At 40.6% G+C, this 144,179-nt stretch overlaps 1 protein-coding gene across 1 annotated transcript; it reads right to left on the bottom strand.

Moving 5' to 3' along the window:
• Positions 1 to 30,094: 30,094 nt before the first annotated feature.
• Positions 30,095 to 114,268, bottom strand: mast4 (microtubule associated serine/threonine kinase family member 4). The gene is given in 32 exon segments (XM_034238854.1): positions 30,095 to 35,815; positions 35,817 to 35,911; positions 36,621 to 36,715; positions 37,188 to 37,324; positions 37,450 to 37,572; positions 38,284 to 38,510; positions 38,931 to 39,131; positions 39,595 to 39,803; positions 40,117 to 40,238; positions 40,862 to 40,971; positions 41,625 to 41,747; positions 42,404 to 42,505; positions 44,183 to 44,348; positions 44,438 to 44,570; positions 45,060 to 45,198; positions 45,309 to 45,517; positions 45,890 to 45,981; positions 46,087 to 46,148; positions 47,290 to 47,422; positions 47,790 to 47,891; positions 48,556 to 48,765; positions 48,863 to 48,938; positions 49,753 to 49,910; positions 51,672 to 51,750; positions 52,171 to 52,191; positions 52,488 to 52,557; positions 53,888 to 53,976; positions 65,060 to 65,140; positions 73,931 to 73,962; positions 95,379 to 95,500; positions 98,862 to 99,015; positions 114,056 to 114,268. Coding segments are annotated over 32 exon segments (7,332 nt in total). The 3' UTR covers positions 30,095 to 32,368.
• Positions 114,269 to 144,179: the final 29,911 nt, after the last annotated feature.

Below are 144,179 nucleotides of genomic sequence, written 5' to 3'. Positions count from 1 at the left end.
TCAGCACTGTAGCCAGGCTGACAGAGAGCCATAGCTCGATTGAGCCTTCTATTCCCATAGCACTCAGTAGTAATGATTTTATGTGCTTTTTTAACGATAAAATTGTTACTCTTAGAAACAAAATTAATGACCTCTTGCCTTTGACCAGTATAGTGTTATCAACAGCTCCCGGAAACGTAAGTTCTAATATTACACTAGATAGTAAACTAGAATGCTTTTCAGCCATAAACCTTGAACAATTAAATTCAATGATTCTCTCTTCTAAACCATCAACGTGTATGTTAGACCCAATTCCAACTAAGCTGTTGAAGGAAGTTTTTCCATTAATTAGCACTTCTTTATTAAATATTATGAATATGTCTTTATTATCAGGCTATGTTCCACAATCATTCAAAGTAGCAGTGATAAAACCGCTTCTTAAAAAGCACAACCTCGATCCAGAGGTTTTAGCCAATTATAGACCTATTTCTAATCTTCCGTTCCTCTCAAACATTCTTGAGAAAGCAGTCGCAAAACAGTTGTGTGATTACTTAAAAAACAATGATTTATTTGAAGATTTTCAGTCTGGCTTTAGAACACATCATAGCACAGAGACAGCTCTGGTTAAAGTCACAAATGACATTCTAATAGCCTCTGACAAGGGACGTGTCTCTATTCTTGTTTTGCTCGATCTCAGTGCTGCATTTGATACTATCGATCATGATATCTTATTGCAAAGACTAGAGCACTTAGTTGGCATACAGGGAACTGCTTTAGGCTGGTTTAGGTCCTATTTGTCTGAACGCTCTCAATTTGTACGTGTCAATGATGAATCTTCCACGCAAACCAAAGTTAGCCATGGAGTGCCACAGGGCTCAGTGCTCGGACCTATTTTGTTCACATTATATATGCTTCCGTTAGGCAATATTATAAGGAATCATTCTGTACATTTTCATTGTTATGCGGATGATACTCAACTATATTTATCAATCAAGCCTGATGAAATTAATCATCTAAATAAAATTCAAGACTGCCTCAAGGACATAAAAACGTGGATGACCTTAAACTTTTTGATGTTAAACACGACCAAAACTGAAGTTATTGTACTTGGCCCGAAGAATCTACGAAACAAATTATCTAAGGATATACTAACTATGGATGGCATTAATTTGGCCTCCAGGGAGACTGTAAGGAATCTTGGTGTTATATTTGATCAGGATTTATCCTTTAATGCCCACATAAAATAAATTTCAAGGACCGCCTACTTCCATCTACGTAACATTGCAAAAATCAGGCATATCTTGCCTCAAAACGATGCAGAGAAACTAGTCCATGCATTTGTTACTTCAAGGCTGGATTATTGTAACTCTTTATTATCAGGGTGTACCAAGAAGTCAGTCAAGTCGCTTCAGCTGATTCAAAATGCTGCAGCTCGTGTACTAACCAGAGTTAGGAAAAGGGACCACATTACTCCTGTTCTGGCTGCCTTACACTGGCTCCCTATAGAACACAGGATAGAATTTAAAATTCGTTTTCTCGCCTACAAAGCCCTTAATGGGCAGGCGCCATCTTACCTTAAAGAACTCATTATACCCTACTGTCCTACTAGGGCATTGCGTTCCAAGAATGCAGGGTTGTTGGTTGTTCCTAGAGTCTCTAAAAGTACAATGGGAGCCAGAGCCTTTTCTTATCAAGCTCCACATTTGTGGAATCAGCTTCCAGTTTGTGTTCGGGCGGCAGACACCCTATCCGTTTTTAAGAGTGCGCTTAAGACCTTCCTTTTTGATAAAGCTTATAGTTAGGGCTGATTAGATTCAGCCCCTAGTTTTACTGATATAGGCTTAGTTTGTCGGGGGACACCTTACTTCTTCCTTCTCTCTGTCTATACCTGTGTACTCTCATGTTCCGATTAACCCAGCTTCCCCAAATTTCTTTCTTTTTGGTGTCTATATACGCTGGGATCCGGAGTCATGGATGATCCTGCGGTCCTGTGCCCTGCATCGCGAGCCCTGGATCTTGAATCGTGGCTGTGATCCTGGATCACAGGTCCTGGATGGATATCCTCGTGGATTCATCTTCCTATTATACACACATGCATTTCCAAACATTTTGACTACCTATGTTGCAAATGTATTATCTTTTCAATTTACACACGGCATCTATTGCACGTCTGTCCGTCCTGGGAGAGGGATCCCTCCTCTGTTGCTCTCCCTGAGGTTTCTCCCATTTTTCCCTTTAAAACTGTGGGTTTTCTTCGGAAGTTTTTCCTTGTACGATGTGAGGGTCTAAGGACAGAGGGTGTCGTATTGTCATACTGATATTTTGTACACACTGTGAAGTCCACTGAGACAAATGTAACATTTGTGATATTGGGCTATATAAATAAACATTGATTGATTGATTGATTGATTGATTGATTGATAGTGCAGACTTTTGGGAAATCAGTGATAGAAAGCTGAAAAGTAATCTAAGGTGAATGTTTGGACATTTTTCACCTCTGTGTATTTCTCTGTATTTATTCGGAGGGTTAGAAATTCTTCTCTTAAATCTTTGCAGCAGCGATCTGTTTAGAGATGTAACTTGACCAAAGATCAATTGATTAGTCCATCCTTTCTAAAAGGTTTACGACTGACCATCTGCCGGTCCTTATTGGATTTTTAAAGTATATAGTTCCAATTAAAACCTCAATGCTTACTACCATACTTCTGCTAAACTTCTATTTTATCATTGCCATTTCCTCCCTCACACATCTCTCTGCCTATTCCCCTCTCTTGTTAACTCTTGCCTGTCTGGAACACTTTTTTAATCCACGTCCCCCCCCATCTTTACCGCATGCTGTGGGAGCAAAAGGCGGTGACATGTCAAATAAACATAAGAGGGAAAAAATGGGCAAGATTATGTGGAGGTACAGCACTGAAAAAGTCGCAGGCTAACATTACACTGGAGCCCCCCCCCCTCCCCCTGTTTGATGTGTGCACACAGAGAACAGTGACCTAGTTCGGCTGTGACATGTTTATGGCTGATGAGCACAGGCCAGTGATTTCGCTAGCAGAGATTGAAACCTTGCTCCAGGGCCCTCTCATTTGGAGCACTTGGGCTTGAAGCCATTCCAAGAGACGAGACAAGAGTCTTGTTGGGTGGGACTTGAATACTCTTCCTTCATTTCTACCCCTGTCGTCCATTGCCTTCTCTGTGTTTTATGTCTCTTTCTTTACATTTGTAGCCATGTTAGCGGCATGTTTCTAGAGATGTCAGTCTGATGTCTGCCTAACAGTCCACCACTTTGTTCCAGACGGAAAGAACATCCAATGGATGAATTGCCATGCATTTTGCCTGGACATGTATGGTCTCCAGAGGATAAATCACTCACTTATATTGCTGATCAAACTTTTTCTCTAGAGCCAGGATTGGGTTCATTTATCCAGGGAAATATCTCAAATATACTGCATTAATAGGCACATTTATGTTCCCCTCAAAACACATTTTAATAACCTTAGAGATATCTTAAAGTCCATAAAAGGAGTTCCTTTGGCAGGCCATTGACAACAATCTTTTCATGAAATCCATCAGATTTATTTCTAAAGGTTTGGCTCACTCCTTCTTGTTCATCACTATATGTAGGACCTCCATGGTAGTTTTCTTAAGTGCGTGGGCATGGAATGCCTCTCCTGGCTTGAATTATTAATTTTGTCTGCAATACGAGACAAATGCATCTGGCTGCACAGCGTTGACACAGTTCTTGACCAGAAAACCCAGCAACCTCCTTGCTTATTTATTTTTCTTGTAAAAAATAAACGTCTATATTATATTACACTACAAGATACAATGACATCAATGGCCCTATTTACCATTATTTAAAAACCATACTTAATGTTAAGTTCACAAGTTCAGAGGTTCAAGAACAGTAATGATTCTTTATTCCTCTGGCTGCTATTTCATGGCCAAGGCCATGTGTGAGTTGCCACAGGGCCTGCCTGACAGCCCGAGTGTATTCATTTTTCAGATTACAGCCTCTGATGAAGAGGCCTGTTTGGTAATTACAGGCAGCGCCACAGCGACTCTTTGTGAGATTCACGTTACCGGGGCAACAAGGCAAATTAAATATGTCTCAGAGGAGAGTAAATATACCCTTGCTCTAAAAGTGTAATCTTATTTGATGTGTTTGCCACGACGCTCTCCCTGTGAGGGAGGAAATCATTCACAGAGATTGGATAGAAAGGGCTGAGTTACCCCGCCATACCATCAGTCAGAGAACGGGAAACACCAGTATGATCTTCTCGTTCTGACATTAATAATGCAGTAACTCAACCACTGCGGATGATAATTTCATGTGGTTGGCTTTGTCTCAAGATCCATTTCCACTGTTATTCTTTTTGTTCCCTTGGGATTTATCTTGCCGGCAATGGCAGGGTTGAAATGTGCTCACCGTCATAAGAAAACTGGCCAACACAAAGAACCCTCATGGTCAATATTGATATATATCTATTGATATTAACTGTTATTTTTAGCCACACCAAAATGTCAGTTGTGTCATGGTTTTGGATTTTTGTTTTCCTCCTTGTGTCTTGTCTGATCCTACTCCCTGTGTTTGATTTCCTGTCGTTAGTTTCCCTCCTGTGTCTGATTGTGCCTCATTGTGTTCACCTGTTGCCCTTGTGTTTCTGCCTGCCCTGCCAGCTGTGTCTTGTCCTGTGATTACCCTTCTGTGTATTTAGTCTTGTCTCTTCCTGTGTTCAGTGTTGGTTCATTATTTTGTCATTCATGTCTCCCTTCCTGTGGTCACAGTCCCTTTTTTGTTTGGATGCTACCTCGTGCCTTGTACCTATTCGTGGATTCTTGTTTTTCAGCTTTTTGTGAATAAATGAATGAATGAAAACTTTATTACAGACTCAGGGTCCAGATAAAAGACAAGGCATTACATATAATAAATTACATACACAGCATAAAAAGAATTCATAGTTTAAGCTCACCTTTTGTTCCATTTTGAAACCTGCGTCCCTCCTCATTCTGCATTTGGGTCCTATTTTTCCCCAACCCTGACAAGTTGTTTCGCATCGTTCAAGAGAAAAATTATCTTAACAACTGCAGCTGAGATGGACTTGAAATTCTCCAAACTTAAACCATCAGTAGGCCTACAAAGATAACAGAAACTGAAAATATATTTGATCTTATCCTTAAAGCTTGTATTACGGGACCTGATAGCCAAAAGGTCAACACACATAACAATATTCATAATGTTACGCATAAGAATTACTAGAGGAAAAACTGAGAATAAGAAATAATCACAAAGAAAATGGGGAAAACAATGTCCTTCTTGACATGATGTAAACAAACAAACAGGCGACAGAAAGGTCTAAGAGTCGGAGTTCACAAGTATGTAAGCAGTCAAACAACTACAGCGTGTTGGTATTTGAGAGGTAAAGCGGAGTCCAGTGTGAGTGTGAAGGTTTATGGCTCCTGAGGAGCAGGTGGCACCTTGTATGGCAGTCTCTGCCACTCGTGCGTGTGTGAATGGGTGAAGGCCTGGGTTGTAAACCCCTTTTGAGTAGTCTCTAAGAATAGAAAGGAGCTATATAAATGCAGTCCATCTACCATTTAGCACCCCGGCAGATTGAGAGCCAGGGTCACACATGAGGCATTTTGATTGAATTCTGTGATTTGATTATCTGCTTTGGCAGAGACTATAGCTCCATTGATATATGTTCTGAGGGGAGGTTCAGTCATTGGTTTATGGAGAAGTGTATGGATTTCCAATTGAACAGAACAGCTTTCTTGGCGATAGCTAGCGCCACATGTAAGATGTATTGCTTGTTATTATTAAGTTTGACAGGTCTCAGAGCGCAGATGGATGGAGATGGTGGAATGTTACCTGCAAGAAACTCTAGTTCACAACAATTTTCAGATGTGGGCTTTCTCAGAAACGTTAAACCTGTAGGCAGAGCCAGAGGGCGTGTTAGTAATTGTCGTGGGTGTCAAGTTCACAGTGTGTGCTATACTGTGAGTTGAGTGCATTTGTTGGCCTGTGAGGTGTGTGTGGAGTTTACCTTGCATCGGACATCTGTAATTCTGTTACATGCGCATCTCCTCACTGGAAACTAAAAATGACAGTGTAAAGAAAAGTGACAACATAATCTGCAGCTTCAATAAATTACATTTATAATTTCTGGGCATATTTCTGGTGAAAACTTTAGCGCATTGTTGTATTACAAAATGTTACTACAACTAAGTCTCCAATTCAAACCTCTCACTGGCCTCTTATTCATGGGAATGGCCAAAATGGCTCATGGGTATTGTAGTATTCTGACCTGTCTGTTAAGCCAACACCACAGGAAAAACAAGATTTCTCAGTAACAGAGTTTAAATATTTTAAAATGATGTAAACATAAACATACAGTATTGTTACATCATGTGGAATAACTAAGTGACTGTGTTTTTATGTTCAGTAAATAATACACATAGTAAAACAATCACTTGCTCAATAGCATATTAAAATTGTAATTTCAAGAATGTTAGCATGCTGACCATTCAGCTCAAAGCTCCGCTGTGCCTAAGCAGCCTCACATAGCTCTTAGCATGGCTGGCGTCTATACATATATTTTACAATAGCAATTATTAGTCTCTGCAATAGCTGGTTAGCCTTGGGACAAGCACTAAAAGCACGACACAGCTGGAAACATGTAAGAGGCATTTTGACCCTTTGGCTTTGCAATGAGAAGAATATCATGCTAAAGCACCAGGTTTCAAATGTTGATGATATGTGTTGCAAATATGAAAAGATATTACCATGCATAGACCAGGACAGCACTCAGGACACACACTGCTCTGCTCTTCTCTCTACACCGAGGATCGGCTCAGCTATTTCTCACCTGCGCTTCAAATTCGTCATCAACACACAGCGAGGGTTTAAAAGTGTCGATTTGTATTACATGAGGAGGGCTATAAGGTCTGGCTGCAAATTGAGTTTCCTGGTAGATACTCATCCATTACTCTGTCACTGCAGGCCCGCTGTTACATTTTCAGTCCGATTGTGAGATATGTCATTGGAAAGACTCAGAGATCCAATCTTAGTGACTTATTCTGCAGCTTCTCTATGTGAATGAATGGGTTCTGTAGATATTCAATGCTAAACATTTTAATATAGCCTATCATGAAATCAATGATTGATAGTCTAATATAATAAATACCAAAACAAAAGGGACTTGTGTAAGCAAAAATAAATGAAAATAGCAGATATTATCTTGTACAGTCTGTTGCAAAGTATATTACCACAGATCATGGTCATAGACGAGAGCTTTTGTTTAGTTTAAGTTGTTTATTTATAAGCCAGGAGAATGTAATAAACAACCCTTCAAATGCATTGAACGTGAATCACTTTTAGACCCAAATGCTGTAAATCTTTCTAGTGCACAATAAAGCTTTAATAAGCGTAAAAATAGTCCTCATACTGAACACACATTTTCCATTTACAGTACCGTCAGAAATATTTATCTGAAACAAACTAAAGCTAACTTTAGCACCTAATACAACATACAACAAATGTCTGTTGGACGTCACATCCAGTGGTCTTAGTGTAATCTGATTTGAGCATGGTAGGCAGGATCTCATGTTGATACTTGAGCTGAGACTCTCTGGAAATAGAAAAAAAAAAAAAAAAGGAAAAGCTGTACTGCTAGATTCCTGCATGTGGGAACAAGCGCACTGTTATGTTTTGAGTCCAAGGTCAGAGATAACCGTAGTATCTTTCAACTGTAAACCCATAAGATCCTCTGTTTAAAGGAACACGACCTCTTTCATTATACAATCCTGACTTTTATGACACGTGAAGGCAAACAGGAATCCAACGGACATTTGGCTGGGCTCTGACAGCAGATGGCAAGAGAATCAAAACACCTCGAAGGAAGAACAACTGAAGAGAGGAGCAAGCCTTTGAATGCAGCGCTGAAAGAAGCTCTGGCCATTTAAAGCAGTTCTGAGCAATGACCTGCTATTTCATCTGAACTAGACATCCATTTCCCAGCACAAGCTTATGTATCAGCGTGGAGGACAAGATGATGGAGAAGGCGCTGCATTGTGTATAAGGACCGACCATCTGGCATCATAAAAGTCTGGGAGCAGAGAGGCCCCACAGTGTCCATCACACAGACAAACACCTTCAATACTTGCCAAGCTTGATTAGTGGGTTTGTTTCAACAGCAATTTCTGTCAGAAGAAGCATACATTCTTGATACATTAGCTTTTTATTTACGTATTTACGGGCTTGCTAATAATAACAGGTGCATTTTGAGCTTATGGTTCCTAACACACTCTATGAAATACATCCCAATGACACTATCTGCATCCTTAACCTGACCAGAATACTTCAACAATTTGGGGAAAGCACTTATTAACTTTCTTAGAGTTAGACGACAAGATAGATACCAGTTTGTTGTTAAAAATGAAACTAGTCAGTGACAGTTACAGTAGCTTAGCTTAGCTTAGCATAAAGGCTGTTAACAGAGGGAAACGGCTAGCCTGGCTCTACATACAGCTTTAAAGCTCAAAGGCCACTTAGCCTTAAAATTCAAGAATATACAAACAATTGTTTAGTTGATCAGTTGAACAGAAAAGCATCAACAAAATGTTTAACAATCATTTAATAATCTAAGTCGTTTATCAAAATAAATGCCATTATTCTCTAGTGTGAGTTATTTTTTCTGTTTTATATTATTGTAAATGATAGCTTTGGCTTTGGGACTGCTTGTCCAAGAACACAATTTTAACACATCGGTATTTGGACATTTGCGAGAATGGGCCTTTTGTCAAATCAATTAATCAATAATAAAATTAATTGTTGAGTTTTAGCCCAACAGATAATTATCATCCATTATGTCATTACTTATAATGAGACTGAAACACGATCTTAAAACTTGTTGGGTTCAGAAAGTCTTTACATCAAGTCGATTAACATATTTGCAAAGAAGTTGGTTTGTTTCTTCCAAGATTTCTTTTATTTGCCTTTCTGTTTGTTTTTTATGATTTGCAGAAGCAGTGTGCTGTCTGGATAAACCTGCAGGTTCCCATAATGCCACCCATTACAACATCCTGTGAATACAAATAAAAGTACTAAATGTCTTTTATGAGACAGCTTAAACAATGTTTCGTCTGGCTTCAGCATACAGGCCAGGACAGGTCTATGTGACTGGGGGCTCAGACTCATTGTGCCATCCCATAAAATTGCATTCAGTATTGTTTGACATATAATATTAATTATTTCAGCTGTGCAGTCTTCTGCCTGGGCATGACTGACATTTATGAACATTGCCCGGGGGCATTTTATTACTCTAGGAAGTGATATAAGGAATAATGCAGTTCAGCCCCGCTTGTGATTATGACACCAATTCCACATTTACCCAGGAGAGCTCAGCCCCCAGGACCGCTGCAGGGCAGGCCATGGTGAATCTTAATCCCTTCCACATAATGAGAAATCTGTCATTGTGTCCAGTTGGGAAATATACACAGTGGCCCCTTTATTAGATACAGCCATAGGTTCTAACTTGACAAAAATAATATTGTTTAGTTTTTATTGACACAATCACAACTATTTATTTAAGTAGTCATTAGTAAAGTTGTAGTTTGCAGTGTTTTTAAACTGAAATAATATAATGAATACCAGATTCAGTGGGGGATGTTGCAATTTTACTCCACTACATTTATAGGACTGCTGTGAAATACTTAACATTGCAACATTAAATCATGTTTTATCAGTTCACCATATATAGTTGATCAAACTACTACTTAACAGTTAAGGAAGTAGCTCAAATCAGCTAGAACACATGAAATATTAGTAATTATAATCCAATATATAATAGTAAAACACTAAAAGGGTTCCTTTTCGGCCACTTTACAGTAAGTATAGTTTGCTGATGATACTAGTTGTACTTAAAGTGGACCTATCATGCTATATTTGAATAACATATTGTAGGGCCATACCTATATAAAACATGTCTGTGAAGTTTTTTTTTCAAAATACCAAACAGATCATGCATTTTAGCCATGCCTCATTTCGCTCTATTTGCTCTTTTCCAGCCCTGTTTTTGCAAGGGCTGATTCTGTGGCAAATAGTAAGTAAGTAAGTAAAACTTTATTTATATAGCACCCTTCTCAACACGGATGTACAAAGTGCTTTACAGTACAGTACACAGGACACAATTCAAAGTACAACTATAAAATGTAGAATAAAAGGCATAAAACAGCAGCAGGTAATACTTAGGATAAAACATACGACAAAACACCAATAAAAAAGACAGCCACTAACTCACCACCTCCGACGACCCAAAGGCCTGTCGGAACAGGTGTGTCTTTAACTGCCCCTTAAAAATCTCTATTGAGGCCGAGGTTTTTATTATCTGGGGGAGTTTGTTCCAAAGCCTTGGGGCCACCACCTCAAAGGCACGGTCACCCTTAGTCTTTAGCCTGGTTCGGGGCACCCTTAGGAGGCCTTGCTCAGAGGACCTCAGGGCCCGGGTTGTGATGTGCGGGTGGATAAGGTCATTGATGTAGGCTGGGGCTTGGCCATGGACAGCTCTATATGTGAAGACCAGTACTTTGAATTGGGTTCTGAGATGGACAGGCAAGGCAAGGCAAGGCAAGTTTATTTATATAGCACTTTTCAACACAAGGCAATTCAAAGTGCTTTACAAAAAATGAAAGAGATTAAGAAAATGGCATTTAAAATCAGTCATTAAAAAGAAAAGCTAATAAAATAAACATTAAAAGAAAAAATACATGGATAAAAGTTACAGTGCAGTCAATTAAACATTAAAAGAAAAAAAGTACATGGATCAAAGTTACAGTGCAGTCTAAGATATGAATAGTTCAATTAAAAGCAGCGACGAAAAGAAAAGTCTTCAGCCTGGATTTAAAAGTAGTCAGAGTTGCAGCGGACCTGCAGGTTTCTGGGAGTTTGTTCCAGATATTTGGAGCATAATAACTGAACGCTGCTTTACCATGTTTAGTTCTGACTCTGGGGACAGAAAGCTGACCAGTCCCTGAAGACCTGAGAGATCTGGATGGTTCATAATTTAGCAGGAGGTCAGAAATGTATTTTGGGCCTAAACCATTCAGTGCTTTATAAACCAGCAGCAGTATTTTGAAATCTATTCTTTGACACACAGGAAGCCAGTGTAAAGACTTCAGAACAGGAGTGATGTGATCCACTTTCTTAGTGTTAGTGAGGACTCGAGCAGCGGCGTTCTGAATCAGCTGCAGCTTCCTAATAGATTTTTTAGTGAGACCTGTGAAGACACCATTGCAGTAGTCGAGTCTACTGAAGATAAAAGCATGGACAAGTTTTTCCAAATCCTGCTGTGACATTAGTCTTTTAATCCTAGATATATTCTTTAGGTGATAGTAGGCTGATTTAGTAACAGTTTTAATGTGACTGTTGAAACTCAGGTCAGAGTCCATGACTACACCTAGATTGCTGGCTTTATCTGTTGTTTTGAACATTGCACACTGAAGCTCAGCACTAACTTTTAAACATTCTGACTTGGCTCCAAAAACCATTACCTCAGTTTTATCTTTGTTTAATTGGAGAAAGTTCTGACACATCCAGTCATTGATTTGTTCAATGCACTTACTCAGTGTTTGAATTGGAGCATAGTCTCCTGGTGAAATTGTTACGTAAATGTGTGTGTCATCTGCATAGCTATGGTAACTTATTTTGTTGTTTTTCATTATCTGAGCCAGTGGTAGCATGTAGATGTTAAAGAGAAGAGGCCCCAAGATGGAGCCTTGAGGAACCCCACATGTCATATTTGTCAACTCAGATGTGTATTTACCTATAGAAACAAAGTTGTTTCTGTCCTTTAAGTAGGATTCAAACCAATTCAGAACTGTTTCCGAAAGTCCCACCCAGTTTTCCAGTCGGTCTAGTAATATGTTGTGGTCAACAGTGTCAAACGCAGCACTGAGATCTAATAATACTAACACTGAAGTTCTGCCACTGTCTGTGTTTAAGTGGATGTCATTAAAGACCTTTACAAGAGCAGTCTCAGTGCTGTGGTTTGGACGAAAGCCTGACTGGAACACATCAACACAGTTATTTAAATGCAAGAAATTACTCAACTGTTGAAAAACAACTTTTTCAATGATTTTACCTAGAACTGCAGGTTTGATATGGGCCTGTAATTGTTCATTACTGAAGGAAAAATACCTGAGTGAAGAGATTTGTTTACTATATGAAGTAGATCTGAGGCCATGCAAGGCAAAACATCTTTGAAAAATCCTGTTGGAATAATATCAAGGCAGCAGGAGGAGGATTTCAGAAGTTGTATAATGTCCTCTAGGTTTTTATCATTAATCTGATGGAATTGTGTCATGATGTCTGAATTGATGTTAAGTGGAGATAGGGACAACACATTTGCTGTTCCTGATGCAGAGGCACTGACTGCTTGTCTGATTTTCTGAATTTTGTCAGTGAAGAAGGAGGCAAAATCATTGCACGCCCTGGTGGATAGAAATTCAGAGGCTACTGACACTGGGGGGTTAGTTAGTCTGTCGACGGTAGCAAACAAGGCACGTGCGTTGTTTTTGTTTTTGGTAATGATGTCAGAGAAGAACGATTGTCGTGCGTTTTTCAATTCCAAATTATAAAGGCCAAGTCTCTCTTTATAGATTTCAAAGTGAACCTGGCTCCGTCACATGCTGAGTCAGTCCATAGCTATCAAGAACACAAAATAGTTCTTTAGCCCCTCTGTCCTGGGGGGTTGTCAACATGAATGTTAAAATCACCAACAATGACTAGACGGTCAAAGTCAATACACACTATAGACAGCAGTTCAGTAAAGTCATCAAAAAAGCAGGGATCATCAGGGAGCCAGTGCAGGGCAGAAAGAATCGGAGTGATGTGGCATGTTTTTTTGGACCGAGTCAGTAATCTGGCTGCAGCATTTTGGACCTGTTGTAACCGGTTTATTGATGTTTTGTTGAGGCAGGAGAACAGAGCATTACAATAATCAAGCCGGGATGAAATAAAGGCATGGATAGCCATCTCCATTTCTGCGTTGGATAGAACCCCCCTGAGCTTGGCAATGTTCCTGAGATGGAAAAAACAGGTACGGGTCAGAAGTTTTATGTGTTTGTCTAGTAGCATAGACTGATCGAAGGTAACACCAAGGTTTTTTATGTTTGCCCTTATGTTACCACTGAATGAACATAGGTGGCTTGCTACCTTAGAGGCGATGTTATCAGCCGCCAAGATCAAGACTTCCGTTTTTGATGCATTAAGCTGTAGGAAGTTGCTTGACATCCACTCCTCAATTGCAGACAGACATGTGATGAGGGTGTTTACTTTTTCCATTTTGACAGGTTTGAAGGAGATATCTGGATATCATCTGCGTAACAGTGATACGAGACACCTTCACATTGGCTAATTAAGTGGCCCAATGGCAGCATGTACAGGGCAAAAAGAAGGGGGGCTAAAACAGAACCCTGGGGCAGGCCGCAGGATAGGGGAGTGCTATGTGATGAGAACGGGCCTACCGCCACAGAGAAACTTCTCCCACTGAGGTACGAGGCAAACCACTGGAGGGCAGACCCTGAGATGCCAAATGAGCTGCAGCTGACCACGCCCCACTGCAAAGGAGGGGGGCGAGGCACGAGCGTCATGTTACCATGATGTTACCATGATGTTACCATGCCACGCAACCTCTCATTCCCCTGATAGGTGGAGAGTTGCCCATATAGGCGGAGCTCCTTGTTCCTGACGTCAGAGATATTTCAAATCTGTATCAGTCTGTATCAGATCCGCTGCAGCCCCGTTTTTAGAGATTTGGGTATGGAGGAAAAGAGAGAGGGTTGTGTTTTCTGACACTTGGTGAGTTCCCTGACACACCGGGGACACATATTCATGTATAAAAGACGTACAAAGGTGCATTTTGCATGATAGGTCCCCTTTAAGTAACATTTTAAATACAGGACTTTGCAAGACTCCAGTGTAATGAATTATCTTAACTCTCTGAAATTGCTACTCTTACTGAGGAAAAGCCTCCACCATTGGGGGTAAACACTTTCACTAACTACATCCTCAGTAAAAGACATACAGTTGAATTCATACCTATTTTTTTGCTATAATTATAAGCTTCATAAAGGTGTTATATGTTGCAGCGCACTATTAGAATGCATAGTCTAACTAATTAAATAGTGAGGGAGTGAAGTTATGTTGACTCAAAGAGAAACCACATCTGATGTCTCTGTTCTGTCTGCATATCTTTTAGCGTTTAAACAGCAAAAAAAGACCCCTAGCAACGTTGTAGCTTATTTGGTCCTCTCTTGGGACAGCACCATATCTGATGAGTGTGGTAAGGGTTTCAAGTCTCTGTTTAGATTCGGACATCCTGTCTTTTCAACCCTCTCTGGCTGCCAAACTCGTTAAGAAACTCCTTTCTAATATTAGGTCCTCCTCAACTCAACATGATCATACGTTGGGACATTTGTTATTTGATCTTAGCATTGAGTATGGTATGAACTGTACAGCTTTCAAAGGTCCATGTTAAAGCTTAAGGTTGAAGTGTGTCTATTAAACAGCTTCACTGTCTTAGTTCACCACCTTCACTTCATCTCAAGATGCAGGAGGCAGCTGTTTTCAACAAAATAGCTCAAAAGAACTCACTGTACACTATCTTCCAAGCAGCAAACAGCAGACAGACACTGTTAGAGAGCAGCTGGTAAACATAGTGGAACATTAAGCAGCATAAGAGACCAAGGTTTCCCTCTGGAGATGGTGGGGACCAAACCAGAGCTCAAAGCAGAGTGAATACTGCACCATACATAGCTTGTTTGTGCCGCTCCAAAATGGCCGCTCAGTTCGCTCTTGTATCAAAGATCCATTTGTAACAGCTGACACTGAAACTCATATACATATTGGTGGCCTTTGTGGCTGGAAACCACTGTCTAAATATTAGTGAGGGCACATTTTCCAGATAGTTTTTTCTATTTCTGGATTCTTTTAAGTTGTTTGTAAATAAAGGTTTACATACATGAATAAGTGTGACCCTGGAGCTGAACTGCAAACATCACCAGCATTAAATCTACACAGACCCCCCTTTGTTGACCCACATTGAAACAAAGTGCGTCTTCGTTCTACTGCTAATTGGAATGCAGATCAATATAATGGGGTAATTGTTACGGACCCCATTCATGCAAATGACTCAGTATCTTTTTTACAGCCGTTACACGTCAAGTGATACCACCAAGTACAATCGGATAACCATATCATTCTTTACACATCTATACTGTGCTGTTTCCTAGAAAACACAAGGCTGTAAACTCCTTGCATCTATAGATTAAACACATAAAAAGGAACATATACACTGGAGGGAGAGTTTGGCATTTACCTCATTTGATTACCTGTTCCTTGATTGAACCCTAACATGGCTAATGTGAGTGGGAAGCTTTTCAGCACAACTCCTCAGGGAACATTGCACCATGTTCTTGTCAACAAGTAGCAGCATGAGTCATCCATTAAAGAGGAGTGCTTCCTGGGTTCGGAGAAGAGTCCAAAATAGACTGGCGTTACAGATGTTAGGTCTGCTTTCATTCAAGGCTTTTTATGCAAGCATGCATTTATGCTTTCAAAATAAAGGCTTAATCAAAAAGCCGTTTCTTACCATCTAAACCTATTTATCCATCATATTTGAGCTTTGTCTTTCTAAAAGACCATTGGGTGTGGTGTTGTACATCAGAATGATGTATTTAAGGTTGTCCGATACATACTGTATAGCATCTCAAATGTTTTTTCTATCTCAGGGGAGTGACCTTATATCAAGTGTTTCGATATGCTTCCAGCTAATTTGGGTTTCGCTGTGCTCTATATCCAGTTCTACAAATGTTATCTCTTCTAGCATCACATGCTTATTCATCCCCCTTTGCTACTAATAGTCCTCTTGCAGCATGGTAAAACTTCCCTTTTTAGGGGTGGATGCTAAACAGAAACTCTTTAACGGTAATTGCAATACACACTAAGTTCTGAGTAATGGAAGTTTTCACTAGCATGGTGTGTTTCCCCCGTCTCTTTTGGCCTTGGAAAGACCGATTGAGCGGAGGAGTTTGAGCTATCGACCCTAACCAAGCCCCATCCCCTTACTCCAATAAGTGGCCCACAGGTGACCTTGTTCCTCCTTCTCTTCGATCTTTTTCAATTAATCTTGTTGCTCCTAGTACAATTTGCTCTTACTTGTGACTAGCTTGCCTTTTGTGACCCTACAACCATGTATATGTGTATAAGTGATGCATTGGAACATGTTTGGTCTGATCTGTGGGTTTACAAAACAGCATTTATAGTCATATTCCTCTAATTTCCTTAGTTTAAAAATTCAAACACTTGCAGTTTCTAAAGAATAAAGACAGCCATCTTTGCATCTCTGTCTGTCGCCGTGCACGGCCATTTGTAATGAGAGAGTGCACACGGCTTCACCAAGCTGATTATTGCACAAGCCTATAATCTGTGAACATCTGCAGCTCGACTAGTCTGTCGCCACTGGTCTCCACCGTGTGAGAAATCTGCCAACAGCAGATTTGTGTACTTTCGCTTGAAAGAATTACCTCAATGGGCTCAAATGCGTTCTTACTCAATATTGGTACACAGACCAAAGGCCATATTAATTCAGAATAATCTCTGACACACAGTGCTAGTGAATCTTTGATGTACAAATGTGTGATAATGCTTGACATACATGCATACACACTGTTCATATATACATTTACACACATACACACGTAAAACATTTTTTAAATGGTATTATTTTAATTTTTGGGGTATGCCTTTTCTATGCTTTATTTATACACTTTGAATTGCCTTTTTTGACTAAAATGTGCTATATATTATCTTGCCTTGCCTTTAAATACAGTTTATGACCTTATAAAAAGTAATAATTATCCATATTGTATACTTTTCTAATACAATAATGCCAATAACGCCCACTCTTTTGTACGAGTAGTACTTTTAGATGGGGTACTTCTGGTACTTCAAAAAATTATATAATTGTGTTGTTTTTACATTGTGTTATGTCTAGTTTTTCAATTAAGTAAAGGATCTGATTACTTCTTCCACTACCATCAATACATATTCCAAGATCTAAGAGACCAAAAACACATGTTAACTGTCTCTATATATCTATAGAGCTTTTAAACATACAGTGCTTCTAGAAAACTGAATTAAGAAACCACTTTATGAACCTGCTCGACACAAACGTGACTGGAAAACGTGTTTCATTTGCTCTTTTTTACAACAGGCTTGTATTCAACAGTAGCTCATTGTTGAGTAGATTCTACATCCCGAGTTGGTGCAGAGAGCAGCTGTAGCTACGTGCTAATACGGTGCCATGCTGGCAAACCGAGCCACGCAAATCCAGTGTATTACCCACTAATCAGTGCATGGCTGTACTTGTTAGTGCATGACCTTCCCTCATATTCAAGCCAAGGTAAGAGCTTGGTAACTAGCTCTTATTTCCCCATCACAGCGAATTATCTTATTCCTATGCAAAGTAGAATTCATTTACTCTGCCAAACACCAGCACACATTAATATACAAGCTGCTGTAAAACAAACATCTATGAATCATCTAAGTTATTCTTTCTCACTGAATTAATTTCCTTAAACCTGCAATAACTCATTTTTGTGGACACATTGGGGCAAATCATATATATTTTTAGGTTTATATGGTGAACATGATGGGAAAGTTGCTTGTTTGCATCTCCAGTAATTAAGAAGCAAAATGATTCATTTAAAGCTAAATGTATATGGTAATGGCCATCTGGTGAATGTAAGGCCAATGTTTACTCTCTCTAACTCGGGTTTCGGTCTCCACAGAGGAATATCTGGCTCTTCATCTGCTTAATGTGCAATTATCTTGAACAGCTAGTCCATTATGTCTCATATACTGCATGGTTTTGGCTTCAACTCACTTTTGGTAACAGGTCCTTTTTTATATTTCGGTTTCTCAGAAAGTATACCCCGTCAGGCAGAATACTCAGCCAACTGCTATAGAATGTAAAAGAAAATTCAATGGCAATATCTTTATAAAATGTCAATATCTTAAAAGATGTCCCAACCTGGGATAAATAAAGTACTATCAATGCAACACTCGCTAGCCTAGATGCTTGATATATAGGAAACGTTAAATTTACAACATTTGCAGACTGACATTTTTTTGAAATATAGACTATTTCTTGGCCAGGAAAAGAAGACATAAAGTAAACATAACTTTTTATCTTTAAGAGACAGCCAGCTGTTTCCCCCTTTTTCAGTTTTGATGCTAAGCTAACGGCTAGTTGTAGCTTTATATAAAGCGTAGGTCCACCCTAGATTGTGATAATCTTTTTATCCTTCTGTCAGTAAAACAATCTAAAAGGTTATTTATCAAAATGAACTATTCCATAACTTTGTTAGCAGTGAGAGAGCCTCCGTAACTACAATCCTTATTAGTAACACTAAACCCAACAGAAATGGCACTTTAGATTAAATAACCAGACTTCTTTAATAATTAATTGCACTAACTTTATGGCATCAGTTTCACCAGTTGGGTTCTCCCTTAAACAAAATGAGCCTTAAAGTGGATCATCTTTTTATCCAGTACACAACCTTGGACAACCCCTGAACAGTCTCATGAATGTTTGGGATTCATTTGGGACAACAAGTCTCTTTTGAGTCTCTGGTTATCTGGGACAACCTCAATCCTGCACTTATGTTAATCCACACGTAGCAGTACCATGCAGTTAGTGCCTGTGACACGGGCCTGAACCAAAGCAGATTTCAGAGCTCTGCAGACCCGGATGGCAGACCCAGGGTCAGTGCCAGGCCTCTTACGCAGGTCCAGCCAGCTGTGGCTGCTCGGCTGTGCGTGCGGGGAATGTGTTTACATAATGCTGTTTGGGCTGTTCTCCCTTCACACAGCCGGTCCAATGGAAAGTTCAGCCTGACATGCAGATTCTTCTTATTTATTTACTTTTCAACTGTCTGTTTTTTAAGGCATTAATGTTGATCTAACCCTTAATATCAAAGATCTTAAGTTGTGCAACATATACAGGAAGATTTATTTTTTGCTGACACTTCACTGTTCTTTTAAAAAGACATTTTGCAGGATAAGTGTAGATTCAACTTCTGAACCTGTGTGCAAATATGGTTATGTTCTGTAAAACGTTCAATATGAGCATGAACATACAGTCAGTCAGCAGCTCTTTGGGGAGTTCAAAGTCTAGTTTCAGTTACTGTCTCAGCAGGGCGGGTTCAGCGATGTGTGACAGGTCAAAACATTAACACGCATATTTACACCCCCCCCCCCCCCCCACGCACACACACACAGTAACATGTCACAGAGTTGGGTTTGTAGCTTTGCACTACCAAAACTAAATAATTTAAATAATAATAATTAGTGTTGTTAGTGATTATGACTCCTTATGTACAAAACCTCTATTCACTGGTCATTATAGAGTAGATTAATAAATGTATTTTTGATATAACAAAAGTTAAAATTAGTCAATTTAAAAGACATAATCAGTAAAATGTCATAACAACATTAGACAGAATTATCATTTTTAGATACATATTTTCAGATTTGGAAGACTTACCCCCTATTGATCAAGAGTGAACACTAGTCTTTTGCCTAGTTGGCATTGTTTAAATCTAGAGTGTGTGATTTTTGCATATAAACGAATGTTACATAAAATACCTCGCCAAACAAGTTCACACAATGCTGACTTAGCTCTTTGCTGCAAGGGGAAGCTCTAAGTGTTTCTCAATAGTTGTAGTGTTTGGCATCAGAGTCAACTTTTGAAGCTATGGCGGAAGAAGCCTCCAAAAAAATGTCCTGGAATGCATGCGTCAGATAGTAAGGAAACTTTGCATTCACAGGAAGGATTAAAGCCAAAAAAAGAAAGCAGTGAACAAACACTTCTGGGGGGGGGGGGGAGATGCAACGAGCTCAATTGCAGTTATAAATGATAAGAACTGCGACAGACTTTTTGCAATACTCTCACTGCAAGAGGGGGGAGACATCTGAAATTATGTTTTTAATGTTTAAGCAGAATTTTGGTGTTTTACTATTTGAGTTTGATGGAATTTGTTAGATTAGATAGATGTTAAATTGTCAGATTTGATCGATTATGAAATGCGGGACAAATAGATGAATTCTGATACATTACATTACATTACATTACATTGCATTTAGCTGACGCTTTTATCCAAAGCGACTTACAATAAGTACATTCGACCAGGAAGACACAACCTTGAAGAAAACAGAATCATATAAGTACATCAGGTTTCATAGAGCCAAACATTTCAAGTGCTACTCAACTGGCTTTAGGTAAGCCAGTCCTTTATTAGTATAAAAGTGCTTCGTTAATCGTTCTAACGCTCGAAGTGGAGTCGAAAGAGATGAGTTTTCAGTTTGCGCCGGAAGATGTGCAAGCTATCTGCCGTCCTGATGTCAATGGGGACATCAGGACGGCATTTATCTGATACAAATATCAGATAAACAATGATAATACAGTGAAAAGAAAATGTTCCATCTGAATGTAGAGAAGCATAAAATAGAAATAATCAAGTTAGGTACTTTAAAACGGTATTATGGTGTGTAAATGTACCCACCCACAGTAAGACGTCGTGCATCACATCGTCGTGCATCACATTAGTTATCAGATTGGGTCAGAGGACCACCAAGAATATGTCCAGCTTTAGCATAGAGCCTGAGATCTCCGCTGGCTCAGACTCCAGTCCTGTTTCCTGAGGCTGAGAATCAGCTCCTGATCTGTTTTAAGCCCTGGAGCTTACATCCCTCTCAGACCCTCATTAATACGCTCGCTGTGGGACCACAGGGTGATTGTGTCACTCTCCTGAGCCGGGACCCTTGCCCTGTGTCTGACTGAGGGATCTTCTCCTCCCCCAGCCTCCTCTTCATCCTCTTTAATTTCTTCTTTTACCTCAGCCTCACTCATCCTCAGTTGTCCTTTGACTTTGTACACTCTTTATCCTCTCTGCAGGTACCTGTAAAGATAGAAATATATAGATGGGAATCAGTTAAATGTAGTTATTTAAGCAGTTTGATTACACACATATTACTTATAAACGACTCTTCTGCTATCATTTCTCATTCCTGTGATCCTTCTAGCATACATTTTGCGAAAACAACTTGTTCTGCAAATTTGTGAATGCATTATTATAACATTTCTTATAACAAGTATCATCACTGTCCAGCCTCATTGAGGAGGTCATTTCAAGTGTGGCTGGAGTTATGTTTGGCCTAAATGTATGACAGTGGATTTGAGGTAAACTGAGCTAGGAAGAAGTCTAGGAAGCAGATTGTGATTAATGGAGTGGATCCATCCCTCCATTAGCTATACAGCCACTTCAGAGGGTCAGACAAGCATGTCATTTGGATTCTTTCTATTTGCAAATATGCATTGGAGTAATTTGATGTTAACCTGCGTCTCAATAATTCCAGTGGGTTTTGCAGAGTTATAAATCTACAAAGCAGACCCAGCATAAATGATTGCTGTATGTGCTTTGCTTCTTGCTATTTCAAACAACAATGTTCTGACTCTGAATTGTGCAAGAGGCAAAGTTCACATCTCATCACGATGAGGAATGACTGATCTGCAGAGCAGAATGGGGACTGTTGATCATCTGAGAGATCTGCATTGGCCAAGTCTTATTGTTTATTTTTTTGCTGAACCAAACGTAATGAAGTTTGATCAAGAACACTGAAGTGCAGATATTTCTGCTTCTGGTGCTTGATTTATACCCTTTTAGTACTCTTGTAAGAATTCAATTTTAAGTTCGATTTTAGACCAAATCTTTGTGTAACCCTGTTTTCCTTCTTTTCTGCAGCACCTTGAGTCCACACCCCAAAACAAACAGCAGTATTACATCCTGTTCATAGGCCTAAATGAAGTCATTTTATAATAATACATCTTAACTTGTGACATAAGCACATTCACAAAGCATATAAATTATATAAATTGACGATGATCTGCAGGCACTTTGAGAAGGAGCGTTTGATGACACAGCTAAATTGTGTGTATACGCAGGTCCTAAGTACACCCACCATTTAGCCGCCTCACACAATAACCACAATATCATGCAGTCATCCATCATCATCCTCTCATTTCACTGTAACTATACAGACATTGAAGAAGGTTTTAATCAACTTGCCCTTTGTTTTTTTTGCCACACAAGGAGTTTCTCAAGAAGCTTTTCATGTCAGAGGTTCTATTTCAAACTGAGCATTTCATCACAGCCGCTTGAGTTCCACTTATAATGCACTGTTTGTTTTTTATTGTTGCAACATGAGCAATTCCACGAATTCTCCAAATAATATTCTGTTATTGGTATTCCACAATCTCCATATTATGTACTCGCCCACACTCAAACAGACGCCACCCACAAACACACACTTTTACTTGTGTGTTTATGTTACGTGGTGCGTATGACTTTGCTGAAAGGACTTTTACGACAGTGAATATGTCACATGATCTCCTGGCCAGTGACAGGGCAAACACGGCAGTTTGTAAAGTTCAAGATAAAGATTAACTTTATGTCCCACAGAGAGGGAAACTCAGTTTTCAGTTGCATAATCATCAGGGATGTTTTCACTGCTGGTCAGTTCCTCATACTAAATAAAGCATCTGAAAGACTTGAATTATAACTTCTGTCTTACATGTCTTAAAGCAGCTTTAAGGATAAGCCAGTGAAGTGGAATGTCTGGGAAAACACCAGCTCATTGTAAAGAAAGTCTTGCAGATTAGATGCAATAACACAGAAAATGACAAACAGAAGGCATAAGACTAAAGCAGAAGTTTTAAACATGGCTAACACCAGATTGAACCCTTTTGTCCACAGTGAGCCTCCCTCTCCCTGTGTGTGTTTGGGGCCTGCGGCTGAGCAGAGCTGGGCCAGAAGCCATTAGTTGCAACATGAGATATGAGAGCTGGGCTGAGCTTTGGCTGCACCCCAAGTCACAGAGTGTACTTGAACAAAATCCAGCAATAAGAGTTAACACAGGCCAAAGTGGATTTATCTATCCGTGTCTCAGATTGCATTTTGTCTAAAGGAACAAGCAATCTTCCCACCAACGTTTTCAACATCTCTACTTATTTATTTATACAATTCACTTTCCTCTCTTGTCTTCTAAAAGACCACAAACTCCTTAAAGACACACAAAGTGGATGAATCTGATGTTTTAGGAGAAATGCAGCTGTTGTCAACATTGTGGGTCCAAAATGAAATGCAATATGTCAACAAGTACTGGGTCGATTGTTAGGAAATGTGGTACACACATTCATGGAGGGTGAAGCCTGCACGTTGTTATGATCATTTGACTTTTCCTCCAACAAAACTGTTTGATTGGCAGCTTTACTTTGAGTGAAATGTTTTAACAACTAATGGATGTATTGCCATGAAATGTGATAGTCGTTCATTGCACCCTGAGGATGATTCTTGATTGTTACTTTGATCCCCTTCTTTTCCCTTTTAGTGCCACCAGCATATAGTAAGTTATACATTCAAACATTTCCATATCTGCAACATGGACTGGCACACATTTTAAAACTGACAATCATTGTCCCCATACTACAACTCTCTTTGGTGATCGCCTTACTTCGTGACTTATTATTTTTGTTCTGGATTTTAACATCTTGACACTAGTTAACATTTGGTACATATCTCTCAAATAACATCTTTAAAGATTTCATTGTTTGTCATGAAATTCAGTTGAGACATTCACGGTCCCCAGAGGAAGAACTTTCTGACTATTATGATCCCAACATTTACCTTTAGCATCATGGTGTTGTTAAAATGTTTACTTTTGTGCAATTTCTAAACAACAATTGGATGTGTTGCCATGAAATTCGGTACAGACATTCGTGGTTTTCAGAGGATGAATCCTAACGTTGGTGCTTTCCTGACTTTTTATCAAGCACTGTCAGCAGCAGGTCAAGGCTGTAACTTATTCACTGAAAAAAATCATCAACAATATAGATTGTCATGAAATTTGGTTCAGATATTCATGGTCCCAAGAGGAGAAACCTTCTGACTGTTATGATCACCGAACCATTTCCTCTAGCAACACCGTGCAATTTCTTATTTATCCTGACCAAAGTACATGCATAGCGCACCGAAACTGCTTCTTAATTTCAGTTTCGTTGCTCCACTCCGAGGGTGTGTGTGTGGGGACGGGGGGGGGGACGGACTTTACTGGCATTGATCCGGACCATTGACCTTATATAGAATTCACAAGTGGACCTTTAACAAAAAAGTTTGAGTACCTCTGTGCTACACCATGACGATGAACATGGTAAACATTGCATTCTAAACATGAGCAATAGGCCAAGATGTTCTGTTCCTCCAACCCAGTCTCACGGCATTTCGTGTTCACCAACACGATTTTTAATCTATTGATTCGTGTTCACCAACACGATTTGCCCCTTTTTTTCGTGTTGCACAGCACGATTTTAAAAGCAATGTATTTCTACTGCCTGCAGCACGTATTTTTCTCCGGTCGGGTCGGGGAAGACCGGAAGCTGTGTGGTTCATAAAAACATGTTCTTACTCAATATCAAGCCACAGTTATTGCTTTTATTTGAAATCGTATAATTTCGGACTTTTGTTGCCGTCTGTGAGGAAAATAAATGGGAAGGATACTGAAATCTGTATTTTTTAAATATTTTTTTCCTTCTAATTTGTTATTCTTTTCAAAATAACACACTGTTATTTACTCACCAGTAACACACAATTATCCTTGCTTTTATTTATTGGTTTAATTCCATAATCTCGGGCTTTTTTGGCGTCCGTCAGGAACTGAATTTCAAAATAAAAATAACCAGAAACAGACGTAGGCATTTCGAGCGATTACCCAAGATCCTCAGCTATGGTTTTAAGCTCGTTTATTGGATGTTTTAGCCGCAATGCATGCTGGGATTTGGTGTTTAAATGATATGAAATCCGGAAAAAAATTTAAAAGAATAAAATAATACTTAATTCCGAGCGCTCTTGCTTTTCTCTTTAAAAGTCATCACATAACGGCATTGTAATACACGGTTCGGTTGCATTAAATATTACAGATCTGCCGTAGTTCTTTATTTATAGAGCCCTGATGAGAAGACCTTTGGAAAAACTGAGAAAATGCCGCCGAAACTGAATACTTGACGTGGATCATAAATATATTCAACAATTAAATAACATCTTCAATTTCTCTTCACACAATACGTCTCCTTGCAGTATCAACACTAATTCGGCTGACTTTTACATTTGATCTAATTCACAGTTATATTTACACCATAACGGTGCACAGCTGATATAAAAGGACTGTAGTTTTTTAAGATATTATTGATTTTCTTTGAATGTAAGAATGTAAATACTGAGTCTGAAATAGTATAGCAATATGCTGTAAAATTATGTGAAAGCATGCATAAAACTACACATCTTCAGATGTTGTACGAAAACATAAGTGTCCTACACTAAGTTATTATGGCTGTGTGTACCTTGTGTGCACCTCCTAGTGGTTAAAGCACGTTATTGAATTATTGTGTTGTATTTGATTAAAAAAATATTAAGAGTACATACTTTCATAGGAGGAAAGTATAAATATAGAATATAAAAAATCAAGAAGATACTATAAGTGATCTCTACAATAAAACAGTTTAGTGCAGAATAACAAAGATATTAATAGGAGGAGGTGCAAAACAGAAAAACGAATTAACCTTTATTTAAACATTAAATAACAGATTATAGTCTTCTTTTAAATAAGAAAAAAACTTTGGGGGTATCTATCTACAGATAAATATTAAGCCTGACAAAGTACTTAACGTCTAATATATTGCTTTCCTGCAATGTTAACTGTGTTGAAGCACTTATTTTAACTGATATTATGCATATGAATTATACTCTTATGTATGTAGATATAATAAGAAATGTGCAGAATATGACAGTTTAATGGTGGAGGTACACACATATTGATAGATGTCTTGTAATGCACTGTTGAGGAACCTGTGACCCAAGTGTTTCATTCATTGCATAACTACACCGTAGTTGTGTATATGATATGTCAATAAACCTTTGAAAATCTTGAAAGGGATGTGCAAAATAGCCATAATATACAGTCTTTAATTAACTATTAGTAGAGAATAACGAGTAATGAATATACTTTATTACTCGTTTCCATTCATGTCAATTGCAGATACATGTTTAGTCTTCTCAAGCACCAACTATCAAATATCTCTCCTGATTGTTGGCACTTGACAATCACCTTACCTGCATTTTACTCAGGTGTAACTAAAGTCTGATTTAAGGGTTGTTTATATTTCACATAATTAATCAGAATCTGCAAAGTAACTCAAATAAATGCAGTGGAGTAAAAATACCAGGTTAACCTCTGAATTGTAGTGGAGTAGAATTACAAAGTAACAATGAGCTGTCATGTGGGTATTAATGCTGCGCATTATGGACACAAGCGATTTTCACCCATTTATTAATTATATGTTTTACATTTGATAACACCAATGTGTTTAATACTTGCAACTTCTATTTGTGGGGAAAAATGAAAACGTTCAGTAGAGACGTCCCATAGAACATTTTGCGAAACACAATAGCCAGCATGTGTAGTTCTGGGGGGGCGTTCGATTCCAGTTTTCGATAGTCTGGCGTGGTTTCGTTGCATTTCACACAGCTGTTTGACGCTCTGTGTAACCTTACGGGGACTGTAGTCCTAAACGATAGCTGGGGATTATGGGTAGTGTAGTGTCTTCGGCCATCCTAAACTCAGAAATGTTGACAATCGCAATGATGCTCGAAATGTCCCTTATACGTCTGTTTCCGGTTATTTTGAAATTCAGTTCCTGACGGACGCCAAAAAAGCCCGATATTATGGAATTAAATCAATAAATAAAAGCAAGGATAATTGTGTGTTATTGGTGAGTAAATAACAGTGTATTATTTTGAAAATAATAACGAATTAGAAGGAAACAAATATTTTATAATACAGATTTCAGTATTCTGAGGCTCTGAGCCCCATTTATTTTCATCACAGACGGCAACAAAAGTCCGAAATTATACGATTTAAAATAAAAGCAATAATCGTGGCTTGATATTGAGTAAGAACATGTTTTTATGAACCACACAGCTTCCGGTCTCCCACGACCCGACCGGAGAAAAAGACGTGCTGCAAGCAGTAGAAATACATTGCTTTTAAAATCGTGCTATGCAACACGAAAAAAAGGGGCAAATCGTGTTGGTGAACACGAATCAATAGATTAAAAATCGTGTTGGTGAACACGAAATGCCGTGAGACTGGGTTGGTTCCTCTGTTGTGTTTAAAAATAAAAATGAACGTGTGTGTGTGTGTTGTGTGTGACAGTGACGTGCGGTGAGGTTCATGGCTGGTGAGGCACTGACTCTTTCAGAGTCAGATTTACAAATATTATATTCTGACCTTAATCGAAATATTCTGTTATTTTCAAAAGCTTTTTTGGTCTGATGTTTCGATTCATTTTAAACAGACCGTTCAACAAAAGGATACCCACAATCTAAATATTGGATTGTTCTTTCTTAGTAAGATCCGATTTTCATTACCAATGTGGTCTTACCTTGACTTGAAGATGAAGTCCATGCTATCCTTCTGGACAAGGACAACAATCTCTATTACTTTTTTGTAAAAGTCCTCCTTATCTTCCTCTAGTTTCAAAAGTCTAGTTTGTTGTTTGCGTCTGGTCTACCGTCTCTGCGTAGAATAAAAGTAGCAACAAGGACCTGTGGGCTCACGTGCGCCCCCTTCAGTGCGGCAGAGGTTATGGCTGCCTCCCCTGGTGCTTTTTTCATTGCCGTTCTACGGCGAGCCTAAATATCATATATACGTGAAATAAGTTATTTAGAGACTATGGATGGCGAGGATAAATGTAATAAAGGGATCTACAAACATTACATTGGTGACCTACAGTGAGATGGTGCAGGCATGCGCTTAAGGCCCGCTTTCCAGACAGTTTCTGTGAGGTGACGCATTTTGAGGTGAGGCAGAGCTCATCTGTGCCTCACCTCACCACACAGTAACTGGCTTGAGCGCGCTCACAAAATAAGTGCCTGCGCTAAATTAGTGCCCGCGCTACAGCAAGTTACTGTGGGCTTACGTGAGGCAGAGCTCGTCCCTGCCTCACTTCTCATCGCTACCCGTAGTTGTAGCGGAGCTCGGCCAATTTGCTGATTTTGACTATAAAAAGCGATTGGAACCAAACATAAATCACATTTATAACACAGATCAGTGGAGACATTTTATTATTACTATTTAGTTTTTCTTTAGTTGTTTTTCCGTTACATTGTAGTATGGCCAGTCTATGAGTATGACAGGTGAGGCTCTGCCTCCCCTGCCTCCCCTGACTGCACGTCGCTGGTGTGTGATATATACAGTCTATGGTTTGTACACATATGCACTACCCCCCCTTTAACTCCACACCCTAGATAACAATGTACACATTAGTATTGATCAGTCTTTCTTAAACAGATTACAAAGCAGCCAGCCTCCGCTCTCTGGAAGCAGTCAGATGGACAATGAAGATACATTTGATTATCCTCACAATCCATTATCTCTCCGATAACACACTAATTGCTTTATTTATAAAGTGAAATTAAAGGAGTGGAATAGACATGATTTTGTTTTTCTTCCTTGTAACACGTGATAGAATATATCAACATGCTTCAAAGGCATATGCAAAAGACATATTAACATTTTCATCTGCCGCTATGTTAGTCTAAGGAGGTGTTAGGAATACTGACATTTGACATTTTGATGTACATAAATTAGAGAAGCATGGTTAACATGTTGTACATTGCAGCTATGAAGCTATAGGAATACAGCTGCGGTGAAACATGAGGCAGATATTTTTTTGCGGGGAGGAAATTCCATCCGTGCGAGCAAACAACTCAAATCTGAAACACGCGGCCAATTAATGACAATAAATGTGTCCGCACAATGTTCTCTCTTCGCCCTGTAAGAGCCTCTTGTTGCTGCACAGAAACCCCTCTTCCAGCAGATGACTCTATCCTAGCTTTAAGAGGATCTCCCCCCATCCATTCCTCTATTTAATGTTACTCTTACTTAATCACTCTGTGTGGACACTGATCCATCTGTATCATTAACACTGTTATCATGTTTGAATAGACAGTTACACAACATCAACAGGTACTTTTTTGAATGCTCAGTATATTTCCCTGAGGCTTTTCTGATCAAACCAAAGCTTTTGGAAGTAATCGTTTAAACAGCACACACCAGTAATGTTATCATACATTATTATTTCAGGAATACAATTTGTACCCGCGGATAATATCACAGCAGAATATATTTTACTTTACAATACACTGCAGTACAGCAGATTAATGACCTCTGTTTTACGGTTTCGAAGTAGTATCTGTATAACAAATAGTAGCCAACACAGCTTTATCAGATTCCTTCTAATCTTGGGAAGATTTCCGTACACCCCACCACATTCGTCCTCTGTCTACTTAATGGATGTTGCATAAGGACCTATTGAGCAGGAACACAGATGGAAGGATACTGCCCCCTGTTGGAAACACTGCTACCAAGGGTTTGGTTTACATCACGCTCTATAAAAAAGGGACATTTTGAAGACAAATATTTTGGTGCTCTGGATTTTCTAGGAGTCTCAAACTCAGACCCACGTCTAAAGTCTGGTTCCACAGACGCTTGGAGACAATGGGGTGCTTTTGTCTTTTGGTGACACTTTATTTTCACAGGTTTTTTAAAATAATTTTCCTGAAATGAACCGTTGCACAGATTACAAATCGGTTACATCAGCAAATAACTGTGTGTGTATCAATTAAACATGGTCTTGAGGAACATTATTGGGTTTTAATTGATAAATGATGGCCCTGTTAAAAGATTTTTTTCGCAATGAATTAGTGAGGAATAACATCATTATTTGAAGAATATTATTTTATTTTATTCCGACATAATGGCCATGTAAAACATTTGTATCATTGATCTTTCCGTGTTAACGACTAGCTATTTTTGATTTTAAAAAATCCATATTTAAATGTACCTATTCCGACCATACCATGAATCAAAAGAGGACTAAAAGTATTAATGTATAATTCCCATTTTATTTTCAGTATTACGCAACATTAGAAGTATAAATATCTGTTTTAATATACAACATCTATGACATCCATAGAGCTTTCCTTGGGCAAAATACAAAACTCAAAACACTTTTATTGCACATATTTCTAAAAGACAAACCATCGTAAGCAAGTTTATCTAATACTAGTACAGGGGGAAGAAAAAGGAAACGGAAAAGACAAGCAGAGAAGAGAAGAACCTGACATGAAAACACATTGATTACAGCACAAACAAATGTTCTTATTACACAAGTCTCACACTACTATAGACAACATTATCTCTGACACAGAACACACATTTGGCAAATCAACAATATACAAAATATACATCCATGATGCTTTGTAAACAAACATTGAATGTGCTTTGAGGGTTTTAATGTCAGTCGTCACAGGAAAAAGAGTGGGGGAAGAAACAAATAAAATGCAGTGATTTATTTGAAATCTGAAGTGAGGACGAGAAGGGAATCCATAAACCATGTTCAGCTTTAATTTCACTTTGCTTCTCACCCTTTGAACTGGATATTGGTAAACATTAAGGTGCATTTGTTCTCTCACATCACATGAGAAATACATTAACAATATCTAATGCAGGTAGCATCAGACCCGTTTAACATTAAAATCTCTTCAACCAATCTCTCGTGCTTCAGGTTAACTCTGGGATTCAGTGTAGCACATCAACTATATTCTGTGACATGTTTGACTCGTAGTATTTGAAGTAGAGAGGATAATTATTCTTTACATAGCCTGCACAACAGAGAAAATAATGCATTACACACTTTAGTGTCCTAGGTTACCTTTATATTCTTATTTAGTGTTTACAATTGAAAGGCGTCTAAAGTATAAAAAAGTGTTTAGGTGTGTATGTAAATGTAAGAAAGTGATTGTGAATAAATGACAGCCTGTACTGTATGTATCAAAGTACCAAGTATTTAAGATCAAATGACTGTTGTGGACATGAGCTATGCAATAATCAGGATTCCTCTTATGATACCGTTACCCAGGTGAAGCCAGATGCTGCTCATTATAGAGTCCTTTGAAACATCAAAACACTCACACTACTTTAACAACACTGAGGCTCAAACGGGACACTGACATCCTGTGATACCCTGACGCTCTGTGTGTGAACTGGTGTCTGACTCAAGAGTTATCTTAATGTCACTCCGCTGAAGCCCACCGCCTTCAGAAACCCACTGCAGTAATGATTGGCAAATAGAAGATCTGGATAATCTCATTAATCAAACACAATGTTCCATATTTGTACACGTTTTAAACCTTAGTCAGCCAGCAAACACTTCATCAACATTAAAAACATTCTTGGGAAAAGCTGACAGCCTCAGATTTCTTTTATAATGCTACATTTTTAGAAATAGCTCAGTAACCCCCTCATGACTTTTATTCTCTATCCTCAAGTTCATTGTGGAACATGTCACAGAGAAAAGGATGCCTTTGACAAGATACATCACAATAGCTTACTTTAGACCAAAGAGTTATCGAGCAGATACTCTAATATCGAGCATACAAACAAATGACACAGCAAAATCTATACATATAATACAAACGACAATCATGTTAAGCCCATGAATCCCAGTTTTACAGTGTTATCATATCTACATCATATTGCATACAAATCAAAAATATATGTACACACGTCAGAGGAATGTGAATTAACACCACACCTTGCTAAGAACAGCAAGTCTTTTATTTCCCATCATTTTAAGGCCTCTTCACTAATCTATCATTAAGTGAGAAGCACAGGATATAGTGCATTCCCCTCTGTGTACCACTGCACAAAAAACAGACATGAAAAGATTTGGATTATACAAACAGAAACAATCGTGATACAACTGCTGAGCAAATGGTGTGGTATACTATACGAGCTCAGATCATCTGAGTCTAGAAGTAAGAGTGCAATTCAAAAATCATGTATGGCACTGACTTTACAGTACGACCTTTCTACGGCTCTTCCCTGCTGCCCCCGACATACCGACTGCACAAAGCAGAAACAAAACTTGACGTGAAAAGTATTACACCAGCAATGACTGCCTACATTCAGACCCAGAGACATGTACACGCGTGTGTTCTTAAAACACACACAAACACACCGACCACTCTATCCACGTGTAACAGCTTACCCGGTCCTCAAAACAAAAGAAGGCATGATGATGTTCGCACAAACCTCTTTCTAACTTTTTATTACATCTAGATTTTCTGAAGCGGCTGCTATTTTAACGTCCCTCTTTTATTTGTTGTTATTAGAATGAGGTGGCGACTCCTTCTGCTGCTTCCTGCCTGTGTCTCTTTTCCAGTTTTTCTGCGCAGACTCTTGAACCGTCTCTTTTTTCTTCCTCTCAGCCTGCTCCTTTTTGCTGGAGGGCCCCAGTTTCTCAGGGGTGGTGTTTCTGGTATCCGGGCCCTTAGGACTGTCCGGTTTGAGCGTTTCAGACTTGGGGCCTTCTCTTGATACCTTGATGGCACTTTCCTGGGGGGCACAGATGGAGACCCTGCCTCCACTGATCAGCATTTCTTTCCTCACTGCAGGTTTGGGCAGCACTGGTGGTGGATCAGGCTGGGAGGGAACTTCTGACGGCAGCTGAGAAAGAGGGGAAGCTACTTCTTTTGCTTTGGCGCCATGATGGTGTCTAACGGCTGAAGCTTGTTTTTTGGGTGAGGGGTCTTTGTGTTTGGCATCAAGACTTTGTTTAATAACTGGTGGTGGAGCTACGGAGGTCTTTAGAGCTAACAATGAAGGGAGAGTTTTAGAAGGGGGAGATTTTGGCTTTGATTCTGAGATCTCTTTTGCTGCAGAGCTTTTGGGCTGGGTTTCTTTTTGCTTCACGTCAACAACCGCTGGAGACAGCTGCACCGATTCTTCCTGCTTGCTTGGCACCGCGGCTTCTTTCTGTTTATGAGTTACTTGATTGTTTGAAGTGGAGAGCGCAGATTCTTTAGACACATCTCTCTGTTTTGAGTGTTGACTGCCCCTGAGTGCTGGAGCAGGAGGAGCTGTGCTGTGATGTTTCCCTTCCAGTGTTGTTGTGTCTGTCTTCACAGCGGTGTGCCGTGCAGGCTGCGGGTCAGGCCTGGACTTACTCTTGGGAATCAAAACATTTTCATTTGCCGGGGATTTGAGTTTTGTGGCGTTTTCTTTTACACTGATAACCGTTTCTTCTTTTTTAGAGGTGCAGTTTTCCGAATCTGATGATTTGTGTTGTGCTCTTTCAGCCGGACAGCTTTTGGATGGTGGTTCTAAATCTTTCACATTGCCTTTATTCTTTGGTGAGATGGGATTCTCTTTTTTCTGCAGCAACATGCTACTACTCTCTACAGCATTAACACTCTTTGTAACATGATGTAATGAGGGGACTGCCTTTACTGTACTAACTTCTCTCTTCTGCTCCACTTTTGCAACTCCAACGCATGTGTTGACCTTACTCAAACCTGAAGTGCCTTTTCCCCCAAGCTCTTTAACAGCTGATCTGTTATATTGGACACCGTCCTGGCTCACAGATCTTCCCTTGCAGTCCTGACCTTCTAATTTAGAACTGCACGTTTTATCGTCCTTCACAGAACCAGATGTTGTGATAGAAACCTGCGCTTCTCTATTTGAAAAGCAGATGTTCAATGGCTGCCGTTGTGAAAGCACATTCTCTGGGAGGCGAGAGCTGTTCTGTACATTCACCTCAGACGCAGAGGCCATGTTTGAGCTCTGCGCAATAGGTGTGTTTTTCTCGCAGCTCGGACGCTGACCTGTATCCAAACCACAGTTTATACTCTGCTTCAGCGACACAGGTAACGGTTCACTGGCCGGAGTCTTCACAGTTTTGATGTCTTCCTCCGGCTTTGCTGAAGTCAAAGGGAGCAGTGTCCTGGAGCTGTCGGTGTGTTGTGATGTAGTGTGTGGTGTGACTTCCTCCTGCTCTGCTTCATCCTCCTGATCTTCATTGCTGACTTCCCGTATGGAGGGTGTTTTTCCACAGGAGGAGAAGTGGGAGCTGTGTCGAGGGCCTCTGTGTTCATGAGGCGGTAAACTGGACTTCATACCTGTCTTGCTCTCTGGTTTAAAAGGAAAACTTGAGGCCTCCATTTGGCTGGTTTGAGCCTTAAGTGGTTCACTGTTTCTTTCCTGTGTTTTCTCCCAACTTGCACTGATGTTCACCTCTGTGGCTGCCTTCTTTGACTGATCTTTGGAGGCGACTATGCTGTTTAGAGAAGAAACAGCTTCAGGACTTGTGGAACAAGCCAGGGGGCTCTTGAGCTTATCAGTAGTTTTCAGTTGGGGGACTTTTATTTGTCTTTCTGCAGGGGTCTGGAGCCAAATTGGACTCAAAGAAACAGTCTCGCTTGAGTTCTCCGCCATCTTGGATAAACAGTTTTCTGTTTTCGAGACTCTGGGCCCTGAGAGCAGCCCGATATCCAGAGTGCCCTCCAGAGGTTTGAGAGAGGAGACGTGGCGTCCTTCAAGTTTGTATTCAGACGATGTCTTTCGAAGTGGAGACTCTGCCGAGATGAGCTGGAGCTTTTCCACGGCGCTCTCCCCTCTGCCGGAGAAAAGCTTAGGGGACAGGCATTCAGGGCTGGAGTGGACACTTCCTAGTCCCGCCTTCATGTGTTCATGACACATGGCCGTGTCCAGCTGGAGGCTCTTGGACCTGGTGGAGCCAAAGTGCAGGTTCTCATGGAGGCCGGAGGACAACCGACACATGCAGTCCTCTCTGTCCTCAAACGACAGCCTCTTCCTGGTGAACTCCATATTGGGAGCTTTGAAGTCCAGTCTGTCCGGCTTCATGTTGTCTTTACCCTGCCTGGGATGCTGCCACTCGGGGTGAATCGAGCAGAGAGTTGATCTGTGTCCTCCGTCAGTGTCACCACAGCCGTTGGATGTTTCAGCGTGGCCCTCAGAGACACGTGTGTTGAGTTTTTTATACAGCACATCTTTTAAGGTTGTACTAGCAGCTTTGACCTCCAGAGGGCCAGAGTCCGGGCTGCTCTGGGTTTTGTTGTGGCTTCGGACCAAAAAACTCTCCTCCCTGTCATCACCGCACCACTGGGATGAGTCAGAATCACACAGAGCGTCCTGCTTCTGAAGAGACTCCCTCCTTTCTGACCAATCCTGTCTCTTTGCAACCATCTTGGACTTCAGCTTCTCCTTGTCGAGCTCTTCAAGAGACTCCTGCCGACCCACCTTGCGTCCGGCGGGCCTCTTTAAGCAGCCCTGCTCCACAGGTCGAACACGGGTGCTAGACAGAGGCTCACTGGCTGTTTCCTCCACACTCTGCAGGACGGTGTAATCCCTCTCCCCGGGCCTCTGCTCCTCATCCGGCACCTCCTCTTGGGTCACCTCCAGGCTGTGTTTTCTGGGGCATAGATGCTTCTTATCTCCGGAGTAAGAGGGGGATAGCTTCTCCTCCGACTGGACACGTTTTAGCAGCGGAGAGCGAGGCGGCTCTGCACTTTTTGGCCGCACAATATGTCGTACAATTGTGGGTGGGGAATGTATCTTGGCTGGGAAGGCTTGGTTTGATTTGGAAATGGCAACAGGGTGACCAGTGAGGAGGGGAGAGGGAGAGCGCTGAGGGGATGTTGGTTGAGGTGTAGGTGAAGGTGTGCGAGCCAAAGGGGAAAGGGGGATGCTGCCGGCTGACTTGCGGCGCCCCTGACGAAGCCTTTGAACCGGGAGTTTGGGGGCCGAGGCCGTGGAGGGTGCTGGGACGGATGTGCCCGGACCCCGCGGGGGAGTTCGGAGCACTGGAGCTGGGAGAGCTGCTCTGGGAGGAGTTGCCACCTGGAAGTTGTAAGAAGAAAAAAGGAATATCAGTCATATAATAAATGAAATCATAATAACACTACAATTCTCAGACAACATCTCCACCTGACTGGGGGAAGTCTGGTGTGGGGCGGAAGATGGCACTAGGGCAGGGGTGTCAAACTCAAGGCCCGGGGCCAAATCCGGCCCGCGACTTCATTTTCTGTGGCCCCACAAGAGCTTGCAAAGAATATAATATGTTTACATGCTACTTTACAGAAGCACGTTGCCCATAAACTACATGTCCCACAATGCATCTCAAATTTGACTTTCTCAGAATTTGACTTTTGTCAAAATATGCCTTTTTTTCTCATAAATAGATTTTGTTTTCAAAATGTTTTTTTGTTTTGTTTTTCCAGAATGTGGCTTTTCTTTTAAAATCATATTGTGACATTCTCACTGAAGAGACCTGAGACCCCGAGACCTCTGCTTTCAGACGTAGTTAATTATGAAGTTATTACCCTATCCGATAATAATCCAATGCAGAGGCAACCATGTAATATAATAAATTATTTTATATATATTCAATATATATATATATGTCTTTTTTTATATAGTCTTAAAGTTACAACCGGCCCTTTGAGTGCAACCATAATGCTGATGTGGCGCGCGATGAAATTGAGTTTGACACCCCTGCACTAGGGGAACGGGGGGAGAGACTGTGGTTGGGGGAGCCAGGGAGACTCACCAGATGACAGAGAGTGGTTGAGGGAGGTGAAACTGCGGCTTGTGTGCAGCAGAGGAGAGGGCTGCATGGCAAAACGCCTGAAGAGGGAGCGGCGCCTGAAAGAAAGCAAAATAAGACAAAGAATAAGAAAATCAGTCAGGATATATTTATTATAGTTTATTCATTTGCAAAAATGTACATGCAAAAGACAAAAAACAATTACATTATGACTCAACATTCACTTTTTTTTCACTTCAAAGGCTGGTTTGTAAAAATGTGGTGCCATTGTCCATTGTTTTTGCTTTTCATAAATCGTTTTGCACTCAGTCTATTTGAATCCTTTTGAAATGCTAAATATCTCTATGACCCTGTAGGCAAAATGCTCTGCATTCAAATACTCTCTTAGTGTTATCTGTCTGCCCCCTAGGGGCCAATAGGAATCAAAGTGTCTCTACACAGTTGATATCCGACCATTCACTCAGAAACACGTAATCATAACGTTATACATGAGATTCAAACCATGTGATAACAATTTGAAAAAAACATATATTTGAAAATAAATATAAAGTGTCGGTAGAAGAGTTTTACCTTTCTGGTGTCTTCTCCTTCTTGGGCTTCTTGGAACATCTCACCATTTTGCTCCTGTAGCTGTTCCTCTGGGCTGGACCAGTTTTGATTGAAGTATTTTCAAAGGGGGTAGTGGAGATGGTCACTTTGCTACCACTCTGAAAGGGAAGGAATAATAATAATATAAAAACTAAATGATGTTAAGTCAACAAGATGTTTAATGTTGAGGGTTTTTTTTAAACTGAATTTCTGATACTAAAGAAGAAAATACATTGTCATCTACCTTGAGCAGGAGCTCCACCACTTCAGTGTGGACGAGGCCGTGAACTGGTTCTCCGTTCACATGAGTGATGAGGTCTCCAGCTTTGAGTCCTGCTTTATGTGCAGACCCGCCATCTTCTACATTCTGATTAACAGACACATAAGAGACATTTACTTTCATAATCTAGATTTCCTTACTGTCCTTTTGTTGTTTGAGGTATATTTTCACATTCGCTTGGGACAAAAGAAAACAAAGTTTGTGTTCACACGTATTGCAACTAATCAAGAGCTCTAGTGATATTCACTGAAAGTTTATACATTGTGTGATTTTGGCATTTGCTATCCTGCATCATAATTGCTACATGGACCCATGTGGGGGAAATCAAATTCTAGTGACTACTCTGCTGTGTACTGTGCTAAAATGTGTGTTGTTGTTTCAACAAACAGAAAGGTGCATTGTGTGTGTTTTGTGTACAAATATATAGCTACTGTGTGGTTTCTACCTTTTACTACTAATTTGCAAAAGTGCTGTTTAAACAAATGTTCACATTCACATTGATCAGGAAAAATTCCATTATTCACATTCAAAATATTTGTATCAACAGTATATTACATATATAGATACTCACAGTTCCAAAGGAGTGAACCAAGACCCTTCATTTCATTCAGTCTTAGTTTGTCTGTTTGGTCTACACTACTATTTGATTGACAGCTTTTCACACCTGTCCAAATGAACTATACTGATGCATCACAGTTTGTTTAAACAGCAGCAAACCGGTTAAGCGTGAAAGCACCCTCACAGTTCACTGACTTATAATTGATTAGGACTTTCACTACAGGCTGATGTAGTCCTTACCCAGACCATGTGGTAGACAGTGTAGATGTCCCCGTCACACGAATACACCCGAATGGCCCTCAGTGTGAAGCCGAATTTCTTCCCTGAGCTGTGGATGACGACGGGCTGCCGCGGGTTGGCCGTAAGGTGGGAGGTTTCTCGGCTTGGAGAGGAGTCTCTGGAGGAAGGGTCTGAGGAGAGGGAGTACGGGGAGAGGGGGCTGGCCAGAGGAGAGACCCCGAAGGTATCTGAAAAAAATAAAAGATAATCACCACCTGAGCAGTGTCTTTCATTCAATCAATCACACCTTAGCGGGCCCTGGAGTCAGGTGAGTCTATAAAGCTCATGAGCCTGGTTCACGCTGCTCCTGCTGAGGGTGAAACTAATGGGATGTGAAGGCCTCTTGCTTCTGCTTACTTTCCTTATTATAGACTTGTACTCGGCTTCTTGCCCGTAGTCCCTCTGTAAAATGAAACTCACGGCAGGTGTATTGCTGGGCCAATTTCACACAGATCTATAGAGTTTGCTTTCATCTTTTCCACATTATTTGTACAAAGTCCATGGCTTTTTTGTGATTCTTGGCACGTTGTTGCTCCGATATACTTTAACCTTTATATGATCACATTTTCAGTCAACACATGCACATCTGTTTGTGTTCTTCGTCTTACCCCCGGGGATCATGAGGGAAAGGGCACCGGTTGAGACAGACTTTGGGACTTTTGCCACAGCGCCGGTCTTCTCTGCAGCGCTCTCAGGTCGCAGAGAGTTGTTCTGAGGCCCATGGTCTGCGGAGGCATGGCTGGTACTGTCGGGGCTCTGCAACCCCTCACCTCTGGGGGTCAACTGGTCCAGATGTTCTGAGAAACTTCCTGTTTATTACAAAAGATGAGCATGGAGTAAGGGTAACATGTACTTCGCTTGATTAAAGATATGATTGCCATTCTAGAAACAACTGTTGGATATTTTAGGAAATAATCTTACAGCTTATTTGATTTATTTTCAAGAGTAAGATGACACAATTCTTACTAAACTCATGTCTGTTATTTGAGTGCATTTTCGCTCCATCTTTATTGATTTGTCCATACAGAAACTTAAACAAGGCAAATTATGGATTCAAAGGAGGTTAAATGCCTGATTATTTAAGTGAAAAATACATAAATTGCAACAAACTGTAGCTTTAAGTGATAAATGAGGAAAATGTAAGACCATTTTTGATTCTGTAGTTTCATTGTTTCAGAGATCTTACAACTTATACATTTTTATCAAATGAAAACCAGGCAGAAGAAAAAGATACTTAAACACTATGAAATTCCACACAGTGTAATGTTGTACCAGAGAGCGTGGCTCCACTGTGAGTGCTGCCTGGAGTGGTAGCGTCCGGCTCGTCCTGCGGGAGCTCTCCGATGGAGATGGAGCTCTTGCTGGGGTCACCGAGGCCGGAGGTCTCGTCTGCTTCACTCTCTGCTGAGATGGCAAACTTTGGCAACACGTTGGGGCGAAGACCCGGATTCAGACTGTCTGTGGAGTGGGAGAGTGAGGGCCTGGTGGAAAATAAAGAAACATTTATAATGAGATGAACAGATTCTAACAGAAAGAGCTGAATGTTGTTGGAATGTATTGTATATGTTTTTGCTAGGTTTACATGAGGATTATGTTAAGTAGCTAATCCATACCAGCAAACTATTCATGTGTCTGATTATTTTACGGTTCCCATTTCATTCAAATAGGTATTTTCTTCTTGTGTGTAATATGGTTTTCTAATCCTAGCATTATGCCTTAACTGCTTATATCATCTCTGCTACATACTGTATTTGGTTTATGCATGTGTTTAATGAACTTGAGTTTCAAACATACATTTCAGCAAAATCTGGTGTCCAGCTGAGAGAGTCGACAGTCAGTGGGCTCTCACTCTTCTTCCCCTCCGTCTCTCCCTTCTCCTCCAGGAGCCCACGGGACAAATCCAGGCTGCTGTAAACCTGACAACCACACAGAAACAATAACTCACTTCAGTACATGCAGGCTGTAAAGGCAACATTATGTTTAAAACACACATTGTCAGATACTGATTAAGCTACACAGATTGATTAACAAATGCAGTATTATTTACAGGAAATGTGATGCAGATAAGTGCTGTCGGTGTTAACACAGACTTCATCATGAATTACAACCTTGGAGTTCTAGGTGCAGTCGAGGGAAAAACATTGTGTGTAGCTCAACGCTTCCTCAGAGAAGCCCCGCTGCTTTCTGAGACACTGTAATGCTCTGCGTTGATGTGAGAGGGGAGCATACTGCAATGCAGCACAACAATGACTCCCAGCTTGTACGACTGTATTGTGTTCCACATTACCAAAAAAAAAAAAACAGATCTGATTTGCAGGCGGAAAATGTATGCAAAGCCAACGTTTAATACTCTAGGGGTAAAGGGGCAGCGGGTGTGTTTTCTAGACACACATTTTCATATGAACTACCACTTGCTAACACTTACTTTCTCATGAGAAAACACGAGTCCATCCACTCATTTACATTACTAACATCTCAGGAGGTAATGATGATGTACATGTGTTAGTCTGAGAAATGTGAGGGCGGATTAAGGACAAACCTTGGAGAATCGGTGCGAACAAGAGGAGAACTGGCGCAGCTCCACATTGAAGTCTTCATCGTTTGTATCGTCCTCTTCTGTCTCTAGGTGATGGTACCTCTCAGAGCGAGCTGGGGATGATGGGAGGTTCAGATTTCACTCAGTTATTAAGAGTTTTAATGAGTGCTTCAAGATTTAAGTATAAGAACATGGATTATAATCACTGTACCCCAGGCTATGTTTCAAACACTTGTTTTTCTTTTTAAAAGAGGCTTTTAGCAGTCACTTTGTGGATTTGTTTATTTAATGTACAATATGTTGGTGTGTCATGTGAGTTGTACTATAAATGTTCCAGGCCAATTTCCAATATTTTTTCTTGTCTTGTAAAACAAGACGTTTTTTCTGGCAGGTTTTTAATCACATGGCAAACAAACATGAGAAAATTAATAAAGATAATATTAAAGTATTTCATTACTCACTATTTTTGCATCTATTCTATTTGCAATATCATGTTCTAGGTTTTGGAGGTACAAATCAGCAGTTAGAAACATGTGTTATGAAAAACTGGCACTTATGGTTCATGTTTAATTCTGATGCAAGCCGTAGAAGTGCTCCACATTGAAATGGGACTTTCAGAACCAGGTTCGCCCAAAAATACAGATAAACAACTTATAAATACTGTATGATGATAATAGAACATTTGACATCATTTAGTAGCATACACTTGCTTTGATTTTTAAGGGAATTTAAAGGTGTTTATGTTCACATAAAAGAGAAAACTCACTGTCGAAGTAGCTGGTGTCATCCTCAGACTCCAGCTGAGGAATAAACTCTGCCTTCTGCCTCAGCAGGCTGTTCCAGTCCAGGTCATTGAAAAACGTATTCTGCTTTACTTCTGCAGCTCCACCTACAGATCAAACAAGCACAAATGATAACTACTTTAAATACAATTTCAAGGACAGACGTTAAAACTTCTTGTGATGAAAACACTGGGAATTAAAAATGAGTGTCTCAGAGAGATACAGGATGTAAAAAAAAACAAAAACGCTATGTTTTCCTTTTCCCTAGTGGTTGCAGGACTAACCGATAACATGACCGTAAATTATGCAGGACAATTTCCTGCCCGTGACCTTTTGTAGAGTAGCAGGAGACTTTGTAAATGGCAGCCTGGAGGGGGGGTTCTAGACGAACAAGGCGTCCAGCTGTCCCCCAGTTGAACATGCTACGTGCATCCCTCTCTTTGAATGCCTTTGTCCCAGGTCATGGCATCTTTTAACACTCCACAGAGCTACACACTCTTAATGCCGGATCATGCATGGAACTAGATTAATGGACTGGCAGGGAAATCATTGCAATAGATCAAAAGGACGAGGTGAAGAGGCCACAGGATAAACTGCTCTGCTGTGGGGTGACCTCAATTTCTTCCCCGGTGACTAGGAATTATGAGCGGTACAGAGGCGGCTCTAAGGGTCACATGATCATTTATGGAGGCCTGCTGCGCCTCTCTGATCCTAACCGAGATACTGGCTGTGCCACATCTCTCTTTGCCCTTTGTGTCAGTACCTGCGCCCATCCGGTCCAGAGGGTTCTGTCGGAGGAGCAAGGTGATGAGCTCCTGAGAGTCAGGCGGGGGGGCATCGTCTCCCTCAGGCCAGTTGATCTCATCTGGAAAACACACAATGCATGCGATCAGTTTGAAAGTAAAATACTCTGACATACAAGAAGCCCATGAACCTCAATAGCTACTATTTAAAGATAGAAAGCAACAAGCTTTGATCAGGAAATCCATAGAAGTGTTTCTGAGATCACTGTAGGTAAAAAACAAACCAGAATGAGTTGCTTTATTGCTTTAAAAACATGAATTGCAAACTAAATAGTCAATCCCTATTAGCACAGAGTGCATAATTAGTTGTTTGCATTTATTCATCTGCAAGGAACAGGCCATACATAAGCAATCATGACACTGTAGCAGTCGACTTGCTCCATGTTTTATAGCTTGTAATTATAAACCAGTTTATGAAAACATTAGGAGTATGAAAACAAACCTTAGGTATGTTGTAAGATTGTTTTTAAATTATTATATTGAATGTGATACTTTCATGTAACTGCTCTGAGGTGCTCTTTTAAAGAAATACTTAGCCAGCAAAGTCAGACAAATCAGAGTCAGTTCTGAGGTGTAAGCATAATGTTAAATGAGACAATTTACATGTGCTTTTTTTCTAAAAGCCTCATGGATAAGCAATGAAAAGGGGAGCAAAGCCTGTCTGTGCCCTGCTGATTGTCTGCTATGTGCACCATTCGGCCCCATTTTAATCAAATTTGGGAGGGGAGCTATGCATATGTATGTGCGGCCCGAGGCCACGGAGCCATGCATTCAGTGTGTTCTGGCGCCTTTAATTAACAGTCCCTCTCAGAGGCTTGGTACAATTTGATTGAGAGCATAGCAAATCAGTCATGGCATGCCATTCATTTCCATGCCACAGATAGAGGCCCTTATCCAACAACTCAGAATAATACAATTCATCTGAGCCACACCGCTGACAAGATAAAAGCTCTTGTTTTCAAGATTAAGATTTTCTCTCTGTTGCTGTCACCATGAGACTACAAGATGAGAACAAGTAACATTATCAGAATTATAAAAAATGCACTTGTGGTCTAAAGTCAAGATAAATCCACTTACTGCCATCTGTTTGGCTAACAAAACTCGAGGGACTAATTCCTTGTGGTCACTATGTAAATGTTTAATTCATATCTGATTGAGAATATCTCCTCATGTGCTTACAGTAATCTACAAGCCAGATGCTGTGTGGGAAGCATGAAGCACTAATAAATATAGTTTATTTTGATCATCAAGTACAAACTTTAATGAAGTATACTAAAAGAATGATGTTTTGTTTTTGCTTCAGTGAAATGTCATGCTTTGCATTGTAATTAAAATACGTCATGTAATGGTTAAGGGAAATAAAGAGCTTGAGTTTCTGTCTTATCATGTCATTGTGTATTTTGGTTTATTTTTGTCATTGCTATTACTGTAATGGTATTTGTATGTTATTTTCAATATTGTTTTGTCATCTTTTTGTATTTCTTTGTTTATATAGCACCTGCATTTGTAATCTGTATTTTCTCCTGTTATTGTGTTATGTGTGGGAAAAAACAATAAATAAAGTGTAAACAATTTTTTTTAAAAAAGAAGCTCGATTGACCGTCTTAAATCAACAATTAAGGAACTTTGTTTTGCGTCCAAGGCAAGCTGTCAGCGTTGGACTAAGCAACACGCATCTATTAGTGAGGTTTAATACACTTCACAGATGTCACACAGGAACTCTACTAATAACTACTGACCACTGATGACCTGTCCGAACAGCGCCTCCGGTGTGTCTCCAAAGAAAGGCACGCAGCCCACCAGGAACTCGTAGAGGATGATGCCCATCGCCCACCAGTCCACCGGCTTCCCGTAGCCCTGTCTCAGGATCACCTCCGGTGCAATATACTCAGGCGTTCCACAGACCTATACAGAATGAAATATGAATACATATTCCTAACAAGATGTGGTTTGAAGAATAGGTTTTGTCAAAACTTACATTAAATAAGATATACCTGCTTATCAGAGAACTCCCTGGCGTCTTTCTCTATATGTCCCTCATACAGGTTAGTGGTCATGCTCATCAGCCCGACTTTGGACAACCCAAAATCTGTCAGTTTAATGTGTCCCATTGATGTGACCAGCAAACTGCGAGGAAACAAGAGAGAATGTAAAAATTACAAGGAATGTGATGAAAAAATACAACAGTTAGGAAACCTTTAGGCAGTTGAGCTTCCACACAGTGATAATTACAGTATGTAGAAGTTCACAGGTCACTTATAATAATCAGAATATATAAGCAGCATTAGAAGTTTTTGAAAAAATATCGATTGTAATTATATTGTTTACTTTAGTAACGGTAGAAGTGATACCACAATGTAAAATTCCTGCTTTCATCAATTCACTTAAAGAATGTAAACAAATATATGAAAAAGTACTTTAATTCCCAAAACCTAAAGAACAAATAAGGCAACATTATTTATTTGATAATGATATATTTGTATGTATGTAAATTAGTGACACATTAACATCCACCAACTTCTGATGGAAATATTTGTCAGTAAAATGCTGAAGTGAAATGCAGATATGAATAATCTATCTCTATAGGGTTCATATCTAAAATGTGCAAGACCTCACTTGTCTGGTTTGAGGTCTCTGTGGACGATGCCATAGTTGTGGAGATACTCCAGTGCCAGCACCGTCTCTGCAAAATACATCCTGGCCATGTCCACAGGCAGAGGACCCATGTTCTTCAGAAGAGTGGCACAGTCTCCACCTTTAGAGATAAATGCAGTGCTTTTATAAGAGAACACAAAGGAGATGTTGTTCAAACTAAGTGCTTTCAGCTGCAGCACTTAAACTGCACTAAACAACCTTTCTGCTGACCTTCAACATACTCCATGACCATGCACAGGTGCCGCCGGGTCTCAAAGGAGCAGTACATGGACACCACAAAAGGGTTCTCTGCAAAGGTAAGTATGTCTCGCTCCACAAAGGCCTGTTGTATCTGATTCCTCAAAATCAGGTTCTGCTTGTTGATCTTCTTCATGGCAAACCGCTGCTTCGTTTCCTTGTGGCGAACCAGATAAACAGCACTGTGGGATAGTTAGGAATGGTTTAAAGGTCAGCTAGGAGACATTTTGTAAATTGATCATCAAGTCTGAACTTAAAAAATGTTTAAGCAGTATGTTGGTCTGTTATAGTCTATACAAACTTATTATGTATATTTATATTCTGTATTCAATATAGATACATTATGCATACATCATATATATTTTTATTGTTTATAATATATATATATTTACGGTTTATGTTTATTTTAATGTTGTGTGCAATGCCTTGTTTACATGCTGCTGTGACAAAACTATTTCCTAGATTGGTAAATCTAATATAATAAAAAGAAAATGAAATTGTTGGTGATGCATCTATAACCAGATCAGATCAGATTTGGAATAAGACGTCCTTACCCATAGGCACCATTGCTGATGAGTTTTTTCATCTCAAAGTCTAGTTCACAGGGTTTACGCCGACACCGCAGGGCTGTGCTGAGGCTCTGAGACTGAGGGCGAGAAGAGAGACAAATACTAGAACAACTCAAAAAGATCAAATCTGTATTTGTGGATGCAGTAAAGACGGAGGAGATCAATAGGAAAAAAGTGCTTACAGAATCGTCTGTTTCTGGTGTTTCTGCAATCCCGCTGTCACAGCTGGTTAGCTGAGCTATTTCTACAAAACAAAGAAAGAAAGAAGAAGCAGTTTAAATGTATAAAGTGTTGCTAGTGGATTATAAATCTAAAACTGCATGTGAGGCCTACAAGATGAACAGGTTCTGCAGTGCAGTTTTTAAAACAAAGTTAAATGCTGAGAAATCAGGACTTTTAAACAAAACAACATAACAGCAGCCTTTATCGACCTATTAGGTGTGAGGTGCTGACTCCAAGATAACTGAATTGAGAATAAATGGGGCGGAAATTAGATTTGGCAACACAAACACATGTCTAACACCCATTTTGAAAATCACTACTCCAGAACAACTGCTCATTATAAACCATCTTGCATCTTTTAGTTTTTTTCTCTGTGTTATTTTGCAATCATGCCACAGTCCATGTGTGTACTCTCACAGGGGGGTGTTTGTCCTGCCCCAAGAGAGCCTGTAAACACATTTCCGCTGCTATTTAACATCTGTCCTCCCTTATAGGTCTGCTTGAGGCACATAAGGCATGGGGCAAACGCAACACAAGAGACACTCGTGGGAAATGAGAGGAGAGATGGGCTGATGAGGCAGCCTGTGTGGATCTGTGTTAGGTCTGTGGGGAATGAAAGGAATGGCCTCCATTCCTTTCTAATTAGTCATAATGAATGTGGTTTGTTGCTGAATCTGGAGGGACAGAGGGTCATTAGAAAGACGGTCTGTTCAGGACAGGACATTAGTCAAGAGTATCTTTGTCTTTTGGTTCTTTCATTCCTTCACAGCTTCACCAGTTACTGTGTATTCACATTTACCGCAACGACTGTGACACTTTGATGGCATTATATAAGTAAACCCTAAAAGATTATCTAGATACCATCAATTCCTGCAAACTGCCAACGTAATAGTGGAAATGTTATACATTATTAGAATATTTTACTTTACATTTCATGCTGTTAGGTCGTTTGATTGTCTAGTGAACCAAGGAAAGATATTTGTGGTAAGGCTGTCCCAAATAGCTTGAAGCTCTAACCATAACATCATAGTTCATAATAATCATTTGAATGTTGTGTTTTTTTTTTAAGCACATCTATTCATTCTGTTTAAACCTTGTTATTTCCTGGTGTTATAGTTTGTATTTTAATATCGCTGATGTTGATGATGATAAACTTCCTTTACCTTCCAGAGGATCTCTTGTGAGTCCCAGCTGGCTGATGATGTAACGTGGAATGTCTGTTTTGATGCCCTGGCCCTCTTTAGCGTGCCCTTCAGCAGCCTCCAAAAGGTGGTAAAATTCCTCTGGGTCAAATTCCTGCAGACACACAGCAGCATGATTTAGTATATGAATAAGGTTTCAGAAGTGTGTTTGAATTACTTACACTTGTAGGACTTTTCTGTATCAGACACTCACAGATGTATTTTATAAGTTGCAGTGTGCAGTAAAAAGTGGCATGTGTCAACTCTGCTAAAGGTAGATAAATACACTGCTTTGATACTGTCAGACTTACCTACTACTTAAGTCACACATATAAAAAGAAATAAATACTACAGCAAAATGTTTTCTCTGTTGTCTGAACCAGCAACACAAACATAAGAAATATATTTAAAAATCAAATGAAAATGTTTTATATAAATACAGGGGTAAACAAACAGATCAGAGGCTGTGATATTTAACCTACCAGACATTCCAGCAGTCGAGCAGGTCGGGCTATGATGATGAGGATCTTCTTCACCAGCTCTTTGATGAAGTTTACCTCGTCACTCTCCGATCTCTCTGTTGACTGCACAGAAAGATACAGGATTTCCACATGTTATTGTAAGCTAGTAAAAGTCAGGTACATCAAAAATGCAACATGGTTTGTATTTATGACAATTTGTGCCTGTAACGCATAACCATCATGTTTCTAAACAGAGGTTGTACTTTCTGGAAACCCTAACGACTCATTTAAACATCTAGATGAGAAACAGAATTCTTTCTGTTGCACGATAGAAATAAAGATTCTCATCAGTTTCGTACTATTTTTCTTCACCTAAACAAAGATGGTACCTAGACATGATATGAAATGCTGAAATTCACTGTTCAAAGATGTAAAATATATATATTTTTAATATATATATTTTTATCTTGAATCTTTATTTTTCTTTCATAAAAAAAAAGGAAAAGAAGAGCATGGACACATTGACATTTTGGCTACTTGCAACATAAGAAATAAGTTCAAAAACATTTTATGGTCAAACTACTAAATCATTTTCCATCTTGAAGTGAAAAACATCGGATACTAATTTTTCGAATTCACGAATACTTTAGCTCTGTAATTCAAATGCAATAGAATACATCGAAAACACAAAATGGGGCTCTATCTTTGGGCTGTCTTTGACAGCACATTTGAATACTGTCTTATGCCTCTCATTGAAATAGTAGATCATTCCTGGAGACGCGCTCACCTCCTGAACCAGCCTCTCCAGCTTGTCAGTGAGCTCGCAGAAGTAGCTGGAGGTGATGAGTCCTTGCCGGCTCTTCTCCAGACAGTCACGGGCCAGCTCAATAATCTGGTGGTGGGCAAAGCCGAGCACACCATCGGCCAAAGGGAGGACGCTCTCCGGAGAGTTGCTTCGGATGATGTCTTGAATCCTTTCCTCCATCTGAGCGGTGGCCTGAAGGAAGAAGGGAAGGTGTCAGTTTGTCAATGCTTAACATAATTAATGGGCAGACATGGCTGACGGCTGTAGTGAACATATTGGGAGCTCTCACTCTGGGAAATCGCTCCTTGTAGACGTGGTTCATCATGATAATCTCATGGTCGTAGCATGAAGGAGATCTTCCAGGGCTGAAAAACAAATTGGACACAAATCAGTGCATTTGAATTGTTGACAAAGTATTTATACAATAGACAAAAATACACATATGCTAAGATTATATATTTATTTTCTTAAAGAAATATGGGCAGCGCTAATGGAGATCATTTGGGAACATAAGGTGTATCACTCAAGAATCATATACTTAGGAAGGGACTGTACTGAATTTGATACCAATCTATTGTTAATGGACCAGCACCAGAGGTGTTCCCATACACACAGGCGTTGGAGCTGTTCTTCATGAAATCCCAGAAGGATGAAGTGCTCTGACAAACAGTGCCATCTTTGCGCAAAATGATTATACAGGAATGAAAAGTCAATAAATAAACATGTTGTTAAAACTTTTTTTTTTTTTTTTTCTCTGCGCACCACCAATAATATATATGATATCTATATTGGAAATAATATGTGGGACTTATTTATATTAACCGATATGTAGTTTAATATTGATATGCTTGTTTTATTTACATTGTTTTTTTTCAGTGCTATTACAACTTTGTGTTGATTTGTTTTGTCATTTGATTTTTTATATATATAAAATCAAATCATATATGAAAACAACCAACGTAAATAAAACAAGCACAACAATATTAATATATATATATATATATATATATATATGTAAAGGAAACTGTTGAACTGTATTAAAAAATATTGATCTTAAAGTAGATTCGAGTCAAACCAAATAAAGATAAAACTTTATTTAAAAGAAATCAGTACTTGAGTGGCACCAATGGTACGCACTTGCACGTTAGGATAACGTATATTTGCAGAGAGGACAAATACCTGAGACTGCGTGATCGCGGTCGCATCTGAGCCGAGGCTCTGCGGCACTCATCCCCAGAGACGCTCTCTGTGCAGAAATGCTTAGAGAGGAAGTGCAGTTCATCAGGCGTAGGCTGGAAGGGCAGTTGGTGCAGCTTCTCCTGTGATGAACAGGATGACTGGAAATGAAACACATTTAAATTCAAAATGAAAAGGAAAAAAAAGAAGACGGCATTTTTTTTGTGGATGAAAAAAATACCATAAAAGAAAAATCATGCATTTTGGCAATTTTCTGTACATTTTACGGAACAGTTTCACATTTTGGGAATTATGCTTTTTTTGAGAGTCAAATAGCATAACGACTAGAAGCAGAGGGAAACAACTAGCCTAGCGCTGCCCACAAGTTGTTCAAGTTTTTGTAAAGAATAACTAACAACATAACGTGTTAATAAGTGACATTTAGATGTAATGCATTTTTCAACCTTGTTTCCCAGTGTTTCCAGACTTGCTAATGCTCAATTAAGCTAACCATCTCCTGGCCGTAGACCATGCTGTAGACAAGGCCAGTGCAATATTTTCCTGTAACTCTTAGCAAGAAAACAAATAAGCGTATTTCCCAAATGATTAACCATTCCACTAAAGCACACAAAATGTACATGGGACATTGATACAGCTCTTACAGTGGACACACACAAATGATCAAATAATAAATACATTCACTAACTGTTGTTGTGAATAACTGAAGAATGAGCTTGACCGTTAGCACATGCTAAAGACGTTTACTGTTTCTAGTATGAATTGACTCAGAGAAACAAGGACATGCTTCCTTCGATAGATGGTGTGAATAGCAGGAAATGTACCAGCTGACCAAATGTCACACAAAACAAAAACACAATCCTCATGATACTTTGTAATCCTGTTAGTCTGTGTTTACTTGGACTGTATTGTATGCACATGTCTACTTCCTATAAACACAGATATATTTGAACACAATTACATTTGAGAGATGTAGACGGAGGAACTAGTCACAATAAGAGAGATAGATGTGTGGGTGTGTGCTTGTTGCGTTCTTGTCAAAGTCATGTTTACTCCAGAACAAATATGTGCCTCTCATAGAGAATGTTTATTCACAAAGAATTGTGAGCCAGGTTCATAAAGGGTAAATAGAGCCATCGTGACAAATACTGTACTCCACATTAAAGTAACTTTAACTTGACTTTGTTCTGCATGCGGACAGATGTTTACTTGACCAACTTCCTATCATGTTTTTGCATTATGAATTGTTTGTTATTTAATTTGCTATTTTTGGGTCACTTAATAGAACGATCTGTCAATCAAACTGTAATATCAATATTATGTGACTCGAATTAAAACATGTAAGAGAAAAAGTCAATGACAAATGGCAGGTGAACAGAGATGCAGAATTGTCCGAATCTTTTATCATCTGTTTTTTATCTTGTGCATATTTTGGAATGCATGCTTACACAGTTTATATATGCACTCTTTCCTACTTTGTTTTGCAACTGCTGCAAACAATTTACCTCAGGATGAATCATTTGGGGTACAACACTAGCAGGTTAACCTTTCTCTTACTGGCTGGGTTATAACAAAATAAAAATTACCCTGGCAACATTTTACAAAGCGACAGCAATATTTTTATTTGACTCTAATTATGTAGAAACTTTACATGTATATATATATATCTATTAATTGTACTTGCTACAGTCATACCTTGTTTATGACTAAGAGGAGAACAAATATAGCTTGTAGTTTATTCAATAGCAAATAATCACGATATTGTTTCCTTAAAATATTCCTTGCTGCTTTTAATTACGCAGTTATGTTGATTTCTTTCATTTGTTTTCTTCAGATTATTTAAATTGACCTGTGATATGTTTTGATGCCACATGAGTCACACTGGGTGAGTGAATGATGCTTACAGAGACGGTGGAGCTGGGCGTGTTGGTTCCATATCCAGAGGAGGGAAGGGAGGCCAGCGACCAGCGGCGACCATCAGTCCTGTTACACAACAGCAGAGACACAGAACATCACACCTCAGAGTCTCACGCTGAATCCATAATGAACAATGCACGATGAAGCTCGTCAGTGAGAAAAACGTGTCTTCTTTTAAAAACCACTTCAAATGAAATATGAATTATTTACATGTTTGTATTAAAAACTTGTAAATGAACTTCTACAATCTTAATGAATATGTGGTTATAGATGAATGGTAACCTGTTTTTTGCTTTTTTCAGATGATTTGATTTACACAACATAGGAAAGCAAACACTGAATGAAGATCTCAAACCTGATGCAAGAAGGATGGAACAGAAAACTTATGGCAAACTAATGAAGGGGGTAGGATTATAAAGTCAACTTTGTACAAATGAGATGTAATGAAAATTCAAGCTCATATGAAAACCTAAAATAAAATGTTACCTGTCTGCTCTGTGGCAATGACTGTGGATTTTAATAAAAAAACACAATTACATGATATCGTGTTGAGTTCAAAGTAAAAATAAATAAATAACATAATTATTGATGCTGTTTTTAAAGCAGAAATTGACTCAAGAAGCTATACATTTACACTTGGGCTGGCAGGGAATATATATATATTTCAGTTTTTACAGGTGAATAGCTACGACTCGAAGCACATTGTTTTTATTTTTGATGAACTGCATCCAACAAGTGCCCCTCTGGTCTCTACTGGCTGAAGTCCAGCTGCAAATCAAGTGAATATCAATGGTTATTATTACCTTCGTGCAAAGGAGAAATGGGCCGAGGCACTAGGAGAGAAATTTCTAGGACTGTCTTGTGGGCTTGTTCCTATAAGAAAAACACAAGATGAAACAAACATTTAAAAGGTCAATTACAGAAAAGGCCAATTGCTGTAGTTGATTGTGAAATTTGCAAAAGCACGTACAGTACATAGCGTCTGAATTGAATGAACAAGGGGCATATTTAGGTTATTCCTTAAATAAAAGAAGCATGTTTTGTAACAGACATAATATGTTATCTATAATGATTTGTAATGTAACATTGTTAATAGAAGCGTTAGGGAATTAAACTAAATGTTTAAAATAAAAATATGTACTAGTAGGGACTTCTTCAAAAGCACCAATTAGCAGTTGTGTTTGGACTGCCGTAATCTAAGAACAAACCTTATGGTCTTGCATTAATCAGCCATTATCCATACTGGCGGACAATGATAGCCCCACTGAATCTCGTTAGTGATTAACATGACCTTTTTTATTCTACTGTAATCTTAATCACAGCCAATTACAGATGATAACCTCTTCCTTTCGTATTAGCCTGCACCTGAAGAGACATATTATTTACTGACTGTGAGAACGTTGTCCGTGAGGAATAACAGGAAATATGGTTCAAGGTAATGTCGTCTATAAAATGATTCATGATCATTACCAAAGGCTTGATCTGTGAGAGATCAGAAGAATAACATCCAGTCTGTTTAGAAACGTTCTTATGGTGCATCATCCGTGTATTCTACAGTGGACTCACTTTTTATTCCTGCTGTAAATGGAACTAAAAAGGACGTTTTTCTTACCTTTGGCACCAATATTACGACTGAGCCACAGAGTTAGGTCATCCCAGCGCTGAACACATTCATTAGCAAGAAGAACATTGTGGCTTTCTGAGTCCATCTTTAAGACTTCGTTATGTAGAAGTACAGACCAAACTCTGTGAGTTGAGGCTCTATCTTTGCTGACCAATGCCCGGAAATGAAACGCCCTGTGGTAAATGTGCCCTCCCTCCGCTCCCGTGCATTTCCTCTGTGCAGGCCACCACTTCCTCAGCTAGCACAATCACTGCCCTTCAACCTGCTACTGTACGGTTTAAAACTGCCCCAAACACCACAGCAATGACCTGAGACAGATTCATTTACACTGAAAGAAGTTAGCTTATATAACAACTTTTCACTTTCACAAGCCTATTTTAGAATCAGTCAACAGTAAAGAGTCTGGACATTACCTGTGATTTTCCATCTGATCATATCATTACTATATGACTGTGCCTAATAGTGCTGCCACGGGTTTAAAGCTATTAAAAGGGAATCGCAGCAGGAATATACTTCTACTTGCATTTTCTGGTATTTTGCATTACACATTTGTGATTTTGGCATGTACTGTACACTTACCCGTTAGAGACGAGAGAGGCGAGTGAGGTCGGGGTAAACCTGTAGACTGACCGCTTCCTATCAGGCTTTTTCTGTTGCTCGTTCTGCAGCTGTGAAACCAGAGTTAAATATTAGGCAGGACACTGGACACAAAAATGACCTTTTCACATATTCCCTTATTAAGAGCAGACCAAATCTCAACTCATGTTTTAATTACGTTGTGTTTGAATATGTTACATACTGCATGCTCCTTGGTATTTGTATTTGTTCCTCTTTTCTTTGGTTTGGTGCTATTTTTGGGGATTTTGTATTGTGTATAAGTCAACCTCTGTCATGGCATTGTTCTTGTCAGGTGTTAGAAAAACAAAAAAAGCATTTTGTATCCTGTAAAACATTTAAAAAGTTTTTTTATTATATTTCAAAATGCAAGATGTAAAAAGAGTCCGATAAATGTACCAATTCAATGGTTGAGTAAAATGTCAACAAACAAATATTAGTAGTGGTTACATTTGATACATTGATATTCTGTTGGTTGTTGCAGCCATTTGTGCTTCCATAAATATCGTTTAACACATGTGTGAACATCAACGTGTTTCTATATTGACCAATAGTTTTACAAAAAATAATGTTTCTAAAGAGTCTCATTATTGTGAATACGATGTCACTCATAGTAGCTAATTATACCCATTATATATACAGTATATGATAATACACATCCACTTACAGAACTAATTACAAACTCTCGGTGACATGTATTTCTGACTGAATCCTCTATCACAATACCAAAACAGAGCCTCTAACATACTCGAGGGTGTGTTTACAGTCCTGATGTTAAGAGTTAATATTGGTACAAACAGTGCCATGAAAACAAGAAACAAAACATCCTCCTTCAGTCACCAAAAAAGGTTTCTTTGTGCAGCATTTATCATGCTTTTAGTTGTGTTGATCATGTTAATACATGACTGTGATTCACAAGGGAACATCGGATCAACAACACGTGACTCATAAATGTAGCCCAGTTTTTAACCTTGAGAGGAAAAATGAACTATTTCAAAGTAAGAAACAGCTTCCAGTGTTCAATCCACTGATAAGTCTTGGGTTTATATTTTCAAATTAGAGGCTGTCAGTGGAAACGCTGCATCGTGCCTGGAGAACATGAATTCACTTCAAGGTCAGAGACTCAATGACATCCTGTTACATAACCTCCTCAGAGAACTGAACCATTTCTAACTGCATTTTTAAGATGTTATTCAATAATGCTGCTTCCATCCTTTGCATTATACAAACACCACATGAAACACATGTATTCTCTATACTTATTTGATGTGTGTGTGCCTTGATTTTACTGCAGCATTTAATGACCATACTAATGTGCTAAGTGTTAACCCTTTGGTTCTTGCTTGGGTGATTTTTCAAGGGACGCTACAGGGTGTTCTGTATACTTCAAGTGTTGCACCGGTTTTACCCTTTAGATGCTATGTAATCTTACTGGTCAGCAGAGGTAGGAAGTAACTAAGTGGATTTACTCGAGCACAATTTTGAGATACTTGTACTTTACTTGAGTATTTCCATTTATGCTACTTTGTACTTTTACTCCATTTCAATTAAGAGGGGAATCGTTTACTTTTACTCAACTAAATGTATTTTGTACCTTAATTTACAGATCTGGATTAATGATGTGAAATATAATCAATAATTAAAGTCATTCAAACTAGCTGCACCTTTACCAGCTTTGATAAACACATGAATGCATCAATAATCATAATAAAAACACATAATATATATTATTCTGAAATGGGCCAATCTGCATAATGAGTGCTTTTGGTACTTTAAGTATATTTTGATGCAAATACTTTTGATTGCAGGACTTTTACTTCTAACAGAGGATTCCTACAAACTTGTACATCTTGAAATCTGAGTTCTTCTCCTACCCCTGCTCACTAGCTAGATTTAAAGCATAGAAGACAATGCTCTTTACTAATTCTCCCTCACATTTTGCCCTTGAAAATCTGATACAAAAGAGGCCTATGGATCAATGTTGTGCCCATGTTGGTGTTGATGACCTACGGGCAATTTCCCACAAATTTGATGCATCATTTTGACTATGACACCAGAAATGTCAGCTGACAGAGAGAGAATACTTGCCCCTGCTTAATGGTTGAGCAATTAGCCAAATGGTAAAGTCTAATGTGATGATGAATAGACGACAAACAATTGAGAAGTATTAACCAATTAGTGGTCCTCATGGCTCAGTCCTCTCATGATTATAAATCAGAGGATGCAAACATGTTATGATGCTCGACATTACAGACCACATTTCAGGTATTTGAATATCCAAAAAAAGCAATGACCTTCAAGCTGAGGTCAGTCATTTCAGGATTTAAAGTTCAACGTGATGTGACAAGCACATTAGAACGATTATTTTATTATTCTGATTATAATACGCCTTTGATTGAATGAGTTGTAGCGGACTCTAAATATATAATTGACGATTATCGGTTTTCTGGACAGTAATAATGTATTATGTAATGTTGCAAAACACCTTTTCAAAATAAATAGTTGCATCCAACAATTTTCTTGTACTCTAAGTTTTCTCTTTGGCACAATTGAAATGTAACGAGTGCTAACAATGAATTTTGAAATAAAATTTGAAATAAAATATTTCAAAAAATAAATATATCTTTTGAGGGGCATTAATGCTGCTTATCATGCATCTTACATATGTGCACCAGCATATGCAGGGGGCAAGGATCCAGCAGAAATGTGTGGTTAGAAAGAGTTTGTCCTGTTTACGGAGCTTGGTAAATCTGAGGTAAGACTTATTTACTTTGAAAAATGTCAAAGTAAATAAGAGATTTAGGATAAGAAAGAGAAAAAAAATGTTCTTTCATGAGACCCAGTAAGGTGCATTATATCCCAAGCTGCTTTCAGTCCTGTTGACATCCCATTGTTACCCATACATTCATCTCCTGAATTCAGTGGGGAAACCCTACTTAGACTGAAATGACATTCATCCTTGTGTCCTGAAGTGGTTTCTAACCCCGCAATCAAGATTGTTGACATCCATCTTCTCCCGCTTATCTGTGGTCGGGTCGTGGGGGTAGCAGTTCCAGCAGAGACACGTGCGATGAATCATTTATCGTGGTGAGACGGGAGCGAATAATATCTGGTAAAGGCAAAGAGGATCAGATTTAACAAGATCTATTTATACCCTCTCAATGAGGATTAAGCCCAGAGAATGCCACACTGCTGCCCAATCGACCCTGTGCCACTCATGGGGACGTTAAGTGACTGCTTCCGGATTACTTTACAAAACAAACAGTCACTGGTTACGATGGCACGCCGGCCATCTTTATCATGTTTGATGCTAAGCTGAGCGGGTACCTCTGAGGCCAGAAAGGCTGAGTGAGGGGAAAAAAGCATGATGTTATAGAGAAGCCTTAAAGGAAGGATAAAGCAGCCCTGGGCGAAGATGATAGGGAGAAAGTAGGCCAGTGTTGTATGTCGTTCTGCAGTTGTGTGAGATTCCTGGAACGGATCCATAGAAGGGTTTACCACTCTCGGTGATATGCAAAACCCTCAACCTCATCACACCATTGTTGCGTTACACGTGAAATCTCCACAGCGTAGCTACATCGCTCTTTTTTAACACCTGGAAATAATCTATGAAAAGGTGTTTACCAAAGTAAGAGATACCTTACATATCGAGGATTATTAAAAGTGCATTTATTTCTCTTCTTTAGTGACCTACATTACTGCAACTCTTCAATATCACAAAGTAATCTGAATCTGTCAAAAACTATTTCTTCGATTTCAGAGTGCTTACTTATTTTGGGTGCGGAAAGAGGCAAAAATAGATAACAGTCTTTGAATTCAGACACTTTGAATCCAGATACATTTGGAACGTCTGATCCTGACCCGTGTCAACAAAAAGCCACGATTCATCTTTTTCACTTCTGCCTCTTTAGCTTCCTTGTCAGAGCTGTCAGGTGAGCTGAAAAAGTGCAATGCAACATAAATCACTGCTGCTCGCTGACAAACCCAAATTCAAAGTCACACATATGACACACACAGCTCTATTAATAGTGTTTAAAAACTTGCTGCTTGGGTAAAAGCAATGCCGCTTTTTTTTTCTCCCCTAGCCAATGAAGACTGATTTTCTACATCTGAGAACGTACATCGCTTTTCAGAGACTAAGCTTTGACAAATCTCTAGGGTTTTTGTTAGATTTGCTTATACTTTCACATCATGTGCATTACATACTTAACTTTGTACTTTTGGATATTATGGCCAATGGTTGCAGCAAAGGTCTTAAGGCCGGCTACACACCAACCTGAGACCAAAGAACGCGTACCGAAGGCATCCCGACTTTTACGTCCGCTATGTCGGCTACGCCGCCCGCCTACGAACACACCGCAAAGACTTCAGTCGACGAGTGGCAATAACTGTCCTTAAAGCAACGACGGTGCGGGACACACCAACCTGAGTAGGGCGCCGCGAATGCCCGACTGCCTCTGACGGCCTCTGACTCCCCCAAAATCGGGTAGGTGTGTCAGGGCCTTTACAAAATCCTACATTTTTGCAGAATACCGTTTACTGAATCCTTTTTACTATTTAAATGTACAGGAATTACAGGAGGTGTTAGCTGCCTAATTCTTCAGGTTACAATGTAATCAAAACATAAGACAAACTTGAAAGAGTTGCAGCCATTTCAGCTCATTCAGTTAAGGGAACCACTAGTCATCATCTGTAATGAAACTTTCCATCAGTTTTAAATAGCCGTTTAATGAAATCAATGATATGGTCAACTTAACATCAATCATCAATTTATTCACAAACCCAGAGCAGAAAACATGGCTGTGATCTCAGACTTTTTCAAGGCTTCAATTTGCCACTAAATATGACAGCGTTTTTTGGAATTCTTATGTACTGATGTCCAAAAACAGCCAGTATTTTAAAGTTAAGCTGTTTTTCACTATAAAATGGGTCAGGGCAGAGATTAAAGCTAAATATCAGTTTTATGGGCATCACCAAACCATATACAGAAAACTGAGATCAAGTGGCTTAGCTATAAACCAGTGGCTACACACTCTGATTCACATAAACCAATAAAGGGTTTTTAGTTCTGCAATGTTAAAAAGTCAAACCAGAAACGTAGCATTGACACAAAGAACAAATCCTTGGTGGTGGACAGAAACTACAGACAACAATCAGTTAAGGAAATATACAAAATAATCAGCATTTCTACTTTCCAATTAATGGGGATTGCGTGGGGAAGTACAAATCCTGTGTAAGGAACATGAGACTGCCTCAGCAACAAACATTAAATTAGCATTTGTCTCACAAAGCAAATACACTAGGCTACACAATAGGCTAGGAGGCAACACCCAGCTTTGTATTCATGTTGGCCGCATTAAACATCTCCATTTACATACTGCAAATATAAGAAAAACACCCACCTGCCCTTCAGAGTAAATACATTTTGTAAAGTCACTTATTTGGTAGTAAAATATGTTTTTTTACTCATTTCTGTATTTGATTGCAATATGCAAAGAAGCCTGTCTGTAAAAAACATTAAATGCATCTAATTGTTGAAAAGAAAAACGGCAACACTTCAAACTAGTTACCTCTTGGACCGGCGCAGGCGGGCTCCACTGAAGAAACTTGGCATGTTAAAGTTGGACAGAACCGTCCACAGACTAGAATCTGACATTGTGTCCAAGTCATGCCACAGAGGGAGATGTAAAGGAGGCTTCTGATGACCTGACGAGGAGAAGCGACGGCTTTCAGAGTTCAGGAGGACGCGACCCCCAGAAGAGTCCTGACAAGTACTCCTACATCCGCTCTCCTTAGGACCAAACCTCCTCTGCACAGGCACATCTGCAGCCAGCTGCGGCATAAACACATCCGCAGAGAGGACACCTTGTCCCCCTCTATCCTCAAATAAAAAGTAATCCAGGGAGGATCCTGAAACACTCAGTGTGTGATCCAGGTCAGGTGTGGACAGCCTCCACTGTTGCAGGGATACGACACCTAACACCAGCTGACTGTTGTTTTCCTTTCTCGCTGCGACTGTGCTCCATATCCCAAACACTCACCCTGCTCCCTTGCTCAACATGCTTGATATCATGTAACAGGCATCTACCACTTCAGATCCTGTGCAGGGGGGTTGTGAGACGGCGGGCTGCCGCATCATCAGCAGATGCTGCTGTGCACTTGCATCTGGCACCCCTCCAAAAGTTTGGAGGGTCAGTGTATTAAACTGGACCTAATTGAAAAGGAAATGCTTTGCTTTTGCATGGATTTCTTCTGCTCCTGCATACATTCCTCCCTCAGCTGCTCCCTGCATCGACAGTACCTCATGTATTTGATGGGAGCCTTACCTTGACTTCATCACCTTTGATCCTTGACTCATGTTTTCTGGCCAGCAGATAAGAAGTCAAACAAAAATGACTTCTGAGAAAACCTTCAGGTCTTTAGTGCAAACCGTGTTTAAAATATCCAAATATATCCCAAATATTGATTAACAGATGTTTTCACTTGAAATGTGACTTTTCAGAAGAACGAAAAAAGATTGGAGAAGCTGTACTGACACATGCACACGCATGCATAACACAAACAACTGGTGTTTTGTCAGTTCAGTGATACATTTGTCTTTCCAATCCTGCGTGTAAGTGTGAGGTTTAGAGTCAGCTGATCTTAGCAGCCCGAGGGGAGAACATTGTGTGGAGACAAAAATCTAAAGCAGCTGTCAGGGTTTAGGACAAAACACATTTCAACTAGATGAACCATTACGGGAACAAAAAATCCAACTTGAGGACCAAGCCATTGATTACTAATAATATATGCAGTGACCATTCTCCACAGGAGAGAGCAAAGTCCAGCCCTGCAGACAGACTCCTGGCTCCGATGCAATAACAGAGAGCTGTGATAAGAGAGCCTCTCTGTGTGTGTGTGTGTGTGTGTGTGTGTGTGTGTGTGTGTGTGTGTGTGTGTGTGTGTGTGTGTGTGTGTGTGTGTGTGTGTGTGTGTGTGTGTGTGTGTGTGTGTGTGTGTGTGTGTGTGTGTGTGTGTGTGGTGTGTGTGTGTGTGTGTGTGTGTGTATGTGTGTGTGTGTGTGTGTGTATGTGTGTGTGTGTTGTGTGTGTGTGTGTGTGTGTGTGTGGGTTTCTGAAGTCACATGATTGATGGAGTGAGGTATATATGTTACTTTTGCAAATAACTTATTTACCGTCAGTTATGATACCAACAGCGAACAGGAGTGCAAAAGAAGAAGAACAATTCTCAAAGGAAATACGCAGTCAGACCTGAGGACCATCAGCCTGCTGCAGCAGATAAGCCCAAAGCCAAGTGCATTGCCTGAAAGACACTGAAAAGCTCAGAAAGGGAGACAAGGAGCAAAGAGGAACACTACCATGACGGGCACAAAACAGCTGCTTCTTCCGAAGTGTAATAAAGTGTTATCAGAAGCCATTTTGTCAGTACAAATTCACTGCGTATGTCTTTGTGTGCATTTCCTCAGAGGCTCAGCCCGGCTCCCTATAGGCCAGTGTGACAGCCCTCACTCTAATTATGGCTCTGTTCTGTTTCTGTGCTCCACATTAGCAGTGATGGTTCAGATGGTTCAAAGTCAAACTTGCACAGAGCAGCATGAACACAGAGGTCATCGGCTACCCTGTCATCCTATGCAGAGACATTTGGGTTACTGTCCTCTTATTATCACATGACTCGTCTCTGATTAAGATATCAGAATGCAGTGGTATTTAATATTAGAGAAAATAAAACAGTTTTACTGCCCTATCCTGCCATAATGAATCTAATTAGCACAAGTACAAATCTGATATTATTCATACATCCTGGGAAGGGTCATCATATTTTGCTAAATCATTGTCTGCTCTAATTAGTGATATGAAATACAGAGGACACAAATCAAAAAAACACTTTCAAATTTCCTACAGTACATTCGGGGGTTTGTCTGGAAATTGTTTTTGCTTTATTAACGAGTGACAAATAAAATGATTTCTTTAAAAAAAAGTTATGTTTATATTTTCTGGTTCTCACAATAATAATAATAGTCATGACCGAAAGAACGAGATCGCGGATACAAGCGGCCGAGATGGGTTTTCTCCGCAGGGTGGCTGGTGTCTCCCTTAGGGATAAGGTGAGAAGTTCGGTCATCAGGGAGGGACTCTGAGTTGAACCGCTCCTCCTTCGCGTCGAAAGGAGCCAGTTGAGGTGGTTCGGGCACCTAGTTAGGATGCCACCTGGGCGCCTCCCTAGGGAGGTGTTCCAGGCACGTCCAGCTGGGAAGAGACCAAGGGGTAGACCTAGGACCAGGTGGAGGGATTATATCTCTTCGCTGGCCTGGGAGCGCCTTGGGATCCCCCAGTCAGAGCTGGTTGATGTGGCCAGGGAAAAGAAAGTTTGGGGCTCTCTGCTGGAACTGCTACCCCCACGACCCAACCACGGATAAGCGGGAGAAGATGGATGGATGGATGGACAATAATAATAATATAATAATAAAACAATTGTGAGTATGGTCGACTACCAAAAAAAAATGATCAATGCACTTTGCATTGCAGTTAAGCATACATGTAATCCCATTTATGCTAGCTTCTTCTTTATCTTGATCGGAGATGTTGTGGTTTCATGGCATGTTTTTCCAGCACAATAACATGAAACAGGCAGAAGAATGTGTATGACATCTTTGTGTGCAGGCATAAAATAAACAAAGTGGGAACCAAAATGTTAAAACATTGCTCCATCGTACTATTAGGGGTCAAAAACCCCTCAGAGTATCTTTAAATCTGAAATAGTCACTCAAAAAACATAATTCTGCGCACAGTCTTCTGCCAAGACTGATGCTTAGCTGTCCAGCCATACACTGCAGGACAACTGTTTTGGTAATATATATATACAACGCTTCAGTCATACAAAGAAATTCACCAAAAGATAAAATACTTTCATAATGAGTATTTAAAACCTCTCTGCTAACTTCTGACATTCAATAAGCCTTTAAACTCATTGATATGTTATTAAAACCTTCTCCTTTTAACTTGACTCAGACAACTGTGATGTATGTAAACACCTTAATGTACAACCATTAAACAAACCCTGAAAACAATTGAATGTAATCCATTGCAAATCCTGACCAAAGAGATGAATCCGCAGTTTCATCACCAGTTTTACATGTGAACCGGATTCAAACACCTGCTTGGACTATATAGGATCAGATTTTACTGCATCCCTATTAGAACATCTAAGTTAAAGGTCCCCTATTATACTGTTTTTCATCAATATATTATAGGTCTCAGATATATATAAAACATGTCTCTGAAGTGTTTGGCTGAAATACCAAACAGATCATTGCAGCATCCCATAATCCCCTCTGTTTCAGCCCTGTTTCCAAAGTGCTGATTCTCTGTCTGTTACTTTAGATGAAAATAAGGAGAGATTTGGTTACAAAGAACTCAATGGTGCTCTAGGAGGAGATTCAGGTGATAAGGGGGGGGGGGTACCTTGGTTGGTTATTGGCTAATGGTTACACAAGCCAAACAATCGTGATGACATCATAAAGTGGCCAAAATCTGATCAGCTCATTTTCAGACAGGTTTTTATAGAAATGGATCAGGACCAAAAGAGAGAGAATCTTTGTTCCTGAAACTTTCAGAATCTCTTTCCACAGAGGAAACACATGTTGATGTATAAAAGACATGAAAAAGTAGATTTTGCACAATAGGTGACCTTTAATACATTACAACTGCGGCAGTACACCCCATGCATTGGTACATGATGGCAAAAAACATTTTCAAAACAGCCAGTTTAAAAACATCTCTGCATTCTTGTATGGAGCTGACTCACTGAAATCCCTGCTCCACTTGAACATCTATGAACACTGAGCAGAAGGAGAGGGGATCAGAGGTGACATGGGTGGGTGTTTCATGCTATTCATTGATACAGAACATTCTTTAATATTGAGAGTTTTGAATGAGCAGGGGAAAAAGAAAATCACTTGACTATTTCTCTTGACAAAATCAGAAGCGGCTTAAGTAAAGCCAACAAAACCTGACAGAAAGCAAGCACTGACTCTTTTCTCAGAATATACAGATATTTTCTTGTGTAATGAACTTTTCTGTTCCTCAATATATAAGTACATCTTTCACTGTGTTTAGGAGAAGCTAGAGCAGAAGGCTAAATTCCCTGAAACTGAAGCTAACCTTGAAGTGGGATGTTTGATTAATGACATGAGTAACCCAGTTCACCTTTTGGAGTAAAACAAATCACATTTTCAATCAAACTATTGGCAATTCCTTTTGATCTCACAGATGATATCTGTGTGTTATCACCATCCGTAAGAAGACCGAGAGGAAGCAGACAAGACTCCGATCTGTCTTGTCACCAACATACCTGGACATACCTGAGCGTCTTTGAGTTGTGAAAAGCGCTATATAAATAAAATGTATTATTATTATACCTGGAGCCTATGATGTCCAAGCAACCAATCATTACATAAACACCAGTTAGGCAACATGGAGCAGCAACCAGATGGTTCAATTTTAGAAACAGAAACCTCAAAAAAAGGCTTGACCCTGAATAAAAAGACAGAATCAGAGCTTCTTGTCGGATGAAATGTAGAGTTCAAAGAGAGGACGTGCTATTTCAGACATCACAGATGCATTAACCCGCTAAAGAAATCATCTTTTTAGAAACAAAAGGATAAAAGTCTTGATGTTCATAAAATAATCTGAAGGTCTACCAGCATACAGATTTATAAAATCTAATCATATACTAGCCAAGATATAATCCTCCATAGCAAACCATTACGGAGATAACTAAAACTAGCTTTAACCATTTTCAACACTAACTCCTAAATGAATCAATCCAGCTGGGATTCAAGCCGATGGAGACCATTCTTCACTTTGATGTATTGCAAATGCCACAAATCCTACTTAGCACATGAAAGAGGAGCATAAACCTCAGAACAGAGAGGGCCAAGATGGGGGGAGGGGGGACACCATCAACATTATATAAGCACTGTGTCCTCCTCTTTCAATGTCATTTCAATGGCAGATGATTTTCGGAGGGGAAAATGAATGTGCACTTCCAGTCTTGTGACGCATGATGACAAAACTGACTCAAACATGCACTAACAGGCCTTTCAAAACAACATAGGCACGGTTGAAGAGCGCTTACCTCCAAAAATGAAATGCGTGCAGCGGACTGCACGGACTGCAGGGGCTAGTGGGAGTGGGACTCAAGCTTCGGGGTGTTAGGCTGTAAGTTAAATGGAGTGGAGTGAATAGTTGCCTTTTATCACACACAGGACAGAAACCCCCCCCCCCCCCCCCCCCGACAGCTCTGACACGTGCCCAGATGAAGACAGCAGCATCATCATGATGAGTAATGATTCCTGTCACATGAACCAACATTGTGTTTGAAGAGCAGGTTCCCATGGCATGTATGCACAGTTTGATATGTCTCTACCCCTAAGTTGCTTCAAATAAGATTCAAATCAAAGCCAAGTGCGTGTTCTCAAAGGCCAAATATTATAGAGGAAGTTACAGATTAACCTAATTTCACATTCTTTAGTAATTATTTTTTGTAATAAGGTAAATATATATATTTTCTGTGATTTAAGTCATACAGGAAGACCTTCCTTCACCTATGTCATGGATTGAACACTATTTAAACTAAACTGATGCACTGCAGAGCCTTAGGTCATATAGAGGTGAGTAACTTTTACTGCAGTGGCAGACCATAATACACTTTTAGAATAATAAACCTGCATATTTTTCTATATTTCTCTTATGTTAAGACATTCGATAAAAAGACCAAAACAAATGATGACTGCATCCTACTTACAGATATTGTTTATTAATTTAAAGCCTGACTGTTTGTTATTCTTCTTCTGTTTGGGTATTGTTTGATACAAAATACAGTGGCCAACTGTTTCAAGAACATTACCTCTTAAAAGCCAAAGGTTTCACTTGTGACTCATCTTCAGTAGGAACCAATGGGCTTGGAGCTGAGAACGTCAGAAAGTAATGAGACAGAATTTGGGGTTTTGGTCTTTTGTTGGAATAATTAGAAAAAAATACATCTGTATGTATAAAATCTGCATGGAAAGAGTCTTTTTAAAGCAGATTTAATAGTAACTTATCGATCCAATTGTGCATTCAAATAGAGGGAACCATAACAAACCTTATGACTCATAAATAAAAAGAACGTATCAAAGCTTGGATAAAAGGGGAACCTGCCGTGTAAACACACAGATTTTCGCCGTATTCATCACATTCAACAAACACTGCCAATCATATTGCCGTACATGTGCACTGGTAATGTGAGTGTGTGACCCTAGCAAAGAAAGCAGGTCCGTGCATCTGCGGGCACTCCTTGACATAACATGTTATCTATCAGTTTATCCCACACCTGGCATGAAGAACATATAAATGTACACACACACACACACACACCACACACACACACACACACACACACACCCACACACACACACACACACACACACAAACACACAGCAACACACACACTAATACACAGCACACACACACACACACACACACACACACAAACACACAAACACACACACACACACACACACACACACACACACACACACACACACACACACACACACACACACACACACACACACACACACACACACACACACACACACACACACACACACACACACACACACACACACACACACACACACACACACACACACACACACACACACACACACACACACACACACACAAGCCTCTGTTGACTAGCTGTGAAAGATTTGACATTAGACTTCCTGCTGCAGATGCTGCTGCTGCTAATGCTAACGCTGCACAAGCAACAGTGAAGGTAAGCAACAATTATGACACAGAGACAGATGGAGCGACACACTGCAGAGGAGCTGCCTCTCTGCTAGGATAACGGAGGAAAATACTCACTCTAGCGTCAGCCCTGGAATTCTCAGCCTCTCCCGCTGGGCTTTCATGGCTGAACTGTGCTCGTTTGCTCTATTGTGGTCATGATATGCATTCACACTGCCTGCCTTGCCTCCCGCCCCCCCTGCACTGACAAAGAGCCAAACCCAGCCACCACAGTGCGATGATTGGATTTTTTCTCCCCCCAAAAAAAGGGAGGGGGTTAAAAAAAATGGGGGCTACGGTTCTTGTTTTTGTCTATCCACTTCCCACCTTGAAGCTGTCAAATAAGATCCTCAGTTGCCTGCGGAGGGCATGGAGGCAGGACAATATCCCTCCCCTAATACACGCCCCCTGCTCCTTCACAAATGCATGCACATATTCCCCCTCCCCTCCCCTTCCACCCAAGCACAATTCCTCCACCAGCTGGTGACTTGCTACGTAGCAGATATAGATGCAATAAATTAAATCCACATTTTGTCCGCACCTCTTAACACGCAGTCACCTTGGCAGATGCTAACACGAGGCGTGCAGATGCAATGTCACCACAACCACGGGGGTGATGTCATCTTGGAAAGAAAAACATAATGCACCACTACCTGCCAGTCTACGTCAGTCAGTCAGTCTGCACGGAGGAATGCACTCACACATGGCTTCTATCCTTTTTATTCAACTAGTCATTCAAATCAAATAAGGAGGAGGAAGTAACACATGCATGTTCCAGTGATTTCTTAGTTTCAAACATCTAATCTTTGCAGGCAGGTAGGAGCATGGATTCTGTAAGAGGCATGTGAATGTTGGCTGTGACGGAAGTCAAAGAATTCGGTAAAGTTATTAAGCATGATGACGCAGCAGAGTGACCTAGCCCCTGCAGGCATTTAAAAAACCCCGAAGGCTTCTGCTTATCATCAGTAAAATCCCCCATAATGCAATTTTGTTACATGTATTGTGGATGAAATACTGCATGACAAGAGGAGGCTTATTCAGATTATGTTCAACACACTGTCGAATAAAAATACACCACAAAAAAATGTGTAGAGTTTGCAATGAGTCAGCTACAATAACTGCTGTTTGAGGATGCTTTTGTTTAACCTGTAATGATGGCAGCAGTATAGAAAGCAGACCACGCACTTAGCTGCTGCCTCACTCATTCAGTTTACCATGAATTCTTTATCACGGTGAGCGTTTTTGAGGAGCAAAGACCCACTGCAGATGACACCAAACACTGTTAACCACAGAACTGGAAGACAAGGCAGGAAGGAACTAGAGCATAAGAAGATGCAGGTTGTACATAAAGAAAAGAACGGTCAAGAGTCAGCTAAATACTTCAAGTATACTAAGTTGCCTATAAGTTTCAGGCATTTTCACACAGATTCTTCCATCGTCATTCATCTCTTTACTCTGGTACATTTTCCATGTTGTAGCTTGTGGCTCTTTTACTTGCAAGTAAGTAAAAATGTAATTCTCGAAAAGGAAGCCAGGTTAAATGATAACATTGTATAGAGCCTGTGTTTGGCAGAAACTGAAACCTCTGACCCATGACTTCCTGTCAGCACATAAAAGGTAGAAGAGGTCTTTTCTCTCTTTTCTAAAAGACAGAGACATAACTCCAGCATTTTCAGGGGGCTATAATGCCCTATGCCCTATCCAAAAGATATGTTGGAATAGGAAGTGGAGTGAAAGGGTTGAATAAAGGAATAAACACATTTTTATGCCATAAGTCTACAAATTCAGGCTTTTTTTAAAAGGAAAATTGCATCGTTTAAGTTTGACCTGCTAGAGAATACCTGCCTTTTAGCTGTTACATTTGGTAAAAGACAGTCTTGCTGTTTTCATCAGTTTCTAGCCTTTTTGCTAAGCTAAGCTAACCCTCTCCTGGCTTGAGCTTCATCTTAAACGAACGGGCATTACAGTTGTATCGATCCTCTTTCCTTTATCATACAGTCTCAATCATTTTAACTACAGCATAATAACTACATTTTGATGAAATCAGGTTTTCCATTGAACTACGTTAGAATATAAGCATCTCACAATGAGGAGTCAGTTTGTGAGGTACACTCAGTGCCTTCTCATACAGCCGGCTTCACAGTCCAGCAAAAATATAAAACATTTAAAATCTATACATCCAAGAACATTTGCTCTAGCTTAAAAGGATAAATAAATTATAACTAAAACCAGCACACAGGATATATAAGAGTGTGCAGTGCAAATTCTAAATGTAAAGGTATAAGATTTCCTGCCAACACAGAGATGTGTTAATGAATCACAACGAGGTTGGTATTTACAAAAAGAACAGACAGACATTCATTTCATATGTCATTGCAATATTTAAAAAATAAAGTCAAATAAAGATATGTAGCTAATTTGTTTGATTTCTTTTTGTGCTGGTAATTTGTAGCTTTGGGTGAAGGCAGGTGAATCACCAAGGTTTTAATAATAATGTATGACTGCTACTGTTCCTGTGGTGTGAAGAACGCACACTGCAGAGCTGTTTCTAGTGTTCAGCTTCTATTTCTCTGAAATCAGGTCTACTTTTATGCAGGTGAAGTAGGCCCACATCCTTCTCTCAGAAACTGAATGCGGACTGCTTTTAGTTACACAGAAAGTGCCACAGAAGTCCATTCATTCCATTCTATAAAGTCATGTGTGGCCACTTGGGGGCAGTGCAAAATGATTTAACCTGTTAAGCCCTGAGCCTGTTTTTCAGGTCTCAGGCTGGAAAATGACATTCCCATTACTTATAGTGAAAACCACCCTTGAATGATGGGATAGCAGACTAAAAGCTTTAGGAATCCAAACTATAACATATCATAAGTACCCTGTATCAGGATTGATGCAAAACAAGTGACATTTGACCTTTTTAGAGAGGTTCAGAAAAAAACCACCTCTGCGGTCATTTGGGTGTATTTGCCATATATCTGGAACCTATTGGTCGATTTTGGTGATTGACACCTCTTTTGAACCGTTAGAGCCAATAGAATCGAGAGGGAGTTCCTAAATTCACCTACACGTTACCATTGAGGAGTGAGAGTGATGCGCACGCAGTTTGCCCAAACCGAAAGCTATGTTACGCTCTGAAAACTGAAAACTAGGCTTATTGCCATAAATATGATTACGGATTATCAGTAATCATTTCAAAGTGACAGAGACATTGGATTAACCCTCAGCAGCGTTTATATGCGTTTTAATGCCATTGAACACAACTTTTGATCAGAAAACAGCAAAGGTAAGACGTATTTGCCGTTTTGGCCACGTTTTGAGGCGGCAGTGGCTCAGTCTGTAGGGACTTGGTCTTGGAACCGAAGGGTCGCCGGTTCGCGTCCCGATCGGACCAAAAAAAAGATGGAGTGAGCTGGTAGCTGGAGAGGTGCCAGTTCACCTCCAAGGCCACTGCCGAGGTGCCCTTCAGCAAGGCACCTAACCTCGAAACTGCTCCCTTGGCGCCGGGTACCTGGCAGCCTCTCTGCTCTGCCACCTCTCCTATCTGCATGTGGTTGTGTGTGTGCATGTATATCCTCTGTGTTTGTGCATGTAAATCCTCCCCTTTGTGTGTAATGTGTGTAAACACAACAGAGTGGGGAAAGAAATGTCCCTGTAAGGGATTCATAAAGTGTATCTTCTTCTTCTTCTAAAGTGAAGTTGTGTGTTGTCTTTGCTGGCCTTCGCTGCCCTGAGTTTTGGTCGCACAGTGATGATACTTATACCATTGGAATCTATGGAAGCTCAGCTTTCATAGATATCTAGTTTGTGCAGACCCGATGAAGTATACAATATTTCTACCGTGAGTTATGTGCTGAGTTTCTTCCCGTTAAGTGGGTATGACACATTAATAGGTTGTTAAATATTAAGAAGCCCTCAGACGCTGTTTCTTGCAAGATGCTGCGGAAGCCCCCGCCCCCGGGGCTCCCGGGCTTAACAGGTTAAACACAACAATGACTTATTTTCAAGTTAAAAAGTGGACACGGGAAAATTGCAAGCAAACAGTTGCCTATTAATTTATCCAGCATATTACCACTAGTTTAAAGTCCAGTTTGAGTGTTTCAACGCTCACAAAACCAAAACATTAAAGTGCAGGGGAAAAAACAAAACATTAAGTAAAAAGACGTAAGCTCTGTGGAGCCGAGTGGAAATATAGTTGAGAAATAAATATCTTAAAAAAGCAGCACTTTTTAAATGTTTTCATTTACTCCATAAATGAATTGATAGCCAATATTAAATAATAATATAAAACTATGTATTGATGCAGCCTTACATTTGAAACGTTTGTTTGTGTGTGTTTGTAAAAACGTAAGATTACACAACAAGGCAAACCTTTGCAACATGTGAAAACTGAGCCTCTGCCAAAAAGTCCCAGACTCAATATATATTGTATATAAGAAAACACTGTTCATATCTCCAGCTTCAGGAGGACTGCAACTGTAAAACTTCCACTCATAAATCTCAGTAAATGGCTATCCTCTGACAACAACTTTATGTGCAGAGATCAAGTTCATGTAGTGTGGCTGACAGCATCTGTTGAATTTACTCTCACCCTAAAAAGACCAAGTAACAGAATCTACAGTAAACAATTCCTCTTTATATATAGATATCCTATTGCATGGCAAAGCAGCTAATATAATTGGGCAGCACAACAGATGTTTTAAAACTGCAGCAGGCTGTGATGTTTTGCTTGAAGTTGAGAAATAATAATCTAACCAAAATGTATCAAGAAAGCAAATGAGTGTGGCTTGAGTTGCGTACAAATTATTGATTTCAAGTTATTAAATTGGACCCAGCAAAAGAGTTCTAATATTAAGATCAGCCTATAAATACTTTCCAGTCATCACACCAGTAGAATGTCTCATGTTGAAAGCAACACCACATATTAAAATAGTCTAAAAGATACACCCGTCACTGCTGTGACTGTGGAAAATAAATGACCATAATAAATGCCCACCACAAAGATGCAAAGAGTTTGTGGAAAAGGATAACTGGTAATGAACTGCTATTTGAATATCTTTAAATGTTTAGTAGCTGGCTATCTTTCACAGCAAAACCACTCTTAGGCTTAAGTAGCAGAAAAAAAACAATGGTCCGACAAACTTTATTTGTTCACAGTGGTGGAAAGTAACTAAGTACATTTACTCAAGTATTGTACTCAAGTACTATATTTTGACTTCCAATGAATGCTACTTTATACTTTTACTCCACTACATTTCAGAGGCAAATATCATACTTTTTTCTTTTGTATGTCAACTTAAGTACACATTTGAAATCAGGAACTTTACTTGTACTTTTATTTAAGTAAAGGATCCAAGTACTTCTTCCGACACCGCTTTTTCGTGTATTTCTTTTCGTGATTAGAATATAAATAAAGGTAGGCTGTAAACCAACTTTACCTTATTCCCTACCCTGCTCCCCCATCTGTCACACACCTTGTCTAACACATTTAAATCAGGCAAATGATAACACTCAGATTGAAGCAGTAATACCAATCAAGAAACGCAAATATACCCATCTTACAAAATATTCATTTCAAATGCGACAAATTAGTCCAAACCTCATAGGCTTTTAAACTAAATGTAATTATGATTCACTTTAAGCATTATACCAACTTTGTGATATTCAAACACCATTACTATGGTTACCAAGGTCACCAGAGGCTGCAGCGCAGCGCTATAAATATAAATCGATGTAGTTGGTAATGGCTCACCTCTATTACAGTAGGTGCCACCTCTGCTGAGGTGCGAGCGAGAGCAGCAAGGTGTCATGGGTAAATCTTTCTCTTCCACCATAAAATATAGCAAACTAAACCAAAAATCAATACCCAGGAAGTCTGTTATGCCCTCACCTGGCTTAAAAGCTGTTTCATCTGGAGAATCAACAGTCAAAGTATCATTTACCGAAGAGACATCTGACCAACAAGCCTGAGGCCAGTTTATTTAATTAAACCCATCTTCTTTTTCTCATAACAAAATAGACTATCATATGAATGATGTATTTCACCCTAAAATATGAACTCTGCTTCCCAAAAATTATGCTGGAATAAAAATCAAATCTATCCACTTTTTGATCCTTTGAGCAACTAATTAAAATGTAAAGTAGATCATATTCATCCAGCAATATTTGAAAGATGGAAATGATTCTGCGATCGTACACTGAACCATTGTGTAAGCGAACATCTTAACATGACTCGTAAAAGATGTAGATGAAAATACATACATCTTAGAAGCTCACAAATGCATTTCAGCAGAAAACATGCCAACAGGTGAAGGCTGCACAAACATTCAGTTATTGTTCACTTACCCCTACATAATTATCAATCTCCATAAGCAAATTAAGTATTATAACATCCATTTCCCAAAATATAACACAAATTGTAGTTTGCATAAGTGTTTAGCTAATTTAAAAATGAATACTAAGTCTAACTAAATTGCATTTAGCTTATTCATAAGCTAATTTACATCACTTTTTCGTTTTCTCCCACTGACTGAACGCAGAGGTACATCTATCAAACTGCAGATGATGTGAAGCGCATGATAACAACAGAAACCTTTTCAGAGTCACGTCCATGTTAGTTATGTGGCTATTTCAGAGGAGGACTGTGATGTGTTTGTGATGCAGGTTAGACTAAGTATGAAACTAATAGTTTATATATCATCACAAAGTCATCACACCTGATAGGAGGACAAGACCATGCAATGAACATGAGCACAGAGTCTTGGTTTATGAATCTAAATTCTCATCTCAAATTAAACCGTTTTTTGTATGGGTAGTGTTTGAAGAGAAACAACTATGAACGTCAGTTTAATTATTTTATGTTCATCTTTTCTATTTTAAGTGATCAGATAAATATGTACATGATCATATTCATTTCAAATATATGATGCAGCCCTACTGCTCAATACAATTATGAATGTGTATTTACATTATTGGCAGCGTACATCTAAGATGAAATGTTTAAAAATGTTATATTTAACACAAACCTTCATTACAATTTGAGCTCATTATCTGCCCTACCAATGTACTGGTTATTGTGACAAGTGGAGGTTTATGTTCATTAGCCTATTTGATGTAAACAAGTTAACCCACTGAATTTTAAGCAAGATGTGTAAAACAACATTTAGTACTTGGTACTCACAAACTGCCTCTTCGTGGAAGACTCAGCTCTTTCTGTAAAAAGAAAAAAAAGAGTTGTAAGACAATCATTCAAAACGTTAATATAAACTTTGAATAATACATCATTTATTCTGATATGCAGCCCGCCGGCACGAACAAAAGATGTCACTTCATAAAATATATACCGTTGAAAACATGATAAATCCCATATCTTTATTTTTAAACATTGAAATCAGCTAGTCTTTTTATTATTGTAGTAGATTTTTAGCCCCAGAAACTCAAGAAATACTGCCTAAAATAATGAAAGTTATAACTGAGGAAGAGATTGAGGTCCTGTTTAAAATAACAAACAGCGTCCCATCCTGCTGCTGCGTTACAGCCTCATAGACAGCCACTATGTGGAACGAGATCACAGAGCAGCTGTGAAATACAGATCCAACTAATGAAACCTGATACATGCATAAGTCTTTTGATGTCTTTAGTTAAAGACAACAGTGTAAAAATGCTGCTGAAGTCTCTATTGAAGACAGAGTAAGCAGAGGTCAGGCTTTATTTTGTACTGAAGCACAGAAATCCCCATCAATGGCCTCATTGATTTCTTGAGGGATTATATGTTCTCACAACCTTGTTGCTTAAAAGGATTATTCATTGTTCAGCTTTTTCACATACAAATAAATATCATTTTAACACCCTAATGAACACGTTTTTCTAAAAGCTTCCAGGAACAAATTCGTAAATAGAAAAACGACTGCTGCAGCATCTGTTGATTCGTCAGTGCCACATGGAAAGGTATTCAATCTGAGGACCAACAGACCAGAGTGACAGACCAGCACACCGTGTACAGACTGTTATATCCTCATGAGAGTTAACACAACTCTTTGTTTAATTACAGTAGTTTCCTGTAAAGAATCAGGTGGTTTTATCAGACATGTCCCTGTACTCAGTTTTATCAGCAATTACAAAGCTACCTTGTCTGTCCTCTTGCTGTAAATAAAGGGTGCACTGATAAATGACCAAGCTTTGGATCAGTTTTGTTTAGGGACTACAACTCCCAGTGATTTCATTAGACATTTCATTGTCTAATAACCTGATAAGGGCGAGGTCCTTTGTCTCCCCATTGACTTGATATGTATTGGCTGCTCCCGTCAGCAGAAAAAGGGCTAAGCCCCACTCTCCCTTTGCCATCAATTAGGGCTTAATGTCTGACTCCCCCTGCTGCCTACAGAGGACCAAGGGCAGAGACTTTCAATGGGAGACATGACCACAGCTCACACAACACTAATTACCAGCAGGGAATGACTTACACTGCTGGGATATGCAACGACCCCAACACCCCAAAGAACTGTGTTAAAGTCTATAATAACGACAATTTGAGTGCAAAAACACGAGTGTAAAAAACCCTTTATTGAAAAGACACATGTGAAATCAATTACTTCCTCTGGAAAATGGTAATATTATGTCTTGTAATGACTTACTTATTTATGTTTATGATGCTTGACACCTTTAGACAGCTCTCTCAGTAAGAAAAGCCAAACGCTGAGCTTATAGAAACTAAGAAAAATGTCATATAAACATGAGGATAACACAAGTTAACAATATGACTAACCTACTTTGGATTCAGAATGCTTCCACATGCACAAGGGATTCACACAAAACAATGTATGCATGAACTGCAGCATTACCATTTGAAATGTTATCCTTTTGAGAACCACGGTTTCCTATTCAGTCTCTTTAACACAATATTAAAGGTGTGATTATCACAAGGCTGCGGTATTACCTACTGGTATTATTAGCAGGGTGGTAGGGGAAAAAATATATGTTCTCCCTTTTATGAGTAGAATTCACCTCTCATCATCCCTTAGAGACATTTCTCTTCATGTGCTCAGATTCAGAGTAGAGCCTGAGCTGTGTGTCAATGTCATGGTCACAGTGTGTGAGTCATGCTGCTGCCATATCAACAGCCGAGACCGGAGGGAGACATTAATGCAATAAGAGAACAGCATGCTTTGTACATTCTTGTTTTGTATATGTAGAAAATATACTCTTACTTAAATTTTCACATATTTGAATTATAGATATTTTTATTTGTATGTGTTAAAATGGCTGAGGCAGTTGTCCACCAATTGGAAGGTTGCTGGTTCAATGATGTTAGAGGTCCTTGGGCAAGATACTGAACCCCAAATTGCTCCTGGGGGGGCACAACGGTGGGTGTTTGTGTGTGGGTGACGTTAATGTGTATTGCTACTGATAAGGAGCCTGCACCTATGGTAGTGTCAGATGAAAGCTGGCTTTTTAGTTTAGAGTGTTAAGAATGAAAAAGTGCTAAATTAATTCTATTTACCATTGAATTACTTTGGATATTAATACAAGTTGTAGTTGTGGTTTGTAGTGTACAAATGTATGCGAAAAACCCTTTATTAAAGCTTTGGGTAAGGCATTTTTTTCAACTAAGTAATTTGATTAGGTTGGATCAGCATATTCTCAAAGGCTTCTAAAACTCAATAACAATTAATAACAAAATACAAACATTGCATTTTTTTAATTACATTTCTAGTTTAAGGGTTATAGTCAAGATGATAAGTTGCAAGCTACAAAACCACTATATTACTTGCACAACTGACAAACTAACATCACTTTTTCATCTAGGATTTAAATTTAAATGAATAGCGCTGCTGTGTGTTTTTCAAAGTCAGAATAGTCCTTAACATAAATACAGGTATTTCTATTAGATGTTATGATCCCTGTGAGGTTGAGAAGCTGTCAAACGGGCAGTACAAACTGAGAGTAATTGCATGAAATCCTTTCATCTTTGAAAGTTGTCGGTTAGGGAAACAAACCGCTGATGACATTAAATCTTGTATGTTTAAATCATTTGTTTATCCGGTAATCTTTCCAATGCTCCAGAGAAAACTATTCTGACACGATGAACTCGAGATGGTTTATTGTTCCACAGGGTAAATGTCAATTACTGACCTCTAGTAACAACATTTCATCTGAGCGACGCCACATCAAAGCTGCGGTATTGCTCGTGTGAAAGGCCTATGTGTAATGGATCATTAATTATTCCCTTTGATTTATTTTTGGATTTTCCTACATCCCAAGATCACAAATGTTCTTGGTTTTACTTTGGGTTGTCGCTGACTGGCAAGAAAACCCCTATTCTATATTAAGACATGTCATCCAACAATGTTAAATCCTCCTAATCTTTCCTATTGCATCTGGATTCCAGTAAGGATATCGTGTAATTATCAAGCCAGCCACAGTTATGTTTTAGGATGGCTGACCAGATCTAATAAACTACATTGTAATAAGAAGCTATACTTAGTCAGTATTTGCAACCGTCAGCAAATGGTTGCCTTTAGTACCTTGAGTTATATGTCCTTTTGACAGTGAGGGCTGTACTGGAAACAGACGTGCTTACATGCTATTAGCAGTGTGCTCATATTTAAAATAACTTGACTTATCCGAAGCCTGAAAACCTGCAGGAGTCAGAGACTAACATTTTCATTGTGCTATCCACAGGAATAAGGACAGCGTGAAGCACTCAATAGATCATTTGAATATTCATTCAACTCAAAGGAATAGTCCCTGCTTGATTATAACTTTATTAAGAATTAAAATATATGACTTAAAATGTACTGCATATACGATCATTAAAGATTAGAGCACTGTTCTGTGGTTGTATGCTTTAGATGTCTTTGGAAAGGCATTGAGAATGAAAAAAAGTTCCTAATTAAAGACTTTACTCATAATTAGGTTCACTTTATCTAACCTAAATGCTTCTTCAAAGAGAAACCTCAAGTGTTGGTGTGGAGATTAGGAGAGGTCTAATAAATCAATGAAGCTGGTTATCTGCCCCCGACACATGCCATAGGAAGAAGACGGACATTAAAGAACCGTTTGAAGATCTAAAAAGTGCATACATTGACCTCAAGTCAACACAGTCTGTTAACAGTTAATCACCTGAATTGAAATCATATAGACACTACACATAAGCAGCCGACTTGCATAAGGCATGACAACAACATCAGTAAATGCAAACCTCCTGTCCGAAATAATATGTCCCACCATTATGCCCGCCTCGACCTGAGAAATATTGATTTGTGAGCCAACAGGGAGATTCAACAGTAAAGCACACAAACACAGTTAGAGAGCTTTGCTGATTCAATGTGTTGGCATCCACACATTGCTCCTCGTAGCAAGATGTTAGATGTCAGAAATGCTTAATCCACTGCCTCATGCAATGTTGTTAAAAGGAAACTCTTTAAAAGGCTGGCGCAGGGCATAATGTCCTGCCAAGTTGATGATCACTTGTTTTTTTAATAAGAAGTTCCTTTTAACGTCATGATAATGGGCTCTTAAAGCTAACATAATTGATTCAAGATACTCACAACTGTCTAACTTCTTCTGATAACTACAGTTTACAAGTTGGCACAGGCTCCATCCAACTAGAAACAAATTCACAAAACTGCTCCCAGGATTTGCCAAAATGTCTTGTTTATATATTACTGTCCATCCGTGTTGCACACATGTTATTGCTGTTGCGTATATTGTCTTGTTCACAGTTGCCACCAGTTGTTAATAAATATAAATGGCATATGTATACTTTACAAAGTAACTTGCTTTTGCATCTATCTAACTGATGTCTCCACTCACTGCTGTGTGTTCATGTTGGACAGGAGCAAATGCAAATGACAGAAGTGATGTTAAAGTCAGACGACAGAAGGGATAAACAGCTGGAGATGACAGGACTGGAAACTACTAAAGTGGAAACAGGAGGTACTGTGAAGACTCGGAAAAAAAGAAAACTTCAGTGACAGGAGTCACTGCATACAACAAGCTGTATAATAGCAAGGAAATGTGTAACAAAAAGGCAACACAAGATTAAGAAATGCTACTAAAACCACTAACAATACTGACAGAACATGATACAACCAGGCTTTAACCCACAGTTGTGGTTATATCAACATGATTTATAGGCCAACCTTAGTGCTGTAACATCACTTTTCTATCAGCCAGGCTACATCTTCCCATCTGGCTCATGCCACCTCACACAAACGGCTCTTCAGAGGCTCACTCCTCAGTGTTTGATACCAGAAGTACAGTAAAACTCACAATGTAGTTATTTCTGGCTGGCTGCTCCTAATTAGGATGAAAGACATGCTATAGGCATTGTTCAAATCTATATCAAATCCTACGAATTCTACATAATGAGGGAACATGGTGGGTATATGCTTTACAAACCAGAGTAAAAAACCTTATGAGAATAGAGACATAACAATAAAAAGTAAACTAAAGGGAATATCATCTTAAGCAAAGATGTGATAAAAGTGGAGAGCAGAGGTGCTTGTAAGACTGCCCATAGATGTAGTGAAACATTTCTAAGTTGATACAAAAATACCAGCGAGCAAAAGATAATTTTAAAATCATCCAGTAAAGCAGACAATAGTCTGAGATGAACTGAACAATATTAGCTAACCAATCGATCCAGAACTCATGAACGCATCTGAAACAGGGAAACAATAACTCTCCTGTGTATTGTTGGGTTGGAAGATGCCGCAGTTATTTTCTGTCTGAAAATATATCTGCACAGTTACATTCACTATGCAATCAACATGAACACGTCAGAGAGTTTTGACATTTTCTTACATAAGATCACCACTTTTCTATTCCACATACAGCATTTTTCTAGTGTAACAGTGTTCTAAATTGATTGTTGGCCATATTATAGGTTTCATTTTGTACATATTGGATATTTTTGAGAATGCTGCTGCAAAGCTTTACTCAATCTCATAATGATGAAAGTAAACACACTTTGAAGATAGATATTTGAGGATGTTGTGATATCACATTAAAGGATTCATTGGAGATTTGTGAAAAATGTGTTTCAAATAGTTTAAGGAGAAGATTGATAGCTTTGAAATTTAACAGGCACATTTTTCAGACTATCAAGTTTCAAAAGAAGATAAATCACTGAACCTATAAGCGTTTGTTGACTGTTACAAGAATACTTATTTGTGAACAAAGCCAAGCAGCAAATGTTACATTAAAATATGTCAAGGTATTTCCCTGGAGGATAAAAGCACAGACATCCTCTGCACTGTAAATAGTCCGGTTGTTCCCCTCCACAACATAAACAAGGTCTGATGTCATCCCTTCCTGGTCGCAGAATGAATAGCAAACTGTTGAGCTAAACCGGCTTCATTCATTTGCCTGACAAACTAACTTCCGTGTTTCCTTTTGAATGTGAAAGTTAGAGCGCTTACAGAAAGCCTAATGACAGGAGCGGCTGTTGTGCTTGGTTTAGCTGGTGTGTGTGTGTGTGTGTGTGTGTGTGTGTGTGTGCGTGCGTGCGTGCGTGCGTGCGTGCGTGCGTGCGTGCGTGCGTGCGTGCGTGCGTGCGTGGGTGCGTGCGTGGGTGAGTGCGTGCGTGGGTGAGTGCGTGCGTGCGTGCGTGCGTGTGTGTCGGTGCAAATAAAGAAGCCTTGTGTGGAGGAGAGAGAGGGAGAGCATGAGAGGAGGTGGTGTCCAACAAAGAAAAGAGAGATTAGGGCATCAGTGCACACAATTACTGTTTGGAACCATTTGAAAAACGCAATTACAAAAATGTTATTAATTTCTACAGAGGAACCCAATAAATAAAACATTGCCGATGAAAAATGTGTTCTGAAACAAGTAAAACTCACCTTAGTTAATTATGAAATGAATGAAGGAACACAAAAGCACTTCCATTGCCAGAGTGAAGCCTAATTAAAACAAATGACGCACCGAGTTTGTGATTCAAAACACATGCAGTAGTTTGAGCTGAATTTAAAGGCTTGCTTGGTCAATTACTCTGCGAGTGGCCCAAACTAGAGTAAGCTTAATTATAAATCCAGTCCAATTTAAGGTTTACTGTAACACCTACTGCAGAGTTTGTCAGCTCGGCTGGAGGAAATGATTAATGTCAGAAAGGTCTCGGATTAAAAAAAGATATGACATGTGGTGTTAAAGAACAAGCCATTTCCTATTTCAGAACACTCCGTCCTCCCTTTCCACCTGCGTTTACAATATATCTCACGTTACAGCTGAGTGATGGCAGAAATAATTAGATTAATTACATCAATTGTTAGCACTGTCCTGAACTGAGCTTATAACTCAATCAGGATTTTCTGACAAAAAGGCGAAAGCCTCACTAAAAAGTCAATTAAGAAAACAAAACACTTTTCCCAAACAAACCATTTATCTCCATGAGTATACCTCGCAGTCCTTCTGCCGAGAGCCGACACTAATTCAATGTGACAAATGATTTGAGGCGGTTTTAAAAAGTAACAAAGTCTGGACACAAATAGTCATTTCCAAATATGTAAAAAGACAAATAACATTTTGAAGATTAAAAAAGCCTGTTTTCCATCACCTGTTAGAACCTGAATATCCTAATAAACCTATTTAGTACATGAACACCCTCCACAGTCCTGCCAACATGACAAAAGCACACATCTCCAGCAGAGCCAGTATGTTGCTCACCCTGCACTGCCAAAAAGGTCTCAAAGTACTAACTGTGTTCTGTTAAAAGAGCAACACAGGAGATTAACAAGCCACGCATACATACTGCACGGTACAAAGTCAGCCTGCAGCTCCGACACAGCTCCACACGGTACATGTGCTCGCCTACCTGTAACCCGCGTCTCCTCAGAATGCTGGACTCGTCCATGGTTAAGAGTCCCGACTTATCATCCCCTCTTACCGGTGCATAGCCGCGCTGCACAGCCTCTACTCCAGCGCCCTGCTCTCTGCCTCCTTCAGGATAAATGTGATCTTACAGCTGCTAAACACTTCCATCAGAACTTATCTGATTGGAAGGCGTCAGTCAGCTGACACCTCCTCTTGTTCCTCTCCTCTGTAACTTCAGGAGTGAATGAGAGAGATGTAGCGAGCGCAGGGAAGAGAAAGAGAGAGGGAGCATGAGGGAGAAGATGGGCAGTGCTAATTTAGCGTAGCAGGGGGTGGGGGTGTGTGGGTGAGGAACGGAGGACAAGTGGGAGCCCCAAGACTCATTTCTCTGAGCAAGCCACGCTTTTTGAGCACCCTAGGTGACCATGAAAATGAGAGGATATCCTTCCAAGCATTGTTCTGCTCCAACTCAACAATGAATCCTACATCCTGTCTGCAGCTTACAGACCTCACTGGTCTTTTTGCAGTGAATGAGTCGCATGAAGACTACAAGATTTACAGTGGAGGAAACATGATGGCAGAGACAACAGTTTCCATTATATGTGGAAGAGAAAGAGAGGGAAAAAAGTGTTTTATATGGAAGATAAAGAAAATAATTAGCAAGCTGTTTAGGTAAAAAAATGTTGCTGCCCAAGACCTTTAAAACCTGCTCTGAAAATGTCACCGAAACTGCTGTGGGCCAATTTGTATACAAGAAATACTTCCTTTCATTCCAAACAACCCAACACTGAGTCATTATCATGCTGGAATCAACTGCACCTCCCTGCACAGCCTGTGTACTGAATATCCTGTGTCAATTTCCAACAATTTCACGCGCTGCTCTGTCTCCTACAGCTATGCACGGAGATGAGTTTAGAGGCAGTCGAAGAGCGACCGCAGATCTTCACACTCACTAACTCAATGTCCCCACACCTTCCTGAATTATTAGGAATTTGGAAAATAAGTTGTTTCAATTACCATGCCGACAATTTCTCTCCTGCAATTTCGCATTCTGTGTTTTTCTTTTCCCCACTCCCCTGTTCACTTTCTCTTTTTTCACCCTCTCTCACTCATTTCCATTCACTGTGGCACTGCTTTGTGAATATTAAGTGGGCCCCTTCCATTCTCCTCAACTCCAGCCAAGCTCAAATGATTTCTCTTAGAGAGTATGGAGTGACAGCTACCAACTACTACAGGCTGGTGGAGGAGGTGTACGGAACTGTCACACAGGTGATCGCTACATCAACTTTCCCATTTCAAAACCTGTACAGAAACAGAAAGCTGATGGGAGTGTTGCAGTTGGATTCGTTTGTGCTGAGGTGCAGATAAGAGAGCCAGGAGCAGACGGCTCAGGTCTGCGCTCGGGTAATCAGGCAGTTCTTTCTTTTAAGAAAGCCTTTTATACCCTCAGAGGTTGAGGATTACAGTAGTCAAATTGTTGGGCTTGAACAATGCCCACCAGATTACCTGAGGGAATTAAAGATTCATGTAATGTTCAACAGAAAGGCCTCGAGTCAATGCTCAGTCTGCGGCTGCCTACAAGAAGAATTAAGGAAATTCCACATTGGACCAACACTGAAGATGAGAACTTGCAGGAAAACAAGGGAGGGGCCATTTGTCTTATTTAATAGAGAAGGGCCTTACTTATTTATAATACATAGTGTCTGTATAAGCAACATACATCTAACAACAGCACAGAAAATTCATCTTCACCCTTTTTGTCAAAACTTTGACCTGGTGGTACTGGTAGCACTAGAGGAATATTTAGGAGATCACCAAAGTAATTGGAATGCATTGTTGGGACACCTTCAATGTTGGCTCAAAATGTAATTGCAATCCAGCCAGTGGTTCTTTTGGATATTTAAGCGTCCGACAGGGAAAAATGGGACTAAAATGGCTCTAAACAATAAATACTTGTTGAAGCAGATTCTTTACTGCGAAAATGTGCTTCTTTATGTGTTATACAGTATGTCATCGTAAATTGTATATCTTGCTTTTCGCACAATGGACAAAAAAGCTGTTTGAATATGTTATTTTGAGCTTTAAGAAACATTTGTAGTGATGTTTCTATTTACTAAAAGCTATATATTTAAAATATCAGCAATCATTTAGTCATTTGTAATCCAAAATTCCATTCGAAAAAAAAAATATATTGATATAATTAAATAAAAAACACTAGATAAATAATAATAACAGAAGCACTTAGAAGATAACATGATTCATGATCATAGACAGTGTAGATAAAAGGTCATGATTCAGGGCAGCTATGAGGCAGACACATCGTGCCAGTGGCTTTGGAGCACAGCCACAGAATTGCCTTTGGGAAAAGTCCAGGGGTTGTCTGTGAGTCATTTCCTCCTGGCAGGTGGGCAGCAGAGGTTGTTTCCCTTTGCCTTTGGAGAAAAAAGGGGGAGCAGGAAGTGAAAGCATGCAGCGAGTGCTGATTGAGAGACCCACAGCCTCTGCTCTGCCCGGGCTTATCAGACCAAGAGGCAACCTGCAGATGTGAGGCCGGCAGAGGAGGGATATGGCCCTGTGAAGAGAGCAGCGAGGAAAGGAGGAATCTATTCCTTCCATACAAAGCAGTGCAAAGAATCCATCTGACCACCAAAGGAGCGAGAATATCTGGCCCTGATAAAACCCTGCAGAGCCAACCTCCCAGCGGACGAGAAGTCTTTAACCTTGACACCAAGCACGAAGATAGAAACCAAGACGAACCGACAGCTGAAACACATCTCTCTCACTTCATCCCTGTTTTTTTCTATTTTGAATACATTGCAACAGCCTTGCAAATGTAAGCATTCATAAGATGAGAATTATGTCAGCTTGAGTCCACTTGGAAAAATTCCAATAGGCTTTCTCCTTAATTCATTTCCGCAATTTCATATAACACAAAGTCAAACTGCATAACACCGTCACATTGAGAACTGTATCTGAAACAGAGCGAATGACAGGGGTTCAACGTCTCAACAGAAATGACTTGATCTGGACTTTATCACAACTATGTTTACGGCAACATACTGCATGGTTGGTCTTAGTCATTTTGGGATGGGTTTCCAAAGTTATTCTGTGGAATACAAACAGTCAAGAGGAGAACAATAGAGATAAAAGCAATTCACAAAGATTAGCTAAATGTTTATTTGCAGTAAGGTAGTATTACTAATGTGTATTGTTATTCTTTAGTTGTTGACACACACTCTCTTGTATTAAAATCAAACTACCTGCAGTGACACAGTTCACCGTTTGGTTAAAGGAGGCCCCATTGTGCTTTCTTTTAGTTGTTTTCCCTTCACTGTATTGTGTTATATAGGTTTGTGTTAGAGATGTCCCGATCCGATCACGTGATTTTCAATAGATCGGAATCGGGAATTCTTTTTTTTCTTTTATAATTGTTTTCTTTTACTTAAAGGTGGGGTAGGTAAGTTTGAGAAACCGGCTCGAGATACACTTTTTGTTATATTCCATGGAATGCTCTTAACACCCCGATAGCAATGAATATCTTAAGTGCTTTGACAAAAAATCCATAAATAATGTCATCAGTGGAAGCCGTAATACTGTAAAAAGCACGACCAATCATCTGACCCGGCCCGGCTAAAGTAACTGGATGGCCTACCTGCCTGTCAGCCTTCCATCTGTGCTCAAACTTATCTCGTGCCCTCATTGGTCATGTGCGCGTTCGTGTGTTGGAGGAGGGGCTCTGTAAGGAAGTGGCAGATTTGTTCCGGTTGTGTATTTTAAAATTCTAGCGCACTCAAGCTGGTTTCTCCAAAATTACCTACCCCACCTTTAATGTTACAAAACCAAAATGACCATGTTCACGTCTTAAAGTCATCCTGAGGCCTTAGTTTTGGTTTAAAATCACACAAAATCATGTATGTGTTGCTTCTTTTGGGCTTGTTTTCAGACCTGGTTGCTTATTTCTCTCAAATCTGGCAACAGAGTGGGCGCAGTGTCTAATAGTAGCAGTAAGCTAATGAGAGGCTACGTTCAGCTGGTGACTCGTCGGGAGTCGGAACAGAGAAAATGTCAGGAGTTTGGAAGTATTATAAAATTGAAAGCGAAGGCAGTGTAACAGCCAGATGAAATGTTTGCAAGAAGGAGGTTCCGCGTGGTGGAAAGAACAGAGCTACGTTCAACCCCACCAATCTAATACGCCACCTGAGAAACAAACACAAACAACAACAGGACGAGTACACAGCGGCCACTCGGGTAACGGCACAGAAACAACCGACACTTTCAGGAAAGAGAAACTGCCCCAGAACAGTGAAAAGGTCAAAAACATAACAGCCAAGATAGCTGAATTCATCGCATTGGATGACCAGCTGGATGATCTGTTGCCTTTTTTTCTCTTAAAAAAAATTGTCAAAATCAAATGATCGGAATCGGATCGGGAGCAAAAAAAGGTGATCGAGACATCCCTAGTTTGTGTGCATGTAAATGGTCTGCAAAGGCTAGCATCCCTGTGTTCCCTCCAGGGGGAGTTTCTCTCCCACACTAATGGTCCCTTTTCAGATTCAGATACAGTTGTAGGATGAAATCAGCCTAAATCTTTTCCTTCTTTTTGGGGGGGGCTTTTGAATTGTGTGCGTGTGTCTATATACTGTAGATTTTGTTTTAAAGGTACAATATACACAGTCTAAAACTATGTGCAAAATAGGGATCACATTTAACCAAGATGAAAACACATAGCCATGCAGGGACCACAAAACAAAGATACCAACAAAACCAGATCAATAAAGTCACTTATTTTCCACTCTGGTTTTGTGCTGGCTGCTGGATAATCATATTTTTTATTAGATGTGGGCTGAAATAAAAGTAACAAACAAGGCAGGTTGTTCAGTGTGGACTGAAAAATCGATGGTATTTGTTAATAACTGTGTGTTGTTTTTTCTGACCATTAACCAAAACTCATGAACTGCATTTTCTTCCTTTTGCAACAACAAGCTGCTCCAACAACAATGCTATCAGTGAAGGACATCACCGAGTGCCATTATGAGGCAGAATGAGAGTCCACAAAGGCACAACATCAGGATTATGACAGTCTTATCTCCATATCGCACCAGAAGAGAGGTATTGATTTTCTGCCAAAGAGCATCACAATCAAGAGAGATGTGCCACGCTTGTCAAAGAGTCGTGCACACCCAGGGGCATGATGGGAGAGCATGAAGGAGGGAAGAAGGCAAAAAGCAATAACAGGAGTCCTGGGTGGCAGAGGGGGGGGCAAAGCACGGCTGAAAACACTAAAGGAGTGTCAGAGGTAAATAAAGGTCACTCAGGAGACAAGGGGGAAATAAAGTAACCATGAGAATACACAAATAGCTATTAAACAACATCAAGTGGTGTGAATCCTTAATTAACTTGATTTAATTTAGTTTAAAAGAGACGAGCAGCACATCTGTGCAATCGCTTACGTTCAAGTGTATGGTTTTGGCGATTTATTTGTATTTTTCTATTTATTATTTATCTACTAACTCAATTCAATATTAATACAGACAATTGATATGGACAAGGTACCAGAAAATACATTACATTAGTAGAAGCGGGAGGGCAGAAAGCATAGCTTAAAGAAAACAGCCCTGCCGGGAGTCATCCAATTGCAAAGAGACACATTTCAGCACATATAGAATTACAAATGTAATTAATTAATTAAATCTATTTTAATATCAAAACCGCCCCCAGGATCTTTGAATCTATGTATACAAATAAATATAAATAATAATGTATATAAATACACACATTAATACATGCGTTTACATACACACCCATGAACTTTTATATTTACGAGAATGTGTTTAGGAAGTAGTGAGCATTTGACTTGATAAATGACTTGTGTGTTGCGAGAGTTGTAATTGCTTGTTTCAAAATAGTATGTAGCTTAAACACAGTCCAGACTTACTTCTTTCTACAAGACTTCTCCCTTTTCTGATTTTCCATTCAACCGTTGAGTAATTGATATACAAAAATGTGAATTTATATCTTGTATTTTCCATGATGATCTACATTTTCCTTGAAATGTATCTGTCCACAATGCAGGGTTTCCCACACATAGACTATACTTGGGCGGGCCGCCCAGGTATATTAACGGCCGCCCAAGTATATTTCGCGACCCATTTTGTTTTTTTTTATAAATTTTTTTTTTTATATATATTTTTTTATTCGTCCGTGACCACGACGCCATCTGCGATCGATTAACTTGTAGACAATGATCCCTCGCTCCCTTGCTCTGATCTCGCCTCCTTCTGGCCTGTTAAGTGGCCTGCCTCACACAGGGTGACTGGCTGTCCACATGATGTGGCCTGCCGACATGGCCACTGTCATACAGATCATAAATCAAAGCCCTTGATTGGTCTCTGTGTGTCATTCAAGCTCGGGATAACCTCAGCTCAGGTGAGGTAAAGGACTCTGAGTGTTTAGATAGTTAACTTAGTCTAAGTTCTCAGTGGGTCTCAAACGGTGTTGGTCACCATTTATGTAAACACATATTTCCATTTGAGAGGGTAGTGATTGGTCTAATGGATAGTGAGGTGGGCTGAAGATCGGAAGGCTGTGAGTTCAAATCCCGCCAGGAACACCACCACTAGTGTGCCCTTGAGTAAGGCACTTAGCCCTTAGTTACTCCAGGGAGAATGTCCCTGTAATCGGTCATTATAAGTCGCTTTGGATAAAAGCGTCAGCTAAATGAAATGTAATGTGATTAGTAAAATATGCATGAATAAATAAATAAAAAGTTAACTAGGTGAAAAAAGGTAAGATACACTTTTAAAACTTGTTGAGAGAAAACTAGTCTTTGCTGCTGCCTCAAAGAGGAGGGGGGGAGAGGAGGGAGACAGGAGAGGCTGATTCAGGAGCACAGACACACTCACAACTATAAATGAACCAAAACTAAATTAATAAACAAGTTTCAGTGTTTTTTTCATATTGGAAAAGGTATGTTATTGGTTATGGCCTTGATTTTATGATTATTGAAATGTATACAGTTCTGTTTAATATAGGTGTTTCCATAGATCTAGTCTCTTTATTTTCCCCTCAAAATGCACCAGATTGATGCATTTAACTCCAAAATAAAAAATAAAATCTTACCGGGGGGGCATGCCCCTGGACCCCCCTAGAGGATTTGAGGTCGACCCCCCACTAAAAATCACATGGATAGGTTCCTAAATACATTAATAAATACATTTTTTTTTTAAAATAGTAACCCATTTCCATATGTTCATGTGTGGGTAGTAGATTTTAACTATAGGGCTATCATTATGGACCCTGCCTGTACCTGTACCTGTTCGCTCTGCCATCGCGTGAAGGGTCTGCTAACAAGCGACCAACAGAAAGGTTAATGTTGTTGCACGTCACCTCAACCCCCCCCGCTACCACCACCCCCCAAAGTATATTTCAGATCTGTGGGAAACACTGGCAGTTAATGGACCAGCACCAGAGGCATTCCCATACACACAGGCGTTGGAGCTGTTCTTCATGAAATCCCAGAAGGATGAAGTGCTCTGACAAACAGTGCCATCTTTGCGCAAAATGATTATACCGGAATGAAAAGTCAATAAATAATGTTGTTAAAACTTTTTTTTTTTTTTCGCGCACCCCCCCCCCCCCTTGCCACCACCCCGCCCAAGTATATTTCATATCTGTGGGAAACACTGCAATGTCATCACTTTTATCAATTTTTTGGGAAATGTTCATAATTAGCATATCAAATATTGAGTTCACTTAAACCAACCATATTTATAATTTCCCTAGAGATTAATATATCTGCCAAATCTGCCAGCAGTTAGATTTGACTGCAATGTTCAGCGCAACAGATTCAGTATGAAGTTCAATCGTTTCTTGTCACAAAGGGCAGACTGGTGTGTCATATCGCCATCAAGATGACAAATGCCACTCGCTTGTATATTGCAAATGAGACTCGCATTTTCCAACTTTTCTTATTGAGAAACAAAAAGAAGAGCAACTTTCATTGGTTAGTAGCTGAAGTGTTCTCTACTCTTCTCTCCCAAGGTTAAGCAATTCTCCATCTTCTCTAAGCTTGTTCTGCAGGCAGGATGAAACAGTGGCTGCAGACGAACCCCCGAGGTGTCAGAGCAGCCGATAGATACCGTAAACATGTAGCAACACATCAGCCATTCAGCTTGTGTCTACACGAGACAATATGTTAGCAGCGGTCACCAGCATCTCATTTTCTCATGTCACAAGAGGTTTGCAAACAGTGTTGAGAATAGAAATAAGGGTAAGACAACATTTGAGCAGCGTATAACAGAAGACATTTGATTACATACTGTACACATTCAAATGACTGCTGGGCAAAGTGTGGGAAGACTTTAGAGCAGCAAGACTGTACAGAATACAAATGATAAGTTAAGAAAATAAATCAGTATTGGCAATCATTAGTTCCACCAGAGGAAAGCCGGGCAAAATTGTAGATAATTGACGCCTGAACTCGTCCTTCAGTGGAATCTCCTACAGTACGGACGTGCAAGGAATGTTCTCACATTGCATTATATGCACAAACTGCCAATCAGTTTTTCCATTCAGCATGAAAACTCATGTTTTGAAGTTGTTTTTTTAGTCAGTTTATTGAACATGTCAGAAACAAAAACATACAACAATAATATATATATATATTCTCCTTTTTTCTTTTTTCTTACTCAAATTAATAATTATAACAAAGTACAAAAAAACAAATAATAACAACAACAAAAATAATAATAATTCTCAGATAGTCTCTGTCATGTTCAACAGGGGCAAGAAGAAGCTTAAGCTTTTCTGGTCCTACCCCCTCTAGCATATATTTTTCTTATAAATAAAACATTAGGTCATCGTCATCAGCGACATGTTTGTCTTGTTAATTTGTTTTTTTACAAAACAATCAGAAATAAATTACTTTTACAATTACAAATAACAACAAATGGGATTGGGTCCTGTTCATAACCATTAATGATTTGGCTCCTAAATAATACTTTCAGTCTAAATAGACTTGTACAATATTTCAGTGCATCATTACAGTTATTCCACAGACTAACACCTTTTGATGAGATGCAATGCAGTTTGGCATTTGTTCGTACGGGTGGTTTTTTGAAAATGCAGTTTCCTCTCAACATGTGCATGCTTTCTCTCTGTGTGAAAAGTCCCTGGATATTTGTAAGGTAGGTAATTGTTGATTTGCGGCTTTGAACATAATTTGAATAGTTTTACCAGGTCTTGTAGTTTTAGTGTTTTTAGTTTGATGAACAATTTATTTGTTGGTTCTCTGTAGGTAGTTTTATGTATAACTCGTATGGCTCTTTTTTGCAGGATGAAGATAGGATGTGTATTTGTTTTATATGTGTTCCCCCAAACTTCCACACAATACATCATGTATGGAAGTATGAAGGAGCAGCACAGCATAAACAAAGAAGCTTGATTAATTAGGTATTTGGCTTTATTCAGAATTGCTATTGATTTGGACATTTTGGCTTTGATATAGCTTATATGTGGTTTCCAACTTAATTTATTGTCTATGATTACTCCAAGGAATTTTATTTCCGATACTCTTTCTAATTGGACGCCATTTATAGTGAGTTTCTTCTATGTATTGGTCGATCGATTCCCAAATATTATGAGTTTGGTTTTGCTTGCGTTCAATGTTAATTTATTTTGGTCAAACCAGATCTTCATCCTGCTCAGTTCCTTTTCCATTGTGACCAATAGCTGTTCTAAATCGTCCCCACAGCAGAGTAGACTTGTGTCGTCTGCAAAAAGAATGGTTTTAATCATTTTTGATACTTCACATATATTGTTAATATACAGAATAAATAGTAATGGCCCCAAGACTGAGCCCTGAGGCACCCCACATGTAACCTGCAGTAGTTGTGATTTATGGCTTTGTAGTTCAACGTACTGTTCCCTGTTATGTAGGTAGCTGGATAGCCATGATAGTGCAACACCTCTAATGCCATATCTCTGTAGTTTTTTAACTAATAATTCATGGTCAACCGTGTCAAATGCTTTTTTAAGGTCCAGAAATATCCCTATTGCATATTCTTTCTTTTCTATTGCCTTAGTAATGTGTTCCATAAATTCTATAACTGCAAATGATGTAGTTCTGTTTGCTCTGAAACCATATTGTTGTTCATAGAGTATGTTATGTTTGGTGATGAAGTCATTTAGTCTTGTATAGTAGATTTTTTCCAGTATTTTAGAAAACTGTGAGAGCAATGAAATTGGTCTATAGTTTGACAGTACATGTTTATCTCCAGATGTATGTATTGGTATGACTTTGGAGTGGTGCAGCATGGAACATAGTGGAGCGGCACCACAGCCGTGCATTGCACCCCAATGCCTCTCCTTAGCAAAGAGCCCATTTTCCATCATCTATCTTGGGGCCCATTTTGCTGAACAAAGTCTGATGAAGAAAATATGTCTCCTGGGTCCTCATGACCTTACAGCCTCATCTGAAAGCATTACAGTCCTCTCAATTAACATCGGACTGGTTCACAGCTCAGAGCACTTTAGCAAATGCTCCTTATGTGCAATATGACGTGATAATTGCCATATAAGAATAGTCTTGGTAGTTACATGCATATCTATCCAAATTTGACTGAAGTATTGTAAAATTATTCCTGTGTAGGCACTGTAAAGCTCTTGCTAATATCCATGAGAAAGATATTGTGTATCTGTTTTCATGCTCTAACCTTTATGTGATGGTTGGCAAGAAACAAATACCTACAGGGATCTTTAAAGTATTACTATAAGAACAAAGTATCTTAAAATACCAGCAAACTTCAAAATGTTAAAGAGGCATCATGTTTTCAAACTTAAATTGAGTCAACACATTGAGTAGAGGACAATTCTTTTGTGGGCAGTGTTATGTTTGTGTTTTTAGACTACACTGAAAATGCACTAGCTCCCCCCAGTGTACAGAATTAGCTTACATACAGCATCTTGTAAGTGTATCACATACTGGATTGGTGGTGTTGTGTTGCTTCGTGTCATTATTGTAAACAGAGTCACCATGATGTCAATGAGAAAGGTTCAGGTTACAGTGCCTTTTTCTGGGTCAAACTACTTAGGTCACTAATGGGGAAAGTGTCCAAAATGTACCATCACAGTCAAATCAGCCACACATACACTCACATTTTTACACACACACAAGCGCATCCTTTTTTATTACATTAACCTTTTCTGTAGCTGCGAGGGAGCACACAGTGGGAATGAGTCACCGCTTAACAGCATTGGATTATCCGCTTTTGATTGTATCTCACGCCTGAGACAACAAGATCACGATATATCACATCAGAGTATCTGTCAATGTCATCTGAAAGAGCAGAGCCCGCTGAAGGTCACCTCTGCCTTCATGATGTCATTCCATTCAAACTAGGGATACACTTGAACCTGCTCAAAATGTGGTTTTATTTCAGGTTTTTTTTTTTTTTTTTTTTTTAACTTAAACCTCAACAGGCATGCTTTAAAGGTTCCATGTCATGCTTTTCCGGTTATTACCCGTTCCCTTGTGTGTTATGAAGGTTGTTCTGCATGTAAACGGTCTGCAGAGTCACAAACCCTCAAAGTACACCCTGTAAGGCCCTGTCACACTGTCCCGAAATTGACACCCGATGGACACACGATAAAGGAAATGTTCAAATTCGGCTGTGATCGTAGCAACATCGGGCCATTCGTCAGGGCATCTTAAGCCATCCTATGAGTTTCTCAGGCTCCGGCAGCAACTTAGTGAGCGGCAACTTCGTAAGGCACTCGTGAGGACATCTTGTCAAATCGTGTCATCTTCGTGTTATCATCGGTGCCATCGGGCATTCGCCCTCACTCTGATCGGGGCGAATGCCCGATGGCACCGATGATAACACGATGCCCTCACGATGGCCTTACGAAGGGCACAATTGACACACGAATTCAACACGAAAATGAACCTTCGCAAGGTCCTTCGGCAATTTTTTGGCATGCCAAAGATTTTGCCACCGCTCACGAAGTTGCTGCCGGAGCCTGAGAAACTCCATCGGCGGTCATACGATGGCTTAAGATGCCCTCACGAATAGCCCGATGTTGCTACGATCACAGCCGAATTTGAACATTTCCTTTATCGTGTGTCCATCGGGTTGTTTTATTGCACAACAAAATCATGTAAATATATTATGTAAATAACCCAATTTGTGTTCTGTGAAACTAAAAAGGATATAATATATTATTTTGAAGGACAGTTGACAGGAAGTTGTTGTTGTTATGGAAACAACATTACGGAGAAAACGTAATATTTTCTACATATAACGACGGATAAAGTAAAGAACAAAGTCTGAAGATATCAGTACAGTATCATAGTACTGTAACACAATTGTTTTTGGTACTTTCATTGCAGTTGTATGTCTTAAATGTAATGTAAATGTTGCCTTCGTGTGTGGTTCGGGGCCATCATCGTGCGAAATTCACAATTCCATATTCGTGTGTCCATCGGGTGTCAATTTCGGGACAGTGTGACAGGGCCTGTAGCGAGTAAAACTCTAACACAGAAAATACCTGTCTATGCTGGTCCCAGAACTCCTCGTTGGAGATTTATCTTTTTCCATTTTTTTCTTCCTAAGTATGGTGACGTGACCATACCCAGGTCCAAATGGACCAATCCGTGGAGCTCCTCACTCACTCAGCCTGATCTTTTCTCAGCCGCAGCTCCGTGGATCTCCACTCACAGTTCGCCACACACACACGTGAGGCTGAGTTCCGCGGTGTCTCGCTGTCTCGCTGTCTCGCAGACCCCACGCAGACACCAGTAATCCAGCTCACACTGTCCACTCCTCGAGCCTCAAAGGGCGGAGCAGCGAGCCTCGCAACGTCCCGCCAACACGGCCCCCAGACCCCACGCAGCATTCTCAGTTTGTCATTACTGGTGTCCTTTTCTGGTTGCTATCAAACACCATTGTAACACATAAACACACATCAGAGCAGTGGGCTCACAGGGAGGGGAGGGGCAGGAGCTCCAACAAGCCGTGTAGGACAGAGAGTGAATACACATACTATACAGAGATGCTGTGCTGCTGTATGAGAAACCAATGTGAGTTTGGAACATTGAACAATGTAAATATATTCTAGTAGACCTCAACAATGGAATTATGATCAGTAGAAATGGCCATGACATGGGACCGCTTTTATCCAAAGCGACTTACATACTCAGTACTGTGGACAATCCCCACAGGAGCAATTTGGGGTGAAGTGTCTCAGGGACACAACGACATGCTGACTGCAGTGGGGTTTAAACCTGTGACCCCCTGATCCAAACACCAACGCACCAATCCACTGCGCCACAGCCACAGGCCCAATATCGGCCTTTATGAATGCATGAATCATTCTTGATTAAAACACCTATGTTGCATGGCTCATGTTATTTACTGATAAGTAAATTCACATAAAAAGCCACAAGAAATAATACAATGGATAAACAAATTATTATTACTGTTAAATATGTATAGACACATGCAAGAGAAGTTTAGTGATGTTGCCTGCAACTGTTCAAACGGCGAGGTCACTGGAGCATAGGTCAGGATGCAGAATATGGTGAGTAATGATTTATTTATCTAGTTTGTTCAACCTTTGGTTAACCCAAGTGTCATTGAGGTTAAAAATGCTCTTTTACAAGAGAGTCATGGCAACAGCAAAGTTTCAAACAACAAATGAAAAACAAGAACAGAGATCATATCATAGTCCCGATCAGAAACGTCATCGTACGAAGCATCTACAGACAGAGTTGCCTGCTTCATGGTTATTAAGAAGCACTTTATTTAGGAGGTACTCACCAGGCTGGAGGTGAGGGAGGGGTCTGACTTCCCGAGGTACAGGGAACTCATGCGAACCAGGTTAGAGGTCTCCGATGCGGTGTGTGTCTGCTGGGGAGCGGTGGGCAGCAGGAGGTACTTTCCTGCAGAGCAACAACAGGACAAGGTCAGTTAATGTTTTGCAATTTTGGGGAATTTTGCAAGACAGATTCCCCCCCAAAACTTCTCAGATAGCTGAATCTGTATGTTTGTTTTTTACTGGTGGAAATTAGAGGGTCATTTATCGATTATTTCGCAAATATATTTTATTATTTATTATTAAAAATAAATAAACTACAAATTTGAGAAGCACAAATGTGTATCCTTCTTTACCCTGCTCCAATTGTCTCATATCCCCAAAATAGGTTTTGTGACCCTTACACATGGGATGACTTTTACATTGGAATCCACCAGATGAACAACAACTGTACAGAAGCTAGAACTAATTCAACTAGAGCCAGCTACAACAGTGAAATGCTATTTGCACATTAATGCATCATAATTAAGTAATAAATAGTAATACACCAGTGAGAGGGGCCACTTTTCTACATATTGAGTATTATATAATAAATTCTTTGAGGAGCATTTTTGCAATGTATTGGTACTTTTACTTTAGTAAGGGATCTAAACCAGGGGTTCCCAACCTTTTTTCCCCAAGAGCCCCCCCAAATGACTCCTGTTGGAAGTTGCGCGCCCCCCCCCCCACACACACACACACACACACAAGGTGGGGGGGGGGGGCGCAACAGCGGTAATTAAAGTTTATAAGTCTCAAATTGCTACAACTACATGTACTGTCACAAAATGGATGAATGAAGTATTTTGTTAAAGGAGGATGAAAGCGTAATTAAGGAGCACTATTGGAGTAACTTTGATGGTTATTGGACTCAGGATTAATTCATTTGGATTCCTGCTGTATGAAGAAATTAAAGGACGGCGCAAGTGGAAACAATTCACAAAGGGATTCAACTGTTTAAAACACATGCTCAAAGTAAGCTGGATTTTGCCGATGTGTTTATGTGGATTCAAAAGTCGTAAATAATCTACAAAATGGAGGAGACCGATCTGATCGGAGCAACTGTGACAAATAATCCAACTGAAACCGGCATGGACAATGATTATGTTTTAAAAATGCGCTTATCCAGACAAGCCTGGTTTGGACACCTTACGCGCAGAAGAAACATTTCTATTAAAGAAAGAATTATACATTTCTGTCTTTTTATGCCTTTAGCTACTAACTTGAATTTTTATTAAAATTAATTAATCAATTATTTTTTATATTTTATTGTAATGTAGAGACAAGGCTTTTAGCGACAATCATGTATTGCATTACAATTATATGTAATAAAAAAAAAAGTCTAAATATGATATTTGGCCTCAAATCATCTGAGGCCTGGCGCGCCCCCTGCGATCTTTGGGCGCGCCCCGCAGGTTGGGAACCACTGATCTAAACAGTGTTTTCACTATACTGTGAGGTTGTGAACAAGATTTGTCGCACGACTGTAAATTCAAACTGTCATTAGTTATCACAGTACCACCCCTGACTTATAACAAGAGGGAATAAATGGAGGAGACAGAACTGACATACAGGTGACATAAGATAATCCTTGCCGTCTGCTCTTCTTAGGAGTGCAGAGCTAAAGGCTCTGACTGTGCAGCAAGGCAGGGTGACAAAGGGTTAAATACGGCCAGAGGGGGAAAACATTTAGTCCCATAATACATAATCAAAGCACCAGCACTGCACTGCGACTAAAGTCTGAGGATGATAAGAAGAATGATTCAACAATACGTTTTATTATCAACAGGAGCTCTGCACAAAAGTATCGTTTGTGAAACTGAGATCAGATCTCCTCTTTAGCTCTCAGTGCTGGCCCCTAGATGGCACCAAAAGCTCTTTTTATCTGCCCTCTTCGTTAAACCTTAGTGCATCAAGGTAAAACAACGATTAAAACATGACATAAACAGCCTCAGTATCATTATCAGCAGATCTTAATGTGCACCTGGCACATGGATTGAATAATTATTTGTTGAAGTGTTCTCATCCTTTATCCACGTGTATATATTTCCATTTCCTGTTTAAGTTAACACTCGAGGAGACGGGAGAGAATTTAGAAAACTTGGCTCAGTGAAGTAAGGCAAGATATCCAGACTGTGCTCAGAACATAAAGGAAATATCTCAAGTTCACATGAGATATAAGTCAAACATCCAATGTGTTACGCTTTTATAAACTGTAGAAGGCATTTCTATAAATTCACGGTCCCGCTATTGCTGTAGGTGTTCATTTAGAGGTGGAAGACTGATATCTTTCCCCAATATAACAGTAATATGAGTTTTGTAAATGTAGTATTGCATGAAAAATGCAGTTTAGGGACGCTCTGGTGCCTCTGCAGATCGAGTCTTGCAGGAGACCTATCTTTTTCTACACTCATTTCCTGTCAACTCTATCAACTGCTGACTCAACTGTTGACATTAAATGCCCACAAAAACACTTAACATTAAATAAACAGCTTAAAGCTACAGCTGTTTGCCTTTGCACAATAACACTGCTGCTGGTTATTTAAAAAAAGGGTGTTATTTCTCACTCCTCTTCAGATAATTGCAAAGAATATCACTTTTTTCTGGACCTGGATCTAGTAGTTACTGCAGTAACTACTAGATCCAGGGTTACTAGATGCAGTGCTACAGTTATCTCTATAGTTTCAATGATGATCACTGAAGAATTGAAGGGAGACCAAACCGGATGAGGAGGGAAAACTGTGGTCTTTCCTTCCTTACTGGCAAAAGATTTCCTCACTTAAGCCATCACATCCCGGCATAAAGGAAATCTCTCATCAACACTGTTAGAAAGGGGGTGTCAGGAAAAATGACATCTTATGTTTGGTTTACTTTATTTGCTAGGCGAGTAGAAATGTCATGCGAGAGGATCAAACAACTCAAAAATGTGATGTTTTCAGAAAATATTATCTTAAAATGAAGCTTTACACTTCTGGAGGGCATCCTGTGTGTTCATTATCTGCTGCCTGTAAAAGATGATGCAACCTTATAAGGTTTATCAGATTTGTTTTAATAGTGACGCACGCTGTCCTTTCTACCCTCTCAAGGACAGGTTAAAGTGACAGGCTTTTTACTGTCATTACCACTTTACTTTTTTTTTAAATAAATCAATCAAACTAAAATCATTCATCCCCATTAAAGAATTATTACGTAATCTACAGGTGACAAATTGACATTAGTTTGTAGTCATTAATGTAATTAAAAAAATACAGAAAGAAATGTGTTTTTCCACTGTTGTCGACCACTTAAAATACGTGTTAAAGCTTGGAAACAGTGTAAATATTATGCGAAACCCCACAGTAAAATATATAAATATAGGGACCATCTGCTTTACAAATGCATCAATCTGGCATCTAAAGCAACAAAAATACTTGTCCTGAAAATCCTGAAATAGGGAGCAAAATAATTACCTGTGAGGCCACCCCCTAGGCTCCTCCTTCGAAGGTATTTTCCATCCTCATTGAGGTGTAGTTTAAATTTGAGAGCAGAATTCAATCCATGAGACAACTCTGGGTCACTGGACTTCCTGAGGTATGTGGAGGGAGGGTAATGGATGTCGTCCAACTGGAGGAGAAGATGGAAAACAATCAGTGGGTTCAGAAACATTTTGTTTAAAAAAATATAAGGCATTTATCAGTGTGCTTCATACATTAGTTTGAGGAGACGTTATTCTATTTGTGGAAGAAGTATTTATATTTTATATTTCTCAGTCTTTAATTCATTCAATCAGTCAAGTCAGACAGTTTCAGAAAATAAGTTCTGACACCTTAAAAAAGTAACACGGAACTAAAAAGCCATATTAACACGGTAACAATCCTTGATACCTGCTGAAACGACAACAACATCAACATAATGAGGGGTTTGCCAACATGTTGTGGAGAGAGAAATAAGAGAGGCAATCTAATATATAATATACTTGAAGAAAATCTAATATGAGCAATTGGCAAAGTACACATTTGTGAAACGAGATGAACTTATATAAATGTCAGGAAACCCTAAAGGGAGGACTCAAATCCTTAAGGAGGGGGATTTCCAGGGTGTTCTCTATAATGTTCAGCTCACTGCTAAGCACAACATGTATGAATCACTTTCTCAATCCAAGTCAGCTGTGTGGCTTTTTATTGAGAAGCAGGACACTCTAAGCAGCGGGCAGATATCATAACAGAAATATTGCAAGTATTAGTAAAACATATAACCATACAATGCTCATGAATAACAGGTACACATTAAGGAATATGGATGGTCAGTAACACATTTCCACATCACAGCGGGAACAGGTTGCACTAGCCTATTGTATTCTCAGGAGATAATGACCTTCAGACGAGAGCACAATGCCCGGTGGTTAGGAAGAGGCCCTCCCTGAGAATACAAAGACATACATGGCTCAGAGCATTCTGTGGAAGGAAATAGCCTGCCCTCTGCCTCTCTATGGAAGGATTCATGATCCCAGCACAGCGAAGGACAACTGAGACCTCTACAACTCGTTTTGGGGTGGCTTGCCCTCTGAATGACTGAAGCAATCTAGAGCAAAAGTGACAGAGTTCCCCCACGAAACAAACCAACAAGGGTAATGCTTTTCAAAATGGCCGACATAGAAAAAAACAGACTTTTATGCAGTTTATCTACAGTCATCAATTCTACTAACAACTTCAGTCATGAGGCAATTGATCTTTTGCTGCACAACCTAAAGTCAAATAGACAGCGCAACATCAGGATCTCATGACACCGACATCCCAGAGCTCTGCAACAGTCTTCTTCATTGTTTGTCTGAAACATGACTATGTGATATTGCTGTGCATGCATGTACACACCTGTTGCAATGGTACTTAGATAGGTTAATGATGAAGGGAAAAGAAACAGGCAGCCATGAGCAGGATGGTGGAACATGCACTCCACTGTTATGTCCTAACGCAGACTCTATTTATGTTACGGTGGCACTTTACAATGCATGGTGACATTTCATGTACGGTAATGTACAGCATGTATTCACAGAGACATTTGTTGTATTACCTCCACTGTGGTAATAAAAAGACAACTGAATAAAAACGTTCCAACTATGCAAGACGGTGTTGTAAAAAAGTGAACTTTTCGAACAAGTTGTTTCCTCGGTATTACTTTTTTTGAGTTGGTTCAAACTGTATTTTGTATTACAATGTATTCACTGTCAAACTACAATGAATCCTTTCACAACAAGCAGAATAACAACAGTCACAGGCCCAACATCTAATATTTGAGCTATAACACTATTGAGGCTGAGATGAACAGCTGTGACAGCCAAATGTCCATTTGCACCTTTGGTTCCAAATATTTGATTAAATTGCAGTTTGTAATGAGTTTTCAGAAGAAGAAAACAAAAGTTCATCATCTCCATCGATCATTTACTCATTATCTACAAAAAAAAATTATATTTGTGTTATTGGTTTAAAATATATTTTTTTTAATTGTATACAAATGTTAGGTCTAAACAGGTACTTTATATAAGCTGTGTAACAGTTGCAGAGGACTATTCAATATTTACTAGCTTGAGATGCAACCCATTTGAATTGAGTCATGTGTTAATCTCCTAAAAGTTTGAATTTAAAACTAAATGGTGCAACCATCTCCAGATACAAAACTTAAAGGCATCTTTCCTTAGTGCAGGTCACTATGATCTGTATGCCTGGACAGCAAACAGTGATACCATGTCCTGACGGAGGACGGAGGACAGTAGCTTTGCTAAGTGACTGCAGGGTGCCCATGTGCACTGTTTCTACATCACTGAGGAAGTCAGACGCATTTCCTCCAAGATGCTGTGTTTCATAATATATCTCAGCTTACGCTGTCTTTAATCAACTTCTTTCCTTCAACACAGCGACAGTATTTTCAGCATTAGGGCCTTATGTGTTTTCATTGTTGCATAGTTGTAAAATAAAAAGCCAGATGACGAGAAGATGTTGGTGGTGTTTCTGTTGTGGTTGATTGATTTTGAATCCATAAAGCAGTCCATTTGATCATTATTTGACTATACCCTTAAAAGGAAGTGAGATAATCACCAACTGCATCTCGCTATCTGTGCACTGGTCGAAAGTCTGAAATTGAAAGGCATGCAATATATTTTGTTTTGACATTTGTTTTTCAAATGACTGTGGAAACATGAAATATCAGTATTTTTAAAAGAAAAACAGAAATACTTTGAGCAGTGGAATTCAGAAAATGCTTCATCCATTTACAGTAAAATAGATTTCTGCCTAGAATACTATGGTAAGGCAGAATACAGTGCAATCTCTGAGCATTCTAACCCCAACAACAATAAGCTGTAGAGGCCTTGGAATCAGTTGTTGCACCATAACAGATATACGAGCCTGTGAAAACTGTGAAAGGCTAGAGTTTCATTTCATATATTTGTTGACTGAGCTTGGCTATAATTATCAGCTAATTACATTTGAGTTATCAGAAAAATGATATTTCCTGTACCATGCATAATTGGATTCAAGACACTTAAAGAAGACAGCTGAAAGTAAGATAGTACAGGATATTAGTCAGATTTTGGATTGTCCAAAACATCTCCATTGATTTTAAAAGTGTGCGTCAGTCCTTGAAATGCACATTTGATTATATATGAAACACTGCAGCTAGTCAACATTTAGCTCGCTGTGTGCACAGCGGGTAGCACACACGTACGTCAGTGCCCTTTCACCTAGCATTCCTCCCTTCCTGCAGCAGAGAGCCACGCAGAGCTCCTGAGAGCCAGATCAAACCCGAGCTGCCCCTCTCTCCTTCCTCTCCCCACCCTCAGCTTCACACAGTGGACAGTACCAACAACCCTTTGTTGTCAAAGCATAGAACAGACACCAAACAAGATACAAAGATGATGGACTGCACATTGCACAACAAAAACAGTCAGTCTGAAAGATGAAGCCTTGTATAGAGCCCTGTATAGAATATGGGACAAAGAAAGGCCTTATATCTATATTGCTATGTTTTGGTTTATTTGCCGTTACACTACTAATACCGAGTCTATTAGTTAAAATACAACACTATCCATTTATTTGTACCTATATGCACTATCTAGCATCTTGAAGTTCATGATACCAAGATAACCACCCCTTCCTGTTATCAAAACTTGCATGAAAATAAGGCATTATTCTGATCATGAATACTTTGACACCTACAAAGACAAATGTTTTTGGGGTGCTTGGGGGAAGCAGAAACAAGTTGTGAGATAACTGACCTATATTATTAAAAGTAAAAATGGATATGGCGCATAGTAAACAGTTACATAATTACACATCCTGCAGTAACAGAGCAAGAATAGCATGTGTGTGGCTGACCAAGTGGTAAATGTTACTCCATCTTTATGCTATGGTTTTGGTCTCGACCAACCACTGAGGGAAATATCTGTCTTTAGCTACAATATGCTTTAAATGGAGGCAGAATCATTGGAAATAAGGAAAAGCACAAGCACACAAACCAGTGAATCAATAAAGACAATATGCAAGTGAACAGAAATGAAATGCATATAAGGAATGGTTCACGCATATTGTGAATGAACTGAGCAAGAGCCGAGCAAACACAGCAGAAGTTGAACTCCTGCTGATGACCTTTATCAACCTAGATTACAAGGACTACATAGACTGGAGGCAGGTAAACACAAATCAAAGACGTTCAAACGCTTTTTCTATACGGCACACACAGCTACCAAAACAAGCTGAAAGCAGAAGGACAGAGCAGCAGGAAGAGTTGTTTATACTACAGCCACTTAGCATGGTTCTGCATTACAAAGGTAAGGGTTGAGTCATGATTTCAAATTCAAAAAAACATAACAAAAGCTGATCTACAAAGGGAGAATTAGCAAACGCATTCACACCCAGGATATTCATTCCCTTTAAGGATTTGAGGGGAAGTGTTGTTTATCATTTCACTGAGATGGATTAAAGGACCATTTATAAGTGGGAACACAGTGTTATTAGTGTCTTTCATTGGTTGCTAAGCCACAATGAATACACAATGTAAAACGGGAACATAGAGCCCATATATCAAGAGGCTTTACTCTAGAGCTGCTTCCAGTCATCGCTGTCCTTTGTTTCACTCATCGTTCTCCCTGCCAATGTTTTTCTGTCATATCCTTTTCTGACCAACAACTGAGAATAACAAGGATTAGTAATAATCTAATCACATTTGTTTTTCACACAAGCTTACACATTCATCTAAATTATAAGTGTTGCTCCGCCAAGCAAGGTTAAGGTCTACATCAGTGTCTGTCCTAAATGTCAATGCTTCACCATTCTGTCCAATTAGACCTTTTTTTTCTTTCTTTTTTTTATAAATCATTGTACTTGGTGTGATGAATTATTGAGTTGTGGCAAGAACTTGTTTTGTGTGGTTACAGTGACAGTTGACCAACAATATCTAATTAGAATATCCTCGATTACAGACGCTTGTGCCAAACTTGAATACATTAAAGAGAACAGGACAGACAGAACAACCAAAAACCATGCCAGGAGCCACAACTGGCGCCCACACAAATGCATTACATGCTGTTTTTAAAACCAAAATATGTGTGCTTCCATGTTGTTCCATTTAAAAGCACACCACACGCAGAGTGGTGCATATTATATAATTGAACTTCATCATGGCTGGTATTTTATTGTCTCAGAGAAGGGCTGAACGATTAATCGATTTTAAATCAAAATCGCGATTTGAAATGATGCGATTATCAAATCGCAAAGCCTGCTTGTTCTTCTTGTGTGTCAGTTATCCACACCAATAAGAAGTGCTGTGCTCCACATGTACCAGCCATTGTTAACCAATCAGAAGTGGCGCATGATAGAAGGTGATAGACAGATTGATCCAATCACCTGCCAAGTATTTTTTGAAATACTTTTCCAAATGGCTTCCAATGGAGCTTTCCTCGATGGTTTGGTGAAACAAACCATCTGGGTCAGGTTAGTAATGCTCCATCACATGTTTCTATTACAGGGTGAATCTTAAACTGAAGCTTGACTTTAAAGCAACCCAACGGAAGTTTCATGTAAGTTTAGTTCTTTCACTCGTAGCTCGAGCTGCGGGGGTGCTAGAGACGGGAGCATGTTGATGCGACCTTCCTAGCCGGAGATATGGCCGCATTTTACAATAAACTTCCGTCGAGTCGCTTAAAAACAAATATCGCAAATCAAATCGCAATATCTGTCCGAAAAATCGCAATTAGATTTTTTTCCCAAAATTGTGCAGCCCTATCTCAGAGTGCAAAGTCATCAACCAACCAGACATTTCAAATCAAACTATTATGTTCAAAACACTTTTCCAATTGACTGACTAAATGTAATTGAACCAAGTCTGCATTATATTAAACACAGAATGGGCTTGCAGAAAGTTGCAATGTGTATGGAGGCTGTGCAGGCAGCTCTGACCTCAGCGTGCTGTGGCTGTTTTGATTCTGCGACGAAGTGCGACCAAAATAAATATTGGGAATAGTTTAACTTTCGTGGCCAGGAAGTATCCGCAGCCAATCAGAAAACAGATTCCTGTGGCTCATGGGACATGGTGACCTCTGTTACAAAGAATTTATTCCTGCTTGTGACCCATGAACATGCGTCCTGGACTTAAAAAGAGTGCGGGGCAAGGGCTGCTTAGCCGTGCAGATATTGAATAATGATGCTGATACTTCATGGTATTGGATGGGACTTTACCATTTGGGGAAGGGATTGAGCAAATGGCCAGTTTTTTAAAGAGAAGAATAAGAGCTTGCTGCTGTTGATGTCAGTACTAAAAAAGGAGAGTTTCCTCATAACTTCCTTTGAAGGAACATACAAAATATTCACATGGTGTGTATTCAATGCCATGGTCAACATGCCACGCTTAGATGTTTGTGAACTTTACTCAATGAAGTCTTCAGATAGAGAACATGTTCATCACTCTTTTTCTCAGGGTCAACTGCAGTAAAACAAACTATATTCTGGCTGACCTTGTCAACCAACATCTGTCTACTTCAACTCTCCCTGAACTCCCCTCTGGACCAACTCCTTCTTCCCTTGCCCTCTGCACTGACGCTCTTAGTGTTTACTCATAAGGAGAAAAACACACAAGTCCCAAGGCCTACATCCTAATAACTCTATAAGATCAAAACTATCCACAGCGTCCTCCATATTTTATGTCACCCGATGGACACTTTATTGTTCTCCCTGACACTGACAATATCCCTTCATTAGCTAAAGGAAAGCTTTGGATTTCAGTGATATAACGTTATGTGCTCTCACAGGGGAATTGAGCTTCCTGTGTTGACAAGATCTAAAGTTGGGAAAAGACAGCCGTGCTTTTCTCCTTCTATTTCAGATGATGGACAGGATTTATATTGTTCAGCATGTGAATGATGAAGCCATGCATTATGTCTTCCTGCATTTGAGTAGGGCTGAACGATTAATCGATTTTAAATCGAAATCGCGATTTTAAATAATGCGATTATCAAATCGCAAAGCCTGCCATTTTTTTTTACTTTTTTTTTTCTTCTTCTTGTGTGTCAGTCATCCACACCAATCAGAAGTGCTGTGCTCCACATGTACCAGCCATTGTTAACCAATCAGAAGTGGCCCATGATAGAAGGTGATAGACAGATTGATCCAATCACCTGCCAAGTATTTTTGAAAGTGCCTGCCCTTTCCAAATGGCTTCCAATGGAGCTTTCCTAGATGGTTTGGTGAAACAAAGCATCTGAGTCAGGTTAGTAATGCTCCATCACATGTTTCTATTACAGGGTGAATCTTAAACTGAAGCTTGACTTTAAAGCAACCCAACGGAAGCTTCATGTAAGTTTAGTTCTTTCACTCGTAGCTCGGGCTGCGGGGGTGCTAGAGACGGGAGCACGTTGATACGACCTTCCTAGCCGGAGATATGGCCGCATTTTACAATAACCTTCCGTTGTCAAATATCGCAAATCGAATCGCAATATTTGTCAGAAAAATCGCAATTACATTTTTTCCCAAAATCGTGCAGCCCTACATTTGAGTCCATGAAAAAACTGATTACATTTTTATCATGATGTCCATCTGGGAACAAACAGGATGGGGTTTTTTCAACCATGGTACATAATGTCTTTGTTTTTGTTTTGTTTTTTGGTCATGATTTGAGCCAAACTAGTATAAACAGCAGCTTGATTTTGCACATATTCTCTTCTTACAGCAAAACATCATTATTAAAAGATACAATAACCTTAATGACATATGTTGGTATACATGTAAGTGTATCCATTCACAGGCAATTACAAAAATAACTTTACATACAAACAATATAAGAAATAACACATTAAGAAATATATTAGAGGAACTTTAAACGTTCACCCTATTTCGTATTTCAATCAGGAGTCTCTTACCTTGCTTCCCTCTGAAGATGAACACTGACATACCGGTAAATTCCGACCAAGAGACATTTTACTTAGGAACCAACAAACGTAAGGTCCTGTATCAAAGGCTATTAAATGAAACCTGTATGTGCATGCATTCACAGCAGCAGAAATCAGAGATGGATCCTGGAAACAGTCACATTAGAAGTGAAAAGGGTCTTAGCCAGATTGTGTTCATCCTCTTTCACACAAAGCAAGCTGACATTGGATGTCCCTGACTGGCAGCCTGCTCAAATAAATGGCTGCTTATTTAGGGGTATAGAAACAGAACTATTGCAAAGAGAAAGTCAAACATTGTTGAACTGAAGCAAATATTGATGCATGAAGAGCACCGCTGCAAAGCATGACAGTTACCCTTCCAATTTTAGGGAACAGGCCTTCATAAAATACAAAAACATATTATATAAGATTAAGGCAGATGGTGGAAAGGAAATAGATACTACTAGCAGTTTGACTTTGTTAAAATACAACTTAATGAAGAATACCCGCTGAGCGTATTTTCTTGCATCTTTAAAAAGCCAGTTTTGATGGCTTTTAGTCACTCACCATTAACACAATTAATCCCAACACAAACTGATAAATGTGGATTTCCTGACTTCAAGTCATAAATGTGGTCTCCATCTATCTCAGAAATGCAAAAAGAACAACTTAAGAGTACTTCTGAAGGGAAGTATTGCAAAGTATCTGTATAAAAAGGCTGGCATAATCCCAAACAGTGTGTGTACAGTGTTACTAGTAGGGATGCACGATATTGGTTTTTTGAAACCGATACCGATGCCGATAACTTCCTGCTTCTCAAGACCAATACCGATACCGATAACCGATAATAATATAATATATATATTAAATGTACCTGTAGTTTTTGCACACCTGGTGGTAAAAAAAAGACTAGTAGTGAGCAAATGACATGAGCATTACTACCAGTACTCGAGTTGAGGGGGGATGAGGGGGGATGGCATCCCCCCTGAAATAAAAACGGTCAAAATCATCCCCCTTCTAAAACTGCCATTCCCCCTTTCCATCCCTTATGTCATTTGATCAATGAACATGGCACTGGTATTACTGCTATTTCAACATTCATTTTGCGCATTTTGAGTAAAATACTGTGGGCGAGGGAGCACGCACACATGCAATGACATTTTTACCAAGTCACTGACGCTATACTCTGCGAGTGCCCTAGAGGGCGCCAGAGCGCCGTGATGCGTCTATTTGATCGATGCCAGAAGCGCAGGTAACGGTCATCACAATGGCCAAGCGACCAGGAGGACAACGCGATCTGAGGGACTTCATATTTAAAAATACTAAAAATAACATTTCAGGTAAGTCAAGAGTCAGTAATCTTAGTCATTACTCATTACTTTAGTCACCAAAGGTGGAATCTATGGACATAAGCAGCAATAACAACTTAGTTTGGAGTTTAGCTACGTTTTTCTCTCGTGTTAGCTAGCTGGTCAGACTCAACACTGTTGATGAAATGATACCACCAGCACCAGAAGAGCTGAAACCCCTCCTTCAAGCAGTGAACACTCTGGTCATCTCCACAGCTGAGTGTGAACGTGGGTTTAGTCAGATGAACATTTTAACCACAACTAGAAGCTCCCTAGAGGTCAAAAGCATGTCAGCCTTGCTTTTCATCAAGTGTGTTGGCCCTCCACTGAACAAGTTCAGACCAGAGGTATATGTCAAGACTTGGCTTCAAAGCCATTGCTTAGCTAACAATCTGAAAGCAAGAGCCAGAAAAATGGAGACCAAAAAGCATGATTATGAAAATCTTTGGAAACTTCCATGAGATGGGGGAGAGTGGAGTAGGCAGCCATTGACAACATTGGTCCTATTTTGTATTATCTGTATAATCTTTTAATATATTTTCATATTTTGTAAACAATTTCAATTTGCACTTAATGCCCTGTTAAAAAAAGAAACATTGGGAATGTTAACATAAAATATTTGTATTTGAACTGCAATAAAATGATGACGGATCAATATTTTTCTAATTTTTTTCCTACATGTTTTCATGCAGTGTTTAATTTACATAATGATTTAATTAATTACGATACAAATGTAACCCTTTAGATACCAGTTTTGATCGTATACCAGTAACTGCTTTTTTGAAAAAATACACTATAATTCAATATTCTAAAAACTATTTTGACTTTATTATTAGTGTAATCAGTTGATCCATCTGAATAATAAATGAGGGACTGTTAACCTACAAGATTTGTACCATAGACTTCCATTATAACCACATTTTTGTATCCCCCCCCCCCTTTAAATTAAAGTGAAAAAAAGATTTTGCACTAATTGTCCTCTGCATTTGACCCTAAATGTTAGTGGTGCCATGGCAGCCCGGGGACCGACTCTAATTCTGAGGTGCCTTGGTCAAGAGCAATGAAAGGAGTATCTGAACATCCATAACATGCATGTTGTTTTAGGAGTATAATAATGATCTTTATGCTGGTTGGTCTCCCACCCTCGGCGGGCTATCAGCACAAATTATGTCCCCATGTGATAAAATCCACCATCCCCCCTGATTTTTTTTTACAACTTGAGTACTGATTACTACTATGAACAAAACAAAGCCAAGAACAGTTTTGACTCTCGTCAAGCGCCATCATTTCTATGATGAAGTTAGAGATCGTTTTAGCCCTGGGGTCGTCTCTGGCAAACTTCTTGCCTTTTTCAAAAGCCTCGTCGATAGGTAAAAGCCCCGGTGCCTTTGCAGCTGGCTTTGGATTCGGGTTTTTCTCAGCCTCCATTTATCTTTATCATTCAGGCATTTTTAAACACATAAATCTCCCTCCACAAAGTGTCCTTGTATGCTAAACATAGCCAGAGCATATGAACATGTGTTTCATGAGATAAATGAGATAAATGAGTGTCCGGGTAACCTAAACAGAGCTGCTCCATTTCAACAACGCTGTCCAGTCGAATCTCCAGTTAATGGAGTTTGCTCAGTGCCAATTGTCACACACGGTTATTTCCCATTTTAAAAAAAGAAAGCTCATTAGTCTCTGCAAAGGACTGGGCCAGTTCATTCTAATAAAGTGCTCAGAAAAAACAGTTTAAGTAAAGACTTTCTCAGTTTTGTATTTAAATATCACTTTATAATGTGTTTCTTTTGCAATAACTGTTAATGTTTGTATCATGTATTGTAAAGCACTTTGAATTGCCTTGTTATTGACATGCTCCATAAATCAACCTGCCTGGCCTTGCTTTGAGGGAAGTCATTTGTTATCTGTCCCGATCAGTAAATGATTTGAATGCTCCATAAAGCACATCACTGAGTGGGATACACACCTGTGCGAACATGGTGTTGAGAAGTGAATGGATGTGCTGTAGAATCAGCATAATAAATCAAGTGTCACAGCAACCAAGTATAGGAAAAGAAGAACAAATAGACCTGCTTTAATGGTACAATAAATGTAATGGAGAAACGATGCAACCTGCATGAATGACATGCATGGGTTTTAAAAGCTTTGTCATTGAAAATAGATGTTCTCTGAAAATGATGCTTTGAGATAAGAAAGATTAAACAAAAAATGTCAATAAAAAATTAGCTGAGAGTCACTATTAATCTCCGTAAAGCTGAGGGGAGCTGCAGATACAGATGATAATTCTCAGTTTGTTGCCTCAGTACAAGCCATCCATTTCCCATTGTTTTTATAAAAATACAAATAGCCGCTTAAGATCACTAAGCTCAAAATCTAACTGTGTTCTGGGCTGGTAGTGGCAGTGCATGTTCCAGCCCACACCACTGAGGAAGCCATTCAGTTTATGCTCGCTCTGTGTACTGAAGATAATCCACCTGATTGTAAAGTAACTACTGTAAACACCTAGAAGACTAACCTGGCATGTGGGAAGAACAGGGATAATCACTGTTGTTGCAGGATGTTCTCCGATCTGTGCAGAAGTTTGTATTACCTATCATACTGCGGTGGGAAAACTGGTTTGAAATGTAATACATTACATGCTGAAAGTATAATATTAAGGGTTGAACACAGACTAATCCTGATCCTCTGTGGGAAATACATTTGTTGTTGCAGCAGCACATAAATGCAAGAAAACCAAATAGGAAATTGTGGGGTTTAGCAAAACACAAGTGGCATTCCCCATACCGTGCTATCACAACATGAGAGGTAGAGATGAGACAGCATGGGAACAGAGCATTTATGATTATGGGGGGGGGAATAGCAGCAATGATTAACACACTGACATATTGTAAACCTTGGCAAGCAGTGGGCCAGACTCGTAATACTTGTTAGGCACAAATATGATCTGAAACTCTTTTTAATAATCCTACCGCCAGCTAAAGCACATCATAAATCCTCAAGTCATGTTCAGTCATGAGAATCAAGGGAGGACCTAAACAGTGTTTTTTGTAAGGCTTATATTTGTTTAATCCTTCTATAAATGTAGCTTTAAATTATGAACAATATTCTCTGGTTCCAGATTATCTGGGACTTGCTGCTTGTGGTGTCATACATTATAGTTAATCAAAAATATTTTGGTTTTGGTGTTGTTCCTGCAAAAATAGTGATTTAAGGCCACGTCTTTGCTCTCTTGGAAGTTGTGATGGGTATTTTTCACAACTTCTGTCTTCTGGATTTGATGAATCTGCTTATCATTTTCTCTAAAATGAATACATTGTTCCTTGGTCTAATACAATAAATAGAGCTTCAATGCTTTAACGATTGATGTATTAGTCTAACGGAGGCAAAAACTATTTCACACTTGACTTTGACGGAAAATGAATTCTTACACAATGGACTGATTAAGCGATTACCTGCTACCGACACTAATCTCAAACGAATGCATGTAATGAAATGCAATGAGTTCACGTTCTGTGTTCCTGGGTCAAATCTGGACTGTATGCTTCTTATTCTAATCTATGTCTGTTTTTTTATTGTGTGCATGTAGAAAAAGATGGGCTAATCTCATCCTGTCGTCAATGTTCTCTGTCACTGCCCACGACGCTGGACTGATTCAGATGTCAGGGATGAACAAAGATCCAACCACACTGAGATTTTGTGAAGATAACACCGTGGAAAAATCTGTGAAGTGCCACTGTAGTAAGTATCTCATTCCTTGAAGCACTGCACGAGGCTAAGTCTGTAACAGAGACGTCATGCAAGTTCTCAGAATCCTTTCCCACTTTAACTCCGCAGCGAGACAGAGTTCGAAGGTCAGGGTTCCCTGATTATCCCTGTAGTAATACACTGAGAGGCTGCTAGTGGCTGTCAGGTCAGCTTACCTGCTTTGTGGACGTCTGTATTTAGTGAAGGTCAAATTACATCTCATCTTCAGTGGCCAGCGTCGACACAGGGGTCGCTGGTGTTAAATGAACTTCAAACTGACGTATTAAAAAGGGATCAAGAGAAAAGGGCACAGGGTTCATTTTATACAAGCCGCTCTGACTCTTGCTTTTGACGTCTGTGGTTTAATTTTAGAAAGAATATTTTGGGGGAATCATATTTCACTTGCTGTGGAAAAACATGTATTTCAGCCAAATGTACAGTATTTGTTTTAATGATAAGAATTGTTTACTTTAAGATAGGATGAAACAAGAAACCAGTAAACATGCTTTTCCTGCGCCTTCCCTATCGGCTGTGAAGGCTCAGCTCTATTAAGCTAATAAACTGTCAAACTGTTCTTCAGTCAAGTCTAATAAGCAAAGCAAAAGTGTTAGCAAACATGACAACACCCCAGTTCAGGTTTATACTTGTATATTTTCCTCACAGTAAATGCAATCTGGTGCCTTTTATGCAGGTCTGTACAATGGCAACTTCCATGACAAATCAATTATTCAGTTCTTAGAGTCATGATGCGCAATACCTAAAAGTACAGATGAGCTCGCATGCAGAGTTAGTGAGAAAAATTGTGGAGCAACCCGTGAATAATGTTGCAAAAGCTTCCGTTTTCTCACGTTGCTTATGTTGGATTTTATATTGGATGACAGTCTGCCACACCTATAGCCTGAGAGGTCATGTTGCATAATATTATATTTTGGAAAAGATGTATTAGTCTGCGAGCATAATTAACACACCCTGATGGCCTCATACTGCTTTGTGCTCATCTGAGCCAGTCTAACCAGTCTGCAGAAGTGTAATACAAATGAAATGGCTGAGGCATGGATTTGTTCTTCCTCATTCGTTCCATCTGTTTCCTGAATAGACACAACAACAACCGCTTGCTCCTCTATACAATTAGTGTGGCAAGACGCAGTTTTGCATCTCATGTACTACCATTACATCGCTGTCACAGAGTTACAAAAATCCAAGCAAAAAATAAATAAATCCCAGAAAAGCCAGAACATGTTTTAAAAACACCACTGATCAAATTGTATTTTCAGAATCCTTAAAGATATTTTTCCAGAGGTTGTATTTGATGGTTGCGTTGAATTATGTTTCTGTTAGACTGAGTGATGTGTCTTATATTTAGTCTACCCTTCGTGATATGAATGGGGTGGTTTAAATATTAGAAATGCCTATCAATATACCATGCTATACAAACCTAAAAAATGACAACATTTGAATGAAAACCTCTTTAGAACAGTATTTTTTAAAGAAATAACCTTCATTTTTAGCAGAACTGTTGTATTTGGATATTCTAATACATTCATTAAGTGTGTTTATGTTGTGCAAATTGAGCAACAACACACACATCATTTCCGGCCTCTGTTTTGAAACAGGTTTATAAAAACACTGTCATGCCTCATATAGAATATGTTTTAATCAGAAATGTATTACTGTATGACAGGTAGAAACTAGGGCTATTAGGCAATGAAAAACAAGTATAAACACTCATATGGCAAGCCTCCATTAGAGTAAATGACTCAGGACTCGTCATGGTCAAAACAGAGAGCAGTGAATCAGTTCACATCCTGTATGAAAGAAGTGAGACTAATGATAAGTGTATGACTTGTTGTGAATTTAAATGGAAGGTATGAAGTCAAGAAAGCACAGAGCATGAATTAAACTTAGACTATGTGCTCCTCTGACTTCATGACATGTGCACCCACCCAAACCTGAGCTGAGACACTGAGCTGATGCAGGCTGTTGTTTACAAATGTTTTGACAGCAGGAGCTAAATTCATGGAGATTAGTACGGTCTTCAGAAGCGTTAAATGGATTAGGAGGATTACTGGTTCGTCGCATTTAACCTTGTGGTTCTCACAGCTAGTTTGTAACGTGAGCACACACTTCACACATGCAGGGGTTTTATCGTGTTTACCTTTTCGTCTTCGTCTTCACTTTCTTCATCCATTGTCGGAGTGTCGTTGTCGTCGTCCTCTTCCTCGAGGACACTTTCCGAGTCCGAGTTGTGTCCATCATCTGCAGAAACTTTGATGTGCACCACAGGCGACATTTCTTCCCCCTCGGACAAGGTGTTTGAACCGGACGACGACGACTCACTTCCACACGAAAAACAATGTTTCTGCTCCATTTTAAATCAACTAATATCACCGATTTGAAAGCAATAATGACGTCAAAACGAAGCGCAGTTATTAATTAACCTGTCCACGCATATGTCCAGTCAATTCATTTTCGTTTTGAGCCCATAAAAGGATACCACACTGACCAAGTAAAAACAAAGTCACGACGTTGCTGAAAGATATCGATATTAAAATACTTGTCGACCCGGTTTAGTATCCATGTGAGCGTTAGGCTGGTGTCCCCGCTTCAGTTCAGTTAAAAGTTCCCCCTCTGGATTGTGGAGCATTTCTCTCCCCAAGCAGCGCGAGTCCATGCTGTCATTGCCTTCATAATGCACAGCAGCCACAAAGTAAACCCCGCCCACAACGTGCTGGGCCGACCAATCAGATCACAGCAGCTTCAAAACCAAATAAAGGAAGATTTACTCAATACTGTGCAAATTCTACGTACCTGTATTGCCATTTTACCATTTTACACAAATGATTCTTCTACTTCCCAAAAAATCTCATTATGATACTTCTTACACCATTACATATGTCTGGAATTTTAATATCACTTTTCAGATTTTCTTTCAATATTGCCATGTCCAGTGAACAACATACCTCTAATTTAGTGATTTTGAATGTATCTAATAGACAAAAGGATAAGGTTTTCCTTTATGATTTTTTATATACGACCTTAAATAATTATCAATTTGTATTTTCATATTGGAATATTTATTTGAGTACATCTTCGACCACCGCTACATATTATACATCATACAATTCATAGCCTATTCAAGTAAACACACACTTTCAATTACCACTGTCAAAAATACATCTTAGCACACTGATTCTATTTATAGACATGTGCACATGAATATACTGTGCATAATACCAACTTCATGCATATTACAGTAAGTCACCTGTTACATTAATATTTAATCTTATCATTCTGCACAATTTAGTTTTCAAGGTTAATGTAGAAATGACAGTTAGATGTTAATGTGTACCTGTACCCTATTTATCTTCCTTAAATGTTTTTCTTAGAACTGTGTGTAAGTAAATTGAGAGTAGAGTCAATTTCCTTGTATGGTTACACATTTTTGGCCAATGAGGTAAAGCTGATTCTGCGTCTCCAAGTTTCTGAATCCAGGATGTGAAGTTTACATGTGCAACACATCACTGAAGTGTGCACACAAATATCCAAGTTAAGGGATTTCCAGGAACCTAAAATACTATTTTTACCAGCAGGATGAATACACTAATCTGGCGTACAATGAAAAAGTAAAAACGCTTATACAGATAGCAAGAAGTGTTTGGATTAGGAAGAAGAAGCCAAACTTGGATATTATTATTCCATGATTTATTTGGTATGTTTTTTTAAAACACACTCTCAATCTGCGAGGACAAAATGGTACCCATAGCTGGCCAAATAATCATCTTAATTTCTTAAGATTGGTTTGGTTCTCTCTGAGTTCATAAACACATTCAAATGCAAAACACAGGAAGAAAAATATTGTTTGGTGGTTTCACCGTCTTGATCATCTTGATTAACTTGGAAACACAATTGCCTGAGTTTAATCAGATGACCCCAGATCAGCCGTGAATGTATCATTCCTGCCGGTTGTTTACACAGTACTACAGCCATGATGTGATGGCCACACCCAGAGAACATCTTTCTGGTTGCCAATACTCTAAAATTTCCCACCACATTAATCCTGTCACACAGTTGATGGATCTCTGTTCATGATGAGCAAGGGGGTCATTTCCACTGGGATTATTATCAGTGTGGACGTTCTGTATGCAGAGGAAGACTGCTTTACTGATGATTCTCTCTAAAAGACAGCCGGTCTGGGAAGCCGGATAATGACATATTAAAATGAAAGTGTCTTTTTGATAAGGGGCTATCCTTGATCCCGCTCAGGAAATGTTCCTGGTCTCCTCTGAAAGGGCGCTCTTTGCCGTTTTCAATAAAAAAGTGAATATAAGTGATAATAAAACAGATTTACAGGGACTCAGTCATGATAAGAAAGGCTTTCTTTACATTATATTTTTCTTCTTTAATTATCTGACACCCCTGGATCACATCTGCATGGACAGGTGAAACAAAGTCATCCTAAAAGAGAGGTGCCCTGAAAACAAAATGTAATGCAATCAAGGACACTTCTAGTTAACATGCAAAGTTGTCTTTAAAGGGGATCTATTATTCAAAATGCACTTTTTGATGTCTTTTATACATAAATATGTGTCCCCAGTGTGTCAGGGAACTCACAAAGTGTCAGGAAATACAACCCTCTCTCTTTTCCTCCGTACCCAAATCTCTAAAAACGGGGGCAACACATCCTCACTCCCAGGTCGGCCTATGTTGACGTTATGTCAAGTCCTGTGTCGGCTTTTTCCAACGCAAGGGGGGGGGCCTTAGCGTCCATTTTCAACGCAAGGGGGGGGCCCTTAGCGTCCATTTTCAGCTTTCCGGGATGTCCATATGCTTCTATGGACGCTCATGGAAGCAGGCATTCGTTTGTGTCGGCTGCCCTTAAAGGCAATGTGAGCGTCCATTCTCATTGGATAACGGAGAATTGTACACCCGGAAGTAAGTATTCCTCTTACTGTCGATTGATTTGACAGTGATATCTGCACTACTCATCGACTAAAAAACACCAGATTATCCTTGTTAATTACACAACATTGATTGGTTTAAATTGTGTGCAATGCTTTTGTATTTGTCCCCTTCCATTCGGAGAAACAAATATTTTTTCGGAGTAAAGGATGGCAGAGGACACTACACTACCCAGAATCCCCAGCTATCGTTTGGACTAAACCATGTGCTCTGTTTGCCAAACCCGTGATAGTCCTCAAGCTCTGTGATTGGAGAGTGTGCTCCGAGGGTTACGCCGATTCTCGAACAGCACTTGAAATGGGATGGAACCATGCACGGCAGACTGTCCAAAACTGGATTTGAACGGGTCCACCGCGTCCCCCCCTCCCCCACCCCATCCCATCCCCAGAACTACACATGCTGGCTATTCTGTTTCGCAACATGTTCTCTATCTATGGCACGTCTCTACTGGGAGTTGTAGTTATAAAAGACGTTTTCGTATTTCCCATAATAAGAAGTTGCCAGTATTAAACTGTGTACATCCCTGGAGGTTTAGGGGATAGGAAACACTCACATTTAAAACATATAATTAATAAATGGGTGAAAATTGCTTGTGCCCATAATGGGCAGCATTAATATATATAGGCCTACACACATGCCAGCTAAGGTCAGAAGAGCTTTATTTAACAGCTGGTCTTATGTGTGTGACCCCTGTTGTTAATTGATAACATTACATTACATTAATTGATAAGCCTGAAACATGCACTTGTCAAGGTTCAGAGGCACATTTTGCAAATATGGCAGTAGCCATCGATCAGCTTAAGATAATATATACTTTATTGATCCCAAGTTGGAACATTTGCGTTACATCAGCATGTGTAACAGTTAAATATGCAGTGGTGTTTATTTGTAAATCATTTAGTATAATCACACAAATTCTGTGTTTTATATTCAACAATTCTGTGTTCTTTATTTATTGATTGTTCAATACCTGACAAGGTCGGAGATGAAATATCTACATACATCTTATAAGAGTATAATACATTATGTATAATATCAGTTAAAATAAGTGCTTCAACATAGTTAACATTGCTGGAGGTATATGCACAAATATTGATAGATGTCTTGTAATGCACTATTGAGGAACCTGCGACCCAAGTTTTTCATTCAATGCATAACTACTACACCATAGTTGTGTAGGCCTATATGATATGTCAATAAACCTTAGAAAATCTTGAAATCTTGAAAGGGATGTGCAAAATAGTCATTATATACAGTCTTTAATTAACTATTAGTAGAGAATAACGAGTAATGAATATACTTTATAGGGATCCTATTAATATCTAATAATAAAAATAATGAAATTCAATAACATGCTTTAACCACTAGGTGTCCCTTTATATCAGCTGTGCACCTTTATGGTGTAAATACAGCCTATCTACCAATTGGATCAAATATAAAAGTCAGCCGAATTAGTGTTGATACTGCAAGGAGACGTATTGTGTGAAAAGAAATGTAAGATGTTATTTAATGGATGATATATTTATGATCAACGTCACGTTTTCAGTTCCTCATGTTTGTCTAGAAGTCTTCTCATCAGGGCTCTATAAATACAGAACTACGGCAGATATGTAATATTTAATGCAGCCGAACCGTGTATTACAATGCCGGTATGTGATGACTTTCAAAGAGAAAAGCAAGCACACTCGGAATAAAGTATTATTTTTTTTTTTTTAAATGTTTTCGGTCTGTTTCCGGTATTTGTTAATGACGATGTGCTGTGAGATGTGAGACTGCAATTGCACAGGGGAAAATAACGTATCTTTAGATGCGGATTTTGTTAAACTAATATGTTTGCGCTGTGGACCAACACTATACATTGACGGGGAAGGGGGTAGCAATAAAGATAACACCATTAAACAGTTACACAACATAACAGAAATAATATCGATAGCAGCGTCCCTAGCAACCACCTTGGTAACAATGAAAACGTTATGGACGCAATTTCCTGAAGTAATCTTCGTAATAACTAGCAAACTAAAGATCATGTGGGCACTGCACACATAATCTGAAATAACAACTCATATTTCTCGCATCAAATGACATCAAAACGCATTTGAATGGCCAAACTAACTTTAAAATAGGCATTTTCCACCGAGAATAAAACGAAGTTCCGCCATGTTTGTTTTTTCTGCAGGGAGAAATGTGAAGATCACGTGACGTCAAACAGAGCACATGGTGTAGTCCAAACGATAGCTGGGGATTCTGGGTAGTGTAGTGTCTTCTGCCATCCTTTACTCCGAAGAAATATTTGTTTCTCCGAATCGAAGGGGAAAAATACAAAAGCATTGCACACAATTTAAACCAATCAATGTTGTGTAATTAACAAGGATACTCTGGTGTTTTTTAGTCGATGAGTAGTGCAGATATCACTGTAAAATCAATCGACAGTAAGGGGAATACTTACTTCCGGGTGTACAATTCTCCGTTATCCAATGAGAATGGACGCTCACATTGCCTTTAAGGGCAGCCGACACAAACGAATGCCGTGCTTCCATGAGCGTCCATAGAAGCATATGGACATCCCGGAAGGCTGAAAATGGACGCTAAGGGCCCCCCTCTTGCGTTGAAAATGGACGCTAAGGCCCCCCTCCTTGCGTTGGAAAAAGCCGACACAGGACTTGACATAACGTCAACATAGGCCGACCTGGGAGTGAGGATGTGTTGGTACAACGGAGCTGATCTGATTGTTATTTTGAGCAAAACACATCATAGACATGTTTTTATATATTGTTATATATCTGAGACCCATAATATGGGCCTGAAAATATCAAACTTGACACATTAAGTTGGTTATTACATTAGGAGTGCAGCAATTTACATATAATCCATGTTTTTAATGTTGGTGAACTGATGGCATGTCTTCTTTTGTTGAAAGTGTGTCACTTCTTAAACGAAACCTACATCCTTGGTTAAAAAACAAACAGTAGCATTTAAATTCTTAGATTGCCTACACACAATCCCTTAAGCACACACATATCAACATAGGCAAAAAAAGCTCAGAGCCATTTCTATCCAGACCATGTTTACAGACAACAGCACACAGCGCCCTCTAGTCTGACTCCACAGGCAGTGAACCTACAAATCTTCCTCCCTTTATAATCCTCATCCATCACACCGAGCTCCACAGAGTAAATAGACTCCTGAAGTGTTGAGCCATTAAACCCGCCAGTTCTGATGTGATGTGTCAACAGCAGAGAAAGTGTTGACATCCAACAGATACTGTTTAAATTGTAAGCTTGCATGTGTGCTAATGATTATCAATACGCAGCACAGAGTCAAACAGATAACACTGCTGTCACAATCACTACTTCACAGTTTTTCTAAGCATGCTAAGATGGTGACCACGGTAAACATCAGCATATAAAACTTTTCTCTTCACTTATTGTGATCTGGAAAGGATCAGTAGGCCTTTGCTTCTGCTCGAGGCGTTGTTAATGTGCATAATATAGTGTTCTCTGTCACTGAAAACACACAAACCCGCCCTGCACCTGCATAAAAGAACACACAGCTCACTGAATTCAGGTTTGAAGTTCAAAGTTCAAGTTCATAAATGTAAGGTCATCCAGTTCCTGAAACTAACCTTTTTTTCTGAATCAATAACACCTGTTTGAAACAGCCCTCACATTCAAATGTCAAATATAAAAGTGTGCTGTCATAATAAAGAAAAACACTCCCCATAGCTCAACGATTAGTCAAAGCTGCCTGAATCCTATCACTGTCAGTGGACTCATATCTTTTTAATGTATTTTCTTTGTTGATTTTTAAACCCAAATGGCCAGCAGTGACATAGCGCTTGTGATGGACAGTGTCAATGTCTTCTCATATCTTGAAGTGAAACTTTGCTTTCAGGATTTCGGCTGACTGTGAAAGGCGAAAACTGAGATTTGGCTCACTTCCCCTCTCACCCCTTCCTTTTTTTTCCTTGGTAAAAAAATCACCTTTTAAATGGAATATCAAAACATGTGTCATTCATTCATGTTAAATAACGCAACATAAATTAATATGGTGAAAAAGAAACATGGGAGGAAACTGGAGACAAATAAAAACAATATTCAGATTCAGACTTCTAAACTTTTAAGATCCCATGACTGTTTCTCTGTCACTATCATCAGGTGAAAATTCATTTCAGTCCTACTTCTCTCATGACCAAGTTCCTGCAAATAGTACTAATAGTGTAGGACTCATATCAGCAGTAAAACTGTTAGTAGCAGGCACGTGCACACATAGACATCAAAGTGGGCTTTTTCTTCCTCCAGAGAAAGTGCCCTTTTTTTCCCCTTTTGTTTTTTTTAAATAAATGAATATATATCTACTGCTGTTTGCGCACAGAAATTCCTTCCAAAAATATATTGATTGAATACAAAATAAAAAGATCAGGTCGGGAGATTAGACTGTGAAGTTCGGCCCATTCCCAAACCGCCCCCTACACCCTACCCCTACACAGTACCCCTCCGTTTGCGCGTTCACACTACCCCTCCGTTTGCGCGAACGGAGCGAAAAATACAAACAACAAATTGTGTCAGGTGCGCGTGACCTGCTCCGCTGCGCGTGCATCATTTCCAAAGTGCTTCCACAGCAGTGACACACATCTGTGGATAATCATTTATACGAAAATGCTTAAAGCAACCATCACTAAACGCCAGCAACACTGCATCTACTGCAGACAACAGGTCGGATGGGGACATCACGTTACCCTCCGTTGTGGACACTAGCTCACTCCCGCCTGACTCGCCGCCCTCGCCCCCGGAGCAGCAGTCTTCGTCGCCCCAAACTACGCCCGCAGCGGATACCACGGCAAAACAGAGCCTGCCCAGGTATATCTAAACAAGTACCCGCCTGTACAGTGGGGTTATAGGCGGTCATTTTGCAGCTCGTGGCATAAAAATAGACAAGGGCTAGAATATTCATGTGAAAATAGATTCATATTCTGCCATGCCTGTAGAAATGTTGGGTCAAACATAATGCATACAATAGCACAGATGCCTTCACCACGAATGGCTACAAAAAGATCTCATATCCCAAGCTTATCAACAAGCTAATGTTGCAGCTGAAATGTTCTCCAGGTCACAAAGTCAACCTCACATGATGATGTGATACCAGTTTTCAAGCACAGTAAATATTCTCTTCCCAGAGTATATGATGGGACCAAGGTGATGATGTAGTACATGGTTTTAATAATACTTTTGCTTTTCAATGTTTGCCATTTCAAACCATGAGCTGGTTTAAATAATATGTGCCTTGATTTGCAATATGTTCTCATTTGTTTTATCAGTACAGCTTTGAAGCTTTTGTGCTTTTCTTTCCCATAGTCCACTTTGGACTAAATGAAATATTTCAGGATTGCACTTTAACTTACTTGAAATGTTCTCACTTGCTTGGTTTCAAAACATAACAAATGCCATAATCTGTTCATTGGGGACCATGAATGCTATTTGTCCTTGCTGTTGCCGGCCACTATTGCTCATGTAAACCTACTACTGCTGTAACCTCAGAGGCACCCTGAGTCATTTTGTTCTGGAACCGGGCCTGTACACGGCCATATACTACTAGGGCTGTGCGATTATGGCAAAAATCATAATCACGATTATTTGGGTCAATAATTGATATCACGATTATTTTGACGATTATTCATTGACCATTTATTGAACTTTAAAACAAATAATATTTTACCAATAAACAAGATCAACAAATATGTTGGAGCGCACTTCCAAAACCATACTAAACATATATTATTAATATGATAAATAAAAATAAATTAGACCAAAATCAATTAAATCCAATATGTTGCAATCCACTGTCACAACCTACTGAAAACTCCTTAACATAGCCAACATTTTGGTAAAACATATTCATTATTTCACTCAGTTAAACGTTGAAGGCTGGCCAACCGTCATGGTCCAGAAGTAACAGGAAATAAATGTTGAACTACAATTTAAGACCAAATAAAAATGTTTAGGCCACCATGACAAATGCTGGTAGGGCTGCTCATGTCATCTCTTAAAGATTTTTTGCAAGAAACAACAGCCTGTTTACATGGTCTGGTTTCAGAGATGAGCGCAGGCAGGTGACGATATTGCCACCTGTACTGAAGACCCTCAGCCACGCCCCGACACATGGGGTGACGCCGGCCAATCACAAAGCTTTGATGCGTTCAAGTGCATTATTCTGGCACAGGAAGATTATGTTACAGGACATTAACGATAAAACAGAATATTGTTCTATTTTTAGACACATCTCGCGATCGACTGGTTGGGCACCCCTGGGCTAGACCATAGGTGAGTTGTGGTCGCAAAGTAGTCACGGCATTTGTCACATAGCGCAGGCAGCGCAGACCTGCTGAAATAATACCGAGACGGCATCGCGTAACACTTGTCCAACGTGTTGACAAGTTGCTTAAAGCCCTGGTTGCTAACAGTGCTAACTGGGCACATATCTTTAGCGATGTGGAATGTAATGGCAAAGTACTTGCAAATAGTTTTACCCTTCTTTTTAACGAGTTGCTGCTCTTGTTCTGACATCTTCGCTCGCGCTGAACACTCACAACACATGTCACTCCCACGTGGCCGAGTGGGCTTTTAGGGAGGGGTGAAGCGCACCCAGCAAAATAATCGTATTTTGTCAATTATGCTGTTTTCATAATCGTCGCAAGCCATAATCGTAATCGCGATTAAAATACGATTAATTGCACAGCCCTAAAACAAACTACAGAGCCCATTCCGTGTCCTGTTAGTGTTTACAGGCTGCCTTCTTCTGGTGATTTATCTGACGTCCAGCGCTCCGTCTTTTAACCTCTTTTCCTTTCTCAACCTTCATTATAGTCCTTGACAGTGGTATGTACTGCTGTATTAACAACGTGTCACATGTTAAGAAGTTACAATCAGAATCGAGTATTCAACTAAGCCGTGTAATACAAGTTGTTGTTAGTAGCCTTAAGGGCCTACACAGTTGTTATGCTATACCACATTGCCCTTCACTGGATGTATAATGAGCTGCACTAAACTACATTGTAGCATTTAAAATACCTAGCCATTATTTTGCGGTTATTTTGGTGAAAGTAACTCAAAAGTAACTAAAGTAGTGTAACTCATTACATTTCAGAGACAGTAATATTGTAATGTAACTTATTACTTTCAAAAGAGAGTAATATGTAATATATTACATTTTGGAAGTAACTTGCTTGTTATACTGAGTGATATATATTATACACACTGCTCTGCTTTCTGCACGGACCTCACAGCTGTTCTCACTGTAAACATCGCGTTGCGATGAAAGCAGTTAATAAAATAATATCCAGAGCTGTCATTGGCTGAGATAAGTCCGGCCGTGCGTCAAAATACCTCATTCACACCAACGGTGTTTCAGGGCCGGTTCGGAGCTGGAGCTTGAAAAGCACCAGGTTTTCCTCTTCACACCGCAGCGGAGCAGCCTCTTAGCTTCGGAATCTGGTTCGTTTCAAGCATCAGCGACTTCCCTCCGAGTAGCGAGTTGAGAAAGAGAAAGGTCATGTATTATTGCTACACAAACATTATCTCGCAGTCTTAGTGTCGCCAACTCGTTTCTAACATGCACAAAGACAAACAAATGCGTCTATGGTCGGTGTATTTTCGATCTTTCCAATCGAGACGAGATCTCTCTCTCCCCCCGTCTGTGTGCGAGGGGGCGGGGCAGTTTACACACACGCGGCTGCTACATGCAGCAACACACGGCGGGGATGGCGGAGAGAAGCGCTCCAAGGGCAAGGTGTGGTTAAATGTTACCCGTCTCGATGTGGACAATGCTCCTTGCCAATAGTGTAAGGGCGGTAACACGAGCAATTTATCTAAACATTTAGCAAAAGTGCACCACATTCAGACGGAGAAATGCACCGGGTTGGACTGTCTTTCTAGTAGCTCTGTAGCCCCATCCACGAATAACGTGTCCACGTCAGCAACACACGGAGTTAACACAATTATACAAGCATGGGTTAATGATTAGAGGTAAGGCAAGGCAAGTTTATTTATATAGCACTTTTCAACACAAGGCAATTCAAAGTGCTTTACAAAAAATGAAAGACATTAAGAAAATGGCATTTAAAATCAGTCATTAAAAAGAAAAGCTAATAAAAGAAACATTAAAAGAACAAATACATGGATAAAGGTTACAGTGCAGTCTAAGATATGAATAGTTCAATTAAAAGCAGCGACAAAAAGAAAAGTCTTCAGCCTGGATTTAAAAGTAGTAAGAGTTGCAGCAGACCTGCAGGTTTCTGGGAGTTTGTTCCAGATATTTGGAGCATAATAACTGAACGCTGCTTTACCATGTTTAGTTCTGACTCTGGGGACAGAAAGCTGACCAGTCCCTGAAGACCTGAGAGATCTGGATGGTTCATAATTTAGCAGGAGGTCAGAAATGTATTTTGGGCCTAAACCATTCAGTGCTTTATAAACCAGCAGCAGTATTTTTGAAATCTATTCTTTGACACACAGGAAGCCAGTGTAAAGACTTCAGAACAGGAGTGATGTGATCCACTTTCTTAGTGTCAGTGAGGACTCGAGCAGCGGCGTTCTGAATCAGCTGCAGCTTCCTAATAGATTTTTTAGTGAGACCCGTGAAGACACCATTGCAGTAGTCGAGTCTACTGAAGATAAAAGCATGGACAAGTTTTTCCAAATCCTGCTGTGACATTAGTCTTTTAATCCTAGATATATTCTTTAGGTGATAGTAGGCTGATTTAGTAACTGTTTTAATGTGACTGTTGAAACTCAGGTCAGAGTCCATGACTACACCTAGATTTCTGGCTTTATCTATTGTTTTGAACATTGCAGACTGAAGCTCAGCGCTAACTTTTATACGTTCTGCCTTGGCTCCAAAAACCATTACCTCAGTTTTATCTTTGTTTAATCGGAGAAAGTTCTGACATTACATTACATTGCATTTAGCCGACGCTTTTATCCAAAGCGACTTACAATAAGTGCGTTCGACCAACAAAATACAACTTGAAGAAAACAGAATCATATAAGTACATCAGGCTTCATTCATAGAGCAAAAACATTTCAAGTGCTACTCAACTGGCTTTAGATAAGCCAGTCCTTTATTAGTATAAAAGTGCTTCGTTAATAGTTCTATCGCTCGAAGTGGAGTCGAAAGAGATGAGTTTTCAGTTTGCGCCGGAAGATGTGCAAGCTATCTGCCGTCCTGATGTCAATGGGGAGCTCATTCCACCATCCTGGAGCCAGGACAGCAAACCCACGTGTTTTCACCGATGGGAACTTGGGTCCCCCTCGCAGCGAGGGCGCAGCGAGTCATTTGGCTGATGCAGAGCGTAGTGCACGCGCTGGGGTGTACGGTTTAACCATGTCCTGGATGTACGAAGGGCCAGATCCATTCGCAGCATGGTAAGCAAGTACCAGTGTCTTGAAGTGGATTCTAGCAGTTACCGGAAGCCAGTGAAGGGAGCGGAGGAGCGGAGTAGTGTGGGAAAATTTAGGAAGGTTGAAGACCAGACGAGCCGCTGCATTCTGGGTGAGCTGCAGAGGTCGGATGGCACATGCAGGTAGACCAGCCAGGAGGGAGTTGCAGTAGTCTAGGCGTGAGATGACGAGAGCCTGGACCAGAACCTGAGTCGCTTTCTGTGTCAGCTGGGGACGTATCTTCCTGATGTTGTAAAGCGTGTATTAGGGATGCACCGAATATTCGGCCACCGAAAATTATCGGCCGAAAATGGTTAAAAAGGCCCTTTCGGCTTTCGGCCGAAAGGGTTTTTGCACCGAAAAAATATCACCGAATGTCAGAACAGGCTTACGTTGGTAACCTAACGTGTTGTTGTGATGACGTAATAAAGACGCGGCGACCATGCTCGCGGCTAGCTCACAGGGGGGGGAACATTGACCTTTGTCATCGAGATTGCCCTGAGCCTTTAACAAATCGTATTAAATAATCTGATGACAGACTGTAAACAGAATAGCTGAAATTTTAACAAACTAAATAACTCAGTTTCCTCTAATCATTAACCCATGTTTGTATAATGTAGTTAACTCCGTGTGTTGCTGCTAGCATACATAACACCTGACGTGGAAACGTTACTCGTGATGGAGCTACAGAGCTGCTAGAAAGACGGTCGAACCCGGTACATTCCTCCGTCTGCATGCGGTGCACTTTTGCTAAATGTTTAGACAAATTGCTCGTGCTTACATGCTAAACTCTTATTGCACTTATGGTAACAAGTATTCTCCACATCGAGACGGGTAAAGTTTAACCACACCTCGGAGCGCGTTCTCTCCGCCATCTCCGCAGTGTGCTCCGCTGCATGTAGCAGCTGCGTGTGTGTAAACTGCCCCGCCCCCTCGCACACAGACGGGGGAGAGAGATCTCGTCTGATCGAAAATACATCATAGACGCATTTGTTGTCTTTGCATATTAGAAACGAGTTGGCGACACTAAGACTGCGATATAATGTTTTTTAGCAATAATACATGACATATATAAATGTACTGTATGCATTCAAAAGTGCTGAATAAATGTTTTATGGACCCATAATAGTGATTATTATTTAAGTGAAGTTTTGCCATAATCATGTCTATTTCCATAATCAGGTAGCTGAACAACATTGGTAAAAAATGTATACATTATATATATATATTTCTATTAATCATTTTCGGCCTTTCGGCATTCGGTTTTCGGCCAACTGTTTCCTATTTTCGGTATCGGTTTCGGCCAAGAATTTCCCATTCGGTGCACCCCTAGCGTGTATCTGCAGCAACGGGTTGTAGCAGCGATGTTTGCAGTGAAGGACAGGTTGTTATCTAGGGTCACACCCAGATTCCTTGCAGTCTGAGTCGGGGAAACAACTGAGGTGCCGATGTTGATTAGGTTAGGTCAAGAGTGGGACAATCTTTTCCCGGAAGGAAGAGCAGCTCAGTCTTGTCAAGGTTGAGCTTGAGGTGATGAGCAGACATCCACTGAGAGATGTCAGCTAGACAAGCAGAGATGCGTGCGACGACCTGGGTCTCTGAGCGGGGAAAGGACAGAATTAATTGGGTGTCGTCAGCGTAGCAGTGGTAAGAAAAACCATGCGGGCTAATGACTGATCCGAGCGAGTTTGTGTACAGGAAGAAGAGGAGGGGACCAAGAACAGAGCCCTGAGGGACCCCTGTAGTTAATTGACAAGGGTCGCACTCAGACCCTCTCCAAGTCACCCTGTAGGTACGGTCTTTCAGGTATGAGGTGAGGAGGGAAAGTGCTGAGCCTGAAACTCCAAGTTTTTGGAGAGTGCGAAGGAGGATCTGATGATTCACCGTGTCGAATGCAGCAGACAGGTCCAACAGGATGATGACTGAGGAGAGGGATGCAGTTTTGGCAGTGTGCAGTTCTTCCGTGACAGCAATGAGAGCAGTTTCTGTGGAGTGACCTGCCTTGAAACCAGACTGGTGCGGATCCAGAAGGTTGTTCTGATTGAGATAACAGGAGAGTTGTTTAAAGACAGCGCGTTCAAGTGATTTAGACAGGAACGGGAGGAGAGAGACAGGCCTGTAGTTTATAACATCTGACGGGTTGAGAGTGGGTTTCTTTAGGAGAGGGTTTACTCTTGCCTCCTTGAGACTGTTTGGAAAGTGACCAGAAGTTAGAGAAGTGTTGATGAAGTGGGTGAGAAACGGTAGAATATCAGGAGCGATAGTCTGAAGGAGGTTTGAAGGGATAGGGTCCAGAGGACAGGTGGTAGGGCGGGGCAGAGGTAATGAGGGTAAGAACCTCACTTGGAGAGAGAGGGGAAAAGGAGGTTAGTGTGTTGGTGGAAGGAGGGTCTGGTGACCCAGCGGTGAGTAAAGGTGAGTCAGAAAAAGAAGTGCGAATATCATCAACCTTTTTTTCAAAGTGGGTAACAAAGTCGCTTGACAGAAGTGAGGAGGGGGGAGGGGCTTTTGGAGGGTCCAAGAGGGTGGAGAAGATGGAGAATAGTTTTTTAGGATTGGAATAGGAAGATTGGATCTTATCTTGAAAGAAAGTGCTTTTTGCCTGAGAGATCGAAGCAGAGAAAGAGGAGAGGAGAGCTTGATAGGTTAGGAGGTCGTCACGGTGTTTGGATTTCCACCGTTTCCGCTCTGCTGCCCTAAGGACGGTTCTATTAGCACACAGTGCATCATTTAGCCAGGGAGCAGGAGGGGACTGACGAGCCTGCCGAGATGTGAGAGGACAGAGAGAGTCCAGAGAGGATGAGAGAGTAGAGAGGAGAGTTTCTGCAGCAGAGTTTGGAGGCAGGAGTTGGAACGAGTCAGAGGAAGGGAGGGCTGAGAGCACCGATGAGGCAAAGGTAGAGGGGGAGAGGGAGCGAAGGTTACGGCGGACAAGTGCAGGATGAGAAGAGATTAGTTTGTTATGTTTGGAAAGGGGTAGAGAGAATGAAATGAAGAAGTGATCGGATGTGTGGAGCGGGTTTACAGAGAGGTTAGAAGTAGCGCAGTTCCTTGAGAATATGAGATCAAGGACATTGCCAGCTTTATGAGTCGGTGGGGACGGAGACAGTGAGAAAGCAAAGGCGGTTAACAGAGATGTTAGTTCGTCTATCTTCCCCGTCTGGAGGTTGAAGTCTCCGAGAAGTACAGCGGGAGGGCCAGTTTCAGGGATGTGTGAGAGGAGATTATCTAATTCCTCCAAGAAGTCCCCCAAGGCGCCTGGTGGATGGTAGAGAACAACAATGGATGGGTTACTGTGACGGCATGGAATTCAAAGGTGGAAGGAGTGAAGTTAGGTAGCTTGAAGAGGGAAAAGCTCCATTTGGGAGAGAGCAGGAGACCAGTGCCACCTCCTCTGCCAGTTGGTCTGGGTGTATGGGAGAAGGAATATGCAGTGGAGAGAGCTGCTGGGGTGGATGTGTTGGATGGAGTAATCCAGGTCTCAGTGAGAGCAAGGAAATCCAGAGACTGCAGGGAGGCGTAGCCAGAGATGAAGTCAGCCTTAGGAACAGCTGACTGGCAATTCCACAGGCCACCTGAAACTAGATGTTGGATCTCAGTGGAGCATGTGGGATAGACGAGAGCAGGCCGGTTATATCGATTACGAGATACACGGGGCCAGTGATAATTGCGAGAAGACACATGAACAGGAATGGAGAAAATACACATGATTATAGCATGAGGGGCTAAACAACCAAATAAAATAAAACAAAATAAAAACACCAGCGATACTTAGCTCAATCAAAGTAGGATTTGCCTCCTCTTTGCCTCCCTCGTGACTCCTGTAGGACTCTAATGTCTTAGCCTGTCTGACGCTGAAGCTGACGCTCCAGGAAAGTGCTACCTAAAATGGACACCTGATTGCTGAGTTCTCACAGCTGTGGGGCAACGTCCTTTTAATTAGTTAACTGCAGCTGATGGCCCTCAAAAGGAAATCTAGACTGGCTTCCTCCTGATTTCTTATTGTCTTTTAAGTCACATCCAGTCATTGATTTGTTCAATGCACTTACTCAGTGTTTGAATTGGAGCATAGTCTCCTGGTGAAATTGTTACATAAATGTGTGTGTCATCTGCATAGCTATGGTAACTTATTTTGTTGTTCTTCATTATCTGAGCCAGTGGTAGCATGTAGATGTTAAAGAGAATATGCCCCAAGATGGAGCCTTGAGGTACCCCACATGTCATATTTGTCAACTCAGATGTGTATTTACCTATAGAAACAAAGTTGTTTCTGTCCTTTAAGTAGGATTCAAACCAATTTAGAACTGTTTCCGAAAGTCCCACCCAGTTTTCCAGTCGGTCTAGTAATATGCTGTGGTCAACAGTGTCAAACGCAGCACTGAGATCTAATAATACTAACACTGAAGTTCTGCCACTGTCTGTGTTTAAGTGGATGTCATTAAAGACCTATACAAGAGCAGTCTCAGTGCTGTGGTTTGGACGAAAGCCTGACTGGAACACATCGAAACAGTTATTTAAATGCAAGAAATTACTCAACTGTTGAAAAAGAACTTTTTCAGTGATTTTACCTAGAAATGGGAGGTTTGATATGGGCCTGTAATTGTTCATTACTGAAGCATCTAGATTATTCTTTTTTAAGAGCGGTTTAATGACTGCAGTTTTCAGGGCCTGTGGAAAAATACCTGAGTGAAGAGATTTGTTTACTATATGAAGTAGATCTGAGGCCATGCAAGGCAAAACATCTTTGAAAAATCCTGTTGGAATAATATCAAGGCAGCAGGAGGAGGACTTCAGAAGTTGTATAATGTCCTCTAGCAGGGGTGGCGGGTGCTGTAGGCTAGGGAAGGCTAAGCCTTCCCAAATATTTGTGTCACTGCATCCTGGTAAAATACAAATATAATGTATAATGTCTGTGTCTTTGACATTAGCGCTGCTATGCAGCCACCTGTGCCCTGTACTACGAAGCCAGTTCAACATACCCTGGATATGTTTGAGTAACAAACAAACTAACAACAACAAACTAACAAACGAGATCTCGCTAAGCGGTCCTCCGACGCTGGTTATCAACTCGGTAAATGAAGCCAGGGTTTCTCTCACCAGCTGAGAGCGCGTTCACGTGAAAGAGGCGGGGTTAGCTACATTTGACCAATCACAAACAGGGACAAGTGTACTGACAGCGCAGCGTCATACTTCATTAATGAAAAGTAAACTAATATATTAGACAAATATGAGCTTTAAACATCCATGATGACTTAAACATATAATCCAGGATACAAGCCACATAGTTGCACCTGCAAGGTGAATACAGAACAACTGGTTAAAAAATAACTACAGAGTGTTTGAAAGCGTAACAGTTTTATGATATCACTGCCCCGTCTTCACGAGTGGATCTGACTTTAATTACATTTGACTCGAGTCAAGTTTAAACTGTATTTCCTTTATCCTGTAATATGACTTGAGAGATTTAAACTCCGCACACTGAGTTGATCTCTTTTCTATAGACGCCGGAGGCGGGCAGCGTCAGGTAACAAAAGTTATTTAGCCTTCCCAAACCTGAGCCTCACGCGCCGCCTATGTCCTCTAGGTTTTTATCATTAACAGAGTTACTCTTTATTTTGTTAAAGTTTCAGCTATTCTGTTAACAGTTCTGTCATCAGATTATTTAGTACGATTTGTTAAAACATTGTTGTTTCTTTTGATGTGAAATATTATTGATTTAATGAATAAAAAGCAATGTTAATTTTGTTCACAATTTGTTTAGTTAATTTAATAATATATGTATTTTTGAATCAAGTATTCATCTTTATTGTCTTCATTGCTAGTAGGGATGCTCCGATCGATCGGTCACCGATCGAAATCGGCCGATACTCACTCTCTACCGATCGATCGGTGCTCTCTAAACATGCCGATCGCGAGAGCCGATCGCATGACGTAAAATACATGACACTTTTCTCTGTGTGCGGCAAAACAAGCTCGCCAAAATGGCTTCACCGGTCTGGCATTATTTTAAGGTGTCCGAAAAAGACAGTAAAATAGCGGTATGCAACGTGTGTGAAGCAGAAATCCTGCAGCTCCGCCCGCCGGACCGGTAAGCGCAGCGAAACACACACACACAGGGAGAGCCAGACCGCAGTTCATTTCCTCATATTCCAAACGAGAAATTACGGTAGCAAATCACCCGGTTCTTTACGACCAGAACTATTAACGGGATACAAACCGGAGGAACCAGGCATGGAGGGAGGTGGCAGAGACAGTGGGTGAAACTGGTAGGTTTTCGCCTGTTTGGGGAGTTTATATATATATATTGCTCGCATAAAATCTGAGGTTACCTAACTGTAACCCAGCTTCTATGAGTATTGGCGCAGCCCTCTAAGGCTATCGCTATTGGGTTTACCCTTCTGCGCCCCCGCGCAGTACTGAAAACACTTGTAGTCCACGCCCACTCGCTAGGTGGGCCCCACCCTCGGGCCTCCTTCCGGTATAAATAGGGAGGTTGCCCGGCGATCTGCTCCCATACAATATAACTTTTCTTCAGCTATTCGTAGAGCCAGTGGGGCCCAGCGCTTAGAGGGCTGCGCCAATACTCATAGAAGCTGGGTTACAGTTAGGTAACCTCAGTTCTATTTCGTATATGGCTTCGCCCTCTAAGGCTATCGCTATTGGGTTAAGGGCGAAGCATGATGTAGTCTGCGCCCCACTGGGTCCGTCCAGCACTAGAAGCACAGACATACTTAATAACACCCCCCTGCCTGTTGTGCCATGCGTAATGGCACATCCCCGTCCCTGGAGCAAACATACCTGTTTTCCTGACGGGGTGAAGGCTGGGAACAATACATACCGACCGCTGTGAGAAAGTAGAGACGAAGGTCCCACCTTGTCCTGCGATCATAGAGGGGGAACAGCCGCTCTCTCCGTGTCAGCCAGGTAGGAGAGCTCTCAGCTGGATCCCTGACGTCACTCACTCTGACCAGGCACTCCCTACGAAGTGTGTCAGAGGAAGGGGAACGTCCCTCTCCTACGAGGGGAAAAAGGGCCGCTCTCTGTGTGCCGCGAGGCAGGAGAGAGGCGCACAGCTGGATCCCTGACGTCACTCACTCTGACAGGACACCCAGTACAGGGCGTGTCAGAGAGGAAAGGGAGACATCCCTCAAATACAATTGAATAAATTAACAGGGGGAAGACCAAGATGCAGCCGTGCAAATATCTTCCACTGACATTCCTCCGCGCAACACCGAGGAGCAGGAATTTCCTCTGGTTGAGTGCGCTTTGATTTTTTCTTCTATTCTCCGGGGGCTCCACCCCAGAGGAGACATATGCCTGTGACACAGCCTCACACAGCCAGTGTGACAGCCGTTGTGTAGACAGAGGTTGCCCGATCGAGCGCTCTCTGTAGTGCACAAACAGGCGCTGAGAACGGCGCAATGCCGCCGTGCGCGCCACATAGCAGACAGCGCGCGCACCGGGCAGAGGAGATGAGATGTTTCTTCTTCCTCCGACCTGTGAGGAGGGGGGAAGAAGCCAGCCAGGGTGATCACTCTTGACCTAAAAGAGTTGTGATGACCTTATAGGCATGAAGCCGGGTTAGGGCGTAAAACAGCTGAACTGCATCTCCATGGATCCGGAGACATGACGGAGCCACCGGGAGAGCAGACAGATCACCCTTTCCTCTGATAGAGCCAAAAGCAGTACTACTTTGGCTGAATACAGTTAAGGGGAACCTGATCAGGTTCAAATGGGGTTTTTCTTTAGTGCGCGTAACACCAAAGCCAGATCCCACTGAGGCGCCAGTGTGCGTGACACCGGTCTGAGTCTCCATACTCCTCGCATAGCACGGCTGCTGCGTTCTGCGAGCCCCTCGGTTAAATTCGCCGGAAATAACACTGTTCCTGGGATAACGGGAGTGTTTCTTGCATCCCATGGAACTGCTGGGGGGAGAGGCTTCTCTGTGATGTGCCGTAATGGTCGTCATGGTGACGTGCCACGCCCTCGCCGCTGCTGCCCGTGAAGCAAAAAAGCTGCGAGGGAGTTTCCACACGCTGCATTCCACTCTGTCTCTCATCATGAGGCGCGTACACGCCCAGAGGATGAGAGGTGTGTGTATGCTGTCCTCACGAGGCGTTATAACAGTGCTCGTGGATTTATTATGACCGTGTGTAAGGCATATTTGGGACAGAGGAATGCCTCGAGCTCTGCAGTTTATAAACCAATAGGTTAAAACAGCAGGCTTCTGCAGTGAATGAAGCAACTCTGGAGACTCCCCCTGTGGGGGAGACCCAGGGGAATCCCCCCCGTGACCAGCTGACGCTAATGCCGAGCAGCTGCGTTATGGAGAGGGCTGTGTGGTTTGTGACACGCCGGAGGAGAGCTGTCAGTTTCTCACTTGCTGCCAGAGAGCGCTCTGCTGCTGGCTAGTTTTTAATTCCACTCCAGATAACGTTTGTCTGAGAGGGAAGGGAACAGCTCTTCTTCCAAATTGTTATGAAACCCAGGCTTTGACAGATGCGATACGAGATGTACCGTCTGTAAAGCGACTTCCTCCCTGGAGCGAGCCAGCAACTAGCAGGTCGTCCAAAGGAAACCACCCTCTCATCCCTCCTCTGTGTAGCGGCTCCAGCCTTCTCTACACAAAAATGGGAGGAGCCAGGAAATATCCAAACGGCAGACGATTGTCTGGTCTGATATTTCCTGAAATGAGAAACCGCAGGAATTTCCTGTGTTTCGGGATGATGGGTACGTGGAAGTATGCATCCTTCAGGTGGAAGTGAACCAGTCGTCTTGGTGAACACATTCCAGCCCCTGTTTGATCGTCAGCATGTGGAATACTGACAGATCGAGGATGTCTCATTGCCCCAGTCTTTTTCGGGATTAGAAAAATAACGGGAGTGAAAACCCCTGATTTTCCTCCCTTTGAGGAACCCTGGAAATATCCTCTTTCAACAGGAGTTCCAGCAGCTCGGATTTGGAGCGCAAGACATATAGCTTCTGGGAGGACAGGAGTGTGTCCTGTATCCCATTGAACTGTGGGGGGGCTTTTTCGTCACCACGCTGCGGGGTGTGACACGTCGAAGGAGAGCTGTCAGCGTGTCCACTCCACTCTCTGCCGTGAGAGTCATGCTCTCATGCGGGCTGAGTTCAATTCCACCCAGGTAAACAATACTCTGGGCTGGAATAGGACAGCTCTTTTCCCAATTTATTATGAAACCCAGCTTTGACAGATACGATATGAGTTGTACCGTCTGTAAAGCCGCTTCCTCCCTGGAGCGAGCCATGCAGCAGCAGGTCGTCCAGGTAAAAATAGTACTCTCATCCCTCCTCTGTGTAGCGGCTGCAACGCCGTCTCTACACACTTTGAAAAAGTACGAGGAGCCAGGGAATAGCCGAACGACAGACGGTTGTACTGGTACGCTATTCCCTGGAATGAAAACCGCAGGAATTTCCTGTGTTGCGGAATGATGGGTACATGGAAGTATGCATCCTTTAGGTCTATAGAGGTGAACCAATCTCCCTGGTGAACACACTCTAGCACCTTTTTGACCGTCAGCATGTGAAAAGGCCTTTTTATTATTGCCTTGTTGAAAAATGACCGGTCGAGGATGGGTCTCATTCCCCCTGTCTTTTTCGGGATAAGAAAATAGCGGGAGTAATACCCCTGATTTTCTTCCTCCTGGGGAACCCTGGAAATAGCCTCTTTCAACAGGAGTTCCCGTAGCTCTGCTTGGAGCGCAAGACACTGTTCACGTGATGTTAGGCATGTCACCTGTATCCCGTTGAACTGTGAGGGGGGGGGGGGAGGCGAACTGCAGGGTGTACCCTGCTGATCAGCCTGTGCATCCATCCGTCCATCAAACACATGCGCTGCCACGCCGGGAAACACTCTGACAGCGGGCGCGCATGCTCGAGATGTGTTGTGGTTGTCATGACGACGAGCCACGCCAGAGCCCTCGCCGCCGCTGCCCGTGAGGCAACCCAAGGTGGGTCTAGAGCGAAAGGGCTGTGCGGAGGCCTCCACACGCTGCGTATCACTCCGCCTCGCATCATGAGACGTGTACACGCTCAGAGGATGGATGGAGGTGTGTGCAGTAATATCCACATGAGGCGTTAACACTGCGCTCCTGGGCTTATTATGACCGTGTATAGGTGGCGTATCTCGGACAGAAGAATGCCGCGAGGTCTGTGGTTTAATAACTGAAGAGTCATAACCACCAGAACCCTGCAGCGAACCATGCTGCCTAATAATCACCAGATTGAAGGCAGCTGGTGTAATTACTGTGCTCCGCAGCTTATTAATCGATAGATTAAATAGCGCAGGCTTTTGTACCGAACCCGGCTGGCTATTAACCGATAGGTCATGGCAGCTGGCTCACCGGCCAGAGTGGGGGATATGTGAAACACATTTGAAACTGATGACTCAGCCAACATGTTGGGAAATAATCTTCTTTTATTTTCCTCACACTGCCTCCCCAACCGTCAAGGCCGCTCTGCTTCCTCGGCGGCTCTCATGGAGCAGACGCCGAACGGGAGTACCTCACTCCCTTTTTACCCCCCCTCTCCTGGTGGGGGGGGTGGAAGCCCCGTGAGGCAACCCAAGGTGGGCCTAGCGAAAAGGCTGTGAGGAGGCCTCCACACGTTGCATTCACTCCGCCTCTCATCATGATGCGCGTACACGCTCAGAGGATGGGTGGAGGTGTGTGCAGTGATAACCACATGAGGCGTTACCACGGTGCTCATGGGCTTATTGTCACCGTGTGTAGGTGGCGTATCTCGGATAGAGGAATGCCGCGAGGTCTGTGGTTTAATAACCGAAAGTTATAACCACCAGAACCCTGCAGCGAACCATGCTGCCTACTAATCACCAGATTGAAGGCAGCTGGTGTAGTTACTGTGCTCCGCAGCTTATTAATCGATAGATTAAAATGCGCAGGCTTTTGTAACGAATCCTGCTGGCTATTAACCGATAGGTCATATAGGCCATAAGGTGAACCCTGTTATCGTTTCATCCCGCTCCACAGAAGTGGAACTACACAATCTTTAGTTCATAAAAAAGAACGAGTCATGCTTATGCACCAAAAAAAAGTTTGTCGCTAAAATTCCTGTCAATTCTTCTAGGCACGTAATTATTGGCTGAACTAGTCCCTTCAAAGCGTAATAATATCTTGGTCAAAAGTAGTGCCACGGTCCGTCACGTGATCGTGCTACACCAATTGGGTAGCTGCATATACCGGTATCAACAAACAGATTTGGAAAAAATGGCGACCGCCATGGTTTCATCGAGTAGCGGGGACGAGGAAAACGCACCAGAAAGTCTCAAAGTCAAAATTATCAACACACAAACATTGTTACATGCATATTACGTCTGTGAAGCACGAAAAGGTTGATTATTTTACCAATACAAGATGGAATACGTACAGGACAAGCTTACAACGGTGGCATTGATTTTGAAGTTACAAATACAATATTATCATATTACAATAATAATTATAATAATATAATATATATATATATTATATATATATCTATAATATTAATCTATATATATCTATAATAATAATCTATATATATCTATTATAATAATCTATAATAATAATAATGTAATTCATCAAATTATTATATGATGAATGAGTAAAGTAAATAAATGAATCAATGGTCATTGGTATAAGTACTGCATTTTATTGATCTAAATTACTTAACGTAACAAGTTAACCTTCTTGGACGCAGCTATGTATGAAATTAAGTCATGTTTATTGTAAGAGTGCATTTAACGTGTACAGGGTAACAATAACAACAGACAGACAGACAAAAAGTCCTCAGTCTAATGGAATAATCCACGAGCTCAGCCAATGAACCTAGCGATGTGAACATGGTAGTCCAGGAGTGTTGTTGTAGCTGGAGTTGGCTGATAAACGCTGCTAGCCAATGTTGATTCGATGGTCAACTCTCTTCCCAGATAGTAAAACCTCTCACAAATACCGCGTATATAACGCAAATACCTCGGACTTAGTGATGTATTAAGACATATGACAAAACATGACATAAAACAAGCATACAGCACTGTTTAGAATCCATTTGGTCTGGTTTAGCGTAACCATGTAGGCGGCCATCTTTCACTTCTGTTGACAATATGCAGCTACCCAATTGGTGTAGCACGATCACGTGACGAATCCGTGGCACTACTTTTGACCAAGATATTATTACGCTTTTGAAGGGACTAGTTCAGCCAATAATTACGTGCCTAGAAGAATTGACAGGAATTTTAGCGACAAACTTTTCTTTGGTGGATAAGCATCACTCGTTCTTTTTTATGAACTAAAGATTATGTAGTTCCACTTCTGTGGAGCGGGATTTCTTTTCTAAAGGACTTTTCGAGGTTCACCTTGCGGCCTAATAGGCAGCTGGTTTACCCAGAGTGGGGGATATGTGAAACACATTTGAAACTGATGACTCAGCCAACATGTTGGAAAATAAGCTTCTTTTTATTTTCCTCACACTCCCTCCCAAACCGTCAATGCCGCTCTGTCTCCTCGGCGGCTCTCATGGAGCAGACGCCGAACGGGAGTATCTCACTCCATTTTTACCCCCCTCTGGTGGGGGCCCGTAGGTGCGGGACGGTGCCCTGGAGGTGTGGGCCGGTGCCCCGGCCGCCGCTGACGGACGATTCTGACGCCTCGGCTGCTGTTGCTGCTGGTGTCTGTCCGTCTGCCGCTGTGGCCGGGTTGGCTGCTGCTGCTGCCGCTGGTGTCGCTGCTGCTTCACCGCTGGCTGGAGCCAGCCGACGTGCTGGCGGATGTCCTCCGCCTGCTCCGATGCCGCCTTCATGGAATCAACCATGGCCAGGAACTGGGGCCCGAACAGCCCGTCCGAGCTGATCGGAGCGTCCAGTAAAACCTTCCTGGCTGGCTCTGTGACCGCTGCCTGCTGTAACCAGAGGTGACGCTGGATCTGTGTCATCCAGGCTGCTAATCCTCGCCTGGGACACCGCCACAGCTGCGCACAGCGAGAGCGCCGTGCTGGCCGCCTTAGCGATCTCCTCCGCCTCCTCTGGAGCCACGGTGGTGTGTTCTGGATGGGTTCCTGCCCACCCCAGACGTCTTCCTCACCCGCAGCAGCTAGAGTGTCCGCCCTTCGCTTCCTGTCGGATGAAGGAAAACACACACAGTGAGGACATGCGACCTGCTGGCTGAGAGCCGCGTCCGCGTGCTCTGGCCTCAGACAGGCTGCGCATATCGGATGCAAATCGTAGCTCATAATGTAGCCCGTATTGCACGAAGGGCACATACGGACACACTCTTTATTGCTCATGATGTTGCTTTTCTCGTGCTTCAGTAAACTGCTGGTTGCTGAAGAAAAGAGGGAGCAGATCGCCGGGCAACCTCCCTATTTATACCGGAAGGAGGCCCGAGGGTGGCGCCCACCTAGCGGATGGGCGTGGACTACAAGTGTTTTCAGTACTGCGCGGGGGCGCAGAAGGGTAAACCCAATAGCGATAGCCTTAGAGGGCGAAGCCATATACGAAATAGAACCCCGGGGTTTTTTGCTTTGTATGTCGGGGGCGGGAGATTCATGTGATTGATTGTTGGTCGCAAAAAATCCCCAAGCTTTCAGACACGCCCTCCAAGATTTTCAAGATTTTTGAAAAGCTGCTGTGTGGACGTACCGTAAGAGTTAGACCTAACACACTTAGCTATTTTATCTACCTCTGGAACAAGCTAAACTAGTTATTATAAATATATGTATTCTTCACTGTCGGGTCACTCATTACTGGATCAGTGAGCTGCATGAGATACTAGGCTTGTTTGAGACAAGCGAGACCTGCGCAGACCTGCGCAGTTGCGATCAACGTCTTGCTAGTGCGTTGTATGATGGTTAGTCATTTTGTCCGACTTGCTCTGGAGACCCGCCTACATGAGACGTTGAAATCTCGTGGGACAAAGACGCCCGCAGCCTTGAGAGCGAGGCGCTGCGGAAGCGAAATGCTTGATGGGAAACGACTCGCTGGTATCTCGAGCTGAGCGCTCATTGGTGGTTTTTACCACGTGCTGCTGATGAAACTCTCCAATTGGCTCGGCAAAAGTTTGTTGTTGTTTTGTGTCAGTTTTACGTCGCCACATCCATTCCCATTTTTCATCATTGTTCCACAATGTTTATCATAATGAAATTAATATCCATATATTTTATACTATACTTGCACTGCTTACCGTTTTCATACTTTATATATCTTAGTATATTCATACACACTGTTCATACTGCTCACAGGCTGATATCTAGTGTATTCATACCCCTCACTGTTTATTCATCATTCAATTCATTCTATATTTTATTCTGTCTATTGTGTACATTACTTTTCACTTTACTGCTTGTTGCACTCCTGGTTAGAAGCTAAACTGCATTTCGTTGTCTCAGTACCTGTAATATGTGCAATAACAATAAAGTTGAATCTAATCTTGAGCAGGAACAAATGTATTTACTTAGTACATATCTAACATTAACGATTAAACACATGTGTGCATTCTTTATAAATGCAAACCGAGTCAAGCCGACTCCGGAGGTGGCGGTATGCACCTCAAAGTTGTTTGCAATCCGCCAAATAACCGAGAGAAGAAGAAGAAGAAGGCGAAGAAGAAGATTAAGAAGAAGAAGCCGACTCGTAGCTGTCCGACTTCAGGCGAGCTTTTTGAGACCTCCCCCGGCTGCGATCGGCTACTCTCGTCTACTTTCGAGGCGAGCCGCAACGCGTCTCAAACAAGCCTACTGACAGGCTGTCAGGAGAGAGAGAGAGGGAGAGAGGAAAAGAGAGCGCTTCCGCTAATTTCTCCCGTGTTATTATCCAAAGTGAATGTAAACTTGAATAATGTACAACATTTGAATGTAATAATTAAGTTGATTGTTGTTTGTGGAAGCTCCAGTGAATGAGCCCCCTTAACTGAGTTTTAAACATCACTTTAAATGGAAGATTTAAAGTGATGTTTAAATCTTCCATTTAGGCCCCGCCCACTCGATCGGATCGGCGATCGGTATCGGTCGATACTGATTCCAGCGATCGGCCCCGAAATTGGCGATGGGAGCATCCCTAATTGCTAGTTTCCACATGCCTAAAACAACCTCAAGCTAAATCTAAAAGTTGATGGCTAAATAAGAGCGTTTGCGAAATTGTGCAAGGCATAATAGTCCGAATAGTCGATTAATCGTTTCATTAATCGATAGATTAATCGATTATCAAATTAGTCGTTTGTTGCAGCCTAGTTGTCCCATGTATAAATACAACGTGTTATTCAGCAACCATTGCAATTTGGGATTTTATTTTTGGTTGGTAGACCTCGGTGAGCTGGTCATTTCAAAAGTAGCTCACCAGCCAAAAAAGTGTGGGCACCCCTGGTCTAGAGGCAAGAGCTTCGGAGCTAAGAGGCGGCGTCGCTTACGTCTCTCTTACGTCGAGGCGGGTTGAAGTAGATGCTGAAGACCACAAAGAAGTCTTGCATTTCGCATGTGATGTTTGTAAAGTTCCAAGTAAAGTCGTCCCTTGTAATGTCGTCCGATGCCTTCCATTTCGTTTCGTAAGAGGATAACCAAAGCGAACAGCGGTTCAATACAATCGGCCATTGTTGTTGTTGTCGATGTGAGGGATTTCTGCGCGGTTTGGATTTTATGAAACAGGCACGTAAACGGTGACGTCATGACGCAGCAGCGGCAGCTCTGGGCGGTGTGAACAGAGCGGGAGCAGAAAGGGGAAACCGGAGCTGAACCAGAAAAGCTCCCGCTCGGAGCTAGAATTTGGGAAAAGCGCTGGTGTGAAAGCCGCATCAGAGGAGAGGAGTTCTCATTTCTCTAACCGCCTGCTGCTTCCCCTACTCTCTCCTCGGTTCCCCTCCTCGGCTCCTCCGCTCGCATCTCCTGTGGGCGGGACTAAGTATCGAGGATAGGAGTCGAGGAGGGGAGTTAGAGAAATGAGAAAGGGCCCAGGGCTGAAGTCGAATTGTCCATTTAGCTTAGGAACCTTCCTAACGGAGTGAAATGACCCGGAAGTCCCTCAGTGGCAGCCATGATAAGTGCCGTTCGAATTCTCTAGAATGATAGGAAAGGAGGTTTCAAACTTCCTTTATAACCTCCTTTAGCTTAGGAACCACTGGACCTCCCTAACCGAAAGGAGAGGAGAAAATGCTGCCCCACAATGCCTTGCAGCATTTGCGTCACACAACAGTCGGCCGTTCACGGAAACAAACGATTATGACGGAGAAATTATATCATGAAAGTTACGGTGCTTATTAAGCATTTTAAAACGTAGGCTATGTGGTAAGTTGCTTTGTTTTGAACGTTCATCAGTATTATAATCAAAAAGAGAAATATGAACATTAGTTTTTACTGAAATGATCAAATAAAGTCAACATTTCACTGTCTTTACTGAGCTGTGTGGGGTTTGTTCAACTTTTAAAAGATGTTTGAATGGTGATGTACAAAGTGATAGATGTTAAAGGAAGGCTCCAGTCATTAGATAGTTAATCAAAACTTCAGTATTTAGTGAAACATTATGTTTAAACCATACCCTGAAGAAATCAGCGATATTCCCCGGTAAATAATGATTTTATAGCTCTTTTTTATCAAAACCTGTATATTCCGTCAGGCAGCTGCCATTTTGGCCATTTTCAGTAGTCACATGATCCGAAAATCTAGGTCGTGACGTCATCTATGCGTTCACTTTGTAAACACACGAAGAAAACATGGCGGAGTATTTGAGTTCGGACTTGAAGAGTTTATCGCCGGCCACTAGAGGGCAGCCTCACTGCTGTCGCTGTCCGGATATGCCGTGCTTTGACCCAGAAGTGCCGAGCGGCCATTTTAGTTCACATGTTGTTCATTCACTCCGCCTCGAGTTGAGACGTTCATCCACTCACTCATGTAAGACTGTTTCCACTATTGTTTGGTGTGTCTTTACTCTATGTAATTGAATATATGTGTATTGGTCATGACATGCATGTATGTAGTACTTTGTCAGCTTATCCAGCGGCATTGCTCTGTTTCAGGGTGTCGTCATCCTTGTCAATAAAGTACCGAAACTGACATTGAGGAGTGTGTTTCTTCATGACGACACCATGGTCGTTGTTGGATGCCCCGTCCCCGGCTGCGAGTTCGAATCCGAAGACTTGTCTGAAGCACTCGTCATTATTATATTGACGATTCATGGATTTAGCCACCAGCACGCAGCGCCTGTCATGGCCGCGCCAGCCCAGGCCCCAGCCCCTCACGGCCCGAGACTCGATCGGCCCAAAGTTGATGTGGGCGTGTCGATAGAGGAATGGAACGTGTTCATCCGCCGTTGGGACGTATTCCGCGCTGGCTCAGGCATAGGGGATGCCCAGGCCTCCTTCCAGCTGTTTCAATGCGCTGGGCCTGTACTTGGAGAGAGCCTGTTGAAAGCCGCCCCCGACGCCGCTTCCGGACCCTTGCCAGACCTAATCACCGTCATGCGTTCCCTAGCTGTCATCCCAGTCGCTACATGCGTCCTGCGCACCGAGCTACTTCAGTTCCGCCAGGAACGCAATGAGACATTCCGTGCATTCGCTGCCAGAGTGCGGGGTAAAGCAGAGACATGCGCATATAATGCGGTATGCGAGTGTGGTAAGGACGTGGACTATACCGACCACATCATCCGTGATGTTCTGCTCAATGGCATTTATTACTCGGACATACGCCGCGAGACGCTGGGGACACCTGACGTCCTGGTTAAGCCAGTTAATGACGTAATTGCACTCGTCGAGAACAGAGAGATGGCCCGTAACGCTCTCCCGTCGTCCTCCCTATCAGCCATGTCGTCATTCCGGCGCCTGAAGACGACTCCACAGACGAGCCCCGCCCCGAGCCCTGCGGACGGGGCTAAACGTGCCCGGAATGTAAGAGCGT

This window comes from Gymnodraco acuticeps, unplaced genomic scaffold (genome assembly GCF_902827175.1).
Source record: "Gymnodraco acuticeps unplaced genomic scaffold, fGymAcu1.1, whole genome shotgun sequence".
In the NCBI taxonomy this organism is placed as follows: Eukaryota; Metazoa; Chordata; class Actinopteri; order Perciformes; family Bathydraconidae; genus Gymnodraco; species Gymnodraco acuticeps.
The sequence above is the reverse complement of the archived record's forward strand: the minus strand, read 5'-3'. Positions and strand labels throughout refer to the sequence as shown.